We start from the raw sequence: 144,179 nt of genomic DNA on the forward strand, positions 1-144,179 counted from the left end.
TATGATTCAGCGACGAATTGATACCGACATATATTAAATTGAGTGTTATCAAGCAATGTTTAAGTTTGAAGCCATTGCCGAACAAATTGAGAAACACGATGTTTCATTGGACGATCAAATGATGTATTGACCTCATAGGCCACGTGCAGGTGGATATAACGTTCTGGTTTTTTTTTCGAGATTCAAGTAGTCTGATTTGAGCCAATCAGAGAGCTAGGAATTTAACATTCATATAATAAACCTCTTTATGCAGGACAATCTATATGTATACATTTCCTTAAGGAAACATGAATTACATTGTTGAAAATTGGTTCAGATGAAGGCATGATTTTGGCAATAGGAATATAATTATTTGGAAACAGCAAACATGTCACTTTTGCAAAACCGCCATCATCTCCTGTTGTGTTTCAATTTAAATTAAAATAATATTTCGCTAATAATTATTTAAGCCTCCTAAAACTGTGGGTTTTTTCCTTGGTATTCCTTCGGGGATGATGTTTTTAGTTTCTAATACATGACTTAAAATGACATTTAGTTGATTTCTTTCCGACCTTCTAAATAAATGTAATAAACTAAGTAATAGAATTTTTTCTGCTGTACAATCTCGCAGAACTTTCATACAACAAGTTAAGCATTTACATGTACACTTGTTAACATAAGTTTAAAAAAACGACAAACGGATTTGCAAAATAAATTTATTATTTTTTCTTTCATTTTTTTTTTTGGAATAATCTGGCCTCAAAACAAAAGTGCAGTGAGCAAACAAAAAAATGGGGAAAAAAGCACAGAAAAAAACTGTTACCTACAGATTCAGAAAATCAAACTCTGTCCATTGTAAGCTGCCTGCCAGAACTGCACTATAATACAATTTTTAGCAACGAGTCGTAGCGTAGAAAAATGACAAAGCTTTCGAACAAAAGGTTCCATAATTTTGCATCAAAAGATTAAACAAACGTAGAAAACCACACAAAAACCCACACTGTTTTCAGTTTTGTAAATAATACAAATATGATATTCTATGAGATGTATCATAAGTCACAAAAAGATAGAAACGTTTTTAAAACAAGTTTCTTAATATCATAATGGTGCAAAATTTGCATCTTCCTGAAAAAAATACAACCATATTATTTCACACATTATTAAAATGTATAACACAAAGATTAAAACAGTGGTTTCTATGTGGAAAGTACAAGAAACGTTTTCTTTCTTCAAACTTACAGCTAAAATGTTTTGTCTTTCCTCTTTTCCAAGACACTCATCTGCGTAAAATTGAAGAAGATTGAAAGATAAAATAGTGGATTATGAATTGATTTTTGACAAAAAAATTGATTCTTGCAATTCAATGGACAGTAACATTTAAAAACCAATAAAACTGAAAAAATAACCTTGTTAGGGAAAAAAACTATTAGTTTCTCAGGCAAATATTAAAATATGGAACGCGACAGATTTGTATTTTACTTCTAATTTTACTGAAGCGTTGCAAAGTAGAATAACTCTATATTCATTTTTTGGCTATAATGTAAAATTGGGTGATTTCCCTCTTCACAATAATAATGAAATAAATGCGGCAACAACTGATTTTACCTGGCAAGGATTTATCATAAAGCATCATTTTTTGGCGTTTCATGACTCGTTTAAAACAATAATACTTCGACTCTCATTTTTTTTAATCCAAAGCCTTAATTGAACACATTGTTCATACATCGGAGAAACAATACCAAAGGAAAGTATATATATCAAATAGATACAGGAAAAAATCAATAATCTTAGACAACAATGCGCATAAAAATATCCCCATGTAGATAATAATAAAATCAGTAAATACAGTTGTGTCTCAAGTTTTATGGGGATCACCTTCTTTAGATCATTTAGTTTTTTAACAGAGAGGAAGGGAATCAACGGTGCAAAACAAGTGCTAGGGCCAAAAAAGAAACAAACACCAAAGTGTAACACACCACAAAAAAAACAGCAATTAAAAAAATTGCAGCTTTACACAAGATTTTTTAAATAAGAAGCCATTTCATCACATGATATTAAGCACTTGACTTTTTCCAAAAACTTATTCCGATATGTTTAATGTGAATAAAACATTGCTTTAAAAACATCTTGTGTAATTGTGTTTTTTAAATGTCTGGATTTTTACCCACAAAACACATAAAATGACTTAAAGTTTTCTTTCTTTAAAAATTCCTTTTAAAAAATTACCAGACAAAGGAAAATTAATTTTATCATCTGTTTTTAGACTTTTAGCATTTTCTGGTTATCTAATCTACTCAAACACATCCTTTTCCTGTTAAAAAATTACATTTACAGTCAGTTTATAGATAAATAATATATCAAGCAATCTATTTAAAGTTGTGTTTCTAGAAAAAAAAAACCCATATATTTTGCATTGACAATATAATAAACTCATCAAAATGCTCTAGTTTCTTGCAAAAATCCTAAAAAAATGAAAATAATGTTGGTTTTGATACAAATCTGTTTCAAACAAAAACACAAAATCGATAACAAATATAGAATTGATATGAACACAACTTTTAAAGATATGATTTAGTTATCAAAATAGCTTTTTTCCTGCAGCAAAATTGTTCTAACAAAATTTCAGAAAAAATGTACAAAATTACAGCCACTCTAAAAACAACAAGCACTTAAGTTCGGATGAACACAAGAATAGCACTAAAAACAGCAGGACAAATCTTATTCTCTTCCACTGTTTGATCAAAAATTGCATCAAAAACTAAGATCCATATTCTGAATCCAACTTGAAAAATGATAAACATTAACATTTATCAGCACAAATAATGTTAACATAATTCAACTCTTATTCAAACAACATATAAGAAAACTGAATAATGTTCATAAAAATAACATGTTCCAAATTCAAGGACAGATATATGTATATATATATACATTCAGCACACAAGGGAGCACTTGTTCTATTACCTAAATCAAGGTTTTCTCAAAGCTACCAGCTTAAAATTTAACTTATAATCAGCTTAGATTCAAGATGAAATCAAGTAAAGTCAGAATACAATCAATTTTATGTGAAAAGATGGGAATGTAAAAGTTCGGATATACAAGTTTCAATCAGCAAACATTCAAGTTATAAATGGATAAGTCAACTTATAATCAAGATTAAACTAACTTACAATCAAAATTAAATCAACTTTTAATCAACTTTGATTCCAGATATAATTCATTTATAATCACAATTCAATAAAATTAGCTTTTCCTATTTAAGATGTAAAAATTACAGACATTAAATATACAATTTTTTTTTTATTTCCACTTTATGTTTCTTTGTAAACATCAAAATGAATTAAAAACTTTAAATATTGGAATTAATTTAAATAAAATAATTGCATTATATGATCTCATTAAAACAAAAACACAAAGGGTTTTTAGAAAGAAAAAAAAGACTTTTTGACAAGTTGTTTACACTTGGCATTAAATTACACAAAATAATAATGCTAAAAAGAGATGTTGAAATCTTGTAAACAAAAGATGGAATGCTAAAAGTTTGGTTACAATATACAAGTATATAGAGACATCACATTCTTTGAGAGATTTCTAAAACAAATTTATAAATGTCTATTGAATATATCCTGTCTACCTGGACGGAAAGAAATGAAAATAAATTATAAAAAAAAAAATACTCTGCACACAATAATCTCTTCCTTGAGCACTATCAGAAAAAAATCTCTATATCTTCTGATCATCTGTAAATCATGGAATTCTCATGGATATAATCAAGGCTCCACAGTCCTCCTAGTAAAATGAAAATTTAAAATATTCTTAAGGTTTGATACACTTTAAAGTGGTTAATCATTTCAAATTTTAATGTAGAATGATTCTCCTATTCTAGTGATAGTAAATGATATTCTGTATACGGGGTTATTTTTGCCCTCTTCCCCTTTTTTTTCCTTCTATGGGCTGCCCGGCAACAGTTTCTCAGAGTCTTGAATTTACCCAGACACAGTATATGTTGGGTAATCTAACATTGTTTTTTTTTTTTTTATATAAAATTGTGAATTTTACCCAGTCTTCAATTTTCTGACTGGAACAGAACAGCAACAGAACAATTTAATTTGCATCTTCTGTATCAGAGGCTCACCTTAGAGACCAGGCCATTAAGGTAACTCACTACACCTACACTTATACTTTTTAAGACACTACGTCACAAGATGGCAATTTAAATGTTTTGTTAAACTGTTTATATTGTTCGATTAGGTTGTATATCGTCGTAGCTCAGTGGTTAAAATATTGGGCTTCTGAACTGCAGATCATGTGTTTGAATCCTGAAGCCTGGAGATTTTGTTCATGTTAAATACATTTTTGAAAATGTAATTTTTCATCCAAATTTCCCCTTTTTTTTGGCCTATGAGACTTAAATAATTATCATCCATTATGATATCTATCATAATCAAGTAATTTTCTGCTGATCTGAGAAAATATTTCACGGTGTAGTGAGCCACCTAAGGAACCTTAGCTAGGTCCTAAGGCCAAAAAATGTCCATATTAGTACTAAAATTACAAATTAGAAATTCTCTTTTTCAAAATAGATATGTGACTGCAATCAAGTTCGTAAAATTAGTCAATTAAGCAGCATTAGATCAGATGCATCATTACCTGGGGAAAATATTATTTTTTTTTTTTTTTTACAGTCACAGAGGCTGCTGCAATCAGGAAAGTAAATAAAATTCATTAGTTCAGCAGCATTTAACCAGATGCTGTAATATCTGAGACTTAAGTGGTCTTAATACTAACTAGGTGAAGACTTAACTTATATGTTTTACACATAGGTGGCTGCGATCAGGAAAGTAAATAAAATTCACTAGTTCAGCAGCATTTAATCAGATGCTGCTTACCAGATACCTGAGAAGAAAGAGGTCTTAACACTGTCCAGGTGAAGACTTACCTATGTTTTACACGGAGGCAGCTGCAATGAGGTTCGTGGTCTTGGTGTTCCGGGTGACTGGTTTGTGGTGACGTAAGCTGTCCAGTGCATGTTGCCAGTACCAGCAGTTCCTACAGAAGTACTTGAAGCACTGCATGTCACGGCAAAAGTACGGACCTTGCTGTGTGGCACACAGGCTGCAGATGGAGTCCTCCAGATACGGATCCACCTGGATCTACAAAGAGATGAAACACATTGAATATAGAGACTTCCTGATACTGATGGTTACAGATGGAGTGCTCCAGATGTGGATCCACCTGGATCTACAAAGAGATGAAACACATTGAATATAGAGACTTCCTGATACTGATGGTTACAGATGGAGTCCTCCAGATAAGGATCCACCTGGATCTACAAAGATATGAAACACATTGAATATAGAGACTTCCAGATACTAATGGTTACAAATGGAGTGCTCCAGATGTAAATCCACCTGAAAAAACAAAAATAATGAAAAAAGAGAAATAAAATACAATGGTGTTCCATTGCTGGTTCAAATCTAGGTGTCCATCCTTAATTTTGTTTAAAAATTTGATCGTTGTACATAGTCCCTAAGTCCCGTCCTAACTGAAAATTTGAACTCCGAGTCAGTAAACTAGATGTAAACCTGGTGTTTTACCTTGATGCAATGAACTGACCTTTTTGGTAAATTTGGGAGTCTTGATCTCGATGAATGCTGCCTGTACTGCCTTCATGTAACTCTTCTTACTGCTGAATGTCACTCGGCCACTTCCTGTTGACAAAAAATTGAAATTTAAAATATATACCATCAAAACAGCTCTCTTTGATCTCTATATTATGTTCAAAATTTAAACAATTCTACATTAAAAAACTTTTGGGTTTGCTACAAAATTTTTAAGGTTTACTAGAGCTTTTATGTTGCATATATTCATCTCCATTAAAGGGGCATGGTCACGATTTTGGTCAAATTTTATTTCTCTGTTTTTATTATTTGCAATGCTTTAGGAATGCATTTCTAATGATCAAATGAAATTTGGGTGCCAGTCGTTGAGTTTTAAGCAAGATACAGGGCTCACAATTCATCGTCATGTAAACAAGGCTCGTGCCTTGTTTTTGTTTACATAGGTTCAATATACCGGTAAAAATAATTTCAAGCTAGTTTGTCTATCTAATTATTCATTTTAAGCATAAATAAACAGTTCCTAACGATTAATACATTCATTTTAGGTATAAAACTGGAATTTTCACTTCAACATTCAAAATGTAAACAAACGCTTTGTTTACATAGCAAAGAATTGTAAGTTCTGTAACTTGCTTACAACTCATCAAATGACACTCAAATTTTGGTTGCTTATTAAAAATACCTTACTGAAGCATTGTAAACATTAAAATCCAAAAAATAATTTTTGACCAAAATCGTGACCATGCCCCTTTAATAAGTCCTTCAAATTATGTTGTATTTTGTTAAAAATAATTATTATAAGCTTTGTCAAAGAATCTAGTCCCATAAATAAGTTTGCCACGGGTATCTCATGTTGTAACAAATGTAAAATACATAGATTGGCATAAATAGCTCAGTGGTCATACATGTTTTGGTCAAGATAACCAATGCCATTGGTTGAAATCTCACTTGGGCTTTGGATAGGGCATTTAATTGCATTGTCACAATGCAACCAGATGAAATGGGGACTATCATTTGTTAGGATTTAACATGCACCTGATCTGCCAATCACTAAAAGTTCCTAATTAAACATAAGGAATTAATATTCACGTAAAATTCAAGAAGCCCATATCTCCGATATTAATTAAAATCTTGCTTTAAATTAATTTTTTAGACAGATGTAAACTATTTGGAATTATGATAAAAATTTGGTGTTCACGTTTTTTTATTCTCGCAGTTTGATCCAAAACTGTTAAATCATGGAATTAAGTTTTCACGATAAATATGGAATCTACAGTATTCAAGTCATTACCCATATATATTCTGATCATTACATATCTCACCTATTGGGTACTTGTGTTTGTCTGTATCAATGCCTGCATACACTACATTGGCAAACAGGTCGTTCATGATGTTAGCAAGCGCCTCAGCAGTCATCATTCCATGCAAGGCTCCTACGAACACCGTCTTGTTGGAATCCAGTCTCTGAGATGGCTGGCGGACAAAGTTACTGTCGCTTAGAACCCATGGAATAACTTGAACCTGTTAGCAGAACAAGTGTAAAGTTTATGACTACAGACAGAGTGAATCACTTGAGCCTTTTGCAAGGGGATGGAAAAAATAAAGACAGACTAGATCGCTATTCGAGCCCAGGCCACCTAAATCTCTAGTCAGGTGCTTATCTAACTAAGCTATTTGATGCTGGTACTTAAACCACTTTGACCGTCACATTCCTCCCCCTTTTAAATGATATTCAGCCTCAGAGCTAAGATTCCCAGGCTCCAACCTTGCAGGAGTTACCCTGTCAATTCCAGCGGTTGTCAAATGTAACAGAACAGCATTTGAACCAACTGACTCTCACATAACGAGTTAGGGTTAAGCTCAAAACTGATGGCAATCAAAATTCTCATTGCTCTGAACCAATAGATTAAAGCTGAACACCGCTCGTAAATAGGAACCGTCACACAGGTACCTGGTATATAAACCCTTCGATTTCGTTATACCCGATTGCACATCTGAAACTCGTGGCCGACGTGTAGTGTTCCTTTCGTTGTCTTTGGATTTTTATGCATTTAATTGTTATTTTTGTGCATATTATGTCTGTAAATAATGCAATGACCAGTTCATTTAATGTTAATACTCTCCTGGTTTGAAAAAAGTGCGTAAAACTTGACAATTTCATCGCGACCGAGTAACATGGCGAGGCAAGATGTACGTCCACACAGGTGAGACCTCTACAGCGATATACTTTGAACTGTTAAGAGGTCTATGGCTTATATAGGGGTGTAGGAAGAGCGGTGCTGAAAGAGAAATATGGCGGACAGTGCCTATTTACGAGCGGTGTTCAGCTTTAACTTAATTAATTGAACTTTCAACAGATCAAGCATAAAGTTCATTACTCTTGCCAAAACTACTATTACTGTAAAGGTGTTTATTTACAGTAGTGGTTGTACACAATTTTTAAGTCAAACAATATGGTTGGGTGGTTTTTTTTTTTACCATATGCGCTGGGTTATTTTAAGCATTTTTAAGCTTACCGCATAACATGTAAATTTCCCCCAGCGTAAATAACCACTTTTACGGTATTCAGAATTAGAGATATATCAGTTAAACCATTTAGCAAACAACTGCTAAATTGATAGCTCATTACCATGATTACTGTTAAGAAAGTTACCGTCCCTCAGAAATTTAAGACAAATAATGGTCATAATCTTTTTATCAACAATTCAAGGGACTACAAACTGATGAATAATCTAGCAAACAAGTATTCTTAACATAGCAGATATGTTCCCATCTTTAGCAACAAATAAAGGTCCATATTGAATACTGTATAAAGGGTTATTTTTGCCCTGTGTAATTTTTGCCCTTCTACACTGACAAATAGTTTTTCCCGTCTTGAATTTGCCCAGATACAGTTGTGTTTAAAGAGAAATAACTGAAGACATTGGAATTTGCCCAGTCTTAATTTTGCCTGCTGACAACAAGGGCAAAAATAAAATGGGGGCGAATATTACCCTGTATACAGTAGTCTACTAAAGAACATGTAATGCCATAAGTGTTTCACGTTAACGTAATGCTGACGAAATAATAAAATTATCTTTTGAACTAAATTCCTCATATCTTTCTTATTATACATCGTTCCCCGGTTATATTTGGAGGGTAGAAAATAGAGTGTGTATATGTCATTTTGGATTTCCCTATGGCGCATGGGGCTATTTTTAGACACCGAAGCAGACATAAACAAACATGGCTTCAAATCGCCGTGAAATGTCACCAGTCCTAAAGGAACATATCGTGCCTCTTCATAAAGAAGGTAGAAATAATTCTGAGACTGCCGAAATTACCGGATATGATCGTTCTACAGTTTCTAAGTTTTTGAAGAGGTTTGCTGTCCGACAAAGTGTAGCAAATGACGCTTGAAGCGGAAGACCAAAACTTACGAGTGATCAGTCAGATCGAGTCTTGAACAGGTTGGTTTTGAAGGACCGTAGAAAGAGTCCGAGTGATTCAAGTTCAGAATTAAATAAATCTATACATAACCCATTGTCAACACGAACTGTTCAGCGCAGATTACATTTTTGGAAATATAATCGCCGAAAAGTTGCGAAGACTCTAACAATCTCAAAAGTGAACAGAGTAAAGCGTGTTAAATGGTGTCGTGATCACAAAAACTGGTCTGTTGATCAAAATTGGAAAACAGTTATATTTTCCGACGAAACTCAGGTTGTTTTAGGAACTGATCATAAAGTTTATGTCTGGAGAAAGGCCGATGAAAAATGGAGACCGGAATGCCTTGGTTTACGTTCGGTCTGAAATGGCGGAGTTCGTCTATCTGTGTCATTTTGGGGCTGTATCTGTTACTCAAGAGTGGGCTTACTAACACCAATAGATGGAAATTAAAACACAGATAAGTACATTACGCTGTTAGACATAATCTGTGGCAAGTTGTTGCCTAACACTTTTGTAACAACCCCTGGGTGTTTCAGGACGACAATTGTCCCGCCCACATGTCAGCTAGGGCTAAAGCCTGGAAAGAAGAAAATAATATCCCTTGCTTAGACTGGCCATCCCAATCCCCAGACCTAAACCTCATAGAAAATGTATGGAGATTAATAAAAATTAATCTTGCAAAGGAGCAACATGCTATTAAAACAAAACAGGAACTTGTTGATGCTGTCCTGCATATCTGGACTTCCCTTACCCCAGCATATATACAGGGTTTATATGAATCCTTACCAAACAGATTAAATGCTGTTCTTAAAGCTAAAGGCCATGCCACCAAATACTGAAAAAGTCAGAAGTTTGTAATCAACTGTATTAAGGTAGGTAGGCGTTTTGTTACATTGAATTCTCATACTGAATACACACGACGTCGTGCTTAGGACCATACCTCTTTGGCCCTCATCCTTCGACTGGAGATCTTGAAGTAGTAGTCGCCACTGCTGAAGTCATGTGTACAGTCCTGTAGCAGCCCACGGACTGCCTTCTCTGACTCAAACAACAGGTACACATACCCTGTAAAACAATGTACAGGTGCAATACACTACAAAAAGAGAGCAGGTATAACACCACAGGTGTAATACCTGCTTGTTATACCTGTTATACCTTGTTATACCTGTTACAACATACTTAAGGTGTACATACACTGTAAAACAATTAGTCAGGTGTAACATTACAGGTAGATATATCATGTTAAATCAGCCCTTTTGCTTTTGATACAAGCAAACTCAAGGTCAACAGGACCTTAAAACATATGAGTTAGAATCACCCACAAGAGTGGCATAAAATAGTAGTTTCATTTGACTAATAATGATTTTGTAGTAGGATATTTTCAACTAACCATCTTTTCCTGGCCATTCAATCTTGAAAGATCCAAACTTTGTGAATGCAGACTGTAGTCCAGCTGTTTTTAAAAAATAAAACCATGAAAAAAATATTTACAAAACTGAATAATACTGTAACCAGGTTAAATGGACAAGTATAACAGTACATCACAGTGCAACCATTTCAATATCAGTTCCAAATACTAATGGAAGTTTGTTAATTTGAATAGCAATAGTTCTTGATGCCCCTTGCCCTCTCTAAACAGTTTCAGAAAAAGGAGCCTATTGTTTATACATGTATGATTGTCAGTGATTTGGTTGGTATGTTAGTTAATAGACTAAGATAATAGTTAACAGTGGATAGGAATCACAGTAGATACATTGCTATCCCCTCAAGATCTAATAGATGACCTCCCTTAAGGTCACAGGGTCAAAGGCCAAAGGTTAAACTACTGACCTTCGGTGATATCCCAGGGTACACCACCCAGAAACACTTTACAGGAGTAGGTTGGGTTCTTATAGTTCTTCTGAGGAAGCTGTCCACTCCAGGTGCAAGTAGCCTCGCACATTGCTGAAACAGAACAAATGGCACATTGCAAAATCATTAAGACATTGGGCATCAAATTGGACATTGGGCAACAGTTTGGACATGGGGCATCAAATTGGACATTGGGCAACAATTAGGACAATCATTGAACAATAAATTGAACATAAGACAACAAGTTGAACATTGGTTAACAAGTTGGACATTGGACAATCATTAGAATTCCTTAATTAGTTCAAAAATTGTGTGGTGTAGGAATCCATCATTTACAAATTGATAAAGTATGAAAGTCTCTTTGTAGGTAATTGATCAGCAGCATTACCGTCAGACACTGTATACATGCTAACGCCAGTGTTTAGGAAGAGCTTAGGGATAAGAGCCTTATATACACATATATACTGTATATCCAGTAATTTTCCGGATGATCTAAGTTTTTGCTTTTTTGGGGGGATCTCTTTTAAATCGCAATTAACCAATGTGCAGAGATTACATATGGTATTTTTTTCTATATGAAACTTTTATAATTAAAAAAATTGACTGATGCAAATTAAAAATGCTACATTTTTTCCCCATTTCGGCAATTGTTGTGATACGCGAAAAAACCATATATACGGTATATTAATATACATATGTTGGAAGAGATATGCATTGTAAGAGGTAGAGAGCTCAGCGTTACATAACTGTACATATTTTGACAAAGGTTTACATATTGTTTAACTGACATTTCTGTGGAGTGAGTTGGTTATGTTAAACTATTAATATAGATGTCTTCTCACCACTAGCATTTCTGTGGTGTCTAACAGTTTTATATATACTGTCTGCAAGGTTATATTTTACCCCTTGTTTTTTTTCACCCTTCTACACTTGCAAATGGTTTCATCCTGTCTTAAATTCACCCAGACATACTTATGTTTAAAGATTACTTGAAACAAATTAAAGGGGTTTCACCCAGTCTTAAATTCGGATGTTGACTATGAAGACAAAAGGGGTAAAAATAAATGGGGGTGAGTATTTAAGAAATAAACAACGTTATTAAGTGAACATGGCATTATGAATAGTAATTGCTCTGCTGGCATATTCCATGATGCGTGCTATTCATAACGCCATGTTCACTAAATAATCGTTGTTTTTACTTATATTTGCATTTTACCACTCGCAAATACCCTGTATTAGCCTAGACCTTGACATTTAGCTATTGCATCAAAAATAAACATTCCGACTTTTAAATGTATCTTTTTAATTCACATATATTTGTTAACAGAATCAATGACATGTTATAACAAAGTTCCTTTAAAATGTTATTATAAGACATGTGTTAATTAAATACATCAATTTTAAGGAGTTTGAGAAAAACACATGATATATCATATAGTGGGTAAATCTATAACGTCATGGAAAAGTATATGACGTCTCACCTTTATGACGTCATAGTATACAGACAGAGCAATTGCGATTATAGAAAAATAATTGCAGTTCCTCCGTATGGATTTACAGACGGAAAGAACAACGGATATGCAAATATCTCCCTGTAATATAAAGTATCTTATGGGTCATTGTTTGCTAATGTTTGCAAAATAACTTCAGATTAACATATGGAAAGAGGTTCATATGTTGAAATAAAGCTGTACAGACTAGCATCTAAAGCATCATTACTGTAGAGTCTTAGCTATATTGTAAGGAGTCATATCAGCAAGCGCAGTGATGGAGTCTAGCAGCATAAGACTATAGGGCAATATATAATCTGTATGGGTTACTGTTGACAAAAGGCTTGGACAATGAGAGCTTTACATGCAAATATAAGGCCATCCTTAAAAAAAATGTTTGTTTGGAATTGCCACCTTGAGGATTTTTTAGACCCAGGAGGGAGGGAGAAAATCTCCATATAGAAAAAAAAGTTTTTTATTTTGGGTCATTCAATTTTATCAAGGGGTAAATCAATGAGGCTGGAGGCAATTCCAAATAAACATGCACTTATTTTATTTTGGCCTAATAAATAAAAATCTAAAAATCTGAAGGAAAGATAACTAGCTCGAGCCTTACCAGCAGCATTTCTGTGTAGCCTCGCAGCCCTGTCTATGGCGTATGGGTCAGTGTTGGCCATCAGGAACGGGTTCACCACTCCCCCGTATGTGGTCCGTGCCTGGGGGATGACTTGACTCAGAGCACTGGTGTTGTCCCTCACAATCTGTTGTTGCTGCTGTTGTTGCAACTGCGCATTGTAAATCTGTGCTGCAACATCCTGTGCTGTGGTTTGCTGCTGCGGTTGCTGGACCCTGTTGCCCAAGCTTAATGTGTTCTGCAAGAAAAAAGTTGAACAGTTAAACATGGTTACAGCATACAATCTTCTAAGCTCGTTCAATTGTCACATGACAGCATTGTGTCAAGCATTCCAGAATATTTTACCATTATCGGTCATAATATTAGTGTTATGTGATGCATGGTTTTGCCAATATTTCTTGGTTTATCATGGTTTGTACTTTTGTTTACCACATTTTAAGATATGTAAAGTGAAATGATACCAATGTGTAACAATATATAGAGAGTAGTTTGAGTGAAAATCGATGAATTCAATGAAAAACTGATAAAACCGTTCAATATTGACAGAGACTACAATTTATAATTTTTCACCAGGCAAAGTAAACATTTCTTTGCAGATTTGATAGTTTATATAATGAATTACACTTGTACCAATTTTCAGTGGGTTTGAACTATTATTTCAAAAGTTATAGATGTTTTATGTTGCTAAACTGTACTTATTCATGGTTGAAAAATTGTATTAAAATGCACCGTTAATGCGATAGCTTTCATACTGGCAAGTTTAAATTCCCCTGAAATGTTTATAAATCATAAATCATAAAATAAAGGATTGAAATTAATTTCTTTAAAAAATCCCTTTATAATGTAGAAAATTGGAGAACTGTCGTTGCTGTAATTGCCCTGATAGTGTACTTGTGTTAAGTCCTACAATATAAACAAAATATTTTCAACATATCAATATCTAAGTTCAATTTGAATGTTTACATATTAATCTTTAAATTTAAACAAAAAATACATGGATTAAACTATAAGTCCCCTTAACTAAAAACTAGAATCAAGAGGCCTGACTTACCAATGAATTACAAACTACCACTTACCATCATATCAATGAGGGCGGCCTCTGACCCCTCACTGCTGATACCACTGGTGTCGGAGTCACAGGGGGAACAACTCCTGGTCGGTTTGTTTCCCTGCTGCATAATGGTGGAATAGATCATTTTCTCCACGGGGGAGAGGCCCCCCTCGTTTTGGGGACTCTGGGGGGAGAGTGTGCCATAGTCACTGCTTTAAAACAGTCAACAGTAAAACATGCTGTAATATTTCATCAATGATGTATTTCAAACATTGTCAGCACAGGAAAACCCTTTTCTGATTGTAGTAAAGCAACATAAAGTAATATAAAATACTAACATTTTATCAATTTCAGATTGCAAGTGCAGTATGTTTAATATATTTTAACAGTCTACAACAGACATCGATTAAATATAATACTATAATATTCAAAAATTTATTTTAAAATCCTCTCAACGGAATTTTAATTAATCACTACGTTCAACACAGATTGAATATAAACAAGACATATGTCAGAGAGAGAGAGAGAGAGAGAGAGAGAGAGAGAGAGAGAGAGAGAGAGAGAGAGGGCTAAGACTGCCAAAGAGTTGGTTCCATCTGTTGAATAAGTAACAAATTGACCTTTCTTTTATTGTAATATGAAATAGATAATGAAAACACAGTATTTTTCACAGTTGGCCAAAGACTCCTTGTTAATTTCCTTACCTGTTTGGGGTTCCAGGGCTGGTTCCTTTTATGGCGCGGGACTGTTTGGGCGGGGTGGTGTACATGTCCTTGTAGGAGTGGGTGCTGTACCCATAGTTAGGGATCTGGGGCTGGGGCTGACCGCTGTGGGCCGCGTGTGTTGAGTGGGCTGCATGGGTGGGGTGGGAGCTTGAGGGATTCTGGGAAGGCGCCTGGTTGGAGTTGGCCACTGAAAACAACTGGAAACCTGTTGAAATGGATAAAAAAAAATACAGTATTATAATGCGTATAATGATATAGCTGTCATAGATTACATAGAATACAGTTATAGAGGATAAAGATATAATACTGTAATAATAATTATAATCATAAAGCTGCCATTGAATACAGCTCATAATCTGTTAAAGCAGGATACTACACATCTTATACAAGGCCAGCATCAATTTTTATGTTTGATGTACTCCAAACCACATGTTTCATGGCAGGTTGGTTTGTAGCTCTTTTTTTTATCTTCCTGCACATTATTACCTGGGCAATGTTATTGAAGAATGCAGCTATGACTATACAATTTGTTACCTGTATGCAGGTGTTTACTTATATAAGTAATAACCTGTAGGGATGGGACGATCCACCGATGCACCGGTGCATCGCGGTATTTATTTTGACGATATTTGGATCGATACATTTACCATTAATACAACAATACCTTACCGAACTTTTTTTAATTTTTCAAAAATATCCGAGCTTCATATATCGGCTATTTTTAGTCCGCGCGCCTAATATGAAAGTACAAAGATGGCGGAAAACCACATAAAGTTGTCAAAACTGTTAGGAAGCTAAATATGGAGTGTGGAAAACTTTTGGAGTACTTGTTTATGAAAAACTAGTGTACACGAGACTAAAGTAATTTGTAAATTGTGCAACGCTCATAACGAATATAACAAAATAACTTTGGACATGCGGTTATACATCGGCAGGTTGAATAAATTTTAAACTTTTATTCATGTTTTCATTTAATTGCAATGTATCGTGATATGTATCGTATCGCACCTCATGTATCGTGATATGTACCGAATAGGCTCAGTACAGTATCGTCCCAGCCCTAATAACCTGGGTAGGGGTTTATTGTAAAATTCACTTTAACTATGCAGAAAATTACCTTTATATAGGTAACCACCTTTGAAATGGTTATTGTAGAATACACAACATGTTACCTGTATGCAGGTGTTGTAACATGTTACCTGTATAATAATGTTACCTGTATAAGTCATAACCTGGGATGGGGCTATTGTAGAATACAAAACATGTTACCTGTATGCAGATGTTACAACATGTTACCTGTATGCAGGTGTTACAACATGTTACCTGTCTGCAGATGTTACCTGTATAAGTCATTACCTAGGTAGGGGCTATTGTAGAATACACAACATGTTACATGTATGCAGATGTCACATGTTACCTGTAACAGTGTGCAGGTGTAACAACATGTTAACTGCATGCAGATGTTACCTGTATAAGAAATTACCTGGGTAGGAGCTTTTGTACAATACACAACATGTTACCTGTAACAGTATGCAGGTGTTACAACATGTTATCTGTATGCAGGTGTTACAACATGTTGACTGTATGCAGGTGTTACAGGTATAAGTAATTACCTGGGTAGGGGTTATTGGCGTAGGGTTGGCCTGCACTCCCGTACCCCCCGGCAGTACTCTGGTAGGCGGTGTTAGTAGAATACACACTGTTGTACAGCTGTTCGTAGATACTGGGGGTCGGGTCTTGGTGCGTACGTACTGGCATCTGGTGCATGGTCTCTGTAAGGAATCAAAACTACGAGATCAGGGGTCACATTACAAATGTATAATTTAAAGATATAGTTTGACTGAACATATATCTGGATGGATTATCTAAACGGTGTTGACAGCTGTATAGTGTACATGTCCATCATTAGGCCATGCACATTTTTAATATTTCTTTTTTTAAATGTGTAATATGATAGCATTTGAGTGAGCATACACTGTATACATATGGATGGATTTCCTAAATGGAACAGAGTGGGTTTTGGAGTGTTGTATACATTCAACAATGTCAACTAAACTATCAATCAAATATTTACATAATCTAGCATATTTTAATTCAACACCAATATAAACTAAAAATGAAGTTTGATCAATGTAAATTTAGATCTCATTTTATTTTTGTAACCTGTGGCCATTCTAACAATCTGAAATAGTGCATGTCAGTTAATACAGTGAGCCCTATTGGTCATATGCAGCTGTAAACCTAAAATTTTGATTGGTCAAGATAAACGTTCAATGAATTAATGCTTTAACCCTCCAAGATTCCATTGGTTAGAGTGATCAAGTTTTGCAGTTCACCATAATTTTTGTAAGGAAGTGTGTGGTCAATTTCTGCAGTAAACCTTACGTTTTGATTGGTCAGGAGGTGCGGCGGTGGGTCCCATGTCCGGAATGCTCAGTGATCCGTGAAGCATTGCATTGATGTTCTTCCAGATGTCAAAGTTGTTAGCATACTTCACACCTTCCGGCTGATGGTCAAAGTCGTCCACTTTAATTGAAGGGATGTCTGAACTCTAAATAATAGACAAAGAATATCAGCATTAATAAAGCAGTAAAATAGTTCTCTCTGGTGCAGGGATCAATAGTGGGATGGGGGCCGGGGGGGGGGGGGGGGGGGGGTTAAACCTTTATCCAGTCCCCCTGAAAAATCTAACTTTTAAAATTCACACAGGCCATTTCATAGTAAAACTATCAAAAATTATTTAGTGCAAGACTTTCAAAATATCAGTCGGACTAATCCTAAATTGTCCTCATTGAAAGGAAATTTGTTCAATCTTCTGTTGTTTTTCATGTTTTGTTTTAATCAACCGCATTTATAATATTTACATGTAAAAATTCAGTCACAATTTTCCTTTTCACCAAGCATCAACAGTTGATAAAGCATTCTTTTATGTTCCACTATGGTTGTGTTTGTATTCAGTTTTAATTCCTGACATGTTAGAGTTATCCGAATTTGAATATGAATATGAAGTTAAGTCAAACTGGCCAAGTATATGGTATGAAGCTCATTTCAACATTCTATATGGAAAGCAATGTCAAACAGTCGTAATCTTTATCCACAAATCTTAAACAAAAACTTAATACACTGCCAAACCTGGTAAACTTTGTTTTCATATAAACTTTTTTTACATTTCTATTTCGCTTGCACGGAATTCCATGATATTTCGCCTGAGTCGTCGTGATAAATCTGCTGATGTCGGGTGTTTACAAAAAATGACATTTTCCCACGGTGTCATAACAAGATGCAGTATATGAACTTGACGCGAAATCCTCTTAAATATTTCGCGTTAACTACTTATTGTTGAAGCAAAATATAAGTTGACCAATAGACAATATTTTGTTCACTTACCAAAGCCGACATTTTTTAAGGAACTCGCACGTGTTTCAAAAGAATATTTTCAAATGTTCTTTCTCCGAGATAGGTACCCTCCCGACCAAATACCTCGCACCCGGTGAGTGCAATTTATACTGTGACGTTCCACAGTCTAATTTTACCTCTTAAATCATACCTGTTGATTGGCTCCGATTTGTGCTCAATTTGCATACGAATGAATGAAGTCTTCTCAGGTAGTTTGTAATCAAGTGTCCCGTGCTATGACGTCACAGGATCACAGGATTGGTCCATCTCAAAATAGGGGATGCAAGCTCCACCGTCACTTAATTTTTTTTAATTCCGAACTCAACTGAAGTCATTAAAAGAAAAGTAATACATTTGAGACTGAGTAATAACTTGAGGAATGTTGATGACGGCGGGGCCAGTCGATCTCAGATACAAGTTTGATATAGATATAATATTATACAATATTTGAATGTTACCCGGTATAGTGTGAAATTGTCCCTGGTTTAGGCCTATTTTTTTTTTTTTTATTTTTTTTAGCAATTATTCAGGCACGTAATAACTCATTTTTGAAAGTGTGTGCAGTGTATATGGCAGTCTTATCCAGAAATTCTTGATATAAGATTTTAAAAAAGGACAAATGCAAATCATGTTAATCCTACATGTAATTAATCCGTTGGGGGGGGGGGGGGGGGGGGTGGGGGTGGGGAGAAAACCGACTATAACTTTAATTTTTACTGATCAGTGTTCACATCCTGTCCTCACTTCAATTTTAACATGCTCCATTTAAAAGTGTGGGTGTGTGTTTGGGGAGGGGGGGGGGGGGGGGGGTCCCCCTCCCGATGTTACGTGCCTCCAGCTCCTAAATATCAATAAACCCTGTATGTTCAAGATATAGGTAGGCCTACTGCCTTTCAAATTAAAAAAAATATATAATCAAGCATAATTTCATTTTTTTTTACCCGAAAAGTGATACCTAACAACGTAGCGCAATGTGTTAAGAGGCTTTAATTTTATAACTTGTAGCATTCCAAAAATTTTGAAACGTATTTTTGTATTAAATATTGCAAAAAATGCATTTGAAATTCTTAACCATAGAACATATTCTGATTTTATAATGTACTAGAATGCACAGCAATGAGAAGTGCGCATTAACCCCTCCCTTTTTTACGGAAAACACAGAGCGGCAGTCCAGTTGCATGGTAAAGAAATGTCACCCCCCCCCCCCCCCCCAATACTCATGGTTTTTAAGATATCGAATAATTCTGTAATTTGTTTGTTTGTAACAATCAGGGAGAAGATCGGGTTGCGTGTGCTGTTGCGTAGCTACTTCACTGAAGCACTGTAATTTAAAAGCACGTGCTTACAATTTTTTTACTGATTTCAAACTTTAAAAAAAGACTGGCGTTTTTTTTTTTTTATTGCAAATCATGACAACCTCTTGCGTTTGTCAATAAAATTTTCCTGAAGCATCCCGACTTCTAATACATTTGATATTTAATGGGATATCTTCCAAGTTCAACTGGTAGATGGTGAGTTGAAGTACAAAATTTTAAAAGAATTTTTCTAAATTTCAGGGGCAAAATATCTAATTTTTTTCATATCCAAAATTAGTTTTAAAATTTTTATATATGACTCCTTTTGATGAATTGTTTATATTAGCCACATAAATGTTTTTTGGCTTTGAAAAAAGAGCCCGTTTCACAAAGGTTTCCTAAGATATTTCCTAAGATAGCACTTAAGATATGCCCAAGTTATAACTTAGGAAGTTCCTAAGATTTGTCATAGTTGTTTCACAAAACTTTCTTAGCGTAAAGCAGTTGACTTATTCTTATATTAAGGTACATTGTAAGCCACTATCATATCGTATTATTAATTGTAAATTAATACTGCTCACGTAAGTTCTTTTCAATATGACACGAATGTAAACTAAATATAAGTGAATGTAAAAACTCATTCCCTTGCTCGCCTAGAAACTTCTTAGAAAAAGTAAAATGTGTAAAAAGAGTGTAAATACATGTAGTATAGTGTCTACGTGCATGTACTAAAATTGTGTATACTAGTTTACCTTCACATGCATACACGAGTAAATAAGAATTACGTAATAAACCCGTAAATTCTTTATAAACGGTATTTTTGGAATTTGAGAGAGAATGCATTGATCGTAGCATCTTTTTTTTTGTTTATTGCTACATATTCATATATTACTTTATCTTATAAATATGTACTATTTGGATATTCACTATATCATACGGTATATTACTTACGGAAGACAATAATCACATGAAGTGACGTAAGGATTTGCAATGGTAAGATGTGGAACTTTTAGACTAAGTTTAATTAATGTAATTAATGTAATTCGTGGGTTTTTTTTGTTGTTGTAATGGTTGATATATAAATGTGTTGTTATTTTTTACTTCATGTAAAAGAAAGCATCACAAATAAATGTATCTCGTCTGAGACTCAGAGCTAGAAGAAGCGAGGATAAAATGCAATTATTCTGAATGAAACAGCATTCCCATGGAGGATTTAATTTGGCGTCGACATTCCTGATCCACTTCCAGGTTACTCCTACCCCCCCCCCCCAGTCTTCTCTCCCCCACGAACAAAAATCAAATGAACACCACCTCCTTACAGAAAACATCTAAAATTTCTCCCGTAACAAAATGTTTATTTCGCGGAGGGATAGGACAAATCATCCAGTCATTCTGTAATTGAGTATTTGTTTAGTATTTATATCTGTTTAAAATGTCAGTGATTCTCGGGCATGAATAATTTACTTACCATCAGTGCACTAGTTTTATATATATATTACTCTGCATAATCTTCTGTTGTGAAATTGAAAAACAAAATTTCCAGTTAAGTATTTTTCGCATAAATGCAATTATTAATTTGTTTAATGATCACTTTATAAATTAACACACCATGTAGTTACATATTCGTATAAATTCGTATCTATTTGTGGAAATATCGTGTATCAATCGTACAGTTTCGTTCTCATTCGTAAGAGTATCGTATAAAAATCGTTTCCTATCTTATCTGCTCGTAGGAAGATCTTAAAGTGTTCGTTACTTAATCGTCGAAATTCGTACATGAATCACCACAAATCGTCCTGTTATCGCACAAACATCGTACGTGGTCGAGCGGACATTGTAGCCAAGTTGTATTAGATTCGAAAAAGTACTGTCTGTAGAATTATTGAAAGTCCGACATGGCAAATAATGGCAATTTTTTACTTTTAGCAATTCGTGGGCAATCGTTGCATAAATCGTGAGAGTGTGACAGGAGATTTAAAATCCCACAAAAACGATATTTGCAATACTTCGGGCTTTGTTGGATTTGATCATGCAAACATATCTCATGACAATGCAAAGAATGATTGATTCCTTCAATACATTGTAATTCATAGATATCTGAAGCTGAACCATCTAAATAATTTATAAACCCGACTGTATTTCGTGGACAGACAAAAACAAAGCAAACAATTAAGCTGCATAAAATTGTTGTTTCAAAGAGACTCGTTTTCCCCCAAACCTCTTTTTCTAATGTTAATTTTCATACGTTAAAATTCATTCATACATACCGGTCACGATTGGGACATATTAAAATATTGCTTGGACTTGTTGATGAAATAGAGATTATATATCATCATAAATCTAGAAATCGATTTCGGTTTTTAAAGTTAAAAATTAAAGCAACGACTTGTTCAAAAACAGACGGTAAAGGGACACGCAGAAGAAAACATGTTCCAAACATCGCAATATGTTTTCGTCACTCTATTTCTTGAAGTTTTCTGTAAGCAGAGAAGTGTTTCGTACTCTGTAGTGGACATCGAGGCGACTAACTACCCATTAACGGTGTCTTATCCAGATTTCAGTATTTTGCAATGCGGAACGCTGTGCACAGAAGATAGCTATTGCACAGAGTTTCTATTCAACAAAACAAACAAACAGTGCAACGCAGTCCATTGCGTAAACAAGCCAGGCTACTCGTATCAGGTTTTGAGTCCGAAAAATGACCAACTACTCCGTTTCCGGAAAGGTAAGAAATGAATTTATATCGAAACTTGTTCTGTAATTTGGCCGGCGGTTTCATTCAACTAAACTAAATGAGAACTATCTTAACAAGACCTTGGACTTTCAGTATAGGACGTAGCTATCTATTCCTTGTGTCAAAACAAGTTAAAAATGACGCGGTTTTAAGCGAAATATGCACGGATTGCGTAGTCTTAGCTCAAAAGCCAGACAAATCTCGCTGATTTCAAAAAGCCATGGCTGAGTGGCTAGTAATGAAATAAACAGGCTTACGTCACATTGCTATTTGGCACAACTACCCAAAGTCCAAGCTCTTGTTAAAATGGTTCTACCTTTTAACACAGATTTTTCAATTGTTTATATATCAATGTTACCGGTAAGGTAAAAAAGTCGATTCACTACGAACGTTCCATTTAGTTAAAAACGAGAACAATTTGATTAAGAGAAAAATTCAATGTACAGTAAAAATAATGTTACATGAAAAATTATTCTGCCATGTGACAATTTTTCCTCTAGATTAAAATTTAGTAAAAGACAAACTGATTTAAGTAAGCCTTTGATTAAGATTTAGCAATATCATATTTGGTTTGATTTTTTTTACCATGATCATATGCAAAAAATTTTTAAATTTTGATTTTCAAAGAAAAAAAAACTTAAAGAAAATAATTTGAATTTTGTAGAAGACCGGTAAAAGCTTCATCAATTTTTGTTTACGTATGATTTTTTCTTTGCCAAAATGAGAGTAATTAATTCGCGATTTATAATTTTAAATTAGTGTCCATGGTTATTAATTACCTATTTACAAGTTTAATACTTACCGTAATTGTTAAATATTTAAATTTTGCTTTTCAGTTCAGTTCTTTATTAACTTTAAGCTGTACAGCTTATCAGTGCAGATTTAGATGTTAATGGTAATTCATTACAGATTTGAACTGGACGTACATGGGACATTATTATTATCATGTAGAAAAAAATGCCACGTGGGAAGTAGCCAAGGTAATTTGAAAAGGAAGACTAACAAAATGTTTGATTAAAATAATGTTTGTTTGTTTTTTTTGTTATTATGTATTTTTTGTTGTTTCGTTGTTGTTAAATATATCTTATTTAAAACTTCCGTATCAATATTTTTCATTATTTTCAGCAATAGTTCAATTGAATATTAAATTCTTGATATTTTTGAGTTTCATTTCGTATTGTTATGCAAGATCGTCCAAATGTACAGCATATACATCTTGGGACAGACTATTAAAGTATTATTAATAATCAAGGTGGTATGGAACATCTGTCGATATTAATGTGGATTAAAGTACATCATAACTGAAATACATTCACCAGTTAAAGATTTTTTAAAATTTACAATATCTAAATAAAATAGCTTTAAAAAATATTTGGAGAGGTAAAAATTGCAAAATTGTAAAATTATACATCATGTTTCTTATCTTCACTTCTAATGAATATTAATGTGATCCGCCATTTATAACGCCACTGCGTAAGAGTGCGGGAAACGCCACCATTGAAAACACGATGGAAGAACTGTTTGTTTACAAATAAGAATCGCGTTTTTCATGTCTGAAATTAGATATATCTTATATCAGATGATACTTGGAAGATTATAATTCCGATATTCATTTAAATAATGTAGAAGGATATAAATTATTAATTATATGAAATAAAGGTGGAAGACTATTTTTAGCGTCAACAACAAGGTACATGTAAACGGAGTAAATTACCCTTCTCCCTGAGGGATGCATGTACTCAGAGTGTTTATTTATTCTTTATTCAAAATTTCCTCTTGCCGAAAATACAATTGTGGTTTAAAACGACACGGAACACAAAGAACACGAACCTGACTAGCAAAACTCTACAACTTCACGATGGAAACTTATTTTTAATTCGGCATTAATTCCTATTACGTCTACATGTATCTACATGGTCTCCGATGACAATCTTCCCTTTGTTCCTATCCTTCTCAATCTGTCCCTCTTTTCTTTCCTTGCCAAATATGTCAAACCTAACGGTCTACCCATTTTTCTCGTCGTCGCCATTGTTGTGGATATGTGTGTCACGTAACCCATTTAAGGTATCACGCGATTGCACAAGGAATTAATTTCATTATATGTTACTATATAGCTTTAATTCAGTTAATTAATTAACTATACTTTCAGCATATAATTCATGAAAGAGAAATTTTAGTTAAATGCTTCAAGAAAAATTTTAGATCAGAAAAATAACGCCTTATGCGGCTTTTAAGAGAGATAATTGAGAGTAAACATACCTATCCTCAAGTACACGTGGGTTCCACATGTTGACAAACAGGCTCAGCACCATCCAGAAAGTTGCATCATGCGCATCTAAAAAAAAATGGCTCCATTAAAATACTATAGGCCTAAAATAAGGTGCCAAAAAAGGAAGAAAGAAACGAAATTGTCGCAATATATATGGAACTACAATTGGCTATTTCCTAGGGTAAGACCTTTAAGGCGGGATTAATTAAATCATTTGAATTTTTTAGTGGCAAGTAAAATAATAATTTTTCTTTATTTCTTGTATCTTTGTTATTCGATTGACGTATACACTTATAGCCCTATCCTCAAATAAAGTAGTGAAGCAAATAATCAGATCATGTTATTGTTATTCACAAAAAATACACCACATATACCTTTAATAAAAATAAATCCTGGTTTTATGAGATATTTGTCAATGAATTGGCTCTGTTCATTAAGTAACGCGCTAGATGTGAAATAAAACAATTGTTTTAAAAAGTTTTCGGGAAGCATCGCTTTTACATTGTTCGGTGAGATAAGATTAATACCCCCAGGAATTATTTGCTTAGTACTGATGACCTGATTTGATTAAAAAAAAAACAAGATAGTCAGCTGTAAAATAAGTAAACTCGGTGCATACTCCTGCTTTTAACGTTATATGAGGGTTTCATTTGTTTATATTTATGACATCATAGGAGTACAAACTCGAGTGTCTGATAATGTCGCCCGCGGTGTTTTTTTCGAGCTCTGTCGGAAAGGCCCAGGAATTTCTTAAGTTGCAATTGCTAACGTGCAAGTACCAATTATTGCCAAAAAAATACACAATTTACCTCTATTACTCTTTTCATGTAAGCTGTCACATAAAAAGTTTCTAGGCGAATCTCTGCACTGATCATCAATATAATTTGAGGAATAAGTTTTATTATATTTTCATCAATATCGACTTACTTATGGCTAAAATTAAACCCTGTCCAACCTTCGATTTACCGGAAGTTCGAGTACCAATCATTGCCGCTCATATATTTTCGTTAAACCAGTAATTAATCTGTAAAAAGGTCAAACTTTTAAAAGAATCTATTAATATAAGATAAAATGTAAGAATATAACATAGAAAATTATATCATAAACGCAATTCAATCATATTATAAGCAATATTGTATTAAATGTCCCTGCAGCCACATGCACACAAACGGGGGAACATGTGCTTCACATCTCTTGGGACAAATGATTAAAATTAAAAGCTTTTTAAATATTAGTTTAAGTGTGTCTAGTAAAAGAAATAATGTTTGTGAAAGTTATTAGCAACGCCTCTGATTTAGACCGCAGGTGCGTGTGGATAAACATTTGATCCGCCTCAGGTTGCAAACAAAATGGCGTCTTACAAGCAAGCAGACGCCCGGCTTTCTTTCTAAAATATTGTGTAGTAGAAATTGTATATTGCGTATTTTTGTCAAATATCATAACACGGAGGTAAATATTCTTCGAATTTGGACCTAAACAAAAATTGGCCTGTCTTCAAAATGGATTACAAGTCAAAGATTCAGTGGCATGTGTCATTGTACGGATACAGCTGAGATACGTTTTCATAGGCTTACGTTTGTTAAGGTGTGTTCCAAACTGTTTGAACTAGATTTCATCATTCCCAACTCTTATAGTGTCTTAAAAACTCTATTATTTATTCATTTTTTTTTATTTATGACACACTTTACAAGCATAAAATATGTGGAATGTAAATATAGTGTGTTGAAAGCTACGGCAGTTATAACACTGTAATGGACACAGGGTACTCAAAGGTTAAAATGACGAGTTTTATTATGACGTCACAAACGTTGAACGCTGTTAACTGCAACGTCATAAGCGAAAATCAAAGTTCACGCTTGCAGCTGTTACTGTGGCTCTTCCATTATCATAAACTTACCCTTAGGATAAGATAGGAATTTTAAGGTATAAATCTCATTTTCAGACAAGGCATGAAGTTAAAATGATGTAAATATAAGCATTAAATCATGTTTGTTTTTAAGTATACAGTCTCATAACTGCAGCGATGCTTGCATACAAATTTCCATAACGCGCTAACGCGCCTTACTCAATTTGTATGCACACACCGCTGCAGTTATGAGACTTTATACTTCAAAAAATCATGATTCAATGCTATAATGAACTTTTTCGTGAGGTCACAATTATCATAGCACGCGCTTATCGCTTGTCGCTTGTGTTTTTGTAAACATAAAATCTCGGTTTTAATAGTTTTGCGCGATTTGTCTATTTCAAACGTAAATATAAGTAATAAACAGCAATGTTAAAAAGTTCACCGGGATGTGAACTTGGTTGGTACGTGATCAAAGCTTTTAAGAAACCCTTCGGGCTTCACAGGATTCGATCACGTGACTAACCAAGTTCATATCCCGGTGAACTTTTTAAATGGCTGTTTATTTCTTGAATGAACTTTTTCGTGACGTCACAATGATCATAGCACGCGCTTATCGCTTTTCGCTTGTATTATTTTAAACATAAAATCTCGGTAACTTTAATAATTCTGAACGATTTGTCTTTTTCAAACGTAAACATAAGTAATAAACAGCAATATTAAAACGTTCAGCGGGATATGAAGTTGGTTGGTGCGTGGTCAAACCTTCTGAGGAGCCCTTCGTGCTTCATAGGATTCGATCATGTGACCAACCGACTTCATGTCCCGGTGACCATTTTAAATTGCTGTTTATTTCTTAATTCAAAAAGCTGAAATAAGCAATGAACATCCTGTTATCAAGTAAGTTGGAATATGAACTTGTTTAGTCACGTGATTAATTCCTGTGAAACCGGAAGGGTTTTTCAAAAGATATGATTTACCAATGAAGTTCATATCTCGGTGAACTTTTTAGCATTGCTGTTCATAACTTTATTTACTTATGAGAAAGGCAAACTGCCTAGAATTATTAATTATAAACGTGTGTTTATGTCAAAGAATCAGCGAGTGCAGTAGTCATTGTGATGTCATTAAACATTTCAGAAAATTATTTAACGTCTTTGCTATTTTATAGGCTTATATAAGGAATAACATTTGTAAATGTAAATATTACAGCAATAAACGTTTTTACTATGCTATAGGTTCATATGAGGAAAGATGAAATACAAAGAAATTAAACTGTCTTGCTATTCTAAGGTTAAAACACAGTATAAAGAAACATACTTGTAATGTAAATATTCCTAAATGAATCAATGATGGAAACTGTTGTGTCTTTCTTTGACAGACAGTTGTGACAGCAACATTTACCTTAGTTGCAACGCATGGACAGGAGGTAACGACAGAAGCACAGAGGGAGGATATCTATGGGACCATTCGAACTCGCTAATAAGCTTTACTAACTGGTCCCCTAAAGAACCGACTGGACGAACCACTGAAAACTGCATTCAATTAAGGAGAGATGGGAGATGGAATGACAAAGGGTGTGACAAACTGCTGTATTACATTTGTGAAAAAAATGAAATTTAATTCACGCTTTTCAGTTTCGATTAGAAAGAGAAGTCTCAATTTGTTTCCGTCTTAGGAAGAAAACTCTTGCATGAAAGAGGACAACCCACGAATATCACAAAAATGGAGTCAACGTTAATTAAAAATTCCCCAATATGTCAATTAAACATATAAATAATTGTATAATATTGCATGTATTTATATCACGCATTTTGACCAGATTTTTATTTTATCGTTTTCAAATCTTCAGTAATCCTTTGAATCTTTTGCAAATAGCCTGATAGGAAATGACATTATCACACAATAAAATGCATAGTTTATTTGGGAATAAGTACATGCATTTTTTTGTTATCCCTCCCACTATAACTAAAGTGTAACGTATCATTTTGTCGCATCATGTCTGTTTAATAGCATATGGATTAAGGTGGCTGACTCCACTGAGAAATATTTTCTCAGATCAGCAGAAAATTACTTGATTATGATAGATATCATAATGGATAAGAAGTATTTAAGTCTAATAGGCAAACAATTGTGCAATTTTTGATAAAAAATTGCATTTTCAAAAATTTAATTCAGTTAATATGAACAAAAGGTCTAGCTGGATTCGAACTCATGATCTGCGGTTCTGAAGCCCAATACTTTAGCCACTGACGTTATACAACCCAAACGGACGACATAATCAGTTTAACAAAACATTTAAATTGCCATCTTGTGACGTGTCTTAAAAAGTAAAAGTGTAGGTGTAGTGAGGTACCTTAAAGCCAGTTGAAATATGTTATACAATGATCTCCATAATCAATATATGTAAATCAGTTTTGTTTCTAGGATAGGCAAATGGTCCAGATGCTGCATACACAACAAAAGGAAAATGCAGTTGCTAAGCGATGCAATTTATATCACATCTGAATAATTCAAATCTTTCCAGTTGTTCTTTATGTGTTAAATATCAAACTAAGTAAGCTAATGAGAAGAGAAAATCAATAATTCTAATCGAGAAATTGTTTATCAATTTAGCTGAATATGCATTGAGTTCTTTTTTTAATATATCCCATTGAGTTAGACAAGGCCAAATAAAAGTCATTTATTGCATATAAAAGTATCAAATATTTCGACTAAACCTAAAAAAAATTCTTAGTGCCTTAATATTGACGATATCAAAGCACTTTTTTCAAAGTACATTGACTTGGTCCCAAATTTAACCCACTTTTCTCTTTTTTTCAAAGTTCGTAATTTTTCAAAGTGCGTTGTGACAACCCGTGGTGATAAATGGAGATGCATGAAACACGTCTCTCCAGTAGTCATCTGGAAGCTATCTTACTGTCACCTAATTTAATGCACAGGTATATAAAATAAATACACTTGCGCGCATTTCAACGTTGAAGTAAATTAATCCAGGGGGTTAAATCAAAATTCAGATTTCAGAGATTTTGTAATGAATTTTTTAAATTTAATGATTCAATGAATTTTTTTTTTTTTTGTAATTTGCGAATTAATACAATTTGTAATTCATTAGTATTTATTTTTAAAATATGATGTATGAAAATGTAGTGAATTGAAAAAGAGTTGTCATCAAGAAGTTGTTTTTTCATTCTCCTCTTTATATACATATCATAACGAAATACTACAGAAATTGGTTAAAGTGCATTGGCTAGACAAATAACGAATAATTGTTTATATTCGTAGAAAAGTAGGTAGTTAAGTCCAGTGATGAACCTGTCTGTGCCGGGTCAGAAATTATAAATAAAATGCCACGGCTGACCACGGTGTGTCAGAACATTAGTATGGACTTGAGCTCATGTACTTAAAAGTTTCGGAGATTGGAGGTACAGTGCCCGTGCGTATAAAAAGGAGGTGCGTGAAAATCAGCTCTCCAGTAGTCAACTGGAAGCTGTCTTTTGCCTCCTCTTTCTTTACAGATAAGACCATATTAAGATACTTGCACGGTTTTAATAAAAGTTAACAAAAACGATTCAGAGGGTTCAAGTAAATGTTATAATTTATTTTTAGAGTTTTTGTAATCAATGTTTACTGTTATTAATTATGCATTATATTATATTGTGGAATTTAATCCGAATGTTTCATAATTAAAATACTTTGAATAAAAGAAGTAGTCAACTGAAAGCTGTCTTTTGTCTCTTCTTTTTGTACAGGGTAAAGGGCTACTCCCCAGGTCGAGGTGGAGATAATTCTGGGTTATATAACTTTGCACAGGCAACGCCAGGTGTCTTGTCAAGGACGAATAAGATCCCGAGGATCAAATTAACTGAATTATCGTATTGAGCGAAATCCAAGTACATTAGTGGTGGAGAATTTAAAATATCGGATAACAAAATATATGACTGTCAGTCCGAGGTTGTTTCTGGGTATAATTTATTATACAACCATAAATATTTACATACATCTCTACCCGATTCGATCACACACCCTGTAATAATTGAAAGACTTTTTGATTTATTCAGAAATGTTACTATAAAGAAATTAACTAAATTTATTTATTACTGTAATGTTCATTTGGAGTGCGAAACCGAATATATCTATCAAAAGTTGGTTACCTTCACAGATTTTGTTTTGTTTTGATTTGCTTTTTACCTTATTAGAGGAATATACTTTAACACTTAGTAAAGGAGCAACCTTTGACTTGCTCGTTTTATATTTTGAACATTTTGGCCTCTCACCGATTGCAAATAATCTATTTTTCAGAGTTTTTGTAATCAATGTTTACTGTTATTAATTATACATTATATTATATTGTGGAATTTAATCGGAATTTTCTATAATTAAAATACTTTGAATAAAAGAAGTAGTCAACTGGAAGCTGTCTTTTGCCTCCTCCTTTTGTACAGGGAAAAGGGCTACTCCCCAGGTCGAGGAGGAGATATTTCTGGGTTATATAACGTTGAACAGGCAACGCCAGTTGACTGGTCAAGGACGAATAATGTCCCGAGGATCAAATTAACTGAATTATCGTATTGAGCGAAACCCCAGTATGATATACAGATTTTAAACACGGGCTACTCCCCATGTAGAAGAGGAAAGTTTTCAGTAAAACATCTTGGCTAGAGCACCCGCCAGGTGTGTGCATGCTGAGAAACAGAAGATTCCGAGTATCAAAATTGATATTTAAGGAATGAACTCAATGTCTACCCAGGTTATACTCATATAACCTGGGTTGGGGAAGCTTTAAAATCCACAAAGCAGATACTGAAAAAGCGTAGTTTGCTCTAACCCAGATTATACTAACATAACTTTGGTAGATATTGAGTTCATTCCTTATTAACTTTCTGTAATCTACTTTACAAATAGAATACGTTTTACTTTTAAAAAGATATTAATCAGTTCAAATTTAAAACGTTACATCAAGCGGATTAGTAGTTGTTTGACGTTGAAGCATTGTGACGTGTCTTGTGATGTGCAAACCAGGTTATACAAGCATGTGTTCAAGATGGTATGCGTTTTAACGAGATTTAAACAACTTTTAAATTGTAGGGCATATTTTCGAAGAAACTTTACCCCATATAACTGTGGTTCTATACACTCAAATACCGCTTTACAACCACAATTACATTATAATATCCTAAACATTCATTATAATAAATTGATGGGTAAAAGTCCGTATGATATATTTTAACAAAAAAAAAATATTTAAAAGGGTTTTTGTATAAAATTGCAAACTGTATAATAGAATGAATCACGTGCTTTTCATCGCAAATTATATCCTAGCAAGTAATACTGTTATATGAAAACAATTCATAATACACATAAGGAGAAGTATACGCATGCCCCCATCTCAGCAAACCCTGCTACAATGTAAAAATAGAAAAGAGTTACAGCAGCACACTATTAGGGGTTGACCATGTAGATTTTGGCTTGTTCCATTAAGCGTTAGGTCTGCTTGCATTTGCGACGCTTAATGATAACATTGTATCATTAGGCGGCGTTTTATCATTAGTGGTTGATATTGTCATCTGTTAATGCAAGAATTTATAGCATTAGGAGTTGCAATTACAACGCTTAATGCTATTTGTATCATTGGGCGGCGATTTATCATTAGCAGTTGATATTGTCAACTGTTAATGGAAGAACTTATAGTATTAGGGGTTGCAATTGCAATGCTTAATGATATTTGTATCATTAGGGGTTGATACACTGGTCTGGATAAGGTTTGGTTACTAACATTAGTCATCGCAGACCAATTTATCGGGAGTAAACGTTAAAATAAAGTCGTCGCGAATAAACGTTGGTTTACAGTAATGCAGAAATGGGTTTATTTATATCATTTCATTAGGCTTACATACTAATTTTTATTACATTTTTGGCTAAATTATCGGGGATAACACTCAAAGGATAAGGTTTTCAGGTTGCACTGTGTATTTATACGCCATGTGACGACATGATTAATTATTATGAAGCTTTATGTCAGGTTATTGATAACGGTTGAAAAAGTAACAAAACCAAAAAGTTGAACGATTAAATTTTTTTTGTACATAATTGAAAAATTGTTTAATGCTGTTTTATAACTGTCTTTCATGAGCTAATACGGATTTTCTCGAAAATGAAACGTTTGCTTTGAATTTTTTTATGCGTAAAATTGCTGACATCTCGCTGTAAAAGTGTCGCGCGGCTCAAACCTATGATGTTTATAAAAAGATCGCAAGTAAATGAAATAAGGTACCGTTGTGGTTTTTTGGGAGTTGATTTTAATCAACTCTCCTATGCAGTTACTCTGGCAAACCGAAAGTGAAACAGTGTTTGGACCTCAGCACAAATCATCACTGCTGACAAGACGTAGATCTTGAAAATAATAGATAAATTCGGTGTACTGTATGCTGTACCATTGTTTTCAAAAAGGTATCTATAAATACCTTGAAAAAAGTCAGATTTTATATAGTACGAACAATTCAATTGTTTTTTGTAGTTGCATGTATTCCTACGCTAGAGTTCAATATAGTCTCATTCAACCAGACGCTCGGCTGTCTCCGTAAATCTCCGACAGGCAGAGAGTCTCTCTTGGTAGTCGGAGATAAACGGAGACAGCCGAGCATTTGGTTGAACGAGACTAGAGGTCAATATTGCTTGGACCCAGACGTGTACAATTTTTAGAAACATTTCGATTACTGATACACAGTTTGATGGAATTAATTCTATCTTTAACTATTATACAACATGATTCATATGTAGTTTTCTCGAAATTCTTGTCGGAAAAGTTCGAGAATTCATATTATAAAAATTTGCATAACATATCGTTGATTTTAAAATTGATGATAATCAATAAAATCAACTTCTGACAGTACTTCAGTACTTTAATTATCCCCTTGCTAAGGCCTCGGGGAAACGAACACACGTATCCAAGGCTTTGGGATACAAGCACACATATCCAATGCTTAAAGATACAAACATACATATCTAAGGCTTGAGGGATACAAACACACATATACAAGGCTTACAGAATACAAACTCACATATACAAGGCTTGGGGGATACTAACACACGTATCCAATGCACGGGGGATATAAATACACACATATCCAAGGCTTGAAAAATACAAACGTACATATCAAAGGCTTATGGAATACAAACACACGTATCAATAGTTAGGGGATATAAACACAACTATCTAAAACTTGCAAAATACAAACTCACAAATCCAAGGCTTAGGGGATACAAACACACAAATCTAAGGCTTAGGATATACAAACACACATATACAAGGCTTGGGGGATAAAAAAAACACAATAATCAAAGGCTGAGGATATACAAACACATATATTCAAAGCTTGGGAGATACAAACACAATAATCAAAGGCTTGGGATATATACAAAGACATATATTCAAAGCTTGGGGGATACAAATACAATAATCAAAGGCTAACGAGATACAAACACATATATTCAAAGCTTGGGGGATACAAACACACATATCAAATGCTTGGGGGATATAAATACACACATATCCAAGGCTTGAAAGATACAAACGTATATCAAAGGCTTTACGTACAAACACACATATACAAGGATTGGGGGATACAATCACACATACACAAGGCTTGGTGGATACAAATGCACATACATGGGTTTGAGGATACAAATACACCTACCCATGGCCGTGGGATACAAACCCATATTACAAAGACTTTGGGATACAATCACACATATCCAAGGTTCCGGGGATACAAAAGCACATATCCAAGGCTTGAGGGATACAAAGACACATATCCAAGGTTTGATAGATACAAACACACATGTACAAGGGTTGGAGGATACAAACATGTGGCAATGGCCTTGGGATACAAATATATATATAAATATATATATATATATATATATATATATATATATATATATATATATATATATATATATATATATATATATATATATATATATATATATATATCAACGACTTTGGGGACAAACAAACATATCCAAGGCTTGGGATATAGAAACAAACGTACCCAAGGCTATGAGATAGGAACGTACATATGCAAGGCTTAAAGATTATAAACACACATATCCAAGGCTTTGTAATACAAACACACATATACAAGACTTAGGGTATACAAGCACACATACCCATCGATTAGGGAATACAAACTCACATGGGGATAACAAATATATACAAGGCTTTGTGGATACAAAAACACATATCAAAGGCTTTGGTGGATACAAACACATGTACCCAAGGCTTGAAAAGACAAACACACATATCAAAGGCTTGGGTGACACAAACACACATATCCAAGTCTTGGTAGATACCAACACACGTATCCTATGCTTGGCTGATATCAGCAAATATACAAGGGTTAGGGATACAAACACACATATCAAATGTTTTGGGATATAAACACACGTACCCAAGGCTCTGGCCATGGATACAAACACACACATATCCACGGCTTGCGGGTAAAACACATATGTCAAAGGCTTGGGTGATGAGTTATACGTACCTATGGCCGTGGGATACAAACATTCATATCTAAGGAGTTAGGAATAGAAACACACAAATTCAAGGATTGCGGGATACAAGCACACACATCCAAGGCTTGAGGGATATAAACACACATATCCAAGGCTTTGGGATACAAACTGAAACATATTAAAGGCTTGGTGTATACATGTACAAGGACAAAAACATGGGTTGGGGGATACAAACATACGTATCCCAGGCTAGGAGATACAAACACGTGTATCCAAGTCAGCTGAATACATACACACATGTCCAAGTCTTTTGGGATAGCAACACACATATACAAGGCTTGGGGGATACAAACACACGTTTTCAAGGATCGGGGTATAAAAACACACATTTCTGTTAATAAAATATCTACACCATCGTGAATCAGTAGCGAATCTATATATTTATCATCAAAATTATATTCCAGTTTCTTTATATGGATGGAATCAACGAATATGATACTTAAAGGTTTGAGTTGATAAACACTGTATTTTTTGTACCCCCCACCCTTCCTCCACCCCCCAAACAATAAAAATCCCCCCGAATTATGGTTAAACAATGTACCTGAATTTGTATATTCGTACACTTATTTTGACGTCTACGCATTGAAATCGAGAAACATCCATCTTGGGGCTTTCTCAAATGAAAATCATAAATATCTTAAGAATTTTCCATAAAACAATAACATAAAAACAAGACTTTAGGATTTCCACCAACAAAATACGACGAACCATTGACGAATGCATTTTGAACTAGTTAATATTCTTTTAAGTTCTCGGCATTCCCAGCGTTAATGAATTTTCATGGAAGATAGATAAGTCTTTATGCTAAACAAATTTTAGCACCAAATGTTTCCAACATCATGCAAGTAAAAAAAATTAATAACTTTTAAAACTATCAAGACGTGTTTTACAATAATTTAGAAATACTGTATAATGGCAAATAATCACGATAGTTTTAATTTCACTATGTTCGCGATTTAATATTTTCCTGCGAAATTAAACCCATCGTGAATACTATCATTAGTTTTCAAAAACGTTTCAATGCTTATATATTCTGATCAATTGATTTTTAAACAGCGTGAAATTAAAACCATCGGGATTGGTACTTTATTAGAAATCGTGAAATTTTAACACCTTAGAAGTAAAAGGACTTACAGTATTGGGAATTTTGTTCTGAGGTGATTCTTTCAAATAAACAAAAGGTAGTGTCTCAGAATGCACAAAAACAGATATGGAATACCGCAATATAGTGTGAGAGCTATATTAGATACTATTATAAGCTTTTGAAAAAAAAGTGAATCCTGCATAGAACATATTCAGTGTTTTCTGAAATTGAAACTTCTGGACTTTATGTTTTAGGTTAACACTACATTTAACCGTCATTTAAACATTTGATATTATGTAATACTAATGCAGTCACGCGTGTATTTGCAAAACCCTGCAATCATAATACAATGCTAGTGTTACTTTTAAATAATAAATCTTTAGTGTCTGTCAACCATTTGTTTTTAACATCATCAAAATGTTCATATATCGTTTTCCCTTTTAGCATAGTATTGAAAATTTATATAATGTATATTTGTTTTCAATGCATCAGTTATTGAACATTATGTCAAGTATCACGAGGTATATATAAAACGATGGGTGTTGACAAGATTTTGCTTGCAAACGAGCTCAGCCATTAGTATATCACGTGATTCTCATAATCATTGTTCATTAAGGAAGGTCTATGCTGTCATTCGATCGTCACAAGAAGCATTTTCCGAACCCCGCCCCGCCGTGAGACGCGTGTTTTCGACGCTACACTTTAAAATGGCAATGGGATGTAGGTCGAGATGGTGTAAGCTAAACTTCCTCATTGTTTGATCATACGTATACTTCTTCGAACATTTAAACTAAGATAACGATATTTTTTTTTAAATGTCCTTCAATGATCCTTCATTGTTAAAGTAATCGTATCATACAGATTTATCATTTGTTGGACTCTCAATAACGGCAACATTTGATTGATTTTAATTTTGATGAACACGCTATTTCCAAATTCTGTATTTCAATTGTATTCTTTAGAAATTAAATTTGCGAACGTTGTATGATAGCGTTAAAAAAATGCCAATTGAACAATTTTTGTGGGGTGACAGTTACTGTTCTTATCAAAAGAACATTCACGTCAATTGACCTGGTTCACATGCTACTTTGAACCGTCATTGTTTAAAGCAATATGAGCTGCAATTTTCATGTTGAATTAAAAAAAAAAAAAAAAGAAAATGTTATTTTTTACTAAAATGACAAAAAATATCATGGTTTTTAAATTTCTATTCGCTCTAATTTTGTCGGAAAAGCCATTAAGAAGCCTTAATTGGAGCAAAGTTGAATTATTGTCGTCCTGTACAAAAAATGATCTGCTATTTATTCCTTATAAGTGAAATCTTTCTCCTGACAAAAACTAATGATTTTTTTAAAATCTTATTTATCATAAAAGTTTAAGTTACAGGTGGACTTATCATTCTTGTACGTTTTTGCAGCAAAATAAAAATACAGCTCATATTCCTTTAATGATGATAACATTAGTAACACAGCACTGCATTCTTGCCGGTCATTTAATAGAAATATGTGGTATTGTGTATGATATGGCAGCAATTCAAAACAAGAGTGTCCCGCATACCGACGTTCCGTTCCTTGAGTGATACTTGTAGTATAATTAAATGCACAGAAGTTTTCAAAAGAAAATCACTATAACCATAAGTTAAAGGGGTCTTTGTCACTATTTAAACTGAGAGTTTTCAAATGTTATACTGTTAAATTAACAGTGTAAACCACCTTTTATCCGCGTGCGAGAAAAATTTGCAAGAATCGCCAGAGTCTCACTGTCGCAAATATTTCTCCCCGCGAACCAGTCTAAATTAGACAATCTAAACACTATTACAAACAGTGTGACAGACTACAATGTGATATAGTGATAGATGTGCTCCTTATTTAAAAGGTATTCCTACAGTTCTAAAATCTTTTATGAAAGATATGAAAAGGCTCTCTTTATTTTCTCTTTATGGTAACAAAACTGTAATTACATGTTCATTTTCCTTTATAAATCGGTCGTTGCTTCATGCTCATATTAAATTTCATCAAATAGCTTCATTTTCCTTCATTAAAGATTTTTACAGATTTCTAACTTTCAAAATGAATTCTAAAAATATATTTTAAGAACATTTGTATTTAAATTTGGAACAAAATTCATATCAAATAATTAGAGAGGTGTTCTATTATTACTTTTCGATTGCTGATGCAAATTGAGTCATATTTTTCTGCTGCTCAGCTATTGGTGATAATGAATTGTGTGTTCAGAATTATTCTTACCTGGGGACTTGAGACAGGTGAAGGGAACATTAGATAGCAATTACTGTAATACACTATTCGTCTGTCATTTTAATCGATGATAACAATTAAGCAATTTGATATGCTATTAAAAAAAATAATGATAATAATTGAAGTTAACAAATAAGCAATTCACTATGTAAGCATTTTTATATTAATAATACCGCTAAAACCTGATTTTAAAATCATAGATTATAACACATGTTACTGTACCAGTTGAACTGTTCATACCAACATTTAAAGCATGTTAAAGGATTTTGCTTTGAATGTTTTCGTCTGACTTATTCGTTAGGTTGAAGAACGTTTTAAATCCTTGATCAAACAATCACTTACATATTAAGGAGAAAACAGACAAGACGAACGGTAAATAAACGGTAGAGGAAAAGAAATCTACATAAGGTTGACATATGACATTAACATTTCATCTAAAAACTAATTCAATGTCACCATACACTTTATACTTACAATCGGTCGTTTGTTAAAGTTGGAACATTATTATTCGTTCATTGAGAACAGTTTGGTATCGTAAAAACAAAATAGAACGATTTAGGAATAATTGTTTAAATTTGGAATAAAAAAAAATTGAACGACTGTTGACTTTAAAATATCCGTTTTTGTTTGAAGTCAATATACAGTATTACACTGTTATAACGAACACGCTAATAATGAATTGACGCTCACAGCGAAGTGACTTTCATTCCGCGTGACTTTATTTTTTGTTAACTTGACGGATAGAACTGATAACGCTTATAACGAAGCAAAGTTGTCCGTCCTTGGCACTCCGTAATAAGCTTCTTTTACTGTATAAGCGGACAGACACTCTGACGGACGGACAGATAGCCAGAATGATAAGGGAAATCGTCCTGTGAGCTAGGTCTAAAACACAGATGTCCATGGACTAAAAGTACTATGTGTACTTGTCTCATTAAGAATGCTTTGTGTTTTATTGAAGCATTGAATGCGAATGCTTATTTTTGGATGCCGTGGGTCCTATGACACACCAATGCGGTGAAAACAAATTGAATACCGCTTCGTTGGCGCGGTATGACAATTTATCTGCACCGCATTGGCGTGTCATAGGACCCCCGACATCCAAAAATAAGCATTCAATGCCTATATCCATAATCATACTGATTTTCTTTCGTGTGAAATATATGTGTATCGTCGCTGTAAAGCCATTATATAAGCTCTCAGTCAGGGATATAAAACATACACGGAACAGCCATATTAACATGTTATTTAGTACGCTTCCGCAGCTAAAAACATAGTGCCAGAAACTTTGTAGAAAAAATCTTTTTAATTAGGGAGTAGATATAATTTAATGATTATTTTTCAAAAGTACATATCAAATTGGTTTAGTTAGGTTGAACGTTTCATTTAATTTTACAAAAATAGATATACTCAAAACACCTGGTTATGTTTATATTTGTGTTCATGGTAAATGAATGAGCAAAGTGTATTCATAAAAAAATTGAACGTCAAAGATTTCCAATGCAAACATAAACGGAAATATACACTGAATGTAAATATTGCACTATCAATGAAAAAAATACACATTTTCACTGATTTTCTTTGAAAGAAGACTTGTAATTTAAACATATTGAAGAAAGTTATGTCTGTTTAATTCTGTTTTGATGAGATTTGTTGGAGTTTTAACGAGACCGGGTCTAATTTATCCTGCCCTAGATTTTTGAATGAATTTTTTTACATTTATTTCTACTGATATAATTATTATTTTAAGATAAAAAAAAAATAAAACATTTACCACACCGTTTGTTTAAGGGGTCATCTCAAAGTTTGTTAATTCTTAACATAGGACCCTATAGGGTTTTGCGTGAAATGTCTCAATTTTGCATATTTTGCATATATAGGCGGGTTAAGAAAACGTGACAGAGGGCTAGGCTTGCTGAACCCTCTTCAAGTTTTCGACCCGAGCCCAAATATAGCTTATACTTCGAGACATTTATGTTTATTCCACAATATAATATCAATTTTCGCATCAAACAAGCTATTTTCAACAAAGTTCGCTGAATATCTGCAGTTTAAACTATCACGCCATGGCGTCAACAAAGCAAAACGATGACGTCACAATACAAATGAAACGCTGCAAAAGCGTGCGTACTCGTTCTGTACTCGGCTTCGTTAAATATAGTCCATGTTAATTCGTCAACACTGAGCGAAACTCCCCTTTGATTGTGTTTTTTAAAGACTAAGGCCCCAGTTCACCTAACATATCTTGAATGCATAAACCTGTAGGCACCTTTCATTTATTACTTTGGTCTCCTACATGTAAAAGCAATCACAGAATCACTTGTTGTGGTTTGAAATTAACTTAATGGGATGGTTCTTTGCGGGCTGATTGATTGATTTACGTATAAAGACGTGGTGTGATTTTTTTAATATTGTATCTATGAAAAAATCTAAAAAAAAAATGCAAAATTTAAAGCAATATGAGCTGTATTATTTAGAATTTTATTTTCCTGCAAAAACCTGCTAGTAGAAGAAGTCTGTATATAACTTAAGTTTTTATGATAGATAAGACTTGAAAAAAAAATTAATGTTTATAGAAGAAAGATTTCTCTTCTGCGGAATATATAGCAGATCAATCATTGAACAGGACGACAATAATTTAATTTTTCTCCAATTAAGGCTTCTCAACGGCTTTTCCCACAAAAATATGGCAAACAGAAATTTATAAACCATGATATTTTTTGTCATTTAAATAGAAAATAATATTTTCGTATTAAAAAATTTTAACATGAAAATTGCAGCTTATATTGCTTTAAACATTTTATGCTTGTCTTTATGCTGCAGCTGATTTTTACATGCAGATGACATGTGATTGCATTGTGACTCTTTTATCTGTGACAATTTGTATAAACTTTGTAATCCAATCTACAAAACAAACCGAAATACAAGGATACATCTAATATTAAGCATAGTGAAAATATAAACATATAAATTAATCATTCTATTTTCAAGGACAATGGTAAAAGACAGTAATATGATAGATGTAACCTTAAAAGTAACAAGGGAAAACTGTTAATCTGACAGCAAACCGGTTTTCCTTTCTTGGAACAATATACGCATTACAATTTGTCGAGCGTGAATTGATGAGCATAACCTAAGGCCAATATATCTGCCTGAATTTATCATGGTCATAATTTGGTATATTCAGCTTATTTTTCATATTATCAAATACTCAAAGTATGATTTTTATCTCTAATGTGCACATATACAAACCATTGAACTGAAAGTGACTTATTAACTTGAAAACTATTTTATAGGTTAACTGGACAAACGATGCAGCATGGGTGAATTTGAATAAAGAAAGTACTTAATAAAAAAAATCTGGCGTTCGTGAGTTTATATTCTAGCAATTTGATGCATAAAAATAAGGAGTTTTACAGCATCGAATAATGCGCCCAAATTAATGACATTTATATGTTTTATTTAATTGGTTTGCAGTAATCTTGAAATATATTGTTAAATCTAAAAAAAAAAAAAAAAAAAGGTCACTGCAAATCCTCTAAAATGGTTTTTTATGACAATGTTGATAACCCTACAAAAGTGTAAGGGTTTGTAATTAATATAAATCTTAACTCTTATATAGAAAAATATTAATGGGGGGTAATTGTCTTCCCTACATATGATGTGTTTAATTCAAGCAAATCAGTTCTGTTGAAAGATAAAATGTATAATACAATAAATGTCATCTACCACAATTTATCTAATACGTGCTGTGGAGACATCTCAGACCTTTCTCTCATAAGTTTCTTCTGTTGTATTTTTAAGCTATGTCATTGAATTTAATGAATTCGAGCTCACATCTCATGAGTTGTATAAATGTCAAGTTTTATAAAAAAAAAAAAAGGGGGGGGGGGGTAATAAGCACCTGTGCAATACATTTGAGGTGGATTTTTTTCGAGCTCTACTGGACACGCCCAAAAAGTAGTATATTTAATAAAAACTCAAAATCAATAATTTCTCATTTAGATGTTTTATTGAACATAAAGTATTCTTAACCTTGATTACTGACATACAATTTTCAAAATCTAAATGCTAACATTAAAAAAAAAGAAACACAACGTAACGAACAAATTCAATACCTAAGTATAGTCTACCCTAAAGATGGCAATACTACAGTTGTAAGAACCAGATTTAATTTACGTGTCTTGGCCTTTCAGTAGGACATCAATAATTATTTCTTGCCTCAGAACAATTAAAATATGACGTTGTTTATAGGCGAAATATACACCGATGTCGTTGTCTTAGCTCAAAAGCTAGACAAGTCTTGTTGTTTTCAAAGAGCCATGGCTCATAAATGGTATATAATGAAAAAGACATGCATACGTCACATTGATTTTTGATACAACCATTCGAAGTCCAAGCTCTTATTTAAAAATGGTTCTAAACTATAAATGATAATCATTAAATAGATTTGATATTAAATTCATTTTGTGCATCTTAACTTACAAGAAATTAATTTTCTTTTAAAATGAGCACTCAATGAGATTTGCATGCTATTTTTTTCATTTCTAAGATTTCAATAGAGAAACGCTTGATGCTTGATCCCGTAAGATATTTTTTAGATGATTGTCCCACTTTTGAGACTTGGAGGCAAGTGTACGTGTTGAAATTTAAATACAAACGTGAACAATGACTTTCATTGAAAAAAATGTGATTTGAGATTATCTCTCTCCCTTCTCTCCCTTCTCTCTCTCTCTCTCTCTCTCTCTCTCTCTCTCTCTCTCTCTCTCTCTCTCTCTCTCTCTCTCTCTCTCTCTCTCTCTCTCTCTCTCTCTCTCTCTCTCGATGTTTCGCTTTGTCAGCAATACATCTGCAACTTGACACAATTGTTGATATTGTAGCATAATTTTTATAACATAAATACACATTTCATTAAAAAACTGAAGAAACATTTTTAAGAAGATATACATATACGAGAAAAGTTTCAACGTTTACCAGCGCGGACTTTAAAATACAATAATGCAAATCTGTATAGGATTAGAAGTGGTGTACAAAAAACTAAAAAACATGTTTGATGAATAATCAGATGGGTTCTTCGAAAATTACTATCACCTTTAACATTGGCGGCAGGTGTAGTTGTAAACAAAATACCAACGAAAAAATAGTTATAATTATAGAAAAATCATTAATTCAATTCCAAGGTAAATGTGTACAACGTGATACGAACAGATGTTTTGAGTGACTTAATCAGCAGCTAGGATTGTTATATAAGAGTGTTTGTGTTATAGACACCCTCATGCACATTTCCTCTGCTATTCAACACTGCTCAACGAAATGGGTCTTCTAGTTGTCTTCATTTTCATTTTTGGTAAGTATTTTTGAGTTGTAATCTAACCAGAAAAAATGGATATGATCAAAGGATTACCATTCTTTATTTTAGAAAACAGTGCTTTGTATTAGCTAATAGCCAAAGGTCAGGTGGTGGGGGCTGGATTTATCCGAATTACATGTATAACTGGCACATTTTAAAACTAATTTTTTACCAGCTTCAAACTAAAAAAGTGTTTGAGTTGCTCCAAAATTCGATCTTTTATATTTGAATTCAAGATAACGTTCAATTTGAGAAAATATTGAGGAGGGCGGCGACATTGAAATTGATATAATTGAAATGAGAGTGGTTGCCTTATTTGAATATAAAGATGTAATGGGACATGCCGTGAAATCAATATTTGCGGTAGCTGAGCTTTGAATAAATTTGATTTCTATCTTGTTTTCAGGAATGTTATATTATCAAAGGTTCAGCTGTTTACTTACATTTTTTACGCAAGGGAATGGCGAATTTGGCATGACAAAAATTATTTGATATATTATGCTAAACAAATGAACATTAATAAGTTATTTGTTTAAAGCAATCTTTGTTGGCAGCAATTGGCACTACGGTTCTAGCAGGTGGGGAGGACCATACAATTGCGCAAGCAGCTTGCACTGGAATGGGCTCAGAGAAAAGATACACCGCTGCAATTCCTCGAGAACGAGGGGGAAAGTCATGTCAGGATATTTGTAGTTCAGTGACCGACATGGACGAGGAAACTGAATATCCAGGAACGTATGTAATTAAAGTAGAACAGAACTTATATAAAATGCACGTCTAGTTTTAGCAAAGAAAAAAAATATCACATTCACTTGTTTAGAAGGCGTTAACAAATTCTGATTAATTAGAAACCTAAGCAATATTAGCCTGAAAAAGTACTTTTCTTTTACATTGTAATTTAGATAAATTCAAATATTTGGTAGTTTCAGCTGCAGCAAAATAGGGGATATAGAAAAATGAGGTTGAAAACATTAGCAATAAACGGCCTACCTTGTTAAAATTGGATTCTGAACCAAGTCATAATGAAGGTTATATCTAAATTCTGCCGATCTTTTCTTTTAAATAGTAAGCCATATTGTATCGAGGGGATTCTGATCTATCAGAAAAAAGGACCAAAGGACACATTGAACACTAAATGGATGAACACATGGAAGTATGGCGCCAAGGGTTGTGTTCAAACAAAATGGGGACCAAACTTCTGCTGTTGCTCAGTGTAACTGATTGAACAATAAAAAAGAATGATTTTTCCAAGTTTCTTTACGTCTTTTTTCCTCTTGGGTGCTGTTTTTAAGATCATTTATTAGAAATTTAAAATAACATGTTTTGGTTCTACTGCAATATTAAAGATTGCACCTGATTATTAAATATATGTAATACCGTATGTTTGGTGTGAAGGCAACATGTTATTGACTTGACCTGAGGATATAATTCTTGCTTTAAGACGATTGCACACATCTGATTGATGGTCCATCGAATCATATGTTGCCGAATCCAAGGTCAGCAACTGTTGGTTTTCTCTTCACTACTGATGCAAACATAAGTAAAACTTTTAGTGGAAAAACTGTATTAGGAGTATGTTTATAAGGATTGTATAATTTTATCAAAAGGGTAAAAGTAAATAAAATATGTTGTCACAAGTATTTGCTCCATTGTTCCTCGTTGCTATGTCTGCTTACGTCCAAAGTCCTTTTAACATGAAGATCAAAATCCTAATTTCAACCAACAAAATCAATGAATAGACTTAATATGTCTCAATTTGAGATTGTATATTTTTTCAAACTAAGAAACTAAAGTTATAGAACTTTGCTTTTATTTTTTAATTGTATTGCAAGCCCTTCATCCATCAATCAGTCAATGGCACAAATACAACTGAGACAGCAGAGGGTAGACAAACGATTCGGACAAGTATTCTTCAAAGAAATATTGTTTGACAAAGACGAAAGAATTATTCCATTTTTCTTATTGTTTATTGTTACCGCATGTTTCTTTTTTTACAGGCAGTAATTTGATAAAGTAGGATAAGAATCGGACTAAAGAAAAAAATAACTGCCCCAAAATAGTTTTTTCATAGATATCCTATTACCGTTCTCCTTCCTATTGTTTAATGTTTGTCGTTTGCTAACTTCTGAGCAAAATTGGATCAGGCAGAGAAAAATTGCCCTATATGAGAACTGATATTTTTTTCTATGATCTAAAACCTTGATCTACAAATTTGGTCTGACGTTGATGTATAGACGGATTGACGAACGAAAAGGAGACAGATCTGTTCATTGGCATTTTGTGCGCAATAAATATGCTTGGTTTTTTGTATGTGGATGGAACCATAGCTTTAAGTAACGTCACTCCGAATTTCCTGTGGAGCTACATTTCTGCATCTACATTTAAAATCATAAACATTTCAATAAAATTATTTGTTAAAGTTCATTCGTCAAAACCGTTATCGAAAGTCGTATGTCTTTGATCAAAACAGTTATATCCTGCCCGCCCGCCCGCCATTTTCATCACTTTAATAACCGGATTTTTCCGTTGGAAAACCCGGTTAGAATATCATTATCCCGCTCCATCTCCAAGCCTATATACTACATGCAAGGAAAACCGACTATAACTTCAATTTTTACTGATCAGTGTTCACATCCTGTCCTCACTTCAATTTTAACATGCTCCATTTAAAAGTGTGGGTGTGTGTTGGGGGGGGGGGGGGCTCCCCCTCCCGATGTTACGTGCCTCCAGCTCCTAAATATAAATAACCCCTGTGTGTTCAAGATATAGGTACTGCCTTTCAAATTAAAAAAAATATAATCAAGCATAATTTAATTTTGTTTTACCCGAAAAGTGATACCTAACAACGTAGCGCAATGTGTTAAGAGGCTTTAATTTTATAACTTGTAGCATTCCAAAAAAATTGAAACGTATTTTTGTATTAAATATTGCAAAAAATGCATTTGAAATTCTTAACCATAGAAAATATTCTGATTTTATAATGTACTAGAATGCACAGCAATGAGAAGTGCGCATTAATCCCTCCCTTTTTACGGAAAACACATAGCGGCAGTCCAGTTGCATGGTAAAGAAATGTCACCCCCCCCCCCCCCCCAATACTCATGGTTTTTAATATATCGAATAATTCTGTAATTTGTTTGTTTGTAACAATCAGGGAGATAATCGGGTTGCGTTGTGCTGTTGCGTAGCTACTTCACTGAAGCACTGTAATTAAGCACGTGCTTACAACTTTTTTACTGATTTCAAACTTTAAAAAAGACTGGCGGTTTTTTTTTTATTGCAAATCATGACAACCTCTTGCGTTTGTCAATAAAATTTTCCTGAAGCATCCCGACTTCTAATACATTTAATATTTAATGGGATATCTTCCAAGTTCAACTGGTAGATGGTGAGTTGAAGTACGAAATTTTAAAAGAATTTTTCTAAATTTCAGGAGCAAAATATCTAAATTTTGTCATGTCCAAAATTTGTTTTAAAAATTTTATATATGACTCCTTTTGATGAATTGTTTATATTAGCCACATAAATGTTTTTTGGCTTTTAAAAAAGAGCCCGTTTCACAAAGATTTCCTAAGATGTTTCCTAAGATAGCACTTAAGATATGCCCAAGTTATAACTTAGGAAGTTCCTAAGATTTGTCATAGTTGTTTCACAAAACTTTCTTAGCGTAAAGCAGTTGACTTAGTCTTATATTAAGGTACATTGTAAGCCACTATCATATCGTATTATTAATTGTAAATTAATACCGCTCACGTAAGTTCTTTTCAATATGACACGAATGTAAACTAAATGTAAGTGAATGTAAAAACTCATTCTCTTGCTCGCCTAGAAACTTCTTAGAAAAAGTAAAATGTGTAAAAAGAGTGTAAATACATGTAGTATAGTGTCTACGTGCATGTACTAAAATTTTGTATATTAGTTTACCTTCACATGCATACACGAGTAAATAAGAATTACGTAATAAACCCGCAAATTCTTTATAAACGGTATTTTTGGAATTTGAGAGAGAATGCATTGATCGTAGCATCTTTTTTTGTTTATTGCTACATATTCATATATTACTTTATCTTGTAAACATGTATTATTTGGATATTTACTGTATTATACGGTATATTACTTACGGAAGACAATAATCACATGAAGTGACATAAAGATTTGCAATGGTAAGATGTGGAACCTTTAGACTAAGTTTAATTAATGTAATTAATGTAATTCGTGGTTTTTTTTGTAATGGTTGATATATAAATGTGTTGTTATTTTTTACTTCATGTAAAAGAAAGCATCACAAATAAATGTATCTCGTCTGAGATTCAGAGCTAGAAGAAGCGAGGATAAAATGCAACTATTCTGAATGAAAGAGCATTCCCATGGAGGATTTAATTTGGCGTCGACATTCCTGATCCACTTCCAGGTTACTCCTACCCCCTCAGTCTTCTCTCCCCCACGAACAAAAACCAAATGAACACCACCTCCTTACAGAAAACATCTAAAATTTCTCCCGTAACAAAATGTTTATTTCGCGGAGGGATAGGACAAATCATCCAGTCATTCTGTAATTGAGTATTTGTTTAGTATTTATATCTGTTTAAAATGTCAGTGATTCTCGGGCATGAATAATTTACTTACCATCAGTGCACTAGTTTTAACTATACCCGCTATCCATCTGCACGTGCGACCAGATAATTCAAAAAAAAATTAAAAGTCTTCACCAAAGAAATTAATTAAGAAATATATGTACGTTTTTATAGTTCTATCACCGGGGAAAATATGGTGTTTCTATATATCCGGCGACAATAAAACTAAAATGCTTTAGATGGTAAAAAGCACATTATTTGAACTTTAGGTCGGTATGGGTGATTTCTGGGAATCCAAAAACTACACCCGAACAATCCGAAACCTAATTCCTCTCTCCCCACAATGGTGTATAACACAATATAAATAAGAATTGAAAACAATAGAAATTAGCACTTAAGCACGAGTGACATATGTCATAGAGTAAAACTTCAATATGAGTGAGTCAATTAAATCAAAGGTGAGGTGTAAGAGTTAATAAAATAATTAAGCAATTATAAATGAAGCGAATTATTGTCTTGTACAAAGAGAAAAGTATATTTATGAATAGATGGAAAATATGGTGTTTCTATATATCGGGCGACAATAAAACTAAAATGCTTTAGATGGTAAAAAGCACATTATTTGAACTTTAGGTCGGTATGGGTGATTTCTGGGAATCCAAAAACTACACCCGAACAATCCGAAACCTAATTCCTCTCTCCCCACAATGGTGTATAACACAATATAAATAAGAATTGAAAACAATAGAAATTAGCACTTAAGCACGAGTGACATATGTCATAGAGTAAAACTTCAATATGAGTGAGTCAATTAAATCAAAGGTGAGGTGTAAGAGTTAATAAAATAATTAAGAAATTATAAATGAAGTGAATTATTGTCTTGTACAAAGAGAAAAGTATATTTATGAATAGATAACAGTTACTCAAATTTCACTCCATGATAATTCCCTCGCGCTTCGAAAAATGAGACGTCCTCGTCTAGAAGATCATCGGAATGACTTGTAGGGAATGTGGGGTCTGTAGCTCAGCGTCGTTTGCTTAGGTCTTGGCCGGAATATGCAAAATGTGTTCTACATTGCGGAGATCCACAACTGCAACACGGCATTCTGGGCTGAACCATATTTAAAACGAACCTTTGTCGTCGGTCGCCACACCAGGAAAATTTTGCTAGGATTCGAATGCAATAAATCGGTCGCTTAAAAGAACATATTAGCAAAATGGCAAAGAAATCCACACACGAAACACACAGAACGAGAACAAGTGTTCACAGGATGACGTCATCCATCTCTTGTTACATGCTGGATGGAATCCAGGCGTATAGTATGTCCGTGAAAGTCCTGGGATGTCCAAAACTCGAAAAGCAGCGACGTTGGTATATGGTCGTAAAAGGCGGTCGAATCTTCTGCTCTTGGGTTGTATTATCGTCGTTTGTTGATACTCTTGGAAACTCGCTCGGTTGCTGGTACGCAGGATCTAACTGCTACAAAGTATATGTAGCAGTCCCGGGTAAAATACCCTTAGGATATCTCCACCAAACTATCACCGGGAAAAATATGGGTGTTTCTATATATCGGGCGACAATAAAACTAAAATGCTTTAGATGGTAAAAAGCACTTTATTTGAACTTTAGGTCGGTATGGGTGATTTCTGGGAATCCAAAAACTACAACCGAACAATCCGAAACCTAATTCCCCTCTTCCGACAATGGTGTATAACACAATATAAATAAGAATTGAAAACAATAGAAATTAGCACTTAAGCACGAGTGACATATGTCATAGAGTAAAACTTCAATATGAGTGAGTCAATTAAATCAAAGGTGAGGTGTAAGAGTTAATAAAATAATTAAGCAATTATAAATGAAGTGAATTATTGTCTTGTACAAAGAGAAAAGTATATTTATGAATAGATAACAGTTACTCAAATTTCACTCCATGATAGTTCTAAAGTATTAAGTTTAGAAGTAAAGAGAAAAAGGTCTTAATGATACGTGAATTCTAGTATTTCTGTTCAACTTTAATATGCGTATAATTTATTTCAATAAAAAACATAAACAAACGCCATGTTAAGTTTGTTCCTATGACATCGATTTACCTGTCTTAAAGTTAAGAAATAACTTAGGAATTTCATAAGATAAGACTGAAATAGTGAAACGGATACGCAATGAACTCAGGAAAAAGTTCTTTCCTAAGATATAACCTAGTCCTAAGTATGCTTTGTGAAACGGGCCCCAGATCTTGAAAATATAATTCCAAGGTCTTTACATTCTTTGACAATTTCTAAAACTCTGTTGTTAACAAAAAAAACAACTCTTTTACACATAGGTCTTTTCGAAAAAATCAATACTTTTGTTTTATCTATATTAAGATTTCATTTCCACTCTTTTCAATAACGTTCAAACTCTAATAAATTTTCTCTTTGGCGGACTTCAACAGTACAAGAGAAAAAGTCGGATACTGTGCCATTCATCTTGATAAGTGATTTAACTCCTTTATACATATTTGTAATATATACAGGCAATTTTATATTTATACACGTACATAATTCATTTTCTATTGATGTGGAGAAAACTTTGCAGACCAGCAATATTTTTTTTCAACAAGGTAATTTTCTAAATCATTGATGCACAATGAAAACAAAATTTTAGCCAAACAGTTACAGTATATACATTAGTTCTTTTAACCAAATATATGGTTTGAGAATAATTATATATGTTGCCCGACATTTGATTGATGCAATAAACTAACACTACTAACTACCTCAATGATTCTCTCTCTCTCTCTCTCTCTCTCTCTCTCTCTCTCTCTCTCTCTCTCTCTCTCTCTCTCTCTCTCTCATTAAGTCCCTGCCACACTGTCACGATTTTGAGCTACGATAGTGTACGAATTCAATAACCGCACTTATTCGGGGTTCATCGTAGAAATAGTCGTTGCAAATCGGCAAATGCAGTAAATGTTTTGTGCACGTTCAAAACAATCGTGCCCACAGTACGATTTTTTAAGTATTCGTAGACTTTCGCACGACACTCGAGCTCTGCACTTGTGCACACAGTCGCAATAAATCTTCGACATTCTTAGGAAACTCGCGAAACTTCGTAGTACTTACCTTGCTTCGAATATTCTACGATCGACCCCGAGTATTTTTCGAGTTCATGCGATTGTTTCTCAAATCCTCACCGAAATGTCTTTCTAGTGAATGGGAATGTAGTTCGAATTGATGCGAATACAATACGAAAACAGGCGATCTGGGGCGAGAGCAATACGAGAGTTTTGCGAGTGAACTACGATTTAGGACGAAAGTACGAGGCTAGTCAGTGTTTCGTAATAGTATTTTTCTTTCGATTACTAAGTACATCGTTCAGTAACTATGTAAGTTACTTACCTAACCTCGTCTTTCGAAATTTTATAAATACTTGTAATTTTTTCATTCAAAAAAAAATGTTTTCTTCATTAATAATTTTCATGGAATAGATCACACATTACTGCTGCCGCTTTCATGATTATTAAACCATTCATGAACTATAACAATCTCACGAACGATCTTCTTGTTCGTTTATAACTACAACAATTGATGAACGACCGTCAGCAAATTATTAGCTAACAATTTTAGTCACAGTTGCAAACATTCTCACAATGTGACTATCGTTGGTAATCTTAACCCACAATTTTACATCTACGTGTACTTGTTTTCAAATTATATATATCAGGCTTGGGGTAATGCTAAATGTAATGGTAATGCATTGCAATGCATTACATGTTTTCAAAGTAATGCTTGTAATGTGTAATGCCACAAAAATAGCATTACAAATAATGGTAATGTAATTCATTACTTTCCAAAATCTAGTGTAATGCTAGCATTACATGGCATTACTTTGCATTACTATGCTTATTTATGCATGTTCACTTTAAAATATGTGATAAATAAATGAATAGCTGAAATTGTATTTGATTAAAATTATTTTAAAGAAGAAAAAAATAATTCTTGAGATAAAAATGTTTTTATTAGTTGTATTATAAATTTTTTTTTAAAATAAAGTTCATTTATAAATTCTTAATATTACTAGATAATTATAACAACACAATTCCATAACATTTTTAATAGTGTTGTTATTATGAGTTTAAAATCATTTAATTTACTCTAATTAGTTTTCACTTCATTAAAGAATGTGTCAACAACACACACTATGCCCCCAGGATACTCTAAGTATCAAAACAATCTATTGTTATAAGAAGCGCTACACCCCAATCCCCTTCCCTTGGCTATGTCCCAGTAAAATAGAGGACAGACGTGCACCTTTAATTTAAAAACAAAATGAATGCACTGTCCATCCATGATAAAAAATCAAAATCACTTCCAAAATTATAATATATAAATTATTATTATAACCCATTTAAAAATAACTTCTCTCTCTCTCTCTCTCTCTCTCTCTCTCTCTCTATTATATTAAGAACATTAGTTAGCACCGATAGAAAATATAAGATTCATGTAATTTTCTATTATTGCACTTAATATATCCTAAGATAAAGATTGCCCCAAAAAATCTTTTAGTCCCAGCTCCCACTGCTCCTGTAGAACGTTTATATAGTATACATGTAGCTGGGCTTTGAAACGTTGATGATCATAAAGTGCAACAGCAATCCTTTGCCTTAAAGTGTCCTCAGTAAAAAGAAATCTGATTAAAAAAATATTAAGAATATTACTGGGAAAACCCTCTGTTTATAAATTAATACAATTAAGTGTCCAAAATAATAATTGTTTGTGTAATCTGGGGAAACATCTCTGTTTAGCGTTTAATAACCGCAACGTTATTCCATAATTTGTTTTTTGTTATGCATGTTCTTCTGTGTCTCTTTTTATATCTGACATTGTACCATGTCAAATGTCTATAAATATCTATTTACTTTTGTAAGATGTTGTTCATAATACCACAAGATGATTATATATTGAGCAAATAAAGAATGAATCTTGTAAAGTCATTGAATTTGAACCTAATACTGAACATGAACCTGTAGATATGTTAAAAAGTGTTTTATATATGAAACATTTACAAAACTCTTATTTAGCTTTACTTTTTTAAAACAAAGCAATGGTAATGGTAATGCATTACTTTACTCAAGTAATAAGTAATGGTAATGTAATGCATTACTTCAATAAAATCAAGCAATGGTAATGGTAATTTAATACCCAAATTCATGAAGTAATGGTAATGTAATGCATTACTTTACAATGTAATTCGCCCCAAGCCTGATATATATATATATATATATATATATATATATATATATATATATATATATATATATATATATATATATAAATATATATATATATATATATATATATATATATATATATATATATATATATATATATATATATATATAATCCAAAATGAGTAAAGTTAATCCACACAAGTATTAAATAATAAAAAATAACAGAAAGCCGATTCAAAACTCTACCGGTTTCATTATAATCTTCAGGAGTTTTGAACAATCACCATAAATACATAAGTACATACATTTCAAATGATCATTGTGACGTCATATAACATCAAGTATATGTTGCGCTTTTCAGAGTTCATTATGACGTCATAGTATAAGCGTTTTGTAATAGTACGGGAAAAACATATAATATATTCAAATATTCTATAATTGTACAAGAAAAACATAAAATATATTCAAACATTCATAATTATAATGCATTCAGTTTTGGTTTATATAATGAAATGAAATGTTTTTCTTTTGTTTCACGCTCTTTTTCGGTTGTTATTTTATAAAATTTATAGATAGGAGACACTGTAAAGTTCGGAAAAATGTTCTTGGCACAGTTTCTGAGATGTCCGCTAACAGCCGTGCACTGGTATTTTGTTTCACGAATTTGTTGTCGGTGGACGGTCATTCGATGTCTGAGGGTATCCCCGGTTTGACCAATATAGTTTTCTCCACATCCTGCACATGTTATGACGTAGATTAGATTAGAACTTTCACATGTAATAGAGGAATGTATATTAAAATTTCTGCCGTTTTTGAACTCGAACTGGTGGCCTTCTTGTAGGTAAGGGCAGGTGGCACATCTTGGCTTCTGGCATTTACTGACATCTGGTGTTTCTTCGATATTTTCAAATTTGGCACGGGTTAAAATCTTTTTCAGAGACGGACTTTGTCGTTTACTTTTAATGATCTGAAATTTGTTTAAGACTTCTTTCATTTTTTTATCACGTTTTAAAAGTTGAAGGTTGCTTTTTATAATTTGGTAAAACTCTTGATTTTTCGGGTTGTGTGTTGAGACGTATGGAATAACACATTTTTCTGATTTATCTTTTATCTGTAGTAGCTCATTTCTATCATGGCATGTGGCTTTTTTGATTCCATGTTCCACTAGTGATTTGGGGTAGTTCCTTTGTTGTAGCAGGTAGCGTAGTTCACTTAGTCTGGAATTTAGAAGGTTTTTGTCCGATATTATAGTACAAAGGCGCCTGGCTAAATTATAAGGTATGTTGTTCTTAATGTGTTTTGGATGGCACGAATCATAAACAAGGTATTGTTTGGTGTCCGTAGGTTTATAATATATATCAGTAATAATTTTTTCCTCTCTTTTTATGATCATAACATCAAGAAATGGGAGTTTTTGTTCGCTACAGTCCATTGTAAATTTCAAATGGTTGTTTAAATTGTTTAAAATATTGTAAAACTTATTTAATTCATCCTTGGTTTTAGTCCAAAAACAGTCGTCCAAAAATCTTTTCCATGATTGTTGTATGAAAGTTTTAAATTCAATACTAAATTGGTCCTCCAGGTTTTTTTTACAGCTTTTCCTCCAGAAATCCTAGAACAAGTGTAGCATAGGTTGGGGCAACTTTAGTTCCCATAGCTGTTCCAAGTTTTTGTTTATATGTTATCCCATCAAAATTCATGAAATTGTGTTCCAGAATGAATTTTAAACTTTGTAAAATGAAAGGCTTGGTGAAACGGTCATGGAGTAGGTCTGGAAATTTGTCGATCCAGTGTTCAATAGCTTCTAGTCCGAGTTCATGTGGGATGTTAGAATAGAGGTTGGTCACATCAAATGATACTAAAATGGCATCTAGTTGAACGTTCTCAGGAATGGAATTTAAAAAATCAACGGTATCTCTAATATAGCTTTTAACTTTGGACACGTACGGTTTCAATAATAAATCCAATAAATTGCTGATCCTATGCGTCTCACAAGATGGTGCTGCAACTATGGGTTGCAGTTTTAAATCCTCAGGTTTTGAAACACATACATATGAAGAGAATGATTCTTTACACAAGTTGCTGATAATCTGACTTTTATGAACCTTCGGTAATCCGTAAAAGTTGCTTGTCTTAACATCAAAAGATAACAAGTAATTTATTTCCTTTTTTGTTAGTTCTTGTCCGTATTCCTCTATAATTTTACTTCGTTTGTATGTATATATATATATAATTCAGGCTTGGGGCGAATTACATTGTAAAGTAATGCATTTCATTACCATTACTTCATGATTTTGGGCATTAAATTACCATTGTCATTAATTGATTTTCTTGAAGTAATGCATTACATTACCATTACATGAGTAAAGTAATGCATTACCATTACCATTACTTTGTTTTAAAAAGTAAAGCTATAAAAAAGAGTTTTTGCAAATGTTTCAAATATAAAATACTCTTTAACATATCTACATGTTCATGTTCAGTATCAGTATCCAAAATGTCTTTTAGTCACAGCTCCACTGCTCATGTAGAATGTTTATTTAGTATAGCTGGGAAGATTTTCAAACATAACAGTATGCAGTTTAAAGCATGAATCTTGTATTTTCTATCAGTGCAAACTAATGTACTTAACCGGTAATATACAACAGAGAGAGAGAGAGAGAGAGAGAGAGAGAGAGAGAGAGAGAGAGAGAGAGAGAGAGAGAGAGAGAGAAAGAGAGAAAGAGAAATTATTTTCAAATTGGTTATAATATTGGAAGTAATTTTGATTTTCATCATGGATGGACAGCGCATTCATTTGTTTTAAAAGATGCATGTCTGTCTCCTATTCTATTGGGACATAGCCAAGGGAAGGGGATTGGGGTGTTTAGCACTTCTTATAACAATAGATTGTTTTGATACCTAGATTATCCTGGGGGCATAGTGTGTTGTTGACACATTCTTTATTGAAAAGAAAACTAATTGGAGTAAATTGTTTAAATTATTTCAAGCTCTTAATAACACGATCTTAAAATCTTATGGAATTGTGTTGTTATATCTATTAATATTACAATTCAATAAAATGAACTTTAAAAAAAAATCTTGTTTACAATACAACTAAAACATTTTTATCTAAAGAATTATTTCTTTTTCATCTTTAAAATAATTTTAATCAAATACAATTTCAGCTATTCATTTATTCATCACATTTTTTAAGGTGAACATGCATAAATAAGCATTAGTAATGCAAAGTAATGCCATGTAATGCCAGCATAACACTAGATTTTGGAAAGTGATGAATTACCATTACTTGTAATGCTAATTTTGTGGCATTACACATTACTTTGAAAACATGTAATGCATTGCAATACATTACCATTACATTTATCATTACCCCAAGCCTGATATATATATATATATATATATATATATATATATATATATATATATATATATATATATATATATATATATATATATATATATATTACTCTGCATAATCTTCTGTTGTGAAATTGAAAAAAAAAATTTCCAGTTAAGTATTTTTCGCATAAATGCAATTATTAATTTGTTTAATGATTACTTTGTAAATTAACACACCATGTAGTTACATATTCGTATAAATTCGTATCTATTTGTGGAAATATCGTGTATCAATCGTACAGTTTCGTTCTCATTCGTAAGAGTATCGTATAAAAATCGTTTCCTATCTTATCTGCTCGTATGAAGATCTTAAAGTGTTCGTTACTTAATCGTCAAAATTCGTACATGAATCACCACAATTCGTCCTGTTATCGTACAAACATCGTACGTGGTCGAGCGGAAATTGTAGCCAAGTTGTATTAGATTCGAAAAAGTACTGTCTGTAGAATTATTGAAAGTCCGACATGGCAAATAATGGCAATTTTTCACTTTTAGCAATTCGTGGGCAATCGTTGCATAAATCGTGAGAGTGTGACAGGAGATTTAAAATCCCACAAAAACGATATTTGCAATACTTCGGCCTTTGTTGGATTTGATCATGCAAAAATATCTCATGACAATGCAAAGAATGATTGATTCCTTCAATACATTGTAATTCATAGATATCTGAAGCTAAGCCATCTAAATAATTTATAAACCCGACTGTATTTCGTGGACAGACAAAAACAAAGCAAACAATTAAGCTGCATAAAATTGTTGTTTCAAAGAGACTCGTTTTCCCCCAAACCTCTTTTTTTCTAATGTTAATTTTCATACGTTAAAATTCATTCATACATACCGGTCACGATTGGGACATATTAAAATATTGCTTGGACTTGTTGATGAAATAGCGATTATATATCATCATAAATCTAGAAATCGATTTCGGTTTTTAAAGTTAAAAATTAAAGCAACGACTTGTTCTAAAACAAACGGTAAAGGGACACGCAGAAGAAAACATGTTCCAAACATCGCATTATGTTTTCGTCACTCTATTTCTTGAAGTTTTCTGTAAGCAGAGAAGTGTTTCTTACTCTGTAGTGGACATCGAGGCGCCTAACTACCCATTAACGGTGTCTTATCCAGATTTCAGTATTTTGCAATGCGGAACGCTGTGCACAGAAGATAGCTATTGCACAGAGTTTCTATTCAACAAAACAAACAAAGAGTGCAACGCAGTCCATTGCGTAAACAAGCCAGGCTACTCGTATCAGGTTTTGAGTCCGAAAAATGACGATGTACTCCGTTTCCGGAAAGGTAAGAAATAAATTTATATCGAAACTTGTTCTGTAATTTGGCCGGCGGTTTCATTCAACTAAACTAAATGAGAACTATTTTAACAAGACCTTGGACTTTCAGTATAGGACGTAGCTATCTATTCCTTGTGTCAAAACAAGTTAAAAATGACGCGGTTTCAAGCGAAATATGCACAGATTGCGTAGTCTTAGCTCAAAAGCCAGACAAATCTTGCTGATTTCAAAGAGCAATGGCTGAGTGGCTAGAAATGAAATAAACAGGCTTACGTCACATTGCTGTTTGGCACAACTACCCAAAGTCCAAGCTCTTGTTTAAATGGTTCTACCTTTTGATACAGATTTTTTAATTGTTTCTATATCAATGTTACCTGTAAGGTAAAAAAGTCGATTCCATATGAACGTTCCATTTAGTTAAAAACGAGAACAATTTGATTAAAAGAAAAATTCAATGTACAGTAAAAATTATGTTACATGAAAAATTATTTTGCCATGTAACAATTTTTCCCTCTAGATTAAAAACTAGTAAAAGACACACTGATTTAAGTAAGATAGCCTTTGATTAAGATCTAGCAAGGTCATATTTGGTTTGATTTTTTTTTTACCGTGATTGTATGCATAGAATTTTTAAATTTTGATTTTCAAAGAAAAAAAACTTAAAGAAAATAATCTGAATTCTGTAGAAGACCGGTAAAAGCTTCATCAATTTTTGTTTACGGTCTGATTTTTTTTTACCAAATGAGATGTTTAAATACGGAATAAAGAATCATTCTTTGAGTATCATGAGGTGATAATTTTGGTCGGGGCGAAGGGCTTTATGATAGATTTGATCACGCCCTGACCGAAATTATCACCTCTTAATATTCAAAGAATGATTCCTAATTACTTATATTTATATAATTTTAGGCCATCGTACGATTAGATATTTAAATATAAATAAACAAACCCCGCTGGCGCCTCAACTTGGCGTCATTTGTAATTTGAGTTTTATAGTACAAAATCGATACGTAGTGTTATCACAGGCAAAGACACTTGATAATGTAAATATAGGTATTTGTGGCGTGTTTGGAGTAAAATTTATGACGTGAGTTTGAGTAAAAATATACATCATGCTTCTTATAATTAGACGTTTCACAAACTCTAGGCGCGTAAAACATGTTCTTTCTTTAGTTATTTGTCTCTAAACTTTGCTACACGTCTGATGAATATTAATGTGATCGGCCATTTGTAACGCCACTGCACATGAGTGCGGGAAAACCTCGTAATGAAAACACGATGGAAGAACAATTTGTTTACAAATTACAATCACGTTTTCATGTCTTAAATCAGATAATTCTTATATCAGATGGTACCCGAAGCATTATTATTTCGTTATTCATTAATGTAGAACGGCATAAATGGCTAATTATGTGTATTAAAGATGAAACACTATTTTAGCATCAATGACACGGTAAAATAAGCGAATATTCCTCTCCTGAGGGAGGCATGATTGTTTTTTATTCAAAAACTTAAGTTTAATTCGGCTTTAATTCCTATTCCATCAATCTACATGGTCTCCGAAGACAGTCTTCCCTTTGTTCCTATCCCTGTCAGTCTGTCTCTTTTTTCTTTCTTGGCCAAATCTGTCAAACTTAACGGTATTACGGGTATACCTATCTTTCTCGTCGTCGTCATTGTTGTTGTGATAGACTGAGCGTGGTATCACGTGGCCGATTTAAGGCGGGGTTTATTCAAATGTTGTATTTATTGTGGACGCGAAAATAATTATAAAAATTATTTATTAATTTCTATATCTCTTTAACCCGATTGATATATACTGCGTAATTTATTGTGAAGATATATTTTTATATAATATATCTAATTAAATAAATAAATCAAATATTTTTTAGCATGAAAAAATACGCCACATATACCTTTAAATTTATGTCTACGGTAATTAATTAGCGATTTATAATTTTAAATTAGAGTCCATGGTAATTAATTACCGATTTACATGTTTAATTAATACTTACCGTAATTGTTGAATATTTAAATTTTGATTTTCAGTTCAGTTCTTTATTAACTTTAAGCTGTACAGCTTATCAGTGCAGATTTAGATGTTAATGGTAATTCATTACAGATTTGAACTGGACGTACATGGGACATTATTATTATCATGTAGAAAAAAATGCCACGTGGGAAGAAGCCAAGGTAATTTGAAAAGGATGACTAAAAAAATGTTTGATTAAAATAATGTTTTTTTTTTTTTGTTATTGTGTATTTTTTGTTTCGTTGTTGTTAAATATATCTTATTTAAAGCAAATCAGCCAACACATAAATGTAATTAATTGTGCATATCTAAACTTGCATGAGCATAGAAAAAAAATAAAAGCAGTATAGCTTGGGCCTATGAGATTCTGATAAAAATAACACTGATAGTACAGAGTTAAATACGTTGTACACATTGGTTATCAGGTGGAAAACTAATCTTCAGGTTTAGTAATATTATTCATTTTTTGTCTTCTTTTTTACATTTATTTCTAAAATAATACTAGTACTTATGATTATATTATAACAGTTGGAGTGTCAGAAGCTGTGCTCTTACCTTGTGGAGATCAATAGTAAAGAGGAATCCGATTGGCTGGCTGCCTCATTTCTCATGAAAGGTAATTGTTATATATTTGTTTGATATCTCGCAGATGGATGGGGGGGGGGGGGGGGGGTAGATGGCTATTTGTGTTCGGTGATTTTTGGTTATTATAGACGATTATATGTATTTTGAAATGAATATATACATTTTGCGTCTTTTTGTCATTTTTGGGTTGCGTGGTTTGCCTTTAATATTGTTATAAAATTGACGTTGCTCAACTCATTTTATGAGTGACACTATTTGCGGGATCGGCCACCTTTCATTATATCAACAGTTATAGACTTTCAGCGTGGATTATACAGGTGTATAAATTATATCATTAAGAAACAATTCTTTGTGTATAATGAGGTGATCAAATACGGTCAGACGTGATCAAAATTTGATCAAAGATTTGATCACGCCCGACCGAATCACTCTATCATATTCAAAGACTTCCGTATCAATATTTTTCATTATTTTCAGCAATAGTTCAATTGAATATTAAATTCTTGATATTTTTGAGTTTCATTTCGTATTGTTATGCAAGATCGTCCAAATGTACAGCATATACATCTTGGGACAGACTATTAAAGTATTATTAATAATCAAGGTGGTATGGAACATCTGTCGATATTAATGTGGATTAAAGTACATCATAACTGAAATACATTCACCAGTTAAGATTTTTTAAAACTTACAATATCTAAATAAAATAGCTTTAAAAAATATTTGGAGAGGTAAAAATTGCAAAATTGTAAAATTATACATCATGTTTCTTATCTTCACTTCTAATGAATATCAATGTGATCCGCCATTTATAACGCCACTGCGTAAGAGTGCGGGAAACGCCACCATTGAAAACACGATGGAAGAACTGTTTGTTTACAAATAAGAATCACGTTTTTCATGTCTGAAATTAGATATATCTTATATCAGATGATACTTGGAAGATTATAATTCCGATATTCATTTAAATAATGTAGAAGGATATAAATTATTAATTATGTGAAATAAAGGTGGAAGACTATTTTTAGCGAAAACAACAAGGTACATGTAAACGGAGTAAATTACCCTTCTCCCTGAGGGATGCATGTACTCAGAGTGTTTATTTATTCTTTATTCAAAATTTCCTCTTGCCGAAAATACAATTGTGGTTTAAAACGACACGGAACACAAAGAACACGAACCTGACTAGCAAAACTCTACAACTTCACGATGGAAACTTATTTTTAATTCGGCATTAATTCCTATTACGTCTACATGTATCTACATGGTCTCCGATGACAATCTTCCCTTTGTTCCTATCCTTCTCAATCTGTCCCTCTTTTCTTTCCTTGCCAAATGTGTCAAACCTAACGGTCTACCCATTTTTCTCGTCGTCGCCATTGTTGTGGATATGTGTGTCACGTAACCCATTTAAGGTATCATGCGATTGCACAAGGAATTAATTTCATTATATGTTACTATATAGCTTTAATTCAGTTAATTAATTAACTATACTTTCAGCATATAATTCATGAAAGAGAAATTTTAGTTAAATGCTTCAAGAAAAATTTTAGATCAGAAAAATAACGCCTTATGCGGCTTTTAAGAGAGATAATTGAGAGTAAACATACCTATCCTCAAGTACACGTGGGTTCCACATGTTGACAAACAGGCTCAGCACCATCCAGGAAGTTGCATCATGCGCATCTAAAAAAAAAATGGCTCCATTAAAATACTATAGGCCTAAAATAAGGTGCCAAAAAAAGGAAGAAAGAAACGAAATTGTCGCAATATATATGGAACTACAATTGGCTATTTCCTAGGGTAAGACCTTTAAGGCGGGATTAATTAAATCATTTGAATTTTTTAGTGGCAAGTAAAATAATAATTTTTCTTTATTTCTTGTATCTTTGTTATTCGATTGACGTATACACTTATAGCCCTATCCTCAAATAAAGTAGTGAAGCAAATAATCAGATCATGTTATTGTTATTCACAAAAAATACACCACATATACCTTTAATAAAAATAAATCCTGGTTTTATGAGATATTTGTCAATGAATTGGCTCTGTTCATTAAGTAACGCGCTAGATGTGAAATAAAACAATTGTTTTAAGAAGTTTTCGAGAAGCATTTCGTTAACATTGTTCGGTGAGATAAGATTAATACCCCCAGGAATTATTTGCTTAGTACTGATGACCTGATTTGATTTAAAAAAAAAAAACAAGATAGTCAGCTGTAAAATAAGTAAACTCGGTGCATACTCCTGCTTTTAACGTTATATGAGGGTTTCATTTGTTTATATTTATGACATCATAGGAGTACAAACTCGAGTGTCGGATAATGTCGCCCGCGGTGTTTTTTTCGAGCTCTGTCGGAAAGGCCCAGGAATTTCTTATGTTGCAATTGCTAACGTGCAAGTACCAATTATTGCCAAAAAATACACAATTTACCTCTATTACTCTTTTCATGTAAGCTGTCACATAAAAAATTTCTAGGCGAATCTCTGCACTGATCATTAATATAATTTGAGGAATAATTTTTATTATATTTTCATCAATATCGACTTACTTATGGCTAAAATTAAACCCTGTCCAACCTTCGATTTACCGGAAGTTCGAGTACCAATCATTGCCGCTCATATATTTTCGTTAAACCAGTAATTAATCTGTAAAAAGGTCAAACTTTTAAAAGAATCTATTAATATAAGATAAAATGTAAGAATATAACATAGAAAATTATATCATAAACGCAATTCAATCATATTATAAGCAATATTGTATTAAATGTCCCTGCAGCCACATGCACACAAACGGGGGAACATGTGCTTCACATCTCTTGGGACAAATGATTAAAATTAAAAGCTTTTTAAATATTAGTTTAAGTGTGTCTAGTAAAAGAAATAATGTTTGTGAAAGTTATTAGCAACGCCTCTGATTTAGACCGCAGGTGCGTGTGGATAAACATTTGATCCGCCTCAGGTTGCAAACAAAATGGCGTCTTACAAGCAAGCAGACGCCCGGCTTTCTTTCTAAAATATTGTGTAGTAGAAATTGTATATTGCGTATTTTTGTCAAATATCATAACACGGAGGTAAATATTCTTCGAATTTGGACCTAAACAAAAATTGGCCTGTCTTCAAAATGGATTACAAGTCAAAGATTCATTGGCATGTGTCATTGTACGGATACAGCTGAGATACGTTTTCATAGGCTTACGTTTGTTAAGGTGTGTTCCAAACTGTTTGAACTAGATTTCATCATTCCCAACTCTTATAGTGTCTTAAAAACTCTATTATTTATTCATTTTTTTTTTATGTATGACACACTTTACAAGCATAAAATATGTGGAATGTAAATATAGTGTGTTGAAAGCTACGGCAGTTATAACACTGTAATGGACACAGGGTACTCAAAGGTTAAAATGACGAGTTTTATTATGACGTCACAAACGTTGAACGCTGTTAACTGCAACGTCATAAGCGAAAATCAAAGTTCACGCTTGCAGCTGTTACTGTGGCTCTTCCATTATCATAAACTTACCCTTAGGATAACATAGGAATTTTAAGGTATAAATCTCATTTTCAGACAAGGCATGAAGTTAAAATGATGTAAATATAAGCATTAAATTATGTTTGTTTTTAAGTATACAGTCTCATAACTGCAGCGATGCTTGCATACAAATTTCCATAACGCGCTAACGCGCCTTACTCAATTTGTATGCACACACCGCTGCAGTTATGAGACTTTATACTTCAAAAAATCATGATTCAATGCTATAATGAACTTTTTCGTGAGGTCACAATTATCATAGCACGCGCTTATCGCTTGTCGCTTGTGTTTTTGTAAACATAAAATCTCGGTTTTAATAGTTCTGCGCGATTTGTCTATTTCAAACGTAAATATAAGTAATAAACAGCAATGTTAAAAAGTTCACCGGGATGTGAACTTGGTTGGTACGTGATCAAAGCTTTTAAGAAACCCTTCGGGCTTCACAAGATTCGATCACGTGACTAACCAAGTTCATATCCCGGTGAACTTTTTAAATGGCTGTTTATTTCTTGAAAGAACTTTTTCGTGACGTCACAATGATCATAGCACGCGCTTATCGCTTTTCGCTTGTATTATTTTAAACATAAAATCTCGGTAACTTTAATAATTCTGAACGATTTGTCTTTTTCAAACGTAAACATAAGTAATAAACAGCAATATTAAAACGTTCAGCGGGATGTGAAGTTGGTTGGTACGTGGTCAAACCTTCTGAGGAGCCCTTCGTGCTTCATAGGATTCGATCATGTGACCAACCGACTTCATGTCCCGGTGACCATTTTAAATTGTTGTTTATTTCTTAATTCAAAAAGCTGAAATAAGCAATGAACATCCTGTTATCAAGTAAGTTGGAATATGAACTTGTTTAGTCACGTGATTAATTCCTGTGAAACCGGAAGGGTTTTTCAAAAGATATGATTTACCAATGAAGTTCATATCTCGGTGAACTTTTTAGCATTGCTGTTCATAACTTTATTTACTTATGAGAAAGGCAAACTGCCTAGAATTATTAATTATAAACGTGTGTTTATGTCAAAGAATCAGCGAGTGCAGTAGTCATTGTGATGTCATTAAAAATTTCAGAAAATTATTTAACGTCTTTGCTATTTTATAGGCTTATATAAGGAATAACATATGTAAATGTAAATATTTAAGAAATAAACAACGTTATTTAGTGAACATGGCGTTATGAATAGCAATTGCTCTGTTGGCATATTCCATGATGCGCGCTACTTATATTTGCATTTTACCACTCGCAAATGCCCTGTATTAGCCTAGACCTTGACAGTGAGCTATTGCATCAAAAATAAACATTCAGACTGTAATGTATTTTAGTTCACATAGATTTGTTAACAGAATCAATGATATGTTATGACAGTAAATCTTTTAAAATGTTATTATAAGACAGGTTTTAATATTAAATACATCAATTTTATGTAGTTGGAGAAAAACACATGATGTATCGTATAGTGGTTTAAATATATAACGTCATGGAAAAGTATATATAACGTTACACCTTTATGACGTCATAGTATACAGACGGAGCAATTGCGATTATAGAAAAATAATTGCACTTCCTCCCTATGGACTTACAGTGGGAAAGAACAATGCATATGCAAATATACAGCAATAAACGTTTTTACTATGCTATAGGTTCATATGAGGAAAGATGAAATACAAAGAAATTAAACTGTCTTGCTATTCTAAGGTTAAAACACAGTATAAAGAAACATACTTGTAATGTTAATATTCCTAAATGAATCAATGATGGAAACTGTTGTGTCTTTCTTTGACAGACAGTTGTGACAGCAACATTTACTTTAGTTGCAACGCATGGACAGGAGGTAACGACAGAAGCACAGAGGGAGGATATCTATGGGACCATTCGAACTCGCTAATAAGCTTTACTAACTGGTCCCCTAAAGAACCGACTGGACGAACCACTGAAAACTGCATTCAATTAAGGAGAGATGGGAGATGGAATGACAAAGGGTGTGACAAACTGCTGTATTACATTTGTGAAAAAAATGAAATTTAAGTCACGGTTTTCAGTTTCGATTAGAAAGATAAGTCTAAATTTGTTTCCGTCTTAGGAAGAAAACTCTTGCATGAAAGAGGACAACCCACGAATATCACAAAAATGGAGTCAACGTTAATTAAAAATTCCCCAATATGTCAGAGGGTGTGACAAACCGCTGTATTACATTTGTAAAAAGAAAATGACATTTAAGTCACGCTTTTCAGTTTCGATTAGAAAGAGAAGTCTCAATTTGTTTCCGTCTTAGGAAGAAAACTATTGCATGAGAGAGGACCACCCACGAATATCACGAAAATGGAGTCAACGTTAATTAAAAATTCCCCAATATGTCAATTAAACATTTAAAATAATTGTATAATATTGCATGTATTTATATCACGCATTTTGACCAGATTTTTATTTTATCGTTTTCAAATCTTCAGTAATCCTTTGAATCTTTTGCAAATAGCCTGATAGGAAATGACATTATCATACAATAAAATGCATAGTTTATTTGGGAATAAGTACATGCATTTTTTTGTTATCCCTCCCACTATAACTAAAGTGTAACGTATCATTTTGTCGCATCATGTCTGTTTAATAGCATATGGATTAAGGTGGCTGACTACACCTTGAAATATTTTCTCAGATCAGCAGAAAATTACTTGATTATGATAGATATCATAATGGATAAGAAGTATTTAAGTCTAATAGGCAAACAAATGTGCAATTTTTGATAAAAAATTGCATTTTCAAAAATTTAATTCAGTTAATATGAACAAAAGGTCCAGCTGGATTCGAACTCATGATCTGCGGTTCTGAAGCCCAATACTTTAGCCACTGACGTTATACAACCCAAACGGACGACATAATCAGTTTAACAAAACATTTAAATTGCCATCTTGTGACGTGTCTTAAAAAGTAAAAGTGTAGGTGTAGTGAGGTACCTTAAAGCCAGTTGAAATATGTTATACAATGATCTCCATAATCAATATATGTAAATCAGTTTTGTTTCTAGGATAGCCAAATGGTCCAGATGCTGCATACACAACAAAAGGAAAATGCAGTTGCTAAGCGATGCAATTTATATCACATCTGAATAATTCAAATCTTTCCAGTTGTTCTTTATGTGTTAAATGTCAAACTAAGTAAGCTAATGAGAAGAGAAAATCAATAATTCTAATCGAGAAATTGTTTATCAATTTAGCTGAATATGCATTGAGTTCTTTTTTTAATATATCCCACTGAGTTAGACAAGGCCAAATAAAAGTCATTTATTGCATATAAAAGTATCAATTTAATGCACAGGTATATAAAATAAATACACCTGCGCGCATTTCAACGTTGAAGTAAATTAATCCAGGGGGTTTAATCAAAATTCAGATTTCAGAGATTTTGTAATGATTTTTTTAAATTTAATGATTCAATGAATTTTTTTTTTTTTTTGTAATTTGCGAATTAATACAATTTGTAATTCATTAGTATTTTTTTTTAAAATATGATGTATGAAAATGTAGTGAATTGAAAAAGAGTTGTCATCAAGAAGTTGCTTTTTCATTCTCCTCTTTATATACATATCATAACGAAATACTACAGAAATTGGTTAAAGTGCATTGGCTAGACAGATAACGAATAATTGTTTATATTCGTAGAAAAGTAGGTAATTAAGTCCAGTGATGAACCTGTCTGTGCCGGGTCAGAAATTATAAATAAAATGCCACGGCTAACCACGGTGTGTCAGAACATTAGTATGGACTTGAGCTCATGTACTTAAAAGTTTCGGAGATTGGAGGTACAGTGCCCGTGCGTATAAAAAGGAGGTGCGTGAAAATCAGCTCTCCAGTAGTCAACTGGAAGCTGTCTTTTGCCTCCTCTTTCTTTACAGATAAGACCATATTAAGAGACTTGCACGGTTTTAATAAAAGTTAACAAAAACGATTCAGAGGGTTCAAGTAAATGTTATAATTTATTTTATAATTTTATTGTTTTTGTAATCAATGTTTAGTGTTATTAATTATGCATTATATTATATTGTGGAATTTAATCCAAATGTTTTATAATCAAAATACTTTGAATAAAAGAAGTAGTCAACTGAAAGCTGTCTTTTGCCTCCCCTTTTTGTACAGGGTAAAGGGCTACTCCCCAGGTCGAGGTGGAGATAATTCTGGGTTATATAACTTTGCACAGGCAACGCCAGGTGTCTTGTCAAGGACGAATAAGATCCCGAGGATCAAATTAACTGAATTATCGTACTGAGCGAAATCCAAGTACATTAGTGGTGGAGAATTTAAAATATCGGATAACAAAATATATGACTGTCAGTCCGAGGTTGTTTCTGGGTATAATTTATTATACAACCATAAATATTTACATACATCTCTACCCGATTCGATCACACACCCTGTAATAATTGAAAGACTTTTTGATTTATTCAGAAATGTTACTATTAAGAAATTTACTAAATTTATTTATTACTGTAATGTTCATTTGGAGTGCGAAACCGAATATATCTATCAAAAGTTGGTTACCTTCACAGATTTTGTTTTGTTTTGATTTGCTTTTTGCCTTATTAGAGGAATATACATTAACACTTAGTAAAGGAGCAACCTTTGACTTGCTCGTTTTATATTTTGAACATTTTGGCCTCTCACCGATTGCAAATAATCTATATTTCAGAGTTTTTGTAATCAATGTTTACTGTTATTAATTATGCATTATATTATATTGTGGAATTTAATCGGAATTTTCTATAATTAAAATACTTTGAATAAAAGAAGTAGTCAACTGGAAGCTGTCTTTTGCCTCCTCCTTTTGTACAGGGAAAAGGGCTACTCCCCAGGTCGAGGAGGAGATATTTCTGGGTTATATAACGTTGAACAGGCAACGCAAATTGACTGGTCAAGGACGAATAATGTCCCGAGGATCAAATTAACTGAATTATCGTATTGAGCGAAACCCCAGTATGATATACAGATTTTAAACACGGGCTACTCCCCATGTAGAAGAGGAAAGTTTTCAGTAAAACATCTTGGCTAGAGCACCCGCCAGGTGTGTGCATGCTGAGAAACAGAAGATTCCGAGTATCAAAATTGATATTTAAGGAATGAACTCAATGTCTACCCAGGTTATACTCATATAACCTGGGTTGGGGAAGTTAACGCTTTAAAATCCACAAAGAAGATACTGAAAAAGCGTAGTTTGCTCTAACCCAGATTATACTAACATAACTTTGGTAGATATTGAGTTCATTCCTTATTAACTTTCTGTAATCTACTTTACAAATAGAATACGTTTTACTTTTAAAAAGATATTAATCAGTTCAAATTTAAAACGTTACATCAAGCGGATTAGTAGTTGTTTGACGTTGAAGCATTGTGACGTGTCTTGTGATGTGCAAACCAGGTTATACAAGCATGTGTTCAAGATGGTATGCGTTTTAACGAGATTTAAACAACTTTTAAATTGTAGGGCATATTTTCGAAGAAACTTTACCCCATATAACTGTGGTTCTATACAGTCAAATACCGCTTTACAACCACAATTACATTATAATATCCTAAACATTCATTATAATAAATTGATGGGTAAAAGTCCGTATGATATATTTTAACAAAAAAAAAAATATTTAAAAGGGTTTTTGTATAAAATTGCAAACTGTATAATAGAATGAATCACGTGCTTTTCATCGCAAATTATATCCTAGCAAGTAATATTGTTTTATGAAAACAATTCATAATACACATAAGGAGAAGTGTACGCATGCCCCCATCTCAGCAAACCCTGCTACAATGTAAAAATAGAAAAGCGTTACAGCAGAACATTATTAGGGGTTGACCATGTAGCTTTTGGCTTGTTCCATTAAGCGTTAGGTCTGCTTTGCATTTGCGACGCTTAATGATAACATTGTATCATTAGGCGGCGTTTTATCATTAGTGGTTGATATTGTCATCTGTTAATGCAAGAATTTATAGCATTAGGAGTTGCAATTGCAACGCTTAATGCTATTTGTATCATTGGGCGGCGATTTATCATTAGCAGTTGATATTGTCAACTGTTAATGGAAGAATTTATAGTATTAGGGGTTGCAATTGCAATGCTTAATGATATTTGTATCATTAGGGGTTGATACACTGGTCTGGATAAGGTTTGGTTACTAACATTAGTCATCGCAGACCAATTTATCGGGAGTAAACGTTAAAATAAAGTCGTCGCGAATAAACGTTGGTTTACAGTAATGCAGAAATGGGTTTATTTATATCATTTCATTAGGCTTACATACTAATTTTTATTACAGTTTTGGCTAAATTATCGGGGATAACACTCAAAGGATAAGGTTTTCAGGTTGCACTGTGTATTTATACGCCATGTGACGACATGATTAATTATTATGAAGCTTTATGTCGGGTTATTGATATAGGTTGAAAAAGTAACAAAACCATAAAGTTGAACGATTAAATTTTTTCTGTACACAATTGAAAAATTGTTTAATGCTGTTTTATAACTGTCTTTCATGAGCTAATACGGATTTTATCGAAAATGAAACGTTTGCTTTGAATTTTTTTATGCGTAAAATTGCTGACATCTCGCTGTAAAAGTGTTGTGCGGCCCAAACCTATGATGTTTATAAAAAGATCGCAAGTAAATGAAATAAGGTACCGTTTTGGTTTTTGGGAGTTGATTTTAATCAACTCTCCTATGCAGTTACTCTGGCAAACCGAAAGTGAAACAGTGTTTGGACCTAAGCACAAATCATCACCGCTGACAAGACGTAGATCTTGAAAATAATAGATAAATTCGGTGTACTGTAAGCTGTACCATTGTTTTCAAAAAAGTATCTATAAATACCTTGAAAATAGTCAGATTTTATATAGTACGAACAATTCAATTGTTTTATGTAGTTGCATGTATTCCTACGCTAGAGTTCAATATAGTCTTATTCAACCAGACCCTCGGCTGTCTCCGTAAATCTCCGACAAGCAGAGAGTCTCTCTTGGTAGTCGGAGATTAACGGAGACAGCCGAGCATCTGGTTGAACGAGACTAAAGTTCAATATTTCTTGGACCCAGACGTGTACAATTTTTTAGAAACATTTCGATTACTGATACACAGTTTGATGGAATTAATTCTATCTTTAACTATTATATAAACATGATTCATATGGGGTTTTCTCGAAATATTTGTCGGAAAAGTTCGATAATTCATATTATAAAAATTTGCATAACATATCGTTGATTTTAAAATTGATGATAATCAATAAAATCAACTTCTGACAGTACTTCAGTACTTTAATTATCCCCTTGCTAAGGCCTCGGGGAAACGAACACACGTCTCCAAGGCTTGGGGATACAAGCACACATATCCAATGCTTGAAGACACAAACATACATATCTAAGGCTTGGGGGATACAACACACACATATACAAGGCTTACAGAATACAAACCCACATATACAAGGCTTGGGGGATACTTACACACGTATCCAATGCTTGGGGGATATAAATAGACACATATCCAAGGCTTGAAAAATACAAACGTACATATCAAAGGCTTATGGAATACAAACACACGTATCAATAGTTAGGGGATATAAACACAAATATCTAAAACTTGCAGAATACAAACCCACAAATCCAAGGCTTAGGGGATACAAACACACAAATCCAAGGCTTAGGATATACAAACACACATATATAAGACTTGGGGGATAAAAAAACACAATAATCAAAGGCTGAGGATATACAAACACATATATTCAAAGCTTGGGGGATACAAACACAATAATCAAAGGCTAACGAGATACAAACACATATATTGAAAGCTTGGGGGATACAAACACACATATCCAATGCTTGGGGGATATGAATACACACGTATCCAAGGCTTGAAAGATACAAACGTATATCAAAGGCTTTATGTACAAACACACATATACAAGGCTTGGGGGATACAATCACACATACACAAGGCTTGGTGAATACAAATGCACATACATGGGTTGAAGGATACAAACACACGTACCCATGGTTGTGGGATACAAACACATATAACAAAGACTTTGGGATACAAACACACATATCCAAGGTTCCGGGGATACAAAAACACATATTGAAGGCTTGAGGGATACAAAGACACATATCCAAGGTTTGATAGATACAGACACACATGTACAAGGGTTGGAGAATACAAACATGTGGCAATGGCCTTGGGATACAGATATATATATCAACGACTTGGGGGACAAACAAACATATCCAAGGCTTGGGATATAGACACAAACGTACCCAAGGCTATGAAATAAGAACGTACATATGCAAGGCTTGAAGATTATAAACACACATATCCAAGGCTTTGTAATACAAACACACATATACAAGGCTTAGGGTATACAAGCACACATACCCATCGATTGGGGAATACAAACTCACATGGGGATAACAAATATATACAAGGCTTTGTGGATACAAAAACACATATCAAAGGCTTTGGTGGATACAAACACATGTACCCAAGGCTTGAAAAGACAAACACAAATACCAATGGCTTGGGTGATACAAACAAACATATTCAAGGTTTGGTAGATACCAACACACGTATCCTATGCTTGGATGATATCAGCAAATATACAAGGGTTAGGGATACAAACACACATATCAAATGTTTTGGGATATAAACACACGTACCCAAGGCTCTGGCCATGGATACAAACACACACATATCCACGGTTTGCGGGTAAAACACATATGTCGAAGGCTTGGGTGATGAGTTATACGTACCTATGGCCGTGGGATACAAACATTAATATCTAAGGAGTTGGGAATAGAAACACACAAATTCAAGGATTGCGGGATACAAGCACACATATCCAAGGCTTGAGGGATATAAACACACATATCCAAGGCTTTGGAATACAAACTGAAACATATTAAAGGCTTGGTGGATACATGTACAAGAACACAGACATGGGTTGGGGGATACAACAATACGTATCCCGGGCTTGGATATACAAACACGTGTATCCAAGTCAGCTGAATACATACACATGTCCAAGTCTTTTGGGATAGCAACACACATATACAAGGCTTTGGGGATACAAACACACGTATTCAAGGATTGGGGTATAAAAACACACATTTCTGTTAATAAAATATCTACACCATCGTGAATCAGTAGCAAATCTATATATTTATCATTAAAATTATATTCCAGTTTCTTTATATGGATGGAATCAACGAATATGATACTTAAAGGTTTGAGTTGATAAACACTGTATTTTTTGTACCCCCCCCCCCCCACCCTTCCTCCACCCCCCAAAAAATATAAATCCCCCCGAATTATGGTTAAACAATGTACCTGAATTTGTATATTCGTACACTTATTTTGACGTCTAAGCATTGAAATCGAGAAACATCCATCTTGGGGCTTTCTCAAATGAAAATCATAAATATCTTAAGAATTTTCCATAAAACAATAACATAAAAACAAGACCTTAGGATTTCCACCAACAAAATACGACGAACTATCAACAAATGCATTTTGAACTAGTTGATATTCTTTTTAGTTCTCGGCATTCCCAGCGTTTATGAATTTTCATGGAAAAGAGATAAGTCTATATGCGAAACAAATTTTAGCACCAAATGTTTCCAACATCATGCAAGTAAAAAAAATAATAACTTTTAAAACTATCAAAACGTGTTTTACAATAATTTAGAAATACTGTATAATGGCAAATAATCACGATGGTTTTAATTTCACTATGTTCGCGATTTAATATTTTCCTGCGAAATTAAACCCACCGTGAATACTATCATTAGTTTTCAAAAACGTTTCAATGCTTATATATTCTGATCAATTGATTTTTAAACAGCGTGAAATGAAAACCATCGCGATTGGTACTTTATTAGAAATCGTGAAATTTTAACACCGTAGAAGTAAAAGGACCTACAGTATTGGGAATTTTGTTCTGAGGTGATTCTTTCAAATAAACAAAAGGTAGTGTCTCAGAATGCACAAAAACAGATATGGAATACCGCAATATAGTGTGAGAGCTATATCAAGGTGGGTCGCAGGTTTGCTTTCGTCATCAAATTCTGTACGCAATTTAGACAACTTGTTTGGCCGCTTTGTGCACATTTGTTTATGACGTCATAACGGATACATCTCAAGTTTCCCGCATTACGCTCTAAAACAAAATGCTCGGGGTGATAATGAAGTTATCATTTATATATATGCCGTAAATACTAGACAGTAGTAGTCATTCATATTTATTCTCCGCGAATCAAAAAAGGAAGTGTACATTGAATGCAACACATTATAATTATGCAGATAATCAGCAAGAATTGGAGCGTTCTTTTTCAGTCTATGTAAAAGTTCAAACTGTAAATAAAAACCAGCGGTGTAGTCTCAAACTTGTAACACATGAGAGAGAGAGAGAGAGAGAGAGAGAGAGAGAGAGAGAGAGAGAGAAAGAGAGAGAGAGAGAGAGAGAGAGAGAGAGAGAGAGAGAGTAAAATATTTTGGTCCTCGGCTTCGGCAATAATTTTTTAACAATTGATTAGTTACTAAATTAATATATAATAATATAATATATCAATAATAAATTATTATTACATGTAGCTATTTTGCCCGAAAATAGGGAAGAGCACAGTCGGGGAATTCATTTTTCTTAGTTGTGAAGATCTTGATAGGCAAAATAATTGCCCGCAGCTTACAAATAGCAACCGTTTTCTAGCTTCGAGATTATATACATTAGGTCTAAGTTATATTGCGACCAAACAAATTAATATGGAAATGCACTTGCTAACAAATTTGATCCTCCTTTCCCTCCTTGATTTTAGATATCAAAATATTATGCTCTGCATCATCTGATTTAGAATAAGACTGTAAAAGCTAGCTTTTCTGGTTAATAATTTTTTAATATCAACAGAACAGATCTCGTCCTGTACATAAGACCGGAGGTTCTTCCTGTATACCGGAGGTACGGTGTACACGAGATGCTGCCCCCCCCCCCCCATAATAGTTTTGGATTCATGATAAAAATATGTTTAATCTCGAGCTCTTTCATATTCTCAAAAAGTTCATTTTTTAAAGAAAGATATATGCTTTAGCAAGTTAATTATGGTAGGTGGTCTAATCACTAGGAAAATTGTCACTTTTACTGTTACAGAGTTATGTGTACGAACGTGGCTATATATGGATGGATGTTAAATATTTTCTCTTTTCTGTAATTTTGTGGACAATATTTATGTAAAAAGAATCTGCATCGTCCTTAAAACCTTAAATCTGTAAAATCTTTATCAGTCCTGAGTAAATAACGATTTAACAAATTTTCAGGGTATGTTTTAAATGATTGCATCACTTAGTAAGTGGAACAGGTTTACCATTTTTGACGTCGTAATCATGACGTCAAATACCGAAATGCGTCAATTTTTGGTAGAATAATCAGAAACATAAAATAAAATAGCAGAAAATCTAGCGAGAACACATATAATTTTTTTTTACATATATAATTTGTAGATCACGTTTTCTTTACACATAGAAACCGTTGATAAATTCGTCTATATTGTTTAAAAGCTATTTGCAATTTAAAAAAAAAAACTCCATCTCGAATATAAAGAGAAATCCGCTCATTTTCCTATATTTTTTTTTTTTAGAAATGCGTCAAAACAGCACTACAAACGATACTAAGTTTAGAGCGGTATTGCATACAAATAGCTTAGGCAAATTTGATAAAAATTTTATATAATGGACTGTGTATCCTAAATAACGATTTAACAAATTTTCAGGGTATGTTTTCTCGTGAGATTTTTTATGGGGTAAACCCGCGACCCACCTTAGATACTATTATAAGCTTTTGAAAAGAAGTGAATCCTGCATAGAACAGTGTTTTCTGAAATTGAAACTTCCGGACTTTATGTTTTTGGTTAACACTACATTTAACCGTCAATTAAACATTTGATATTATGTAATACCAATGCAGTCACGCGTGTATTTGCAAAACCCTGCAATCATAATACAATGCTAGTGTTACTTTTAAAAAATAAATCTTTAGTGTCTGTCAACCATTTGTTTTGAACATCATCAAAATGTTCATATATCGTTTTCCCTTTTAGCAAAGTATTGAAAATTTTAATAATGTATATTTGTTTTCAATGCATCAGTTATTGAACATTATATCAAGTATCACGAGGTAAATATAAAACGATGGGTGTTGACAAGATTTTGCTTGCAAACGAGCTCAGCCATTAGTATATCACGTGATTCTCATAATCATTGTTCATTAAGGAAGGTCTATGCTGTCATTCGATCGTCACAAGAAGCATTTTCCGAACTCCGCCCCGTCGAGAGACGCGTGTTTTCGACGCTACACTTTAAAATGGCAATGGGATGTAGGTCGAGATGGTGTAAGCGAGTCTTCCTCATTGTTTGATCATACGTATACTTCTTCGAACATTTTAACTAAGATAACGATATTTTTTTAAAAATTTCCTTCAATGATCCTTCATTGTTAAAGTAATCGTATCATACAGATTTATCATTTGTTGGACTCTCAATAACGGCAAAATTTGATTGATTTTGATTTTGATGAACACGCTATTTCCAGATTCTGTATTTCAATTGTATTCTTTAGAAATTAAATTTGCGAACGTTTTATGATAGCGTTAAAAAAATGCCAATTGAACAATTTTTGTGGGGTGACAGTTACTGTTCTTATCAAAAGAACATTCACGTCAATTGACCTGGTTCACATGCTTCTTTGAACCGTCATTGTTTAAAGCAATATGAGCTGCAATTTTCATGTTGAATTTAAAAAAAAAAAAATGTTATTTTTTTCTAAAATGACAAAAAATATCATGGTTTTTAAATTTCTATTCGCTCTAATTTTGTCGGAAAAGCCATCAAGAAGCCTTAATTGGAGCAAAATTGAATTATTGTCGTCCTGTACAAAAAATGATCTGCTATTTATTCCTTATAAGTGAAATCTTTCTCCTGACAAAAACTAATGATTTTTTTAAAATCTTACTTATCATAAAAGTTTAAGTTACAGGCGGACTTATCATTCTTGTACGTTTTTGCAGCAAAATAAAATTCTAAAAAATACAGCTCATATTCCTTTAATGATGATAACATTAGTAACACAGCACTGCATTCTTGCCGGTCATTTAATAGCAATATGTGGTATTGTGTATGATATGGCAGCAATTCAAAACAAGAGTGTCCCGCATACCGACGTTCCGTTCCTTGAGTGATACTTGTAGTATAATTAAATGCACAGAAGTTTTCAAAAGAAAATCACTATAACCATAAGTTAAAGGGGTCTTTGTCACTATTTAAACTGAGAGTTTTCAAATGTTATACTGTTAAATTAACAGTGTAAACCACCTTTTATCCGCGTGCGAGAAAAATTTGCAAGAATCGCCAGAGTCTCACTTTCGCAAATATTTCTCCCCGCGAACCAGTCTAAATTAGACAATCTAAACACTATTACAAACAGTGTGACAGACTACAATGTGATATAGTGATAGGTGTGCTCCTTATTTAAAATTTAAAGGTATTCCTACAGTTCTAAAATCTTTTATGAAAGATATGAAAAGGCTCTCTTTATTTTCTCTTTATGGTAACAAAACTGTAATAACATGTTCATTTTCCTTTATAAATCGGTCGTTGCTTCATGCTCATATTAAATTTCATCAAATAGCTTCATTTTCCTTCATTAAAGATTTTTACAGATTTCTAACTTTCAAAATGAATTCTAAAAATATATTTTAAGAACATTTGTATTTAAATTTGGAACAAAATTCATATCAAATAATTAGAGAGGTGTTCTATTATTACTTTTCGATTGCTGATGCAAATTGAGTCATATTTTTCTGCTGCTAAGCTATTGGTGATAATGAATTGTGTGTTCAGAATTATTCTTACCTGGGGACTTGAGACAGGTGAAGGGAACATTCGATAGCAATTACTGTAATACACTATTCGTCTGTCATTTTAATCGATGATAACAATTAAGCAATTTGATATGCTATTAAAAAAAACAATGATAATAATTGAAGTTAACAAATAAGCAATTCACTATGTAAGCATTTTTATATTAATAATACCGCTAAAACCTGATTTTAAAATCATAGATTATAACACATGTTACTGTACCAGTTGAACTGTTGATACCGACATTTAAATCATGTTAAAGGATTTTGCTTTGAATGTTTTCGTCTGACTTATCCGTTAGGTTGAAGAACGTTTTAAATCCTTGATCAAACAATCACTTACATATTAAGGAGAAAACAGACAAGACGAACGGTAAATAAACGGTCGAGGACAAGAAATCTACATAAGGTTGATATATGACATTAACATTTCATCAAAAAACTTAATTCAATGTCAGCATACACTTTATACTTACAATCGGTCTTTTCTTAAAGTTGGAACATTATTATTCGTTCATTGTGAATAGTTTGGTATCGTAAAAACAAAATAGAACGAGTTAGGAATTATTGTCCAAATTTGGAATTCAAAAACAAAAAAATTGAACGACTGTTGACTTTAAAATACACATATTTGTTTGAAGTCAATATACAGTATAACACGGTTATAGCAAACACGCTAATAATGAATTGACGCTCACAGCGAAGTGACTTTTATTCCTCGTGACTTTATTTTTTTGTTGTTAACTTGACGGATATAACGAATAGCGCTTAGAACGAAGCAAAGTTGTCCGTCCTTGGCACTCCGTAATAAGCTTCTTTTACTGCATAAGCGGACAGACACTCTGACGGACGGACAGATAGCCAGAATGATAAGGGAAATCGTCCTGTGAGCTAGGTCTAAAACACAGATGTCCATGGACTCAAAGTACTACATGTACTTGTCTCATTAAGAATGCTTTGTGTTTTATTGAAGCATTGAATGCGAATGCTTATTTTTGGATGCCGTGGGTCTTATGACACACCAATGCGGTGAAAACAAATTGAATACCGCTCGTTAGCGCGGTATGACAATTTATCTGCACCGCATTGGCGTGTCATAGGACCCACTACATCCAAAAATAAGCATTCAATGCCTATATCTATAATCATACTGATTTTCTTTTGTGTGAAATATATGTGTATCGTCGCTGTAAGCCATTATATAAGCTCTCAGTCAAGGATATGAAACATACACGGAACAGCCATATTAACATGTTATTTAGTACGCTTCTGCAGCTAAAAACATAGTGCCAGAAACTTTGTAGAAAAAATCGTTTTAATTAGGGAGTAGATATAATTTAATGATTATTTTTCAAAAGTACATATCAAATTGGTTTAGTTAGGTTGAACATTTCATTTAATTTTACAAAAATATATATACTCAAAACACCTGGTTATGTTTATATTTGTGCTCATGGTAATGAGCAAAGTGTATTCATAGAAAATTGAACGTCAAATATTTCCAATGCAAACATAAGCGGAAATATACACTGAATGTAACTATTGCACTATCAATGAAAAAAACCCACATGTTCACCGATTTTCTTTGAAAGAAGGCTTGTAAAACATATTGAAGAAAGTTATGTCTGTTTAATTCCGTTTTGATGAGATTTATTGGAGTTTTAACGAGGCCGGGTCTAATTTATCCTGCCCTAGATTTTTGAATGAACTTTTTTACATGTATTTCTACTGATATAATTATTATTTTAAGATAAAAAAAAAATAAGACATTTACCACACCGTTTGTTTAAGGGGTCATCTCAAATTGTGTTAATTCTTAACATAGGACCCTATAGGGTTTAGCGTGAAATGTCTAAATTTTGCACATTTTTTGCAATTTTTTTAAACTTCTGCCCTAAGGATTTATTTTTCTGTTTTACATATTAAAGTTATGGCTAAAAGACATCAAATGGTCAAATAAAAAATCCTTTTACCTCCTGGTTTGTTCCAGGGGTCTTATTAAAGTTTTTTTGTATGCCCAATTTCCCAGATTTGTAAAATAATTGCTATTTTCTTATTAGACAAAGACGGAAACGGTGATCTTAATAGTATTATAAAAACAGTCAGACATATTTAAGTAATACATAAATATATAACATCACATATTAAGGGTCATTAATATAAAATACATTGTTACTGTCTTGAAATATATGAATTAAGCTATATTTAGGCGGGATAAGAAAACGTGACAGAGGGCTAGGCTTGCTGAAGCCTCTTCACGTGTTCGACCCGAGCCCAAATATAGCTTATACTTCGAGACATTTATGTTTATTCCACAATATAATATCAATCTTCGCATCAAACAAGCTATTTTCAACAAAGATCGCTGAATATCTGCAGTTGAAACTATCACGCCATGGCGTCAACAAAGCAAAACGATGACGTCACAATACAAATGAAACGCTGCGAAAGCGTGCGTACTCGTTCTGTTCTCGGCTTCGTTAAATATAGTCCATGTTAATTCGTCAACACTGAAAGAAACTCCCATTTGATTGTGTTTTTTAAAGACTAAGGCCCCAGTTCACCTAACATATCTTGAATGCATAAACCTGTAGGCACCTTTCATTTATTACTTTGGTCTCCTACATGTAAAAGCAAACACAGAATCACTTGTTGTGGTTTGAAATTAACTTAATGGGATGGTTCTTTGCGAGCTGATTCATTCATGTATGCCCCAGTCACACATTCACGGATTAAATGCTGGATTAGCTACGGAAGCGATCTGGAATCATTCGTGGCGATATGTATTGACCCGTGGCTTTTCCGTCTGTCATCGTATCCAAACGTAGCAATACTTGTATAGCTGAGACAATTTTGGAACATGTTCAAAATTCCACTACGGATGAAACCACCGTAGTACTTCCTTAGAAAAACTTACTAAACCGTTTTAGAACGTAAAAGTCCGTTTTAACTCCGTATAAATCCGTAATAATTGGTATGTATCAATTTGTATCCATTCCGTAGTGCATCCGTACTAACTCCGCATCATTAGATTTTCCGGTGTGAACCGTGGAAAATATTCCGTAGTAGAACCGTGGAGTTTATCCGTGAATGTGTGACTGGGGCATTACGTATAAAGACGTGGTGTGATTTTGTTTATATTGTATTTATGACAAAATCAAAAAAAAAAATGCAAAATTTAAAGCAATATGAGCTGTATTATTCAGAATTTTATTTTCCTGCAAAAACCTGCTAGTATAAGAAGTCTGTATATAACTTAAGTTTTTATGATAGATAAGACTTGAAAAAAAAAGATTAATGTTTATAGAAGAAAAATTTCTCTTCTGCGGAATATATAGCAGATCAATCATTGAACAGGACGACAATAATTTAATTTTTCTCCAATTAAGGCTTCTCAACGGCTTTTCCCACAGAAATATGGCAAACAGAAATTTATAAACCATGATATTTTTTGTCATTTTAATAGAAAATAATATTTTGTATAAAAAATTTTCAACATGAAAATTGCAGCTTATATTGCTTTAAACATCTTATGCTTGTGTTTATGCTGCAGCTGATTTTTACATGCAGATGACATGTGATTGCATTGTGACTCTTTTATCTGTGACAATTTGTAAAAACTTTGTAATCCAATCTACAAAACAAACCGAAATACAAGGATACATTTAATATTTAACATAGTGAAAATATAAACATATAAATTAATCATTCTATTTTCAAGGACAATGGTAATAGACAGTAATATGATAGATGTAACTTTAAACGTAAAAAGGGAAAACTGTTAATCTGACAGCAAAAAGGTTTTTCTTTCTTGGAACAATATACGCATTACAATTTGTCGAGCGTGAATTGATGAGCATAACCTAAGGCCAATATATCTGCCTGAATTTATCATGGTCATAATTTGGTATATTCAGCTTATTTTTCATATTATCAAATACTCAAAGTATGATTTTTATCTCTAATGTGCACATTTACAAACCATTGAACTGAAAGTGACTTATTAACCTGAAAACTATTGAATCAGTTATCTGGACAAACGATGCAGCATGGGTGAATTTGAATAAAGAAAGTACTTTGTAAAAAAAATCTGGCGTTCGTGAGTTTATATTCTAGCAATTTGATGCATAAAAATAAGGAGTTTTACAGCATGGAATAATGTGCCCAAATTAATGACATTTACATTTTTTATTTAATTGGTTTGCAGTAATCTTTAAATATATTGTTAAATCTAACTCTTATATAGAAAAATATTAATGTGGTGTAATTGTCTTCCCTACATATGATGTGTTTAATTCAAGCAAATCAGTTCTGTTGAAAGATAAAATGTATATTACAATAAATGTCATCTACCACAATTTATCTAATACGTGCTGTGAAGACTTCTCAGACCTTTCTCTCATAAGTTTCCTCTGTTGTATTTTTAAGCTATGTCATTGAATTTAATGAATTCGAGCTCACATCTCATGAGTTGTATTAATGTCAAGTTTTATAAAAAAAAAAAAAAGGGGGGGGGGGTAATAAGCATCTGTGCAATACATTTGAGGTGGATTTTTTCGAGCTCAACCGGACAGGCCAAAAAAGTAGTAGATTTAATAAAAACTCAAAATCAATAATTTCTCATTTAGATGTTTTATTGAACATAAAGTATTCTTAACCTTGATTACTGACATATAATTTTCAAAATCTAAATACTAACATTAAAAAAAAGAAACACAACGTAACGAACAAATTCAATACCTAAGTAGTGTCTACCCTAAAGATGGCAATACTACAGTTGTAAGAACCAGATTTAATTTACGTGTCTTGGCCTTTCAGTAGGACATCAATAATTATTTCTTGCCTCAGAACAATTAAAAATGACGCTCTTTATAAGCGAAATATACACCGATGTCGTTGTCTTAGCTCAAAAGCTAGACAAGTCTTGTTGTTTTCAAAGAGCCATGGCTCATTAATGGTATATAATGAAAAAGACATGCATACGTCACATTGATTTTTGATACAACCATTCGAAGTCCAAGCTCTTCTTTAGAAATGGTTCTAAACTATAAATGATAATCATTAAATAGATTTGATATTTAAATTCATTTTGTGCATCTTAACTTACAAGAAATTAATTTTTTTTTAAAATGAGCACTCAATGAGATTTGCATGCTATTTTTTTTTTTCATTTCTAAGATTTCAATAGAGAAACGCTTGATGCTTGATGCCGTAAGATATTTTTAGATGATTGTCCCACTTTTGAGAATTGGAGGCAAGTGTACGTGTTGAAATTTAAATACAAACGTGAACGATGACTTTCATTGAAAAAAATTTTTGATTTGAGATTATCTCTCTCTCTCTCTCTCTCTCTCTCTCTCTCTCTCTCTCTCTCTCTCTCTCTCTCTCTCTCTCTCTCTCTCTCTCTCTCTCTATGTTTCGCTTTGTCAGCAATACATCTGCAACTCGACACAATTGTTGATATTGTAGCATAATTTTTATAACATAAATACACATTTCATTCAAAAACTGAAGAAAATTTTTTAAGAAGATATACATATACGAGAAAAGTTCCAACGTTTAACAGCGTGGACTTTAAAATACAATAATGCAAATCTGTATAGGATTAGAAGTGGTGTACAAAAAACAAAAAAACATGTTTGATGAATAATCAGATGGGTTCTTCGAAAATTATTTTCACCTTTAACATTGGCGGCAGGTGTAGTTGTAGACAAAATAGTTATAATTATAGAAAAATCATCAATTCAATTCCAAGATTAATATGCACAACGTGATACGAACAGATGTTTTGAAGGACTTAATCAGCAGCTTGGATTGTTATATAAGAGTGTTTGTGTTATAGACACCCTCATGCACATTTCCTCTGCTATTCAACACTGCTCAACGAAATGGGTCTTCTAGTTGTCTTCGTTTTCATTTTTGGTAAGTATTTTTGAGTTGTAATCTAGCCAGAAAAAATAGATATGATCAAAGGATTACCATTCTTTATTTTAGAAAACAGTGCTTTGTATTAGCTAATAGCCAAAGGTCAGGAGATGGGGGCTGGATTTATCCGAATTACATGTATAACTGGTACATTTAAAACAAATTTTTTACCAGCTCCAAACTTAAAAAAGTGTTTGAGTTGCTCCAAAATTTGATCTTTTATATTTGAATTCAAGATAACGTTTGAGAAAATATTGAGGAGGGCGGCGACATTGAAATTGATATAATTGAAATGAGAGTGGTTGCCTTATTTGAATATAAAGATGTAATGGGACATGCCGTGAAATCAATATTTGCGGTAGCTGAGGTTTGAATAAATTTGATTTCTATCTTGTTTTCAGGAATGTTATATTATCAAAGGTTCAGTTTGCTTACATTTTTTACGCAAGGGAATGCCGAATTTGGCATGACAAAAAATATTTGATATATTATGCTAAACATATGAACATTAGTAAGTTATTTGTTTAAAGCAATCTGTTTTGGCAGCAATTGGCACTACGGTTCTAGCAGGTGGGGAGGACCATACAATTGCGCAAGCAGCTTGCACTGGAATGGGCTCAGAGAAAAGATACACCGCTGCAATTCCTCGAGAACGAGGCGGAAAGTCATGTCAGGATATTTGTAGTTCAGTGACCGACATGGACGAGGAAACTGAATATCCCGGAACGTATGTAATTAAAGTACAACAGAACTTATATAAAATGCACGTCTAGTTTTAGCAAAGAAAAAAAATATCACATTCACTTGTTTAGAAGGCGTTAACAAATTCTGATTAATTAGAAACCTAAGAAATATTAGCTTTAAAAAAGTACTTTTCTTTTACATTGTAATTTGGATAAATTCAAATATATGGTAGTTTCAGCTGCAGCAAAATAGGGGATCTAGAATAATGAGGTTGAAAACATTAGCAATAAACGGCCTACCTTGTTAAAATTGGATTCTGAACCAAGTCATTATGAAGGTTATATCTAAATTCTGCCGATCTTTTCTTTTAAATAGTAAGCCATATTGTATCGAGGGGATTCTGATCTATCAGAAAAAAGGACCAAAGGACACATTGAACACTAAATGGATGAACACATGGAAGTATGGCGCCAAGGGTTGTGTTCAAACAAAATGGGGACCAAACTTCTGCTGTTGCTCAGTGTAACTGATTGAACAATAAAAAAGAATGATTTTTCCAAGTTTCTTTACGTCTTTTTTCCTCTTGGGTGCTGTTTTTAAGATCATTTATTAGAAATTTAAAAGAACATGTTTTGGTTCTACTGCAATATTAAAGATTGCACCTGATTATTAAATATATGTAATACCGTATGTTTGGTGTGAAGGCAACATGTTATTGACTTGACCTGAGGATATAATTCTTGCTTTAAGACGATTGCACACATCTGATTGACGGTCCATCGAATCATATGTTGCCGAATCCAAGGTCAGCAACTGTTGGTTTTCTCTTCACTACTGATGCAAACATAAGCAAAACTTTTAGTGGAAAAACTGTATTAAGGAGTATGTTTATAAGGATTGTATAATTTTATCAAAAGGGTAAAAGTAAATAAAATATGTTGTCACAAGTATTTGCTCCATTGTTCCTCGTTGCTATGTCTGCTTACGTCCAAAGTCCTTTTAACATGAAGCTCAAAATCCTAATTTCAACCAACAAAATCAATGAATAGACTTAATATGTCTCAATTTGAGATTGTATATTTTTTCAAACTAAGAAACTAAAGTTATAGAACTTTGCTTTTATTTTTTAATTGTATTGCAAGCCCTTCATCCATCAATCAGTCAATGGGACAAATACAACTGAGACAGCAGAGGGTAGACAAACGATTCGGACAAGTATTCTTCAAAGAAATATTGTTTGACAAAGACGAAAGAATTATTTCATTTTTCTTATTGTTTATTGTTACCGCATGTTTCTTTTTTTACAGGCAGTAATTTGATAAAGTAGGATAAGAATCGGACTAAAAAACAAAAATAACTGCCCCAAAATAGTTTTTTCATAGATATCCTTCCTATTGTTTAATGTTTGTCGTTTGCTAACATCTGAGCAAAATTGGATCAGGCAGAGAAAAATTGCCCTATATGAGAACTGATATGTTTTTCTATGATCTAAAACCTTGACCTACAAATTTTGTTTGACTTTGATGTATTGACGGATTGACATTTTGTGCGCAATAAATATGCTTGGTTTTTTGTATGTGGATGGAACTGTACCTTTAAGTAACGTCAATCCGAATTTCCTGTGGAGCTACTTTTCTGCATCTACATTTAAAATCATAAACATTTTAATAAAATTATTTGTTAAAGTTCATTCGTCAAAACCGTTATCGAAAGTCGTATGTCTTTGATCAAAACAGTTATATCTTATGCAGCATATTTTAAATCATTTTTATTTATAAATACATGTGTACCCCGATTATAGAACAATGTTCATTAAACAGTATGAAAATAACTGAGCAATTGTTGGATAAAGAGTTAGCAACGTTCTTCAACTTTCTTTGTTAAGTCAGATAAAATTGTAAAAGCAAAGTCCTCTTACATTCAGATTTTTAGCTTAAAAACCAATCGGAATGATACCTAAGTGTATGAAATATCTTAAATCAATTTAAAGATCGTTTGTTCATATTACGATCACGGGTTGCATGTTTTCAGGACTTAAGTCGTAAACATATATTACATAGAGAAAAATCTGGATTTAAAATTAACCTCATTTTTCTAGAATTATGCCTCTTTGTTTATATTTGTCAATTGTCAAACATAATAGGCCCTGCTTTGGTAATTCAGATTTACATGTAAAGTAAATGCATATCTCATTATGACTAGCTGAAGAAGGTTAAACTGATATTTATGACATAAATGACATTCATAAATTTCATCATAATTTACATGTACTTGCTTCAGTGAATTAATTCTGTGTTTTGAATAAGTTTTTTGTACAAGATTTATTTCTTTATTTTAGTAGTGAATTGTCTAACGTCTAAAGTGTAAGTCCTTTGTCTAACATATATTATTATCTATATACTACCAATTTATCTTGCCTTCGATTGCATGTCTGTACCCCTCAAAATTAAAACTGAATGTCGAGAAAACATTTTCCTTTATATGCCAGTACATTCAACGTTTATCAAGTTTTATCAACAAAATGTAAAATAAATAGCACGTTTCTCTAATTATTTTTATAGGGGATGCTTACTCCTCCTTACAAGGTAAACGGAAAAGTGTGCTGTTTCCAGCTAATGTTGTTTAGGTTTCTAGTTTATCTGAATTTGAACAACGCGTTCAAAACAAATCAGTGTAATATAGTTTTTCTTTGCTACAATTAGACGTACATATTTGTATAATTTTGTTGTACGTTAAATACTCACGCTCAGGGAAATTCATTATCATCGTCCATGTTATTGAGCTATAAATATCCTGACATGACTTTCCCCCTCGAGCTCGAGGAATTGAAACGGTTTATCTTTTCTCCAGCCCCAATTCAGTGCAAGCTGCTCGCACACTTGCATGGTCATCCCCAATTGCTAGAACCGTAGTGCCAATTGCTGCCAAAATAGATTGTCTTTTAACATCAGTTTTTAACACAATGTTAGTTTTCTTTATATATTATGCAATTATAATATAAATTATAAATATTTTTAAAATGTGTTGAAAATCGTCCATATCCGTTTCCTAGCAAAATGAAACGTTCAAGATTTTTTTTCGTTTTTTTTTAATCTCTTAAATCTGAAAACGTGCTAGCGCTGGTAATAAAAACATAAAAATTTTACGCACTAATGAAATGTTTGATATTTTCAATGACAATTTACAACGATTGTATAAACATGTACGATATTTTTTCATACCAGAGTATGCAAAAGAGCGTGAAATTTGATATCAGTCGAAAGAATACTGCAAACGTTTTGAAGTCTTGTGTTTTATAATATATATTTTTATACTGAGACAGCTTTTAAGTGACATTTTTAAAAATAAATCATACGTTTACAGTACTTATCTTTCATGAAACTAACAAAAATCTATGAAACCATACCGAACTTTATTTTAATCAGCTGACAAACTGTGTCCGAATAAACACGAATATACATCTCACGGATATATTAACATTTCTTGAGATATCCCCTTGTTTTCCGTCAAAAAATGAATACGTTAGCATATTTGCACATCTTGTAATTAATAATGGCAGCTGTCGAGTCAAATCAATCATTCAATTATAGTTAAAAATTTTCATAAATATGTGAATATGTTGCATTCGTTTTAAGCACGAGTTACTATTGATTTCTAATGGGTGGCTATGGGATAGTGCCCCTTTATGTGAATAACGATCACCTGAAAGGATTGGTAACTATTAGGATTGAAACATTTCATAATGTTATGTGTAGTCATTCCTTACAGATATTACATTGGTTAACATAAGGATAACAACGTCTTAATACGTTTTTTTTAATAATTTGACATAATGATTTAAGCTGAAGTAGCAAGGGACATTTTATATAAGTACTCGTCAGTATTTAGGACAGGCATACCCTTGCTCTAGTAAAATGTAAAAAAGTTCAAAAGCTGGTAAGAGTAACACGTACAATAAGGGAACCCTTTTGGCAGCCGCCTGCCCGCCCGCCCGCCATTTTCATCACTTTAATAACCGGATTTTTCCGTTGGAAAACCCGGTTAGAATACCATTATCCCGCTGCATCTCCAAGCCTATATACTACATGCAAGGAAAACCGACTATATCTTCAATTTTTACTGATCAGTGTTCACATCCTGTCCCCACTTCAATTTTAACATGCTCCATTTAAAAGTGTGGGTGTGTGTTGGGGGGGGGGGCTCCCCCTCCCGATGTTACGTGCCTCCAGCTCCTAAATATAAATAACCCCTGTGTGTTCAAGATATAGGTACTGCCTTTCAAATTAAAAAAAAATATAATCAAGCATAATTTAATTTTGTTTTACCCGAAAAGTGATACCTAACAACGCAATGTGTTAAGAGGCTTTAATTTTATAACTTGTAGCATTCCAAAAAATTTGAAACGTATTTCTGTATCAAATATTGAAAAAATGCATTTGAAATTCTTAACCATAGAATATATTCAGATTTTATAATGTACTAGAATGCACAGCAATGAGAAGTGCGCATTAATCCCTCCCTTTTTACGGAAAACACAGAGCGGCAGTCCAGTTGCATGGTAAAGAAATGTCACCCCCCCCCCCCAATACTCATGGTTTTTAATATATCGAATAATTCTGATTTGTTTGTTTGTAACAATCAGGGAGATAATCGGGTTGCGTTCTGCTGTTGCGTAGCTACTTCACTGAAGCACTGTAATTAAGCACGTGCTTACAACTTTTTTACTGATTTCAAACTTTAAAAAAGACTGGCGTTTTTTTTTTTATTGCAAATCATGACAACCTCTTGCGTTTGTCAATAAAATTTTCCTGAAGCATCCCGACTTCTAATACATTTAATATTTAATGGGATATCTTCCCAGTTCAACTGGTAGATGGTGAGTTGAAGCACGAAATTTTAAAAGAATTTTTCTAAATTTCAGGGGCAAAATATCTAAATTTTGTCATATCGAAAATTTGTTTTAAAAATTTTATATATGACTCCTTTTGATGAATTGTTTATATTAGCCACATAAATGTTTTTTGGCTTTTAAAAAAGAGCCCGTTTCACAAAGATTTCCTAAGATGTTTCCTAAGATAGCACTTAAGATATGCCCAAGTTATAACTTAGGAAGTTACTAAGATTTGTCATAGTTGTTTCACAAAACTTTCTTAGCGTAAAGCAGTTGACTTAGTCTTATATTAAGGTACATTGTAAGCCACTATCATATCGTATTATTAATTGTAAATTAATACCGCTCACGTAAGTTCTTTTCAATATGACACGAATGTAAACTAAATATAAGTGAATGTAAAAACTCATTCTCTTGCTCGCCTAGAAACTTCTTAGAAAAAGTAAAATGTGTAAAAAGAGTGTAAATACATGTAGTATAGTGTCTACGTGCATGTACTAAAATTTTGTATATTAGTTTACCTTCACATGCATACACGAGTAAATAAGAATTACGTAATAAACCCGCAAATTCTTTATAAACGGTATTTTTGGAATATGAGAGAGAATGCATTGATCGTAGCATCTTTTTTTGTTTATTGCTACATATTCATATATTACTTTATCTTGTAAACATGTATTATTTGGATATTTACTGTATCATACGGTATATTACTTACGGAAGACAATAATCACATGAAGTGACATAAGGATTTGCAATGGTAAGATGTGGAACTTTTAGACTAAGTTTAATTAATGTAATTAATGTAATTCGTGGTTTTTTTTGTAATGGTTGATATATAAATGTGTTGTTATTTTTTACTTCATGTAAAAGAAAGCATCACAAATAAATGTATCTCGTCTGAGATTCAGAGCTAGAAGAAGCGAGGATAAAATGCAACTATTCTGAATGAAAGAGCATTCCCATGGAGGATTTAATTTGGCGTCGACATTCCTGATCCACTTCCAGGTTACTCCTACCCCCTCAATCTTCTCTCCTCCACGAACAAAAATCAAATGAACACCACCTCCTTACAGAAAACATCTAAAATTTCTCCCGTAACAAAATGTTTATTTCGCGGAGGGATAGGACAAATCAGCCAGTCATTCTGTAATTGAGTATCTGTTTAAAATGTCGGTGATTCTCGGGCATGAATAATTCACTTACCATCAGTGCACTAGTTTTAAATATACCCGCTATCCATCTGCGCGTGCGACCAGATAATTTATAAAAAAATTTAAAGTCTTCACCAAAGAAATTAATTAAGAAATATATGTACGTTTTTATAGTTCTAAAGTATTAAGTTTAGAAGTAAAGAGAAAAATGTCTTAATGATACGTGAATTCTAGTATTTCTGTTCAACTTTAATATGCGTATAATTCATTTCAATAAAAAACATAAACAGTCGCCATGGTAAGTTTGTTCCTATGACATCGATTTACCTGTCTTAAAGTTAAGAAATAACTTAGGAATTTCATAAGGTAAGACTGAAATAGTGAAACGGATAGGCAGTGAACTCAGGAAAAAGTTCTTTCCTAAGATATAACTTAGTCCTAAGTATGCTTTGTGAAACGGGCCCCAGATCTTGAAAATATAATTCCAAGGTTTTTACATTCTTTGACAATTTCTAAAACTCTGTTGTGAACATAAAAAAAACTCTTTTACACATAGGTCTTTTGGAAAAAATCAATACTTTTGTTTTATCTATATTAAGATTTCATTTCCACTCTTTTCAATAACGTTCAAACTCTGATAAATTCTCTTTGGCGGACTCCAACAGTACAAGAGAAAAAGTCAGACACTGTGCCATTCATCTTGATAAGTGATTTATCTCCTTTATACATATTTGTAATATATACAAGCAATTTTATATTTATACACGTACATAATTCATTTTCTATTGATGTGGAGAAAACTTAGCATACCAGCAGTATTTTTTTTCAACAAGGTAATTTTCTAAATCATTGATGCACAATGAAAACAAAATTTTAGCCAAACAGTTACAGTATATACATTAGTTCTTTTAACCAAATATATGGTTTGAGAATAATTATATATGTTGCCCGACATTTGATTGATGCAATAAACTAACAGTACTAACTACCTCAGTCAATGATTCTCTCTCTCTCTCTCTCTCTCTCTCTCGCTCTCTCTCTCTCTCTCATTAGGTCCCTGCCACACTGTCACGATTTTGAGCTACGATAGTGTACAAATTCAATAACCGCACTTATTCGGGGTTCATCGTAGAAATAGTCGTTGCAAATCGGCAAATGCAGTAAATGTTTTGTGCACGGTATTCGTAGACTTTTGCACGACACTCGCGCTCTGTACTTGTGCATATATAGTCGCAATAAATCTTCAACTTTCTTAAGAAACTCCCGAAACCTCGTAGTACTCACGTTGCTACGAATATTCTAAGATCTACCCTGAGTATTTTTTCGAGTTCATGCGATTGTTTCTCAAATCCTCCCCGAATGTCCTCATAGTGAATGGGAATGTAGTTCGAATTGATGCGAATACAACACGAAAACAGGCGATCGGGGGCGATTGCAATACGAGAGTTCTGCGAGTGAATTACGAGTTAGTACGAAAATACGAGCCTAGTCAGTGTTTCGTAATAGTATTCTTCTTTTGATCACCAAGTACATCGTCCAGTGACTATGTTAGTTACTTACAGAATCTCGTCTTTCGAAATATTATATATACTTGTAATTATTTCATTCTTAAAAATAACGATTTTTGTTTTTCATTGATAATTTTATTCATGGAATAAATCAAACATTACTGCTGCCGCTTTCATGATTATTAAACCATTCATGAACTATAACAATCTCACGAACGATCTTCGTGTTCGTTTATAACTACAACAATTGATAAACGTCCGTCAGCAAATTATTATCTAACAATTTTAGTCACAGTTGCAAACATTGTCACAATGTGGTTTTCGTTGGTAATATTAACCCACAATTTTACATCTACGTGTACTTGTTTTCATTTTTTTATATATAATTTATGGGAATATTACTCTGATTTGAACATATTTTATTGTGTAAATTATATATTACACAAAAGGATTGGAAACAAGTTCTTACAACTTACTGATGATAATACATACAATATATACAATTGTCATAGTAATATTTCATGTTACTTATAGTTATTGATTTTATAATAATTATATTCATAGACATGCATTTACAAAGTAATTACAAATATATAGTAGATAACGTTAATATACAGTATAAAAAGCAAAGGCAAAAAGGAATTTAATCATTAAATCTTCCAGACTCTTTAATGAACTTTTGAACTGCTGAAAAAATAAAGCAGTTTGTATTGTAAGACAAATTGTCACTACACCAAAGAAGCAAATGTGAGTTAATCAAAATTGTTTCTTCTAGCCTATTAAAAAGTAATTCAAAAAGACTGTTTCTTGCATTTACATAATTCTTGCATACAAAGAAAGAGTGATAAACATTTGCCTTCTGACCACAAATACAATTGAGTGATTCAATAATGTTTCTTCTATACAGATCATAGTTCAAAATACAGTTGTGTCTGAACTTACTATGTAAAATATTAATAGTGCGTTTACCAAATGAAAAATATTTTGGAGGTTGAGGAATTAATACTTTCAGTAATGTTTTTCTTGAAAATGTTGAGAGACGTTGCTTCCCTAACTTCTAATTTGAGAGAATTCCATTTCCAAATGGTGTCAGGTACAAAAGATTTTTTGTAAAGTTCTAATCTGCTGATTGGAACACTATAATTTTCGCTATTTCTTGTGTGATATATTGAGACATTTTTTGTTACAGGAGGAATAATGTGGCTCAAGTAGTCAGGTACTTGATTTGTGTGAATTTTAAACATGGTTATTAATTTAGCCTTATTTCGTCGACTGACCAGAGGTTCCCAGCCAGTTTCTGTGTAAAGAGAGTCTGTAGATGCTAAAATGGGTAAACCAGTAACAATCCTTGCAGCACTTAATTGAACTTGTTCTAATCTCTCAATGTCAAACATATTGCAACTGTTTATATTATTACTATTTATATTATTATATTTATACTATTACTCTGCATAATCTTCTGTTGTGAAATTAAAATAAAATATTTCCAAGAAAGTTTTTTTTTATTTTTTGCAAAATTGCAATTATTGATTTGTATAATGATCACTTTACAAATAAACACACTATGCAGTTACATATTCGTAAAAACTCGTAACTATTCGTGGAAATATCGTGTATCAATCGTACAGTTTCGTACTCATTCGCAAGAGTATCGATTAAAAATCGTCTCCATCTTATCTGCTCGTAGGAAGATCTCAAAGTGTTCGTTGCTTAATCATCGAAATTCGTACATGAATCACCACAATTCATCCTGTTATCGCACAAACATCGTATATGGTCGAGCGGACATCGTAGTAAAGTTGTACTAGATTCGAAAAAGTACCGCCTGTAGAATAATTGAAAGACTGACATGGCAAATATTGGCGGTTTTTAACTTTTAGCAATTCTTGGGCAATTGCTGCATAAATAGTGACAGTGTAACAGGGGATTTAAAGTCAAACAAAAACGAAATTTGCAATACTTCGGGCTTTGTTGGATTTGATCATGCAAAAATATCTCATGACAATGCAAAGAATGATTGATTCCTTCAATACATTGTAATTCATAGATATCTGAAGCTGAGTCATCTAAATAATTTATAAACCCGACTGTATTTCGTGGACAGAAAAAAAACAAAGCAACCAATTAAGCTGCATAAAATTGTTGTTTCAAAGAGACTCGTTTTGCCCCAAACCTCTTTTTCTAATGTTAATTTTCATACTTTAAAATTCATTCATACATACCGGTCACGATTGGGACATATTAACATATTGGTTGGACTTGTTGATGAAATAGAGATTATATATTATCATATATCTAGAAATCGATCTCGGTTTTTAAAGTGAAAAATTAAAGCAACGACTTGTTCAAAAACAGACGGTAAAGGGACACGCCGAAAAAACATGTTCCAAACATCGCATTATGTTTTCGTCACTCTATTTCTTGAAGTTTTCTGTAAGCAGAGAAGTGTTTCTTACTCTGTAGTGGACATCGAGGCGCCTAACTACCCATTAACGGTGTCTTATCCAGATTTTAGTATTTTGCAATGCGGAACGCTGTGCACAGAAGATAGCTATTGCACAGAGTTTCTATTCAACAAAACAAACAAACAGTGCAACGCAGTCCATTGCGTAAACAAGCCAGGCTACTCGTATCAGGTTTTGAGTCCGAAAAATGACGAAGTACTCCGTTTCCGGAAAGGTAAGAAATAAATTTATATCAAAACTTGTTCTGTAATTTGGCCGGCGGTTTCATTCAACTAAACTAAATGAGAACTATCTTAACAAGACCTTGGACTTTCAGTATAGGACGTAGCTATCTATTCCTTGTGTCAAAACAAGTTAAAAATGACGCTGTTTCAAGCGAAATATGCACGGATTGCGTAGTCTTAGCTCAAAATCCAGACAAATCTTGCTGATTTCAAAAAGCCATGGCTGAGTGGCTAGTAATGAAATAAACAGGCTTACGTCACATTGCTATTTGGCACAACTACCCAAAGTCCAAGCTCTTGTTAAAATGGTTCTACCTTTTAACACAGATTTTTAAATTGTTTATATATCAATGTTACCGGTAAGGTAAAAAAGTCGATTCACTACGAACGTTCCATTTAGTTAAAAACGAGAACAATTTGATTAAGAGAAAAATTCAATGTACAGTAAAAATAATGTTACATGAACAATTATTCTGCCATGTGACAATTTTTCCTCTAGATTAAAATTTAGTAAAAGACAAACTGATTTAAGTGAGCCTTTGATTAAGATTTAGCAATATCATATTTGGTTTGATTTTTTTTACCATGATCATATGCAAAACATTTTTAAATGAGAGTAATTAATTCACGATTTATAATTTCAAATTAGTGTCCATGGTTATTAATTACCTATTTACAAGTTTGATACTTACCGTAATTGTTAAATATTTAAATTTTGCTTTTCAGTTCAGTTCTTTATTAACTTTAAGCTGTACAGCTTATCAGTGCAGATTTAGATGTTAATGGTAATTCATTACAGATTTGAACTGGACGTACATGGGACATTATTATTATCATGTAGAAAAAAATGGGAAGTAGCCAAGGTAATTTGAAAAGGAAGACTAACAAAATGTTTGATTAAAATAATGTTTGTTTTTTTTTTTTGTTATTATGTATTTTTTGTTGTTTCGTTGTTGTTAAATATATCTTATTTAAAGCAAATCAGCCAACACATTAATGTAATTAATTGTGCATATCTAAACTTGCATGAGCATAGAAAAAAAATAAAAGCAGTATAGCTTGGGCCTATGAGATTCTGATAAAAATAACACTTATAGTACAGAGTTAAATACGTTGTACACATTGGTTATCAGGTGGAAAACTAATCTTCAGGTTTAGTAATATCATTCATTTTTTGTCTTCTTTTTTTACATTTATTTCTAAAATAATACTAGTACTTATGATTATATTATAACAGTTGGAGTGTCAGAAGCTGTGCTCTTACCTTGTGGAGATCAACAGTAAAGAGGAATCCGATTGGCTGGCTGCTTCATTTCTCATGAAAGGTAATTGTTATTTGTTTGATATCTCTAAGATGGAGGGGTGGGGGGGGGGGTTGATAACTATTTTTATTCGGTGATTTTGGTTATTATAGACGATTATATGTATTTTGAAATGAATATATACATTTTGCGTGTTTGCGTCATTTTTGGGTTGCGTGGTTTGCCTTTAATATTGTTATAAAATTGACGTTGCTCAACTCATTTTATGAGTGACACTATTTGCGGGATCGGCCACCTTTCATTATATCAACAGTTATAGACTTTCAGCATGGATTATACAGGTGTATAAATTATATCATTAAGAAACAATTCTTTGTGTATAATGAGGTGATGAAATACGGTCAGACGTGATCAAAATTTGATCAAAGATTTGATCACGCCCGACCGAATCACTCTATCATATTCAAAGACTTCCGTATCAATATTTTTCATTATTTTCAGCAATAGTTCAATTGAATATTAAATTCTTGATATTTTTGAGTTTCATTTCGTATTGTTATGCAAGATCGTCCAAATGTACAGCATATACATCTTGGGACAGACTATTAAAGTATTATTAATAATCAAGGTGGTATGGAACATCTGTCGATATTAATGTGGATTAAAGTACATCATAACTGAAATACATTCACCAGTTAAGATTTTTTAAAATTTACAATATCTAAATAAAATAGCTTTAAAAAATATTTGGAGAGGTAAAAATTGCAAAATTGTAAAATTATACATCATGTTTCTTATCTTCACTTCTAATGAATATTAATGTGATCCGCCATTTATAACGCCACTGCGTAAGAGTGCGGGAAACGCCACCATTGAAAATACGATGGAAGAACTGTTTGTTTACAAATAAGAATCACGTTTTTCATGTCTGAAATTAGATATATCTTATATCAGATGATACTTGGAAGATTATAATTCCGATATTCATTTAAATAATGTAGAAGGATATAAATTATTAATTATGTGAAATAAAGGTGGAAGACTATTTTTAGCGTCAACAACAAGGTACATGTAAACGGAGTAAATTACCTTTCTCCCTGAGGGATGCATGTACTCAGAGTGTTTATTTATTTTTTATTCAAAATTTCCTCTTGCCGAAAATACAATTGTGGTTTAAAACGACACGGAACACAAAGAACACGAACCTGACTAGCAAAACTCTACAACTTCACGATGGAAACTTATTTTTAATTCGGCATTAATTCCTATTACGTCTACATGTATCTACATGGTCTCCGATGGCAATCTTCCCTTTGTTCCTATCCTTCTCAATCTGTCCCTCTTTTCTTTCCTTGCCAAATGTGTCAAACCTAACGGTCTACCCATTTTTCTCGTCGTCGCCATTGTTGTGGATATGTGTGTCACGTAACCCATTTAAGGTATCACGCGATTGCACAAGGAATTAATTTCATTATATGTTACTATATAGCTTTAATTCAGTTAATTAATTAACTATACTTTCAGCATATAATTCATGAAAGAGAAATTTTAGTTAAATGCTTCAAGAAAAATTTTAGATCAGAAAAATAACGCCTTATGCGGCTTTTAAGAGAGATAATTGAGAGTAAACATACCTATCCTCAAGTACACGTGGGTTCCACATGTTGACAAACAGGCTCAGCACCATCCAGGAAGTTGCATCATGCGCATCTAAAAAAAAATGGCTCCATTAAAATACTATAGGCCTAAAATAAGGTGCCAAAAAAAGGAAGAAAGAAACGAAATTGTCGCAATATATATGGAACTACAATTGGCTATTTCCTAGGGTAAGACCTTTAAGGCGGGATTAATTAAATCATTTGAATTTTTTAGTGGCAAGTAAAATAATAATTTTTCTTTATTTCTTGTATCTTTGTTATTCGATTGACGTATACACTTATAGCCCTATCCTCAAATAAAGTAGTGAAGCAAATAATCAGATCATGTTATTGTTATTCACAAAAAATACACCACATATACCTTTAATAAAAATAAATCCTGGTTTTATGAGATATTTGTCAATGAATTGGCTCTGTTCATTAAGTAACGCGCTAGATGTGAAATAAAACAATTGTTTTAAGAAGTTTTCGAGAAGCATCTCGTTAACATTGTTCGGTGAGATAAGATTAATACCCCCAGGAATTATTTGCTTAGTACTGATGACCTGATTTGATTAAAAAAAAAACAAGATAGTCAGCTGTAAAATAAGTAAACTCGGTGCATACTCCTGCTTTTAACGTTATATGAGGGTTTCATTTGTTTATATTTATGACATCATAGGAGTACAAACTCGAGTGTCGGATAATGTCGCCCGCGGTGTTTTTTTCGAGCTCTGTCGGAAAGGCCCAGGAATTTCTTAAGTTGCAATTGCTAACGTGCAAGTACCAATTATTGCCAAAAAATACACAATTTACCTCTATTACTCTTTTCATGTAAGCTGTCACATAAAAAATTTCTAGGCGAATCTCTGCACTGATCATTAATATAATTTGAGGAATAATTTTTATTATATTTTCATCAATATCGACTTACTTATGGCTAAAATTAAACCCTGTCCAACCTTCGATTTACCGGAAGTTCGAGTACCAATCATTGCCGCTCATATATTTTCGTTAAACCAGTAATTAATCTGTAAAAAGGTCAAACTTTTAAAAGAATCTATTAATATAAGATAAAATGTAAGAATATAACATAGAAAATTATATCATAAACGCAATTCAATCATATCATAAGCAATATTGTATTAAATGTCCCTGCAGCCACATGCACACAAACGGGGGAACATGTGCTTCACATCTCTTGGGACAAATGATTAAAATTAAAAGCTTTTGAAATATTAGTTTAAGTGTGTCTAGTAAAAGAAATAATGTTTGTGAAAGTTATTAGCAACGCCTCTGATTTAGACCGCAGGTGCGTGTGGATAAACATTTGATCCGCCTCAGGTTGCAAACAAAATGGCGTCTTACAAGCAAGCAGACGCCCGGCTTTCTTTCTAAAATATTGTGTAGTAGAAATTGTATATTTCGTATTTTTGTCAAATATCATAACACGGAGGTAAATATTCTTCGAATTTGGACCTAAACAAAAATTGGCCTGTCTTCAAAATGGATTACAAGTCAAAGATTCAGTGGCATGTGTCATTGTACGGATACAGCTGAGATACGTTTTCATAGGCTTACGTTTGTTAAGGTGTGTTCCAAACTGTTTGAACTAGATTTCATCATTCCCAACTCTTATAGTGTCTTAAAAACTCTATTATTTATTCATTTTTTTTTATTTATGACACACTTTACAAGCATAAAATATGTGGAATGTAAATATAGTGTGTTGAAAGCTACGGCAGTTATAACACTGTAATGGACACAGGGTACTCAAAGGTTAAAAAAACGAGTTTTATTATGACGTCACAAACGTTGAACGCTGTTAACTGCAACGTCATAAGCGAAAATCAAAGTTCACGCTTGCAGCTGTTACTGTGGCTCTTCCATTATCATAAACTTACCCTTAGGATAAGATAGGAATTTTAAGGTATAAATCTCATTTTCAGACAAGGCATGAAGTTAAAATGATGTAAATATAAGCATTAAATCATGTTTGTTTTTAAGTATACAGTCTCATAACTGCAGCGATGCTTGCATACAAATTTCCATAACGCGCTAACGCGCCTTACTCAATTTGTATGCACACACCGCTGCAGTTATGAGACTTTATACTTCAAAAAATCATGATTCAATGCTATAATGAACTTTTTCGTGAGGTCACAATTATCATAGCACGCGCTTATCGCTTGTCGCTTGTGTTTTTGTAAACATAAAATCTCGGTTTTAATAGTTCTGCGCGATTTGTCTATTTCAAACGTAAATATAAGTAATAAACAGCAATGTTAAAAAGTTCACCGGGATGTGAACTTGGTTGGTACGTGATCAAAGCTTTTAAGAAACCCTTCGGGCTTCACAGGATTCGATCACGTGACTAACCAAGTTCATATCCCGGTGAACTTTTTAAATGGCTGTTTATTTCTTGAATGAACTTTTTCGTGACGTCACAATGATCATAGCACGCGCTTATCGCTTTTCGCTTGTATTATTTTAAACATAAAATCTCGGTAACTTTAATAATTCTGAACGATTTGTCTTTTTCAAACGTAAACATAAGTAATAAACAGCAATATTAAAACGTTCAGCTGGATATGAAGTTGGTTGGTACGTGGTCAAACCTTCTGAGGAGCCCTTCGTGCTTCATAGGATTCGATCATGTGACCAACCGACTTCATGTCCCGGTGACCATTTTAAATTGCTGTTTATTTCTTAATTCAAAAAGCTGAAATAAGCAATGAACATCCTGTTATCAAGTAAGTTGGAATATGAACTTGTTTAGTCACGTGATTAATTCCTGTGAAACCGGAAGGGTTTTTCAAAAGATATGATTTACCAATGAAGTTCATATCTCGGTGAACTTTTTAGCATTGCTGTTCATAACTTTATTTACTTATGAGAAAGGCAAACTGCCTAGAATTATTAATTATAAACGTGTGTTTATGTCAAAGAATCAGCGAGTGCAGTAGTCATTGTGATGTCATTAAAAATTTCAGAAAATTATTTAACGTCTTTGCTATTTTATAGGCTTATATAAGGAATAACATATGTAAATGTAAATATTTAAGAAATAAACAACGTTATTTAGTGAACATGGCGTTATGAATAGCAATTGCTCTGTTGGCATATTCCATGATGCGCGCTAGCGCATCATGGAAAATATGCCAGCAGAGCAGTTGCTATTCATAACGCCCTGTTCACTAAATAATCGTTGTTTATTACTTATATTTGCATTTTACCACTCGCAAATGCCCTGTATTAGCCTAGACCTTGACAGTGAGCTATTGCATCAAAAATAAACATTCAGACTGTAATGTATTTTAATTCACATAGATTTGTTAACAGAATCAATGATATGTTATAACAGTAAATCTTTTAAAATGTTATTATAAGACAGGTTTTAATATTAAATACATCAATTTTATGTAGTTGGAGAAAAACACATGAAGTATCGTATAATAATTTAATTCTGGTTGTAACGCGGCATTTGATTGGATAGAAAAATTTAGTTAAATTTGTATAACCTGGTTTGCACGTCACAAGACACGTCACAATGCACCAACGTACTAATTCACTTGACGTTACGTTTGAATTTTGAACAGATTTATATCATTTTTAAAAGTAAAACGGACTCAATTTGTACAGCAAATTCCAGAAAATTAAATTATAAGGAATGAACTCAATGTCTACTCAAGTTATACTCGTATAACCTGGGTTGGAGCAATTTACGCTTTTTTATAATCCGCTTCGCGTATTATAAAGCGTAAATTGCCCCAACCCAGGTTATACGAGTATAACTTGGGTAGACATTGAGTTCATTTCTTAAGTGGTTTAAATATATAACGTCATGGAAAAGTATATATAACGTTACACCTTAATGACGTCATAGTATACAGACGGAGCAATTGCGATTATAGAAAAATAATTGCACTTCCATCCCTATGGACTTACAGTGGGAAAGAACAATGCATATGCAAATATACAGCAATAAACGTTTTTACTATGCTATAGGTTCATATGAGGAAAGATGAAATACAAAGAAATTAAACTGTCTTGCTATTCTAAGGTTAAAACACAGTATAAAGAAACATACTTGTAATGTAAATATTCCTAAATGAATCAATGATGGAAACTGTTGTGTCTTTCTTTGACAGACAGTTGTGACAGCAACATTTACCTTAGTTGCAACGCATGTACAGGAGGTAACGACAGAAGCACAGAGGGAGGATATCTATGGGACCATTCGAACTCGCTAATAAGCTTTACTAACTGGTCCCCTAAAGAACCGACTGGACGAACCACTGAAAACTGCATTCAATTAAGGAGAGATGGGAGATGGAATGACAAAGGGTGTGACAAACTGCTATATTACATTTGTGAAAAAAAATGAAATTTAAGTCACGGTTTTCAGTTTCGATTAGAAAGATAAGTCTAAATTTGTTTCCGTCTTAGGAAGAAAACTCTTGCATGAAAGAGGACAACCCACGAATATCACAAAAATGGAGTCAACGTTCATTAAAAATTCCCCAATATGTCAGAGGGTGTGACAAACCGCTGTATTACATTTGTAAAAAGAAAATGACATTTAAGTCACGCTTTTCAGTTTCGATTAGAAAGAGAAGTCTCAATTTGTTTCCGTCTTAGGAAGAAAACTATTGCATGAGAGAGGACCACCCACGAATATCACGAAAATGGAGTCAACGTTAATTAAAAATTCCCCAATATGTCAATTAAACATTTAAAATAATTGTATAATATTGCATGTATTTATATCACGCATTTTGACCAGATTTTTATTTATTGTTTTCAAATCTTCAGTAATCCTTTGAATCTTTTGCAAATAGCCTGATAGGAAATGACATTATCATACAATAAAATGCATAGTTTATTTGGGAATAAGTACATGCATTTTTTTGTTATCCCTCCCACTATAACTAAAGTGTAACGTATCATTTTGTCGCATCATGTCTGTTTAATAGCATATGGATTAAGGTGGCTGACTCCACTGAGAAATATTTTCTCAGATCAGCAGAAAATTACTTGATTATGATAGATATCATAATGGATAAGAAGTATTTAAGTCTAATAGGCAAACAATTGTGCAATTTTTGATAAAAAATTGCATTTTCAAAAATTTAATTCAGTTAATATGAACAAAAGGTCCAGCTGGATTCGAACTCATGATCTGCGGTTCTGAAGCCCAATACTTTAGCCACTGACGTTATACAACCCAAACGGACGACATAATCAGTTTAACAAAACATTTAAATTGCCATCTTGTGACGTGTCTTAAAAAGTAAAAGTGTAGGTGTAGTGAGGTACCTTAAAGCCAGTTGAAATAAGTTATACAATGATCTCCATAATCAATATATGTAAATCAGTTTTGTTTCTAGGATAGCCAAATGGTCCAGATGCTGCATACACAACAAAAGGAAAATGCAGTTGCTAAGCGATGCAATTTATATCACATCTGAATAATTCAAATCTTTCCAGTTGTTCTTTATGTGTTAAATATCAAACTAAGTAAGCTAATGAGAAGAGAAAATCAATAATTCTAATCGAGAAATTGTTTATCAATTTAGCTGAATATGCATTGAGTTCTTTTTTTAATATATCCCATTGAGTTAGACAAGGCCAAATAAAAGTCATTTATTGCATATAAAAGTATCAAATATTTCGACTAAACCTAAAAAAAATTCTTAGTGCCTTAATATTGACGATATCAAAGCACTTTTTCAAAGTACATTGACTTGGTCCCAAATTTAACCCACTTTTCTCTTTTTTTCAAAGTTCGTAATTTTTCAAAGTGCGTTGTGACAACCCGTGGTGATAAATGGAGATGCATGAAACACGTCTCTCCAGTAGTCATCTGGAAGCTATCTTACTGTCACCTAATTTAATGCACAGGTATATAAAATAAATACACTTGCGCGCATTTCAACGTTGAAGTAAATTAATCCAGGGGGTTAAATCAAAATTCAGATTTCAGAGATTTTGTAATGAATTTTTTAAATTTAATGATTCAATGAATTTTTTTTTTTTTTGTAATTTGCGAATTAATACAATTTGTAATTCATTAGTATTTATTTTTAAAATATGATGTATGAAAATGTAGTGAATTGAAAAAGAGTTGTCATCAAGAAGTTGTTTTTTCATTCTCCTCTTTATATACATATCATAACGAAATACTACAGAAATTGGTTAAAGTGCATTGGCTAGACAAATAACGAATAATTGTTTATATTCGTAGAAAAGTAGGTAGTTAAGTCCAGTGATGAACCTGTCTGTGCCGGGTCAGAAATTATAAATAAAATGCCACGGCTGACCACGGTGTGTCAGAACATTAGTATGGACTTGAGCTCATGTACTTAAAAGTTTCGGAGATTGGAGGTACAGTGCCCGTGCGTATAAAAAGGAGGTGCGTGAAAATCAGCTCTCCAGTAGTCAACTGGAAGCTGTCTTTTGCCTCCTCTTTCTTTACAGATAAGACCATATTAAGATACTTGCACGGTTTTAATAAAAGTTAACAAAAACGATTCAGAGGGTTCAAGTAAATGTTATAATTTATTTTTAGAGTTTTTGTAATCAATGTTTACTGTTATTAATTATGCATTATATTATATTGTGGAATTTAATCCGAATGTTTCATAATTAAAATACTTTGAATAAAAGAAGTAGTCAACTAAAAGCTGTCTTTTGCCTCCTCTTTCTTTACAGATAAGACCATATTAAGATACTTGCACGGTTTTAATAAAAGTTAACAAAAACGATTCAGAGGGTTCAAGTAAATGTTATAATTTATTTTTAGAGTTTTTGTAATCAATGTTTACTGTTATTAATTATGCATTATATTATATTGTGGAATTTAATCCGAATGTTTCATAATTAAAATACTTTGAATAAAAGAAGTAGTCAACTGAAAGCTGTCTTTTGTCTCTTCTTTTTGTACAGGGTAAAGGGCTACTCCCCAGGTCGAGGTGGAGATAATTCTGGGTTATATAACTTTGCACAGGCAACGCCAGGTGTCTTGTCAAGGACGAATAAGATCCCGAGGATCAAATTAACTGAATTATCGTACTGAGCGAAATCCAAGTACATTAGTGGTGGAGAATTTAAAATATCGGATAACAAAATATATGACTGTCAGTCCGAGGTTGTTTCTGGGTATAATTTATTATACAACCATAAATATTTACATACATCTCTACCCGATTCGATCACACACCCTGTAATAATTGAAAGACTTTTTGATTTATTCAGAAATGTTACTATAAAGAAATTAACTTAATTTATTTATTACTGTAATGTTCATTTGGAGTGCGAAACCGAATATATCTATCAAAAGTTGGTTATCTTCACAGATTTTGTTTTGTTTTGATTTGCTTTTTACCTTATTAGAGGAATATACATTAACACTTAGTAAAGGAGCAACCTTTGACTTGCTCGTTTTATATTTTGAACATTTTGGCCTCTCACCGATTGCAAATAATCTATATTTCAGAGTTTTTGTAATCAATGTTTACTGTTATTAATTATACATTATATTATATTGTGGAATTTAATCGGAATTTTCTATAATTAAAATACTTTGAATAAAAGAAGTAGTCAACTGAAAGCTGTCTTTTGCCTCCTCCTTTTGTACAGGGAAAAGGGCTACTCCCCAGGTCGAGGAAGAGATATTTCTGGGTTATATAACGTTGAACAGGCAACGCCAGTTGACTGGTCAAGGACGAATAATGTCCCGAGGATCAAATTAACTGAATTATCGTATTGAGCGAAACCCTTGTATGATATACAGATTTTAAACACGGGCTACTCCCCATGTAGAAGAGGAAAGTTTTCAGTAAAACACCTTGGCTAGAGCACCCGCCAGGTGTGTGCATGCCGAGAAACAGAAGATTCCGAGTATCAAAATTGACATTTAACGAATGAACTCAATGTCTACCCAGGTTATACTCATATAACCTGGGTTGGGGAAGTTAACGCTTTAAAATCCACAGAGAAGATACTGAAAAAGCATAGTTTGCTCTAACCCAGGTTATACTAACATAACTTTGGTAGATATTGAGTTCATTCCTTATAACTTAACTTTCTGTAATTTACTTTACAAATAGAATGCGTTTTACTTTTAAAAAGATATTAATCAGTTCAAATTTAAAACGTTACATCAAGCGGATTAGTAGTTGTTTGACGTTGATGCATTGTGACGTATCTTGTGATGTGCAAACCAGGTTATACAAGCATGTGTTCAAGATGGTATGCGTTTTCACGAGATTTAAACAACTTTTAAATTGTAGGGCATATTTTCAAAAAAACTTTACCCCATATAACTGTGGTTCTATCCAGTCAAATACCGCTTTACAACCACAATTACATTAAAACATCCTAAAAAGTCATTATAATAAATTGATGGGTAAAAGTCCGTATGATATATTTTAACCAAAAAAAAATATTTAAAAAGGTTTTTGTATAAAATTGCAAACTGTATGATAAAATGAATCACGTGCTTTTCATCGCAAATTATATCCTAGCAAGTAATACTGTTATATGAAAACAATTCATAATACACATAAGGAGAAGTGTACGCATGCCCCCATCTCAGCAAACCCTGCTACAATGTAAAAATAGAAAAGCGTTACAGCAGCACACTATTAGGGGTTGACCATGTAGATTTTGGCTTGTTCCATTAAGCGTTAGGTCTGCTTGCATTTGCGACGCTTAATGATAACATTGTATCATTAGGCGGCGTTTTATCATTAGTGGTTGATATTGTCATCTGTTAATGCAAGAATTTATAGCATTAGGAGTTGCAATTGCAACGCTTAATGCTATTTGTATCATTGGGCGGCGATTTATCATTAGCAGTTGATATTGTCAACTGTTAATGGAAGAATTTATAGTATTAGGGGTTGCAATTGCAATGCTTTATGATATTTGTATCATTAGGGGTTGATACACTGGTCTGGATAAGGTTTGGTTACTAACATTAGTCATCGCAGACCAATTTATCGGGAGTAAACGTTAAAATAAAGTCGTCGCGAATAAACGTTGGTTTACAGTAATGCAGAAATGGGTTTATTTATATCATTTCATTAGGCTTACATACTAATTTTTATTACAGTTTTGGCTAAATTATCGGGGATAACACTCAAAGGATAAGGTTTTCAGGTTGCACTGTGTATTTATACGCCATGTGACGACATGATTAATTATTATGAAGCTTTATGTCGGGTTATTGATATAAGTTGAAAAAGTAACAAAACCATAAAGTTGAACGATTAAATTTTTTCTGTACACAATTGAAAAATTGTTTAATGCTGTTTTATAACTGTCTTTCATGAGCTAATACGGATTTTCTCGAAAATGAAACGTTTGCTTTGAATTTTTTTATGCGTAAAATTGCTGACATCTCGGTGTAAAAGTGTTGCGCGGCTCAAACCTATGATGTTTATAAAAAGATCGCAAGTAAATGAAATAAGGTACCGTTTTGGTTTTTGGGAGTTGATTTTAATCAACTCTCCTATGCAGTTACTCTGGCAAACCGAAAGTGAAACAGTGTTTGGACCTAAGCACAAATCATCACCGCTGACAAGACGTAGATCTTGAAAATAATAGATAAATTCGGTGTACTGTATGCTGTACCATTGTTTTCAAAAAAGTATCTATAAATACCTTGAAAATAGTCAGATTTTATATAGTACGAACAATTCAATTGTTTTATGTAGTTGCATGTATTCCTACGCTAGAGTTCAATATAGTCTTATTCAACCAGACCCTCGGCTGTCTCCGTAAATCTCCGACAAGCAGAGAGTCTCTCTTGGTAGTCGGAGATTAACGGAGACAGCCGAGCATCTGGTTGAACGAGACTAAAGTTCAATATTTCTTGGACCCAGACGTGTACAATTTTTTAGAAACATTTCGATTACTGATACACAGTTTGATGGAATTAATTCTATCTTTAACTATTATATAAACATGATTCATATGGGGTTTTCTCGAAATATTTGTCGGAAAAGTTCGATAATTCATATTATAAAAATTTGCATAACATATCGTTGATTTTAAAATTGATGATAATCAATAAAATCAACTTCTGACAGTACTTCAGTACTTTAATTATCCCCTTGCTAAGGCCTCGGGGAAACGAACACACGTCTCCAAGGCTTGGGGGATACAACACACACATATACAAGGCTTACAGAATACAAACCCACATATACAAGGCTTGGGGGATACTTACACACGTATCCAATGCTTGGGGGATATAAATAGACACATATCCAAGGCTTGAAAAATACAAACGTACATATCAAAGGCTTATGGAATACAAACACACGTATCAATAGTTAGGGGATATAAACACAAATATCTAAAACTTGCAGAATACAAACCCACAAATCCAAGGCTTAGGGGATACAAACACACAAATCCAAGGCTTAGGATATACAAACACACATATATAAGACTTGGGGGATAAAAAAACACAATAATCAAAGGCTGAGGATATACAAACACATATATTCAAAGCTTGGGGGATACAAACACAATAATCAAAGGCTAACGAGATACAAACACATATATTGAAAGCTTGGGGGATACAAACACACATATCCAATGCTTGGGGGATATGAATACACACGTATCCAAGGCTTGAAAGATACAAACGTATATCAAAGGCTTTACGTACAAACACACATATACAAGGCTTGGGGGATACAATCACACATACACAAGGCTTGGTGAATACAAATGCACATACATGGGTTGAAGGATACAAACACACGTACCCATGGTTGTGGGATACAAACACATATAACAAAGACTTTGGGATACAATCACACATATCCAAGGTTCCGGGGATACAAAAACACATATTGAAGGCTTGAGGGATACAAAGACACATATCCAAGGTTTGATAGATACAGACACACATGTACAAGGGTTGGAGAATACAAACATGTGGCAATGGCCTTGGGATACAAATATATATATCAACGACTTGGGGGACAAACAAACATATCCAAGGCTTGGGATATAGACACAAACGTACCCAAGGCTATGAAATAAGAACGTACATATGCAAGGCTTGAAGATTATAAACACACATATCCAAGGCTTTGTAATACAAACACACATATACAAGGCTTAGGGTATACAAGCACACATACCCATCGATTGGGGAATACAAACTCACATGGGGATAACAAATATATACAAGGCTTTGTGGATACAAAAACACATATCAAAGGCTTTGGTGGATACAAACACATGTACCCAAGGCTTGAAAAGACAAACACAAATATCAATGGCTTGGGTGATACAAACAAACATATTCAAGGTTTGGTAGATACCAACACACGTATCCTATGCTTGGATGATATCAGCAAATATACAAGGGTTAGGGATACAAACACACATATCAAATGTTTTGGGATATAAACACACGTACCCAAGGCTCTGGCCATGGATACAAACACACACATATCCACGGTTTGCGGGTAAAACACATATGTCGAAGGCTTGGGTGATGAGTTATACGTACCTATGGCCGTGGGATACAAACATTCATATCTAAGGATTTGGGAATAGAAACACACAAATTCAAGGATTGCGGGATACAAGCACACATATCCAAGGCTTGAGGGATATAAACACACATATCCAAGGCTTTGGAATACAAACTGAAACATATTAAAGGCTTGGTGGATACATGTACAAGAACACAGACATGGGTTGGGGGATACAACAATACGTATCCCGGGCTTGGATATACAAACACGTGTATCCAAGTCAGCTGAATACATACACATGTCCAAGTCTTTTGGGATAGCAACACACATATACAAGGCTTTGGGGATACAAACACACGTATTCAAGGATTGGGGTATAAAAACACACATTTCTGTTAATAAATATCTACACCATCGTGAATCAGTAGCAAATCTATATATTTATCATTAAAATTATATTCCAGTTTCTTTATATGGATGGAATCAACGAATATGATACTTAAAGGTTTGAGTTGATAAACACTGTATTTTTTGTACCCCCACTCCCCCACCCTTCCTCCACCCCCCCAAAAATATAAATCCCCCCGAATTATGGTTAAACAATGTACCTGAATTTGTATATTCGTACACTTATTTTGACGTCTAAGCATTGAAATCGAGTAACATCCATCTTGGGGCTTTCTCAAATGAAAATCATAAATATCTTAAGAATTTTCCATAAAACAATAACATAAAAACAAGACCTTAGGATTTCCACCAACAAAATACGACGAACTATCAACAAATGCATTTTGAACTAGTTGATATTCTTTTAAGTTCTCGGCATTCCCAGCGTTTATGAATTTTCATGGAAGAGAGATAAGTCTATATGCGAAACAAATTTTAGCACCAAATGTTTCCAACATCATGCAAGTAAAAAAAATAATAACTTTTAAAACTATCAAAACGTGTTTTACAATAATTTAGAAATACTGTATAATGGCAAATAATCACGATGGTTTTAATTTCACTTTGTTCGCGATTTAATATTTTCCTGCGAAATTAAACCCACCGTGAATACTATCATTAGTTTTCAAAAACGTTTCAATGCTTATATATTCTGATCAATTGATTTTTAAACAGCGTGAAATGAAAACCATCGCGATTGGTACTTTATTAGAAATCGTGAAATTTTAACACCGTAGAAGTAAAAGGACCTACAGTATTGGGAATTTTGTTCTGATGTGATTCTTTCAAATAAACAAAAGGTAGTGTCTCAGAATGCACAAAAACAGATATGGAATACCGCAATATAGTGTGAGAGCTATATCAAGGTGGGTCGCAGGTTTGCTTTCGTCATCAAATTCTGTACGCAATTTAGACAACTTGTTTGGCCGCTTTGTGCACATTTGTTTATGACGTCATAACGGATACATCTCAAGTTTCCCGCATTACGCTCTAAAACAAAATGCTCGGGGTGATAATGAAGTTATCATTTACATATATGCCGTAAATACTAGACAGTAGTAGTCATTCATATTTATTCTCCGCGAATCAAAAAAGGAAGTGTACATTGAATGCAACACATTATAATTATGCAGATAATCAGCAAGAATTGGTGCGTTCTTTTTCAGTCTATGTAAAAGTTCAAACTGTAAATAAAAACCAGCGGTGTAGTCTCAAACTTGTAACACATGAGAGAGAGAGAGAGAGAGAGAGAGAGAGAGAGAGAGAGAGAGAGAGAGAGAGAGAGAGAGAGAGAGAGAGAGAGAGAGAGTAAAATATTTTGGTCCTCGGCTTCGGCAATAATTTTTTAACAATTGATTAGTTACTAAATTAATATATAATAATATAATATATCAATAATAAATTATTATTACATGTAGCTATTTTGCCCGAAAATAGGGAAGAGCACAGTCGGGGAATTCATTTTTCTTAGTTGTGAAGATCTTGATAGGCAAAATAATTGCCCGCAGCTTACAAATAGCAACCGTTTTCTAGCTTCGAGATTATATACATTAGGTCTAAGTTATATTGCGACCAAACAAATTAATATGGAAATGCTCTTGCTAACAAATTTGATCCTCCTTTCCCTCCTTGATTTTAGATATCAAAATATTATGCTCTGCATCATCTGATTTAGAATAAGACTGTAAAAGCTAGCTTTTCTGGTTAATAATTTTTTAATATCAACAGAACAGATCTCGTCCTGTACATAAGACCGGAGGGTCTTCCTGTATACCGGAGGTACGGTGTACACGAGATGCTGCCCCCCCCCCCATAATAGTTTTGGATTCATGATAAAAATATGTTTAATCTCGAGCTCTTTCATATTCTCAAAAAGTTCATTTTTTAAAGAAAGATATATGCTTTAGCAAGTTAATTATGGTAGGTGGTCTAATCACTAGGAAAATTGTCACTTTTACTGTTACAGAGTTATGTGTACGAACGTGGCTATATATGGATGGATGTTAAATATTTTCTCTTTTCTGTAATTTTGTGGACAATATTTATGTAAAAAGAATCTGCATCGTCCTTAAAACCTTAAATAAATCTTTATCAGTTCTGAGTAAATAACGATTTAACAAATTTTCAGGGTATGTTTTAAATGATTGCATCACTTAGTAAATGGAACAGGTTTACCATTTTTGACGTCGTAATCATGACGTCAAATACCGAAATGCGTCAATTTTTGGTAGAATAATCAGAAACATAAAATAAAATAGCAAAAAATCTAGCGAGAACACATATAATTTTTTTTACATATATAATTTGTAAATCACTTCTTTACACATAGAAACCGTTGATAAATTCGTCTATATTGTTTAAAAGCTATTTGCAATTTAAAAAAAAAACTCCATCTCGAATATAAAGAGAAATCCGCTCATTTTCCTATATTTTTTTTTTTAAAAACGCGTCAAAACAGCACTACAAACGATACTAAGTTTAGAGCGGTATTGCATACAAATAGCTTAGGCAAATTTGATAAAAATTTTATATAATGGACTGTGTATCCTAAATAACGATTTAACAAATTTTCAGGGTATGTTTTCTCGTGAGATTTTTTATGGGGTAAACCCGCGACCCACCTTAGATACTATTATAAGCTTTTGAAAAGAAGTGAATCCTGCATAGAACAGTGTTTTCTGAAATTGAAACTTCCGGACTTTATGTTTTTGGTTAACACTACATTTAACCGTCATTTAAACATTTGATATTATGTAATACCAATGCAGTCACGCGTGTATTTGCAAAACCCTGCAATCATAATACAATGCTAGTGTTACTTTTAAAAAATAAATCTTTAGTGTCTGTCAACCATTTGTTTTGAACATCATCAAAATGTTCATATATCGTTTTCCCTTTTAGCAAAGTATTGAATATTTAAATAATGTATATTTGTTTTCAATGCATCAGTTATTGAACATTATATCAAGTATCACGAGGTAAATATAAAACGATGGGTGTTGACAAGATTTTGCTTGCAAACGAGCTCAGCCATTTGTATATCACGTGATTCTCATAATCATTGTTCATTAAGGAAGGTCTATGCTGTCATTCGATCGTCACAAGAAGCATTTTCCGAACTCCGCCCCGTCGAGAGACGCGTGTTTTCGACGCTACACTTTAAAATGGCAATGGGATGTAGGTCGAGATGGTGTAAGCGAGTCTTCCTCATTGTTTGATCATACGTATACTTCTTCGAACATTTTAACTAAGATAACGATATTTTTTTTTAAAATTTCCTTCAATGATCCTTCATTGTTAAAGTAATCGTATCATACAGATTTATCATTTGTTGGACTCTCAATAACGGCAACATTTGATTGATTTTGATTTTGATGAACACGCTATTTCCAGATTCTGTATTTCAATTGTATTCTTTAGAAATTAAATTTGCGAACGTTTTATGATAGCGTTAAAAAAATGCCAATTGAACAATTTTTGTGGGGTGACAGTTACTGTTCTTATCAAAAGAACATTCACGTCAATTGACCTGGTTCACATGCTACTTTGAACCGTCATTGTTTAAAGCAATATGAGCTGCTGCAATTTTCATGTTGAATTTAAAAAAAAAAAAAAATGTTATTTTTTTCTAAAATGACAAAAAATATCATGGTTTTTAAATTTCTATTCGCTCTAATTTTGTCGGAAAAGCCATCAAGAAGCCTTAATTGGAGCAAAATTGAATTATTGTCGTCCTGTACAAAAAATGATCTGCTATTTATTCCTTATAAGTGAAATCTTTCTCCTGACAAAAACTAATGATTTTTTTAAAATCTTACTTATCATTAAAGTTTAAGTTACAGGCGGACTTATCATTCTTGTACGTTTTTGCAGCAAAATAAAATTCTAAAAAATACAGCTCATATTCCTTTAATGATGATAACATTAGTAACACAGCACTGCATTCTTGCCGGTCATTTAATAGCAATATGTGGTATTGTGTATGATATGGCAGCAATTCAAAACAAGAGTGTCCCGCATACCGACGTTCCGTTCCTTGAGTGATACTTGTAGTATAATTAAATGCACAGAAGTTTTCAAAAGAAAATCACTATAACCATAAGTTAAAGGGGTCTTTGTCACTATTTAAACTGAGAGTTTTCAAATGTTATACTGTTAAATTAACAGTGTAAACCACCTTTTATCCGCGTGCGAGAAAAATTTGCAAGAATCGCCAGAGTCTCACTGTCGCAAATATTTCTCCCCGCGAACCAGTCTAAATTAGACAATCTAAACACTATTACAAACAGTGTGACAGACTACAATGTGATATAGTGATAGGTGTGCTCCTTATTTAAAATTTAAAGGTATTCCTACAGTTCTAAAATCTTTTATGAAAGATATGAAAAGGCTCTCTTTATTTTCTCTTTATGGTAACAAAACTGTAATTACATGTTCATTTTCCTTTATAAATCGGTCGTTGCTTCATGCTCATTTTAAATTTCATCAAATAGCTTCATTTTCCTTCATTAAAGATTTTTACAGATTTCTAACTTTCAAAATGAATTCTAAAAATATATTTTAAGAACATTTGTATTTAAATTTGGAACAAAATTCATATCAAATAATTAGAGAGGTGTTCTATTATTACTTTTCGATTGCTGATGCAAATTGAGTCATATTTTTCTGCTGCTAAGCTATTGGTGATAATGAATTGTGTGTTCAGAATTATTCTTACCTGGGGACTTGAGACAGGTGAAGGGAACATTCGATAGCAATTACTGTAATACACTATTCGTCTGTCATTTTAATCGATGATAACAATTAAGCAATTTGATATGCTATTAAAAAAAAATAATGATAATAATTGAAGTTAACAAATAAGCAATTCACTATGTAAGCATTTTTATATTAATAATACCGCTAAAACCTGATTTTAAAATCATAGATTATAACACATGTTACTGTACCAGTTGAACTGTTCATACCGACATTTAAATCATGTTAAAGGATTTTGCTTTGAATGTTTTCGTCTGACTTATCCGTTAGGTTGAAGAACGTTTTAAATCCTTGATCAAACAATCACTTACATATTAAGGAGAAAACAGACAAGACGAACGGTAAATAAACGGTCGAGGACAAGAAATCTACATAAGGTTGATATATGACATTAACATTTCATCAAAAAACTTAATTCAATGTCAGCATACACTTTATACTTACAATCGGTCTTTTCTTAAAGTTGGAACATTATTATTCGTTCATTGTGAATAGTTTGGTATCGTAAAAACAAAATAGAACGAGTTAGGAACTATTGTCCAAATTTGGAATTCAAAAACAAAAAAATTGAACGACTGTTGACTTTAAAATACACATATTTGTTTGAAGTCAATATACAGTATAACACGGTTATAGCAAACACGCTAATAATGAATTGACGCTCACAGCGAAGTGACTTTCATTCCTCGTGACTTTATTTTTTTGTTGTTAACTTGACGGATATAACGAATAACGCTTATAACGAAGCAAAGTTGTCCGTCCTTGGCACTCCGTAATAAGCTTCTTTTACTGTAAAAGCGGACAGACACTCTGACGGACGGACAGATAGCCAGAATGATAAGGGAAATCGTCATGTGAGCTAGGTCTAAAACACAGATGTCCATGGACTCAAAGTACAACATGTACTTGTTTCATTAAGAATGCTTTGTGTTTTATTGAAGCATTGAATGCGAATGCTTATTTTTGGATGCCGTGGGTCCTATGACACACCAATGCGGTGAAAACAAATTGAATACCGCTCGTTAGCGCGGTATGACAATTTGTCTGCACCGCATTTGCGTGTCACTGGACCCACGACATCCCAAAATAAGCATTCAATGCCTATATCTATAATCATACTGATTTTCTTTTGTGTGAAATATATGTGTATCGTCGCTGTAAAGCCATTATATAAGCTCTCAGTCAGGGATATGAAACATACACGGAACAGCCATATTAACATGTTATTTAGTACGCTTCCGCAGCTAAAAACATAGTGCCAGAAACTTTGTAGAAAAAATCTTTTTAATTAGGGAGTAGATATAATTTAATGATTATTTTTCAAAAGTACATATCAAATTGGTTTAGTTAGGTTGAACGTTTCATTTAATTTTACAAAAATAGATATACTCAAAACATCTGGTTATGTTTATATTTGTGCTCATGGAAAATGAATGAGCAGAGTGTATTCATAGAAAATTGAACGTCAAAGATTTCCAATGCAAACATAAGCGGAAATATACACTGAATGTAAATATTGCACTATCAATGAAAAAAATACACATTTTCACCGATTTTCTTTGAAAGAAGGCTTGTAATTTAAACATATTGAAGAAAGTCATGTCTGTTTAATTCTGTTTTGATGAGATTTTTTGGCGTTTTAACGAGGCTGGGTCTAATTTATCCTGCCCTAGATCTCTGAATGAAATTTTTTACATGTATTTCTACTGATATAATTATTATTTTAAGATAAAAAAAGTAAGACATTTACCACACCGTTTGTTTAAGGGGTCATCTCAAAGTTTGTTAATTCTTAACATAGGACCCTATAGGGTTTTGCGTGAAATGTCTCAATTTTGCACATTTTTTGCATTTTTTTTTAATTCTGCCCTAAGGATTTATTTTTCTGTTTAACATATTTAAGTTATGGCTAAAAGACATCAAAAGGTCAAATAAAATAACCCTTTTACCTCCTGGTTTGTTCCAGGGGTCTTATCAAAGTTTTTGTGTATGCCCAATTTCCCAGATTTGTAAGCTAATTGCTATTTTCTTATTAGACAAAGACGGAAATGGTGATCTTTATAGTATTATCAAAACATTCAGACATATTTAAGTAATAAATAAATATATAACATCACATATTAAGGGTCATTGATATAAAATACATTGTTACTGTCTTGAAATATATGAATTAAGCTATATTTAGGCAGGTTAAGAAAACGTGACAGAGGGCTAGGCTAGGCTTGCTGAACCTTCTTCACGTTTTCGACCCGAGCCCAAATATAGCTTACACTTCGAGACATTTATTTTTATTCCACAATATAATATCAATTTTTGCATCAAACAAGCTATTTTAAACAAAGTTCGCTGAATATCTGCAGTTGAAACTATCACGCCATGGCGTCAACAAAGCAAAACGATGACGTCACAATACAAATGAAACGCTGCGAAAGCGTGCGTACTCGTTCTGTACTCGGCTTCGTTAAATATAGTCCACGTTAATTCGTCAACAATGAAAGAAACTCCCATTTGATTGTGTTTTTCAAAAACTAAGGCCCCAGTTCACCTGACATATCTTGAATGCATAAACCTGTAGGCACCTTTCATTTATTACTTTGGTCTCCTACATGTAAAAGCAATCACAGAATCACTTGTTGTGGTTTGAAATTAACTTAATGGGATGGTTCTTTGCGGGCTGATTGATTGATTTACGTATAAAGACGTGGTGTGATATTTTTAATATTGTATCAATGAAAAAATCTAAAAAAAAATGCAAAATTTAAAGCAATATGAGCTGTATTATTTAGAATTTTATTTTCCTGCAAAAACCTGCTAGTAGAGGAAGTCTGTATATAACTTAAGTTTTTATGATAGATAAGACTTGAAAAAAAAAAATTAATGTTGATAGAAGAAAGATTTCTCTTCTGCGGAATATATAGCAGATCAATCATTGAACAGGACGACAATAATTTAATTTTTCTCCAATTAAGGCTTCTCAACGGCTTTTCCCACAAAAATATGGCAAACAGAAATTTATAAACCATGATATTTTTTGTCATTTAAATAGAAAATAATATTTTCGTATTAAACATTTTTAACATGAAAATTGCAGCTTATATTGCTTTAAACATTTTATGCTTGTGTTTATGCTGCAGCTGATTTTTACATGCAGATGACATGTGATTGCATTGTGACTCTTTTATCTGTGACAATTTGTATAAACTTTGTAATCCAATCTACAAAACAAACCGAAACACAAGGATACATTTAATATTAAACATAGTGAAAATATAAACATATAAATGAATCATTCTATTTTCAAGGACAATGGTAATAGACAGTAATATGATAGATGTAACCTTAAAAGTAACAAGGGAAAACTGTTAATCTGACAGCAAACCGGTTTTCCTTTCTTGGAACAATATACGCATTACAATTTGTCGAGCGTGAATTGATGAGCATAACCTAAGGCCAATATATCTGCCTGAATTTATCATGGTCATAATTTGGTATATTCAGCTTATTTTTCATATTATCAAATACTCAACGTATGATTGTTATCTCTAATGTGCACATATACGAACCATTGAACTGAAAGTGACTAATTAACCTGAAAACTATTGAATAAGTTATCTGGACAAACGATGCAGCATGGGTGAATTTGAATAAAGAAAGTACTTAGTAAAAAAAATCTGGCGTTCGTGAGTTTATATTCTAGCAATTTGATGCATAAAAATAAGGAGTTTTACAGCATCTAATAATGCGCCCAAATTAATGACATTTACATTTTTATTTAATTGGTTTGCAGTAATCTTGAAATATATTGTTAAATCTAACTCTTATATAGAAAAATATTAATGTGGTGTAATTGTCTTCCCTACATATGATGTGTTTAATTCGAGCAAATCAGTTCTAATGAAAGATAAAATGTATATTACAATAAATGTCATCTACCACAATTTATCTAATACGTGCTGTGAAGACTTCTCAGACCTTTCTCTCATAAGTTTCCTCTGTTGTATTTTTAAGCTATGTCATTGAATTTAATGGATTCGAGCTCACATCTCATGAGTTGTATTAATGTGAAGTTTTATAAAAAAAAAAAGGGGGGGGGGGGGTAATAAGCATCTGTGCAATACATTTATGGTGGATTTTTTTCGAGCTCAACCGGACAGGCCCAAAAAGTAGTAGATTTAATAAAAACTCAAAATCAATAATTTCTCATTTAGATGTTGTATTGAACATAAAGTATTCTTAACTTTGATTACTGACATACAATTTTCAAAATCTAAATACTAACATTAAAAAAAAGAAACACAACGTAACGAACAAATTCAATACATAAGTATTGTCTACCCTAAAGATGGCAATACTACAGTTGTAAGAACCAGATTTAATTTACGTGTCTTGGCCTTTCAGTAGGACATCAATAATTATTTCTTGCCTCAGAACAATTAAAAAATGACGCTTTATAAGCGAAATATACACCGATGACGTTGTCTTAGCTCAAAAGCTAGACAAGTCTTGTTGTTTTCAATAAGCCATGGCTCATTAATGGTATATAATGAAAAAGACATGCATACGTCACATTGATTTTTGATACAACCATTCGAAGTCCAAGCTCTTCTTTAAAAATGGTTCTAAACTATAAATGATAATCATTAAATAGATTTGATATTTAAATTCATTTTGTGCATCTTAACTTACAAGAAATTAATTTTCTTTTAAAATGAGCACTCAATGAGATTTGCAAGCTATTTTTTTTTCATTTCTAAGATTTCAATAGAGAAACGCTTGATGCTTGACGCCGTAAGATATTTTTAAATGATTGTCCCACTTTTGAGAATTGGAGGCAAGTGTACGCGTTGAAATTTAAATACAAACGTGAACGATGACTTTCATTGAAAAAAATGTGATTTGAGATTTTCTCTCTTCCTTCTCTCTCTCTCTCTCTCTCTCTCTCTCTCTCTCTCTCTCTCTCTCTCTCTCTCTCTCTCTCTCTCTCTCTCTCTCTATTTTTCGCTTTGTCAGCAATACATCTGCAACTCGACACAATTGTTGATATTGTAGCATAATTTTTATAACATAAATACACATTTCATTCAAAAACTGAAGAAAATTTTTTAAGAAGATATACATATACGAGAAAAGTTCCAACGTTTAACAGCGTGGACTTTAAAATACAATAATGCAAATCTGTATAGGATTAGAAGTGGTGTACAAAAAACAAACATGTTTGATGAATAATCAGATGGGTTCTTCGAAAATTAGTTTCACCTTTAACATTGGCGGCAGGTGTAGTTGTAGACAAAATAGTTATAATTATAGAAAAATCATCAATTCAATTCCAAGATTAATGTGTAAAACGTGATATGAACAGATGTTTTGAAGGACTTAATCAGCAGCTAGGATTGTTATATAAGAGTGTTTGTGTTATAGACACCATCATGCACATTTCCTCTGCTATTCAACACTGCTCAACGAAATGGGTCTTCTAGTTGTCTTCGTTTTCATTTTTGGTAAGTATTTTTGAGTTGTAATCTAACCAGAAAAAATAGATATGATCAAAGGATTACCATTCTTTATTTTAGAAAACAGTGCTTTGTATTAGCTAATAGCCAAAGGTCAGGAGGTGGGGGCTGGATTTATCCGAATTACATGTATAACTGGTACATTTAAAACTAATTTTTTACCAGCTCCAAACTTAAAAAGTGTTTGAGTTGCTCCAAAATTTGATCTTTTATATTTGAATTCAAGATAACGTTTGAGAAAATATTGAGGAGGGCGGCGACATTGAAATTGATATAATTGAAATGAGAGTGGTTGCCTTATTTGAATATAAAGATGTAATGGGACATGCCGTGAAAACAATATTTGCGGTAGCTGAGGTTTAAATAAATTTGATTTCTATCTTGTTTTCAGGAATGTTATATTATCAAAGGTTCAGTTTGCTTACATTTTTTACGCAAGGGAATGGCGAATTTGGCATGACAAAAATTATTTGATATATTATGCTAAACAAATGAACATTAGTAAGTTATTTGTTTAAAGCAATCTTTTTTGGCAGCAATTGGCACTACGGTTCTAGCAGGTGGGGAGGACCATACAATTGCGCAAGCAGCTTGCACTGGAATGGGCTCAGAGAAAAGATACACCGCTGCAATTCCTCGAGAACGAGGCGGAAAGTCATGCCAGGATATTTGTAGTTCAGTGACCGACATGGACGAGGAAACTGAATATCCCGGAACGTATGTAATTAAAGTAGAACATAACTTATATAAAATGCACGTCTAGTTGTAGCAGAGAAAAAAAAATATCACATTCACTTGTTTAGAAGGCGTTAACAAATTCTGATTAATTAGAAACCTAAGCAATATTAGCCTGAAAAAGTACTTTTCTTTTACATTGTAATTTGGATAAATTCAAATATATGGTAGTTTCAGCTGCAGCAAAATAGGGGATCTAGAATAATGAGGTTGAAAACATTAGCAATAAACGGCCTACCTTGTTAAAATTGGATTCTGAACCAAGTCATAATGAAGGTTATATCTAAATTCTGCCGATCTTTTCTTTTAAAAAGTAAGCCATATTGTATCGAGGGGATTCTGATCTATCAGAAAAAAGGACCAAAGGACACATTGAACACTAAATGGATGAACACATGGAAGTATGGCGCCAAGGGTTGTGTTCAAACAAAATGGGGACCAAACTTCTGCTGTTGCTCAGTGTAACTGATTGAACAATAAAAAAGAATGATTTTTCCAAGTTTCTTTACGTTTTTTTTCCTCTTGGGTGCTGTTTTTAAGATCATTTATTAGAAATTTAAAAGAACATGTTTTGGTTCTACTGCAATATTAAAGATTGTACCTGATTATTAAATATATGTAATACCGTATGTTTGGTGTGAAGGCAACATGTTATTGACTTGACCTGAGGATATAATTCTTGCTTTAAGACGATTGCACACATCTGATTGACGGTCCATCGAATCATATGTTGCCGAATCCAAGGTCAGCAACTGTTGGTTTTCTCTTCACTACTGATGCAAACATAAACAAAACTTTTAGTGGAAAAACTGTATTAAGGAGTATGTTTATAAGGATTGTATAATTTTATCAAAAGGGTAAAAGTAAATAAAATATGTTGTCACAAGTATTTGCTCCATTGTTCCTCGTTGCTATGTCTGCTTACGTCCAAAGTCCTTTTAACATGAAGCTCAAAATCCTAATTTCAACCAACAAAATCAATGAATAGACTTAATATGTCTCAATTTGAGATTGTATATTTTTTCAAACTAAGAAACTAAAGTTATAGAACTTTGCTTTTATTTTTTAATTGTATTGCAAGCCCTTCATCCATCAATCAGTCAATGGGACAAATACAACTGAGACAGCAGAGGGTAGACAAACGATTCGGACAAGTATTCTTCAAAGAAATATTGTTTGACAAAGACGAAAGAATTATTTCATTTTTCTTATTGTTTATTGTTACCGCATGTTTCTTTTTTTACAGGCAGTAATTTGATAAAGTAGGATAAGAATCGGACTAAAAAACAAAAATAACTGCCCCAAAATAGTTTTTTCATAGATATCATACAACCGTTCTCCTTCCTATTGTTTAATGTTCGTCGTTTGCTAACATCTGAGCAAAATTGGATCAGGCCGAGAAAAATTGCCCTATATGAGAACTGATATTTTTTTTATGATCTAAAACTTTGACCTACGAATTTGGTCTGACGTTGATGTATAGACGAATTGACGAACGAAAAGGAGACACAGATCTGTACATTGGCATTTTGTTTGTGGATGGAACTGTAGCTTTAAGTAAAGTCAATCCGAATTTCATGTGGAGCTACTTTTCTGCATCTACATTTAAAATCATAAACATTTTAATAAAATTATTTGTTAAAGTTCGTTCGTCAAAACCGTTATCGAAAGTAGCATGTCTTTGATCAAAACAGTTATATTTTATGTAGCATATTTTATATCATTTTTATTTATAAATACATGTGTACCTCGATTATAAAACAATGTTCATTAAACAGTATGAAAATAACTGAGCAATTGTTGGATAAAAAGTTAGTAACGTTCTTCAACTTTCTTTGTTAAGTCAGATAAAATTGTGGAAGAAAAGTCCTCTTACATCCAGTTTTTTAGCTTAAAAACCAATCGGAATGATACCTCAATGTATGAAATATCTTAAATCAATTTAAAGATTGTTTGTTCATATTACGATCACGGGTTACATGTTTACAGGACCTCAGACGTAAACATATATTACACAGAGAAAAACCTGGATTTAAATTTAACTTCATTTTTCTAGAATTATGCCTCTTTGTTTACATTTGTCAATTGTCAAACATAATAGACCCTGCTTTGGTAATTCAGATTTACATGTATAGTAAATGCATATCTCATTATGACTAGCTGAAGAAGTTAAACTGATAATTATGACATTCATACATTTCATTCTGATTTGCATGTGCTTGCTACAGTGAATTATTGTGTGTTTTGAATAGGTTTTTGTACAAGATTTTTTTCTTTATTTTTATAGTAAATTGTCTAACGTCTAGGGCTTTTGTCTAACTTATATCATTATATATATATATATATATATATATATATATATATATATATATATATATATATATATATATATATATATATATATATATATATATTATCAATTTATCTTGCCTTCAATTGCGTGTCTGTACCCCCTCAAAATTAAAATGTACAATGTACAAGAATACATTTTCCTTTATATGCCAGTTCATCCAATGTATATCAAGTTTTATCAACAAAATGTAAAATAAACAGCACGTTTCTTTAATTATTTATAACCAGTGCGGCCGATCAACAGGGGATGCTTACTCTTCCATATAAGGTAAAAAGAAAAGTGTACTGTTTCTAGCTGATGTTGTTTAGGTTTCTAGTTTATCTGAATTTGAACAACGCGTTCAAAACAAATGAGTGTAATATATTTTTTCTTTGCTACAATTAGACGTACATTTTTGAATAATTTTTTTGTACGTTGAATACTCACGCTCAGGGAAATTCATTATCATCGTCCATGTTATTGAGCTATAAATATCCTGATATGACTTTCCCCATCGTGCTCGAGGAATTGCAGCGGTATATCTTTTCTCCGACCCCAATCCAGTGCAAGCTGCTTGCGCAATTGTACGCTCCTCCCCAATTGCTAGAACCGTAGTGCCAATTGCTGCCAAAATAGATTGTCTTTTAACATTAGTTTTTAACACAATATTAGTTTTCTTTTTATATTATGCCATAATTATATAAATTATTAATATTTTGAAAATGTGTTGAATAAGTCTATATCTGTTTGCTGGCAATATGAAATGTTCAAGGTTTTTTTTAAATCTATGAATTCTAAAAACGTGCTAGCCCTGGTAATAAACACATAAAGATTTTAGGCATTGAAATATTTGATATTTTTAATGACAATTTAGAACGATTGTATATACATGTATGATATTTTTTTTCATACCAGAGTATGCAAAAGAGCATAAAGTTTGATATCAGTCAAAATAATACTGCTAACGTTTTGAAGTCATGTGTTTTAGAATATATATTTTTATACCGAGACAGCTTTTCAGTGACGTTACAAAAAAAAATCATACGTTTTACAGTACTTATCTTTCATGAAACCAACAACAATCTTTGAAATCAGCTGACAAACTGTGTCCGAAAAAACACGATTATACATCTCACGGATATATTAACATTTCTTGAGATATCCCCTTGTTTTCCGTCAAAAAATGAATACGTTAGCATATTTGCACATCTTGTTATTAATAATGGCAGCTGTCGAGCCAAATCAATCATTCAATTATAGTTAAAAATTTTCATAAATATGTGAATATGTTGCATTCGCTTTAAGCACGAGTTACTATTGATTTCTAATGGGTGGGATAGTGCCCCTTTATGTAAATAACGATCACCTGAAAGGATTGGTAATTATTAGGATTGAAACATTTCATAATGTTATGTGTAGTCATTCCTTACAGATATTACATTGGTTAACATAAGGATAACAACGTCTTAATACGTTTTTTTTTAAAATTTGACATAGTGATTTAAGCTGAAGTAGCAAGGAACATTTTATATAAAGTAGTCGTCAGTATTTAAGACAGGCATACCCTTGCTCTAGTAAAATGTAAAAACAAGTGAAAAGATGTAAATGTGACAGCAAACCAGGTTTCCTTTTATGTGAACAGTATCCATTATCCATGTCAACCCTGAATTGATAAACACTACCTACCGTATCCAGTGAAATTGAGTACCTTATATGCAATATTTTGCCAAAAATGACTAAGTTGAAAAGCTGGTATTTTATTTTTTATAGATTATCAAAAATCAAAATCCTAGCAATATGTACAGCTTTGATATATGTACAATCGATCTGCAAAAGAACAACTTCCTATCATGAAAATTGTAGGAGGAGTTATCCGTACATTGAAGGTACCCTACGTGCAATATTTTGCTGGTATTTTTTTCATAAATTATCAGAAATCAAAATCTTAGCAATATGCACACCTCTGGTACATGTACAATTAATCTGTTAAGAAACCAACTTCCTATCTTGAAAACTGTAGGAGGAGTTACACGTACAATAAGGGAACCCTTTTGGCAGCCGCCTGCCCGCCCGCCCGCCATTTTCATCACTTTAATAACCGGATTTTTCCGTTGGAAAACCCGGTTAGAAAATCATTATCCCGCTCCATCTCCAAGCCTACATGATATACTACATGCAAGGAAATATTTGCTTATGTTTAATTTTTGTCCCTTTCGAAATCTTTGTCACGGGCAAATTCAATACAGGGCCAATATTGACGTCTTTAATTATCTCTCTCTAAATACTGTTCATAGGCAAATTCAAGGTTGTCCGAAATTGCTTTAAAGTGTAGAAGGGCGAACATTGCAAGGGGCGAAAGTAACCAAGTGTACAGTATTTAGAATAATTAAAAGAGTAGATTGTATTTTAAGAACATTTGTATTTAAATTTGGAACAAAATTCATATCAAATAATTAGAGAGGTGTTCTATTATTACTTTTCGATTGCTGATGCAAATTGAGTCATATTTTTCTGCTGCTTAGCTATTGGTGATAATGAATTGTGTGTTCAGAATTATTCTTACCTGGGGACTTGAGACAGGTGAAGGTAACATTAGATAGCAATTACTGTAATACACTATTTGTCTGTCATTTTAATCGATGATAACAATTAAGCAATTTGATATGTTATTAAAAAAAAATAATGATAATAATTGAAGTTAACAAATAAGCAATTCACCATGTAAGCATTTTTATATCAATAATACCGCTAAAACCTTATTTTAAAATCATAGATTATAACACATGTTACTGTACCAGTTGAACTGTTCATACCGACATTTAAAGCATGTTAAAGGATTTTGCTTTGAATGTTTTCGTCTGACTTATCAGTTAGGTTAAAGAACGTTTCAAATCCTTGATCAAACAATCACTTACATATTAAGGAGACAAAATATAACGAAGCAAAGTTGTCCGTCGAAAGAAGGCTTGTAATTTAAACATATTGAAGAAAGTTATGTCTGTTTAATTCTGTTTTGATGAGATTTTTTGGCGTTTTAACGAGGCTGGGTCTAATTTATCCTGCCCTAGATTTCTGAATGAAATGTTTTAAATGTATTTCTACTGATATAATTATTATTTTGAAGATAAAAAAAAAAGTAAGACATTTACCACACCGTTTGTTTAAGGGGTCATCTCAAAGTTTGTTAATTCTTAACATAGGACCCTATAGGGTTTTGCGTGAAATGTCTCAATTTTGCACATTTTTTGCATTTTTTTTTAATTCTGCCCTAAGGATTTATTTTTCTGTTTAACATATTTAAAGGGTACCTGCAGTGCCGGTCAATTTTTGATATAATGAAGATCTATGTGTAAAAACATCATCCTGAAAATTTTACAGCGATCGCAAAAGTAGTTTTCGAGATATTTGGGGAAAACCCGATTTCACACCTGAACGAGTTTTGAATCAAGCCGATTTGGCGCGAGATGAACTGTGACGTCACGGGGTCAACGCGACTGTATGAGAAACAGGAATATCGTATGAAAACTGTTCGTTTTCTTGCATTGTTTTATCGATATATGAACATTTTTTTCTGTTGTTTTATTTCCCTTCAACCCTGGATGACTAAATATGCTGTTGTTTGAGTTTAAACCCGTTTTTTATCGAACAAAAATGCCGAATTTTGAAAATTGTTTGCTTCATGAATTTAGTCAAATGTGTAACACATTTTGCATATAAATGCACAGCATATGTAGCAAAATGGCAATTAATCAAACTTTTGTTTTAAGAAACATATTTTGTTAATATTGTCATTCTTCCGAATGATTTTTCCGTGACATTATTAACTGGTTAATAATATTGATAATACATATTTCGTAAAAGTAACGCGGGGTATTTTCTTCGTATAAGGCATAAAATTACAATTGATTTTGCCCGATTATTCAATAATAATGATATAGGACTAATAAAAATCATAATAGTATGCATTCTTTAACAAACAAACACGGGATTATAAACGGATCAAGGCGAAAGTCCAAGATGGCTGCATGATTAACTCTGTCTCGTATTCTTTTAAAAATACGATAGTGGAATTTCTTTTTACATTATTTACATCCTTTGTCAAAATGTTTAAGTTTATTCAGATTTCATAATGATTTGCTGTCAGTATAACAATTTAAGTAAAGTGGAGTTAAAGCGTTAATCAAATTGCTGATCATAGCGCTCGAAAGAAAATTGCACTTGATTAAATGAGAAATTAAGACCAACGTAAATGTAATAACTTCCAAAATAATGACTTGATCACATAAAAAAAGTTGAAATTGCTGAATTGTAAATTTGATCAATATTTCAGTGATTACATAAGTAACAATAAAGGCATTTACTTCAAACATTAGTTTTTACTATTTGATTGTCTATAATCACTGATTGACGGACTATATACATGTAATAGCTTACGAATGCTCGATTCGGGTAGGAGCCGGGTAGGAAACGATAAAAATGTTGGTGCTGTTACGTGTAGACATTGTAGTACAGTTGACTATGTTCTAGCAAGTGCAAATGTATTTGAAATATTCGAAGATCTCGATATACATGACTTTTGTAACCTTTTTTCAGATGTACATAACCCAGTGTCTTTTTCTCTGTGTACTTGCTATTTATCAAGAAACATTTCTACAGGTAAAAATCACTCAGGTGTAAAATTATGGTGCCCCGATAAAGCAGACCAATTTCGAAGCAATATTGACGTCCACGCTGTCAAATCTATTGAAAATTATTTGAATGAAATAAGTAATTCCCCCGGAGATCTCTGCAGTGACAATATCAATAAGGTAGTTAAAGACATCTGTACTGTATTTACAGATGCAGCCCGGGATACTTTTGGACCCTCACATTTCTCTTCTTGTATTGAAAAACATAATAAGCCTTGGTTCAATAGAGAGTGTAAATCTGCTAGAAAACAATATCATTTAGCAAAGAGCATGTACAACAAGTCTAAAACGGACGATAACAAAAATAAACTTAAAGAAAAAAGTAAAATTTATAAAAAGGCCATGGATAATGCTGTAAAAACATACAATACTGGTATAACCCGTAAACTTATGCAATTGCGATCAACAAATACAAAAGATTTTTGGAATATCCTGAACTCCTCAAAAGGGATTCTAAGAGCCCGGTAAATATCAAAGATATGTTTGATTTCTTTAAAAATATCAATGAAGGTAGTCTGTCCCCTGATAGCGATACTCTTCACGAACCTCAGGTAGATGGTAGCTCTAACGAATTACTGAACTGCGAAATTAATGAGTCGGAAATAACCGACGCTGTAAAGAAACTCAAAAATGGTAAAGCTCCCGGCTATGATAATAGTGTTAATGAGCATATTGCCTCTACTTTGAATACATTCCTACCAATTTATAAGTTGTTTTTTAATGCTGTATTTGATAGTGGGCTGGTACCAGAGGAATGGCTGGTTGGTATTATTAAACCTATTAATAAGAACAAGGGTGATCCCACTTCTCCTGAAAACTACCGACCCATTACGTTACTAAGCTGTTTGGGTAAATTATTTACGTCCATTTTAAGTAAGCGTTTAGAATTGTATTCAGAAGAGATAGAATTGATCCATAATAACCAAGCGGGTTTCAGGAAAGGTTTTTCTACTTTAGACCACATTCTTACTTTACAATTTTTATCCAATACGTTAATGAAATGTAAGAAAAAACTGTTCTGTGCTTTTATAGATTTCAAACAGGCGTTTGACACAGTTTGGAGAAATGGTTTATGGTGCAAGCTCTTAAATTATGGTATTAATGGTAAAGGTTTTAAATATATTACAAATATGTATAAAGGTATTAAATCACGCATCAAGATGAATGGCACGGTATCCGACTTTTTTTCTTGTAATGTTGGAGTCCGCCAAGGTGAAAATTTGTCACCATTTTTGTTTTCATTGTACATAAATGATTTAGAAAATTATCTTGTTGAAAAAAATATTGCTGGTCTGCAAAGTTTTACCACATCAATAGAAAATTAATTATGTATATATATAAAACTACTTGTACTTCTTTATGCAGACGATACTGTTATCTTGGCGGAATCTGGCGATGATTTGCAGAACGCACTTAATGAGCTTGAATGTTATTGTAAAGAGTGGAAATTAAATGTTAATATAGATAAAACAAAAGTATTAATTTTTTCCAAAGGACGAATGTGTAAAAGAGTTTTTTATTTTAACGATAGAGTTTTAGAAATTGTTTAAGAATTTAAGTACCTTGGCATTATATTCTCAAGAACTGGCTCTTTTTTAAAAGCCAAAAAACATTTATGTGACCAAGCCCAAAAGGCAATGTATGGTGTCATTAGAAAAATTAGACAATTTAATCTACCAGTTACATGTCAGTTAGAACTCTTTGATAAAATGGTTGTACCTGTATTGCTGTATGGTTGCGAAGTATGGGGTTTTGAAAAACTTGATAGTATTGAACGTGTTCACCTAAAGTTTTTAAAGCACATTTTATGTTTAAAAAGTAGTACTCCAAACTATATGGTTTACGGAGAAAAAGGTCGTTTTCCTTTATCTGTAATTGTATTTACTAGAATGGTATCATACTGGTGTAAATTAATTTCTAGTACTAATACTAGCATTACAAATATATTATACCGGTACTTGTTGAATCAGACTGAAAATACAACCAGTACTAACCCTTGGATTGATTGTATTCGTCATGTTTTTAACTCATGTGGTTTATCAAATGTTTGGCATAGTCAGTTTTTAAATATTGTTAATCAAAAATGGGTTTCAACGGCAGTTAAACAGAGATTACAAGATCAATTCATTCAAAAGTGGCATGCTGATATAAATAATTCATCAAAAGGAGTAATGTATAAAATTTTTAAAACAAATTTTGGATATGAAAAATATTTAGATATTTTACCCCTGAAATTCAGAAAAATTCTAGGTAAATTTCGTACTTCAAATTACCATCTACCAGTTGAACTGGGAAGATGGGACGGTATCCCATTAAATGAAAGATTTTGTCCTCTCTGTAATACAAAACGTATAGCCGATGAATTTCATTATATTTTAGAATGTGATGCAATATCACAAGTCCGGAACAATTTTATAGACAAAAAATTTTCAGCTAGACCTAATGTGTTAAAATTTTCGTATCTTATGACAACATGTAACCTGAAATTGCTGACAAAATTGTGTATTTTCATAACAAAGATATACGAGGTAGTCTGTCCTCCATGAGTTTCACTTTGTATAACTTTTCCTAACTCTATAACCTTTATATTAATATAATTGTTTACCTCTGACCAATTTATATGTATATTTTAATGTTATTTTTGTCCTCATGTACCATATGTTTGAAATGGTTTTGAGCGAATAAATGAACTTGAACTTGAACTTGAACACAGTCTAATTTATTTTTCTTTTTTATTGTTTAACAATCGAGTAGCTAATTATACACAATTCAATTTACCAGTCTAGAGGTGTGAAACCCTCTCTTTGTTCACCAGACTCGTGTACCATGTGTATAAATACCCCAGATACACGTGTGTCTGGATCAGTGGCTTCGTTAGTTTACCTGTTTACCTGTGTCATTGTTTCGGATCACTCGTGTGTGAAAGGATATTAGGTAATCAAAGAATGAATAATGAACATAACCTGCCCATGCAAGCCTTTTCAGATATCGTATTCATCGGTACAAGGGCGATGAGAATAGCAAATTTTAAAATCCTTTAATTTTGTAATTGTAATGAAATAATTACGAATACAAATTTCTAAATCTACAATACTTAAAATAACTAGATACGTCAAAACATCAGACCTATATTAATCATTTTGGCTGACAAATCGAATTTAATTTGTATAGCTTTGTAAAGAAATTTCCCTCCTGTTGACCTCGTGACGTCACTTCCGCTGACGGCTCGTTATCGCCTAATTCTGTTTTCTTTTGATTAGATTTCCCAAAAGCAGGTAAAAATAGCCACTTTGAAGCGGCGTAACTCCGTTATTTTTGCATCGATTTCGATGCGGTTTTTTGCATTAAATTTTGGTAATTAAACTCTTTGACATATGTTTCACATCGGCTTGGCTGCAGGTACCCTTTAAGTTATGGCTAAAAGACATCAAATGGTCAAATAAAATAAAATAATACCTCCTGGTTTGTTCCAGGGGTCTTATCAAAGTTTTTGTCTAAATCCTTCGCTTGATACTTGTAATTACACTGGAATTAATAACCCTAAGGCTCGTAGTAAAGTCTTAGAAATTATGGAAGATTTGCAACTTATCGATTATTATAGAGTTCTAAATCCAGACAAAAAAGTTTACACATGGCGTAAGAAAAATCCTCGTCTTGATATTTTTCTTATTTCTGATAGTCTTTCAAATTTAGTTGAAAACTGTTCCATTAAGCCGGGTTACAGGTCTGATCACTCCATTGTTTTGCTTGAGATAAAATTTAATCCCTTCACCAAAGGGTGTGGGCTTTGGAAGTTTAACAATTCTCTTCTGTCAGACAAAGAATATGTAATAAAAGTTCAAGAAACTATTCAGTTAATTAGTAAACAATATCTAGATAATATAGAGAGTTGTGATTTTCAATGTAAAAATGGTATTGATGAAAGTCTTTTTTTTGAGGTGCTAATGATGGAAATAAGGGGGGTGACTATTTCTTATTCAACATATAGAAAAAAGGTCAGAAATAACACTGAAAAAAATCGTGTCCAGGAAATAGAATGTATGGAATCAGATTCTACTGTTGATATTAATATTTTGGATGAAAAAAAAGTGCTCTTGAAAAGCTACGCAAGGAGAAGTTGTTTGGACATATGATAAGGTCTCGTGCCCATTGGATGGAGGAAGGCGAAAAACCTTCAAAATATTTTTGCAATTTGGAATCTAGAAATTATATAAACAAAACAATAAAAAAAATTGAAGTTGAGGGTATTGGAAGGGTATATGAGCAAGAAAAAATACTAGATTATGTAAAGAAGTACGATGAAAATTTATATGCAAGTGAGGACACAAATTTAGTAAGGATTGATTTAGATAATATTATTTTTAATTACAATTCACCTAAGTTAGAAAATGAGTTGTCAAATGGTCTAGAAGATGTTTTTTTTTTTAGAAAAAGAGGTATTAAATGTCATAAAACATATGAAGAACAACAAATCTCCTGGGAGTGATGGGTACACTGCTGAATTTTTTAAATTTTTTTGGAAAGATATTAAAAATTTTGTTGTACGAGCCATTAACTGTATATTTTTGAAGAAGGAACTCCCCATCTCACAGAGACTTGGAATTATCTCATGTCTACCTAAAGGTGATAAGCCTAGACAGTTTTTAAAAAACTGGCGACCAATTACTCTTTTAAATGTTTTGTACAAGATTATTTCAGGGTGTGTTAGTTTTAGAATTAAGAAAGTATTAGATTATTTAATATCTGATACACAGTCTGGATTTATGAAGGGAAGATACATTGGGGAAAATACCAGATTAATATATGACCTGTTATCTTACACTGAGTTCAAAAACATACCTGGTCTTTTAATACTTATAGATTTTGAAAAGGCTTTTGATTCTATGTCGTGGTCATTCATATACGAAGTCCTTAAATATTTTGGCTTTGGAGAAAATATTATTCAGTGGATTAAGATTTTAAATACAAACTTCCATGCTGCTATTTTACAGTGCGGCCATTTATCACAACAGTTTGTTGTACAAAGGGGATGCAGGCAAGGATACCCTGTTGCTCTATATTTATTTATCATGTGTGCAGAAATTTTAGCAATAATGATTAAACAAAACAAAGATATTAAAGGTATTTTTATTAATGATATTGAACATAAGATATCACAATATGCAGATGACACTTCACTAGTCCTTGATGGTTCACCAAAATCTCTTTTTGCAGCTCTTGAAACCATAGAATTTTTTTCTAGTTTTTCTGGTCTTAAAATAAATACTTCTAAGACAAAGATTATTTGGATTGGATCAAAAAAAATTTCAGACCAGGTTTATCATCACACAAGATGGAAATTGGATTGGGGGTCAACAACATTCAACCTTTTAGGAATCCAGTTCTCAGTAAATCTTCATAATATTGTCGATATGAATTATAATTTACAAATTCCAAAAATTATAGCTATGGTAGAGCAATGGAAACGACGAATTCTTACTCCCATTGGTAGAATTACTGTTATTAAAAGTTTGCTCATACCGAAACTAAATCATTTATTCATTTCACTACCAAATCCAAAGAAAGAAACAATTTCATACCTTAATAAAATTTTGTTTGAATTTCTGTGGAAATCTAAGATTGATAAAGTTAAGAGGTCAGTCATTACACAGGACTATTCATCAGGAGGGTTGAAAATGGTTAACATTAACAATTTTATAATATCTCTCAAATGTTCATGGATAAAAAGGCTTACAAAATCACACAAACCATGGATGGATTTTTTATTTACCATTTATGGAAATGAGTTTTTACAGAATTTGTTTGATTTTGGTGATAGTTTTGTAATTGAATGATTACACAAGGTAAACAATGATTTTTGGAAAGATGTGTTAAATTCATGGTTATGTTTTATTATTACCTATATTGATCACCCAAAGGCAAAAGGTAATCTTTTAAATTCTCCGGTGTGGTACAATTCAAAAATACTCATAGCAAATAAATGTTTTCATAAAAACCTGGTACAAGAAAGGTGTAAAGGTCATACAAGATTTTTATGATGAAAATTGTAATTTTTTAAGTTATGAAGAATTTAAATGTAAATACAATCTCAAGAATATATGTATAATGCAATACAACAGTGTTAAATCAGCAATTTTTAAGTTTTTTAAAATGTCTAACATTGACAGGACTTCTGTTCAAAGAAATCCTAATCCATGTATACCATTTTTTTTCCAAACAATCATACTCCATGAAAAGTGTACAAAAATTATTTACAATGTTTTGAACGAAAATGTGGTTGTTCCAATTGCTGTAACCAGATGGAAAACAGATCTGGTTGATTATAATGTTGAAGATCTTACTGTATATGATATTTTTAAGATTTGTTTTAAAACTACCAAAGATTCTTCTGTACAATGGCTTCAATTTAGAATTTTACACAAAATTATTCCAGTTGGATACTACCTTAAAAAAATCAATATTAAAAATACTGACACATGCGGGTTTTGTAAAAACAATGTGGAAACAATAATACATGTTTTTATTTCCTGTGAGAAAATACATACCCTGTGGAGTGAACTTAGTTTATACATTTATAGAAAGACCTCTGAAAGAATTGGATTTAATATGTCTAATATTATACTTGGCCAACTTCCATTGTCATTTCATAACAAAGTAATTAATTTTATAATTCTGTATATGAAACAATATATTTTTTGTTGTCTTATGTCAAATAAGACACCATGTCTGATTGGTTTCCTTTATCACTTAAAACTAAAATACAATATTGAAAGATATGCTGCAATACAAACTGGTAAACTACAATATTTTGAAAACTTATGGGATAGTTGGAAAGATATCTTGGCTGCTGATATCTGATTTATTTTTATTACACTGTATCATGAATATTTTTTTTATACTTAATTTTTTTCCCATGTAAGCAAGTAACCACAAAATAATAAATTTCAGTGTTTATTCATAAGTGTGTATGTGTGTGTGTATGATTGAATGTCTGTTTTGCATGTCTGTTTCTTTGAAAAAGAAATAAATTATAAAAAAAAAAAAAAAAAAAAGTTTTTGTGTATGCCCAATTTCCCAGATTTGTAAGCTAATTGCTATTTTCTTATTAGACAAAGACGGAAATGGTGATCTTTATAGTATTATCAAAACATTCAGACATATTTAAGTAATAAATAAATATATAACATCACATATTAAGGGTCATTAATATAAAATACATTGTTACTGTCTTGAAATATATGTATTAAGCTATATTTAGGCGGGTTAAGAAAACGTGACAGAGGGCTAGGCTTGCTGAACCTTCTTCACGTTTTCGACCCGAGCCCAAATATAGCTTACACTTCGAGACATTTATTTTTATTCCACAATATAATATCAATTTTTGCATCAAACAAGCTATTTTCAACAAAGTTCGCTGAATATCTGCAGTTGAAACTATCACGCCATGGCGTCAACAAAGCAAAACGATGACGTCACAATACAAATGAAACGCTGCGAAAGCGTGCGTACTCGTTCTGTACTCGGCTTCGTTAAATATAGTCCACGTTAATTCGTCAACAATGAAAGAAACTCCCATTTGATTGTGTTTTTTAAAGACTAAGGCCCCAGTTCACCTGACATATCTTGAATGCATAAACCTGTAGGCACCTTTCATTTATTACTTTGGTCTCCTACATGTAAAAGCAATCACAGAATCACTTATTGTGGTTTGAAATTAACTTAATGGGATGATTCTTTGCGAGCTGATTCATTCATTTATGCCCCAGTCACACATTCACGGATTAAATGCCGGATTATCTACGGAAGCGATCTGGAATCATTCGTGGCGATATGTATTGACCCGTGGCTTTTCCGTCTGTCATCGTATCCAAACGTAGCAATACTTGTATAGCTGAGACAATTTTTGAATATGTTCAAAATTCCACTACGGATAAAACCACCGTAGTACTTCCTTAGAAAAACTTTTTAAACCGCTTTAGAACGTAGAAGTCTGTTTTAACTCCGTATAAATCCGTAGTAATTCGTATGTATCAATTTGTATCCATTCCGTAGTGCATCCGTACTACTGTGGTTTCATTAATTTTCAAGGGCATCAAATTTCGTGGATAAAGTGAATATCACAGTTTCAAGGATACGTAAATTCGTGGACAATGACCCTATCAATACAAAATGTTTATAAAAATTGCACTTCAGTGAACATTTAATTTCGTGGATCAACTAAACAACGAAATCCACGAAAATTGGCATTCAACGAATATTGATGAAACCACAGTTACTCCGCATCATTAGATTTTCCAGTGTGAACCGTGAAAAATATTCCGTAGTAGAACCGTGGAGTTGATCCGTGAATGTGTGACTGGGGCTTTACGTATTAAGACGTGGTGTGATTTTTTTTTTATATTGTATTTATGACAAAATCTACAAAAAAAAAAAAGCAAAATTTAAAGCAATATGAGCTGTATTATTTAGAATTTTATTTTCCTGCAAAAACCTGCTAGTATAAGAAATCTGTATATAACTTAAGTTTTTATGATAGATAAGACTTGAAAAAAACCCATTAATGTTTATAGAAGAAAGATTTCTCTTCTGCGGAATATATAGCAGATCAATCATTGAACAGGACGACAATAATTTAATTTTTCTCCGATTAAGGCTTCTCAACGGCTTTTCCCACAGAAATATGGCAAACAGAAATTTATAAACCATGATATTTTTTGTCATTTTAATAGAAAATAATATTTTGTATAAAAAATTTTCAACATGAAAATTGCAGCTTATATTGCTTTAAACATCTTATGCTTGTGTTTATGCTGCAGCTGATTTTTACATGCAAATGACATGTGATTGCATTGTGACTCTTTTATCTGTGACAATTTGTATAAACTTTGTAATCCAATCTACAAAACAAACCGAAATACAAGGATACATTTAATATTAAGCATAATGAAAATATAAACATATAAATCAATCATTCTATTTTCAAGGACAATGGTAATAGACAGTAATATGATAGATGTAACTTTAAACGTAAAAAGGGAAAACTATTAATCTGACAGCAAACCGGTTTTTCTTTCTTGGAAAAAAATACGCATTACAATTTGTCGAGCTTGAATTGATCAGCATAACTTAAGGCCAATATATCTGCCTGAAATATCATTGTCATAATTTGGTATATTCAGCTTATTTTTCATATTATCAAATACTCAAAGTATGATTTTTATTTCTAATGTGCACATATACAAACCATTGAACTGAACGTGACTTATCAACCTGAAAACTATTGAATAAGTTATCTGGACAAACGATGCAGCATGGGTGAAATTAGAATAAAGAAAGTACTTAGTAAAAAAAAATCTGGCGTTCGTGAGTTTATATTCTAGCAATTTGATGCAATGCATAACAATAAGGAGTTTTACAGAGCATCGAATAATGCGCCCAAATTAATGACATTTACATTTTTTATTTAATTGGTTTGCAGTAATCTTGAAATATATTGTTAAACTAAAAAAAAGAAGGTCACAGCAAATCCTCTAAAATGTTTTTTTATGACAATGTTAATAACCCTACAAAAGTGTAAGGGTTTGTAATTAATATAAATCTTAACTCTTATATACAAAAATATTAATGTGGGGTAATTGTCTTCCTTACATATGATATGTTTAATTCAAGCAAATCAGTTCGGTTGAAAGATAAAATGTATATTACAATAAATGTCATCTACCACAATTTATCTAATATGTGTTGTGGAGACTTCTCGGACCTTTCTCTCATAAGTTTCTTCTGTTGTATTTTTAAGCTATGTCATTGAATTTAATGAATTCGAGCTCACATCTCATGATTTGTAATAATGTCAAGTTTTATAAAAAAAAAAAAGGGGGGGGGGGGGTAATAAGCACCTGTGCAATACATTTAAGGTGGATTTTTTTCGAGCTCTACCGGACAGGCCCGAAAAGTAGTAGATTTAATAAAACTCAAAATCAATAATTTCTCATTTAGATTTTTTATTGAACATAAAGTATTCTTAACCTTGACTACTGACATACAATTTTCAAAATCTAAATGCTAACATTAAAAAAAAAAACACAACGTAACAAACAAATTCAATACCTAAGTATTGTCTACCCTAAAGATGGCAATACTACAGTTGTAAGAACCAGATTTAATTTACGTGTCTTGGCCTTTCAGTAAGACATCAATGATTATATCTTGCCTCAGAACAATTAAAAAATGACGCTGTTTATAAGCAAAATATACACCGATGTCGTTGTCTTAGCTCAAAAGCTAGACAAGTCTTGTTGTTTTCAAAGAGCCATGGCTCATTAATGGTATATAATGAAAAAGACATGCATACGTCACATTGATTTTTGATACAACCTTTCGAAGCCCAAGCTCTTCTTTAAAAATGGTTCTAAACTATAAAAGATAATCATTAAATAGATTTGATATTTAAATTCATTTTGTGCATCTTAACTTACAAGAAATTAATTTTCTTTTAAAATGAGCACTCAATGAGATTTGCATGCTATTTTTTTTTTTCATTTCTAAGATTTTAATAGAGAAACGCTTGATGCTTGATGCCGTAAGATATTTTTTAGATGATTGTCCCACTTTTGAGAATTGGAGGTAAGTGTACGTGTTGAAATTTAAATACAAACGTGAACAATGACTTTCATTGAAAAAAAAATGTGATTTGAGATTCTCTCTCTCTCTCTCTCTCTCTCTCTCTCTCTCTCTCTCTCTCTCTCTCTCTCTCTCTCTCTCTTTCTCTCTCTCTCTCTCTCTCTCTCTCTCGATTTTTCGCTTTGTCAGCAATACATCTGCAACTCGACACAATTGTTGATATTGCAGCATAATTTTTATAACATAAATACACATTTCATTCAAAAACTGAAGAATATATTTCAGAAGATATACATATACGAGAAAAGTTCCAACGTTTAACAGCGTGGACTTTAAAATACAATAATGCAAATCTGTATAGGATTAGAAGTGGTGTACAAAACACTAAAAAAAAATGTTTGATGAATAATCAGATGGGTTCTTCGAAAATTATTTTCACCTTTAACATTGGCGGCAGGTGTAGTTGTAGACAAAATAACAACGAAAAAATAGCTATAATTATAGAAAAATCATCAATTTAATTCCAAGGTTTATGTGTACAACGTGATACGAACAGACGTTTGGAAGGACTTAATCAGCAGCTAGGATTGTTATATAAGAGTGTTTGTGTTATAGACACCCTCATGCACATTTCCTCTGCTATTCAACACCGCTCAACGAAATGGGTCTTCCAGTTGTCTTCGTTTTCATTTTTGGTAAGTATTTTTGAGTTGTAATCTAACCAGAAAAAATAGATATGATCAAAGGAATACCATTTATTATTATAGAAAACAGTGCTTTGTATTCGCTAATAGCCAATGGTCAGGTGGTGGGGGCTGGATTTATCCGAATTACATGTATAACTGGCACATTTTAAAACTAATTTTTTACCAGCTTCAAACTAAAAAAATGTTTGAGTTGCTCCAAAATTCGATCTTTTATATTTGAATTCAAGATAACGTTTAATTTGAGAAAATATTGAGGAGGGCGGCGACATTGAAATTGATATAATTGAAATGAGAGTGGTTGCCTTATTTGAATATAAAGATGTAATGGGACATGCCGTGAAATCAATATTTGCGGTAGCTGAGGTTTGAATAAATTTGATTTCTATCTTGTTTTCAGGAATGTTATATTATCAAAGGTTCAGCTGTTTACTTACATTTTTTACGCAAGGGAATGGCGAATTTGGCATGACAAAAATTATTTGATATATTATGCTAAACAAATGAACGTTAGTAAGTTATTTGTTTAAAGCAATCTTTTTTGGCAGCAATTGGCACTACGGTTCTAGCAGGTGGGGAGGACCATACAATTGCGCAAGCAGCTTGCACTGGAATGGGCTCAGAGAAAAGATACACCGCTGCAATTCCTCGAGAACGAGGGGGAAAGTCATGTCAGGATATTTGTAGTTCAGTGACCGACATGGACGAGGATAATGACTATCCCGGAACGTATGTAATTAAAGTAGTACAGAACTTATATCAAATGTACGTCTAGTTTTAGCAAAGAAAAAAAAATATTACATTCACTTGTTTAGAAGGCGTTAACAAATTCTGATTGATTAGAAACCTAAGCAATATTAGCCTGAAAAAGTACTTTTCTTTTACATTGTAATTTGGATAAATTCAAATACATGGTAGTTTCAGCTGCAGCAAAATAGGGGTTCTAGAATAATGAGGTTGAAATATTAGCAATAAACGGCCTACCTTGTTAAAATTGGATTCTGAACCAAGTCATAATGAAAGTTATATCTAAATTCTGTCGATCTTTTCTTTTAAAAAGTAAGCCATATTGTATCGAGGGGATTCTGATCTATCAGAAAAAAGGACCAAAGGACACATTGAACACTAAATGGATGAACACATGGAAGTATGGCGCCAAGGGTTGTGTTCAAACAAAATGGGGACCAAACTTCTGCTGTTGCTCATTGTAACTGATTGAACAATAAAAAAGAATGATTTTTCCAAGTTTCCTTTACGTCTTTTTTCCTCTTGGGTGCTATTTTTAAGATCATTTATTGGAAATTTAAAAGAACATGTTTTGGTTCTACTGCAATATTAAAGATTGCACCTGATTATTAAATATATGTAATACCGTATGTTTGGTGTGAAGGCAACATGTTATTGACTTGACCTGAGGATATAATTGTTGCTTTAAGACGATTGAACACATCTGATTGACGGTCCATCGAATCATATTTTGCCGAATCCAAGGTCAGCAACTGTTGCTTTTCTCTTCACTACTGATGCAAACATAAGCAAAACTTTAAGTGAAAAAACTGTATTAAGGAGTATGTTTATAAGGATTGTATAATTTCATCAAAAGGATAAAAGTAAATAAAATATGTTTTCACACGTATTTGCTCCATTGTTTAGAGAATCGACTGTTCCTCGTTGCTATGTCTGCTTACGTCCAAAGTCCTTTTAACATGCAGCTCAAGATCTTAAGTTCAACCAACAAAATCAATGAATAGACTTAATATGTCTCAATTCTTTATTTGAGATTGTATATTTTTTTTTCAGACTAAGAAACTAAAGTTGTAGAAGTTTGCTTTTATTTTTTAATTTCATTGCAAGCCCTTGGATCAGGCAGAGAAAAAATGCCCTATATGAGAACTGATATTTTTTTATAATCTAAAACCTTGACCTACAAATTTTGTCTGACGGACGTTGATGTATAGACGGATTGACGAACGAAAAGGAGACATAGATCTGTACATTGGCATGTTGTGCGCAATAAATATGCTTAGTTTTGACACTAATAGAGTTAATGCAATTACATAACAATTAGCGGATTAACGCAGATGAATAAATGAGCGTTTACCTAGGCGATGGTCAGTCTAGGGTCAAGAAATATATTCTCTGATTGGATGATTTATACATGTCAATTATTTAGAGGGTCACGCCAGTAAAATAATAGTATATGTTTTAGAGATGATTGTAAGTTAGTCTAAGAGAGAAGAGAGTTAGAGTTCGATAGTTAGAGGTTCAGAGTCAATATACAAGTCGTCCGTCTAATCCGTTACGTTTTCCCTCACTGTCATATGTAGGTTAACATTAAGTTATAATTATTAATAAGCGAGTACCTCCTTTTTAATGTGTACGGACTAGAGAGTAATTGTTTATATAATTGTGTTAACTGGAATAAATGTGAAAAATACATCGAGTGTTGAGCTAATTCCCTAGTAATCGCCTGGTACGGAAAATACCACATACGGTACAAACCCGGCGGTTAAAATATGCCAAAAATTGCCGACTTTTAACTCGTAATTTACGGTGTCTTGAGGTTTTAAGACACGTTTTGAGTACCGCATATTGTTTGGCGAGACTCAAGAGATTTGTTACATGCTTCCATTCCTTCGTATTGATTCGAGATGCGTAAACAAAGACGAACAAAGTCATGTATGACGTCACTGTGCTCTCGCGCTATATATCCCGCGATAAATTAAGAGGTGAATCAAACATCTGTAATGCGTGTATTAGCTATTTCAGTATAGGCTGCAATACCTGCCTCATTGACATTGTATGATTTATTTTTATTTATTTTTTGAAATAGAGAGTATATAAATATATATAATATTACTTTTTTGGCTTTGGTGGTGTATTTTCAATGCTTAAAAACTTCGTACGTGATTATAATAAAGAATGCCATATTTCCAAAACTTATTTCCATTTATAAGTCGTTTATTAGTATATTGTCATATTTTGCTGCCGAGGGTCAATTTGACACTATTTATATTATAGCAAATATCCCGTTGTCATTTTTCTAATGTGTATCTCTAAAATGTCCACATCTGGCATGCCTGTCTCTGTTAATAAACTCTGCTAATGAGAATCGGAAGCAATTAAAATCCCAGTAATCACTGGTAGCACAGTTGACACCTTGTTGATTACCTGTTATCAGCAGCAAAAAACATGTATCTACCGATAAACAATGAACTGCCATGTACATTTATATGAGAAGTGAGGAAATAAACAATAGGAAATTTTGAACTAAAAAAATGGAATAAAGAGAAAAAATAAACAGTATAAATTTTTTTGTAGAGATTGCATATAGTCATACCATTAAATTCAAAAGTGGGAAATTACACACCTACAAACAGGGACCGGGCACTCTCTTTTCTCTCTCTCTCTCTCTCTCTCTCTCTCTCTCTCTCTCTCTCTCTCTCTCTCTCTCTCTCTCTCTCTCTCTCTGGAGAGGGGTAGGGGATTGCGTTGTATGTATCATAACCATTAAAGTTAGTACCTTTGGCATACTTATTGTAAAGCAATACTCTCTCAAAAATTCTTTGACGTTTGTTGATAACTAAATAACACAAGGTTGACAATGATGCAAGGTATGTGTAATTCTTGCTGCGCTCGCCAGAACGGTAGCACCTTTAAACATATTACAAGCATTTTGAGAGTACTGCATAAGAAATACACGTCCCCTACCTGTTTGTAGAAATTTGTGAAAATAATGCACTGTTATGAATATCAAGTCGACTTACAATATAAATGATAATTTTCTTTAAACTAGTGGCCATATTATTTTTTCTGTCAGATAATTATGTTAACTTGTCAGATCTTTATGTTGACTTGGCAGATGGTAATGTAAACTTGTCAGATCTTTATGTCGACTTGTCAGATGATTATGTAAACTTGTCAGATATTTATGTCGACTTATATGATATTATGATGACAGGTAAATGGCAGTTTGTGGCACTAACACGCTTTGACAACAAAATATTGAGTTTCTAGTTACTATGGTTATTTTCTGACAAGTCAACATAAAGATCTGACAAGTTGACATAAAGATCTGAAAAGTCGACTTTATCATATGAGAAGTTAACATAATTATCTGACAAGTGGTGGCAGATCTATGCCACCATAGAAAACCCAAAGAAGGACAATAAAGGAATAAAATTTTGTCCCGATTTCTTTCCTATTTGATATGAACACTACTTCACAAAATATTTCTTTGACTAGTGTGTGCTTATGCATTTTCTACCCTATAAGAGTAAAATGTAGATTATTTTCTAAGGCGCAGTATCTATTTCAAAGTATTCTCTGAAGCAATCATGTGTTAAATACACAAAACACTGTCATAACGTTTTACCCGTGTGATCATTTGCATTCATTATTCGACCATTCAAAAAATGAATAATATAAAACATGCTTAATGTGACTCCAATAAGCAAAGCAGAAAAAGACATTTTTCTTAATAAACTTACAGAAAGATGGATTAAACACTGAATTATTTATATTAATTCATACAAGCTTCTCCACGCTTTGTATATGTAGCTGAGAAACTTAATGTCGTTCTAAAATATGTATGATTACACCACTTAGTTTATTCAATAGAACTTTAATTTTGTTTTTTTAATGTAATGTACTGCATGTTATCATTGTAATAGTTCCATTCAAAATAACAGAACTACAATATAATATATATTAAACAAATCCAATAGAACAGTTCAATTTTGGAACCAATATAAATATTGTACAGATAATGTTGTTAATTCTAGAGATTAAAAACATTTTGTTTGTGAATTGTGCGACTTGTGCTTTGACTTATAAGCAGACACCAAAACCATTCGTGTCAATTTTAAACATGTTTGTGAAAACGAAACGCTATACGTTTTGATAAATATCTTAAATGTTTAGGTTATCGTAGCCAAAGCTCTAGGGTCCGTTTCACAAAGCATACTTAGGACTA

General features: G+C 32.8%; 4 protein-coding genes and 2 long non-coding RNA genes across 10 annotated transcripts; 5 read left to right on the forward strand and 1 right to left on the reverse strand.

Moving 5' to 3' along the window:
• Window positions 1–2,059: 2,059 nt before the first annotated feature.
• On the reverse strand, window positions 2,060–18,459 carry LOC105339299 (cytoplasmic polyadenylation element-binding protein 1). Of its 2 annotated transcripts, none has more exons than XM_020071810.3 (13): window positions 18,328–18,459; window positions 17,166–17,331; window positions 16,394–16,552; window positions 14,760–14,985; window positions 14,081–14,267; window positions 12,987–13,242; window positions 10,860–10,973; window positions 10,420–10,482; window positions 9,970–10,094; window positions 6,923–7,121; window positions 5,596–5,690; window positions 4,919–5,132; window positions 2,060–3,768 (listed from the first exon to the last, which is right to left on the reverse strand). In XM_020071810.3, the coding sequence occupies exons 2-12, from the start codon at window positions 17,230–17,232 to the stop codon at window positions 4,926–4,928; spliced, it is 1,698 nt and encodes a 565-aa protein (XP_019927369.1). In that variant the 5' UTR covers window positions 17,233–17,331; window positions 18,328–18,459; the 3' UTR covers window positions 2,060–3,768; window positions 4,919–4,925. The 2 variants fall into 2 exon arrangements, with proteins under 2 accessions (XP_019927369.1, XP_011443074.2); XM_011444772.4 differs by lacking the exon at window positions 18,328–18,459 and adding an exon at window positions 18,168–18,309.
• Window positions 18,460–21,736: 3,277 nt separating this feature from the next.
• On the forward strand, window positions 21,737–104,577 carry LOC105339334 (lithostathine). 4 transcript variants are annotated; one of them, XM_066084250.1, is made up of 4 exons: window positions 21,737–22,196; window positions 23,115–23,185; window positions 96,242–96,329; window positions 102,055–104,577. In XM_066084250.1, exons 1-4 carry the CDS (start codon window positions 21,899–21,901, stop codon window positions 102,288–102,290), a joined length of 693 nt encoding a protein of 230 aa, XP_065940322.1. In that variant the 5' UTR covers window positions 21,737–21,898; the 3' UTR covers window positions 102,291–104,577. The 4 variants fall into 4 exon arrangements, 3 of the variants coding, with proteins under 3 accessions (XP_065940322.1, XP_065940331.1, XP_065940319.1); XM_066084259.1 differs by lacking the exons at window positions 21,737–22,196; window positions 23,115–23,185 and adding exons at window positions 57,758–58,071; window positions 60,187–60,257; XM_066084247.1 differs by lacking the exons at window positions 21,737–22,196; window positions 23,115–23,185; window positions 96,242–96,329; window positions 102,055–104,577 and adding exons at window positions 57,758–58,071; window positions 60,187–60,257; window positions 60,625–60,712; window positions 66,006–67,484.
• Window positions 43,499–44,831, forward strand: LOC136269582 (uncharacterized). The gene is made up of 3 exons (XM_066077359.1): window positions 43,499–43,583; window positions 44,141–44,321; window positions 44,653–44,831. The coding sequence occupies exons 1-3, from the start codon at window positions 43,550–43,552 to the stop codon at window positions 44,801–44,803; spliced, it is 366 nt and encodes a 121-aa protein (XP_065933431.1). The 5' UTR covers window positions 43,499–43,549; the 3' UTR covers window positions 44,804–44,831.
• Window positions 83,926–85,308, forward strand: LOC105320531 (uncharacterized). The gene is made up of 3 exons (XR_010711385.1): window positions 83,926–84,075; window positions 84,625–84,805; window positions 85,138–85,308. It is a non-coding gene; the product is annotated as an uncharacterized lncRNA (long non-coding RNA).
• A 15,396-nt stretch (window positions 104,578–119,973) lies between the features above and the next one.
• On the forward strand, window positions 119,974–121,353 carry LOC136273169 (uncharacterized). Its single transcript, XR_010711387.1, has 3 exons — window positions 119,974–120,113; window positions 120,662–120,842; window positions 121,175–121,353. It is a non-coding gene; the product is annotated as an uncharacterized lncRNA (long non-coding RNA).
• Window positions 121,354–139,106: 17,753 nt separating this feature from the next.
• Window positions 139,107–140,444, forward strand: LOC136273170 (uncharacterized). The gene is made up of 3 exons (XM_066077370.1): window positions 139,107–139,195; window positions 139,753–139,933; window positions 140,265–140,444. The coding sequence occupies exons 1-3, from the start codon at window positions 139,162–139,164 to the stop codon at window positions 140,413–140,415; spliced, it is 366 nt and encodes a 121-aa protein (XP_065933442.1). The 5' UTR covers window positions 139,107–139,161; the 3' UTR covers window positions 140,416–140,444.
• Window positions 140,445–144,179: the final 3,735 nt, after the last annotated feature.

The sequence above is a fragment of the Magallana gigas genome, chromosome 1 (assembly GCF_963853765.1).
Source record: "Magallana gigas chromosome 1, xbMagGiga1.1, whole genome shotgun sequence".
NCBI classification, from domain to species: Eukaryota; Metazoa; Mollusca; class Bivalvia; order Ostreida; family Ostreidae; genus Magallana; species Magallana gigas.

What these genes read in the sequence shown, in the direction of transcription:
- LOC136273170 (XM_066077370.1), top strand. Translation starts at nt 139,162, where the DNA reads ATGGGTCTTCCAGTTGTCTTCGTTTTCATTTTTG. An exon ending in TGTCTTCGTTTTCATTTTTG is followed by an intron (nt 139,196 to 139,752) that starts GTAAGTATTTTT and finishes CTTTTTTGGCAG; the next exon opens with CAATTGGCACTACGGTTCTA. An exon ending in GATAATGACTATCCCGGAAC is followed by an intron (nt 139,934 to 140,264) that starts GTATGTAATTAA and finishes TCTTTTAAAAAG; the next exon opens with TAAGCCATATTGTATCGAGG.
- LOC136269582 (XM_066077359.1), top strand. Translation starts at nt 43,550, where the DNA reads ATGGGTCTTCTAGTTGTCTTCATTTTCATTTTTG. An exon ending in TGTCTTCATTTTCATTTTTG is followed by an intron (nt 43,584 to 44,140) that starts GTAAGTATTTTT and finishes CTTTGTTGGCAG; the next exon opens with CAATTGGCACTACGGTTCTA. An exon ending in GAAACTGAATATCCAGGAAC is followed by an intron (nt 44,322 to 44,652) that starts GTATGTAATTAA and finishes TCTTTTAAATAG; the next exon opens with TAAGCCATATTGTATCGAGG.
- LOC105339334 (XM_066084247.1), top strand. Translation starts at nt 57,774, where the DNA reads ATGTTCCAAACATCGCATTATGTTTTCGTCACTCTATTTCTTGAAGTT. An exon ending in TGTACTCCGTTTCCGGAAAG is followed by an intron (nt 58,072 to 60,186) that starts GTAAGAAATAAA and finishes AATTCATTACAG; the next exon opens with ATTTGAACTGGACGTACATG. An exon ending in CCACGTGGGAAGAAGCCAAG is followed by an intron (nt 60,258 to 60,624) that starts GTAATTTGAAAA and finishes ATATTATAACAG; the next exon opens with TTGGAGTGTCAGAAGCTGTG.
- LOC105339299 (XM_011444772.4), bottom strand. An exon ending in CGCCAATAACCCCTACCCAG is followed by an intron (nt 14,986 to 16,393) that starts GTAATTACTTAT and finishes CCATTTCAACAG; the next exon opens with GTTTCCAGTTGTTTTCAGTG. An exon ending in TGAATGGCCAGGAAAAGATG is followed by an intron (nt 10,095 to 10,419) that starts GTTAGTTGAAAA and finishes ATTGTTTTACAG; the next exon opens with GGTATGTGTACCTGTTGTTT.